We start from the raw sequence: 144179 nt of genomic DNA, 5'->3' as shown, positions 1-144179 counted from the left end.
TTTCTATTGCAGTCTGTTCAACCAGCCACTGCTGCTATTTAATATAACAACATATGTTCCCTTGTTTACTTGAAATAAATATACCCAGAGCTTGACTGAACTGGTGGCTCCTAGGAGAACACTTGACTGATTCATGAAATGCAATGGCTGACTCCAGAACGGATGTTGCTTTTCTCTGGAGTAGAGCTGTCACTTAGCAGCATTTGCCTTTCACTTGTTGCAACTTCTTGACATAAAGTACATTTCTGAAAGGCAGAGGTTGGCTTTGAAGAGAAAAATAAAGACTCAAAAATAAGAAAGAAGGTTAGGAAGGGTTTACTAATTCTTGGTATGGTGCTTCAGCTTAATACATGCTTATTAGCAAGCAGGAAAAGAATTGCTTTATCATATTTGGCTCCTGTAATTCTCCTGAGATGGAGCCAATTACAGATGAAACTGTGTTGCTGAGTTTATATGCTATAGAATTCTAATCTAATGTTTCACCTAATTAAATTCTAGCAGGATAAAAGAAAAGCGCTGCTCCCTGGAGATAAGGGAGGGTGCATATTTCTAATATTCTTGTATACTATGAACCACTGACTTCAAGACAAAGATTGAAGTAACTGGGTAGAAGTTCTGATAAAGCTGTCTCCTACCTGGATAATCAAGAAGCTTTTCCTATGCCTGTAATCAAACAATTGTCTCATCTTTCTTGCCATACCTCACCATAGTCCCTGTTAAAGGCAAAGGATCTGAACCCTGGTCCCAAGCTCAGTGAAGGGCAAGCACAAATTCTGAGAGAAGGAGTTGGACAATTCTTTGAGGTTAAGTCAACAACCTGTACAGAACAAATATTCTACAGATGACACAAATTCAAATTAGCAAGGAAGGCATTAACTGGAAACCAGGTTTGGGGCAGTCTTTCTTGAGACATCTCTTGAGAGATTTACAGCTAGGATCTCCTAAAGCACTTAATGTCTCATGTATGGCTCCCCATGCATCTGGGGGGAGGACTGGGAATGCAGAACCAGTCTTCACTGAAGAATACTGAAGTGAGTTGTGTGTCTAAGGAAAATTCCAAGTACTGGAGCTGTAGTAACAAGGTAACAAGTTTGTGGTAACAGAGGACCTGGAATTGGTCTTAGAACACTCACTTTCTAGTAGAGGCTCACATCAGCTCTGTCTTGCAAAATCCTGCTCTTCCAAGCCTTGCATGGCTTGCAGGTGACAGGTCACTCTCCCTGGGATTATGAGGAATATCCAGGTAAAGATGGCATCCTTGCAACCTGAACTTCTGCCACTCTTCAAGCATATTTGGCAGTGAAGACAAATTTCAGTTACAAATGTAGAAACCCAGAATAAGAGGTTTCCTATGCATTTGTGGTAGTTCATGGCACACTGCTTATCTGAACATTTATGTATCAATAGAGTTGTGACTCAGATTTTGTAGGTACATAAGCATAGAAAAGCAGTGTGTCACGAAATAATACAAATATGTAGGAAACAACACATAGATACTGCAAGTTTATTCCAGTATTATTTTACCACAAGTTAGCAGCACAGTCTTTACCTCTGCTCTTGATCTGATCTGACAGAGCGAAAAGAGCTGTTCACAAACCATTCAGATATTCACAGATATGTCTCACAAGTGTGCTTGAAAGAACGTGCTATACTCAACACCATGCACTTGCACCTGTCAACCATGAGATGAAAGCAAACCTGAAAGCTGCCAATACCTTTATGTACAACTATTTGCCCGGTCACTGTGATATGTTGTTCTGCTTTCTTATGTCTTCTTCATCTGAAGCAAATAGAGCTTGAAAATGTTATTTTCATAAAAACAAAGCATCCAGAAAAGGCTGCCTACTCATGCAGGCTGGCTGCAGCATGAGCTTCTTGTCCACAACTTATTGTGGAGCACAGAAAGGGACCACTTGAATCTCAATTAAAAATAGCAGTACTAAATGGTGATTTATGTCTTACCATCTTTTTCTTTGAGGTTTTGTTTTCAAAATTTCATGAGATTTAAACAGAAAGAAAAAGCTTGCTTTTTTTTTTTATATTTCACCAAGTGAAATCTCAGTTGACTGACTGAAGTGAAGTTTAAAACCAACTTGAGGCAAAACTAATGTAAGTGTTCGGATTTTTTCAGACCACCTGTTTAAGTTCAGTGTTATGGTTATCCTTTTCACTGGATCTATTCTAAGACAGGACCGCTTGTTCAAGAAAGGAACAGCCACAAAAAAAGTAACATAAGAAAGGAGATTTTTTTTCTTTTCTTTTCTTTTCCTTTTTTTTTCCTTTTAAAGAATGCTGACAGTGAAACTCTACTTTTCAGTCCTTGAAAATCTAGACACTGCCGTGTTTCTAATATTCCAATTCAATATTCTAGAAACAGAATCATTTCTGAAGCCCATAAGTAGACCTCTCTGTAATAAACTGTCCCCTCAGAAATTGCTAGCAAACTTTTACAAACTCTATCTGCCCAAATAACAGATACAAAGAGAAGAGCGTGAACATATGAAAATCAAATGCCAGTCCTGAAGTCAGTCCTGCCAACAGTTGGGTGTGACACCAGCTTAGTAAATAATGCTGCTCTTCTGTTGGACTTCACTTCCACACCTAAAGAAATAATATAAGAAGTTTTGCAGCATTTTCCATAGTATTTAATGAGTGTAATGAACTAAAATGTGAACTGTGCCTAGACAAGTAGGACTAAATTTTCTCACTGGGATTGCAGTACACACCTTAGGCATATGAGAATGTAGCAGCTTCTACATGCTCTGGAAAAGCTAGTATTGTAATTTCAACTATAAGAAAGTGTGGTGAAACCCCCAAGTGGCCCTGAAGAGCCTTATAAATGGAAATCTGCAAGCTCTTTTCTGTACCAGTGCAATATCCAACTGTATTTATCCCAGAGGAATGAAAAGATGCCTTTGAAGTTATCTTTGATCCTGTCTTCACCTCTTTGTACATTTTGACCTCTGAAAAATGTAATGCCATCATTGCCACTATGCCCTAGTTTTCAGAGTTGCAAATCCCACTGTGGGCACTAATGCATTGTAGCTGAAAATAGATAAATTCATAAAACACAAAGGTGAATACGTCAAAAATCATGTAACGTATAATTGCAGTACAGTGACTTCATCACCATTAAGTATCAAAGCATAAATAAGAATGTTGCCAAGTCATGCATATCTCTGTATTTATTTAAATCATCTGTAATATCATGGAATAATACACCTTGAGAATTAATACTGAGAAATCTGGGCTGCTTATTAGAGCTTCCTTCTGGCAACACTCATAAAAATGTAATTATTATAGAAATTGTTTCCAATAGGAACATAATAGAACAGGTAAAATGAATGAATGGAAACTGTGTTCAAATTGCTCAAAAGGGTATTGAAAATCTTTGATAGAAATCTGGCTTCTATCACGCACAATCTTTTTATAAAATGAAATGGGCTTTTTACTGTAACCAACAAACAAATTACTGATGGACCCTTTGACAATAGAGTTTGGTGATGCAGTGCAATCATTTCTTCATGTGTGATCTACAGGTAGCTTATCTGAGGGATTTCATCTTATAAAACTGCATTACAGTAAATTGCTGTAATCTATTTGTCATCTCCTAAATAACTGCATATATGGGAATGTAAATATATTTCTAGTCTGAATCAGACATAACTGATAATGGGTCACTCTGTTATTTCTAAAGTTGCTTGGGTATTTTTATCAAAATGTTTTGTTCTGCTTCGTTATTTTGGTGGCCATTGCCCATTTGTTGAAATAAAAAACCTTCAGAAACATGAATATTTCTATAGTTTTCTTACATGGAAAAGTCTATCAGGTTCAGAATGGACCATTTACCAGGAAATAGAAAAGACTTCATATCTTTGCTTAGACCAGAACGTGTGAGATTGTAAGCGTGTACTCTGAGTCAGATAGGACAAGATGTAGGAAATATATCACCTACATCTGATGCATATATGCTAAACACATAGGTTTTAGCTAATCCTCTTTGCTGAAACTCTCACTATTCATATGAACAATGAATTATTAATTGAACCAATTGAGAGAGACTGATTTTCATGAATATAGGATGTAATGTTGTGGTATTTCAGCATAGCAAAGTCCAACGGTAGACCTCAAGTGAGGGGAACGTGGTTTTATTTTAACATAAAATTATTTTTAACTCAGTCACACTCTAATACCACATATTCACAAGCAATAGTATGTGTGTGCCCAACTTGTCTGTTCAGCATGCAAACACTACATGGTAGGCAGGTGGTCTGTCCAGGCTTTCTTGCAATTGCTTGAAGGACAAGGAATGGCAGCTGTTGAATCCTCCTCACTTCACCAGGGTGCTTCTTAGTGTAGAAACCCTTTCCAGTAATAGGTCTGCCTGTTTGTACCCTTTAGGAGTGAACAGCAATTTTGACTTTTCATCACTGACTTGTCCCACCTCTGTGAATGATCCAGGTTTGTACACCAACTTTCATCACCTTATATTGGTGTCTTATGGCTCCCACTCTGTTCACTGTCATCTCCGAGTCTTTGGTTTACTCTGCATGTAGGCTGCCTTTGTGTTAGGATGTTCTTTCAGTCTGTCCTTTGTTGCCTTGGTGCTGGTTGCCCTGAGAAGACACATGTAGATGTGCTGGCATCTTGGTGACCTGTTAATATATGTGCCATCAGCACAATCCATTCCCATAGCCTTTTTTCAGTTAATTGTTCCTTCCAATGTTTCCAACCCCAGATATTCCCATTCTCCATCAACTGATCTTAACACTTCTGTGATAATTCCCATAGAATCATAGCATTGTAAAATGGTTGGGTTGGAAGGGACCTTAAGGATCACCCAGTTCCAACCCCCTGCCATGGGCAGGGACACCTCTGACCAGACCAGGTTGCTCAAAGGCCCATCCAGCCTGGTCTTGAACACCTCCAGGGATGGGGCATCCACAGCTTCTCCGGGCAGCCTGTGCCAGTGCCTCACCACCCTCATCATGAAGAATTTATTCCCTGCACCAAGCAAGGGCAGTACTTGCATAGATGTTCCTGATGTTTCTGAGAAGATGCTCTTTCACAGTTTCATCAGAGCTATGGGCTAGTGTTCATGTGATCGATGTTGAAATTTGTAGATGAGGTAGATGTAGACATTTAAAGGTAACAATTTGTATCTTCTAAAATAAACATTGAAAATAGAATGTGAATGAATCATGTTCTGCAAATATCTGTTTGTCTCAACTGATTGTGAACTGGTTGATAGATGCATATCTTAGATACAGCCATCTCCCTGTGAAGTTGTAGTGCTTTTAACATTCCCCTTAAAAAATAATAAAATAAAATAAAATAAAATAAAATAAAATAAAATAAAATAAAATAAAATAAAATAAAATAAAATAAAATAAAATAAAATAAAATAAATAATTACAAGCACCAAGTTTTAAGATTTTACAAGCGTCTTTCAGAGAAGACAATTTTATACTCCTGGGTCCATCTCTTAACTTCAGGCACCCTTTGAGACTGCCTTCAGAGAGAACAGAATAGGACATGCCAGGGAAGGGGGGTAAAATATGCTTTTATAAGTAAGATATTCCTAAAAGATCAGGCATAATAATTTGAGCATATTCACTTTTTTCTCTAAATTTTAAATTGCTCAGAAATGTTACATGCTAGAAAATAACAGCTACAGGAGAAGTAGCATTTCTTTTTTGTATGATGCTCTACTTTTCCTCATAGAGAAAGAGACATTTTCCCACCTGCAGTTTTGGTAAAGCATAAAGCAATATAGTACAGCTTTATCTATTTGTTACTACTGTTATTTGTATAACTAGTGATGTCAGTCTGGTTCTGGAAAGAAGTTTTTTTGAAGGCAATTTTGCTTCTTCTAATATCTGATTACTCTGGATAGGTCTGCAGTACCACCACAAAAGAAATGCTGGCCAGATCCCACTACCTTTGCTCATGCTGAGATGATCTTTATGCCTTGAAAGTTGACATTGAAATCGATGTGTCTGCTTGGGAAGTAAAAGGCTATTTAGCATGAGTCACTGTGTCACAGTTCAGACTGCAGATAAGTTCTATTATGTTGATTAATCATCTTCATTAAGCATTAGATTAAGCCTGCACACTTATCTCTGGATAAAGACACTGTCACAGATGTCTCACAATAGAGAGGAGAAGCTTTGGGATGCAATGGTGATTTGGATTATCTGTTCCTGTCAGCCTCTTTTTTTTTTTCTTTTTTTTTTTTTCTTTTTTTTTCTTTTTTTTTTTTTCTTGAGAAGGTATTTCTTGCAAGTTTTGTGGTTTTTTTTCCTCATCTTGGTCAGGACAGTGCTGCTGGTCCACTGAAGTGCTGAAGCCAAATCTCCAACTTCCACATTCATGTCCTTAAAGAAGGAAGGGTTTTGTTTTTATTTTTTTCTGCTTGTGTCTAAGAAGGATGTACCAGCATTACAAGCGTTACTAAAGTCAAAGATGTAGGACTTCACAGGTATCATTAAAAATGTGAGCAAAAGAAACTATATTTAAAAGAGGAAGGGATATCAAATCTTTGTAACATTAGGCCATCACATTTCTGCCAAAATCAATTACTGTCACAGAGGTTTTCCTACCATTGAGATAACGATGCCTGCTGTGATTGCCAACTTTTGACACTAATTTGCATGTCATTGGTATTATACATTTCTAGGCTATTCTGTTTGCCAAGATTTTGCTTGTTTTGAAACCAATGCACTGACTTCCTCTGCCAAGTATATCTGTCTCCTGTGTGACATAGTAATAAGCAATAACATAAAGTCACACATATGTTGCAATTAGGTGAATTCCAAGGGATTTTGAATTAAAAGGGTTTAGGATAAGATACATATTGTGGCTATGTTATAGTAACCAAGATGGTCGTCTGGCACACTTTATATTTTATTCTGGGAAAAATGCAGATATATTTAAGACATTTCATTCTCTTGGCTGGGAAAATCCTCCACTGTATAATGAATGGATTAAAACATGCTTAACATTTCAGTGGGGAAGAAATTAGGCTGTGGAACAGCAGTCCCCATGTACAGGGCCTTTCACACTTAAGCTCCAAGGAAGGTTCATCATGAGAACTGTTCGTCATGCTTTCACTAATCTGGACGCGCATATTCTTAGATATAGCTAGGGTTTAATTAAGGGATCAAACACTCCAGGTTGCGTGCTTTAGCCTAGCTGTTTTTCTCTTCAGATTAAAAATTGTATCTATACATGCAGTGGTAGTATTGTCGTGGATGGGATTAACTCCCATTTATCTGAGATAATGGATGAGTGTCTGTCCCATTACTTTCCAGATTGTTCATACCTACATGTATGTCTCCAAGGCAAAGGTTCCATGTGGGACTGCAAGACTGGTACTTTTTTTTAAAAGCTTGTAGCATTGATTCCTTTTTTATTTCTTTACAGGCTTTGGCATTGAACTGTGATCACTTCTGAACAGTGCAATGTGGTTGGACAGATATACTGGCAGGAAATTGAATAAAGTGTGTCAGCCCATTTCATAAACCCACTGAAGCAAGATTTCTGTACTGGCGGTTCACTTTAGCCTGGATATACAAGAAAAAACAGTTATCCACTTTATAACTGTATAGCTACATTTATAAACAATCTGATCCTGAGACCTCAAACAGATGAATTAGAAAGAAATGTTAATGAAAAAGAGAGTAAATTTATTTAACAATCTAATAAGAAATAAATGCCTTGAGGGACTCTTCAGCTCTCTTTGATCTGTTGCTAGAAGGAAATTCTCTCCTGCTTCGGGTCCCCTGCGAGTGGGAGGCTCTCCATCCTGCTGCAGCATGGTGGTGCTGTGCCAAATGGTGGGCAATGCAGGGTGGCCTCACTGTTGGCATTCACCTCCACGGCATGGGTTGTGCTCCTTCACTCCCCTTATGCATCTCTTTCCTGGGACTGCTTGATATGGGATAGAGGACTGATCAGCTGCCTCCATATAGGCATGAACCTATACATACATAGATATGCATTCTTTAGATGATGGTCCTAGTCTTCTCTACTATGTGGTTCAGGAAGAAACCAGAGCAGGAGGTAAATTTTCTGGATGAGGAGAAGAACTGGATCATCTTGTCACTGAGGCTCCTCATGATACACATCTTTTTCCCTCTCTATATAAAAAAATAGTTGATCTGGACTTCTATTTCTTTTGCCAGCAGTAGGACTGACTACATCTTAGAAATTAAGTCTTTCTTGTATATTCCACCTATTGGAGACAAAACAGTTTTTAGTCAAGATTCATAATTCAGAATTTGTTGCTCTAGCTCAGCTCTGTTTCCTTTAGTCTGGTGGCTTTTCTGCAACTTTTACCAGCAGTATTTTACATCCTCAGTGCCAACCCTGCAAATTGCTCTCTTCTTTCCTCAAGGCTTTGAGTAATGAAGGAGATATTCTTGTTTTTGTAAGAAAAATGAGTGAACACACCTCTCTACATAGCACAGAAAGCTGTGGCTCTGGTCTTTTTATACTGGGGGAGGGCATAGAGAGATGAATTTTAGTGTATAGGGAACTGAAGCAGGTTTTATCTTATGAAGCAAGATAAAACTTGCTTCAGTTCCCTATACACTAAAAAGGAATTTTCCATTTCCCTGAACCATTTTCCTTCATACATAAAATAAACGGGAACCAAATGTTGGACTGGTAATTCTGCTGTGGTGCTGGTCAAAGACATTTGCTGTCCTTGAAGAGGCATACAGTTATCCCATATAGTTCTTTCCTGAGTGCTGAAAACAGCAGACCCAACTAGACTTTGGCCTCTTCTGTTGCCAAAGATGGAGAAGCCAATGTCCCGCCAGCTTTCATAACTTCAAAGGACATGGTATACAAGCCCCATAGGTGTTCTGCAAGAATGCACTTTTGATAATAACTACACAATCTGTCCAAAATGTTGGCATGCATCTCAAAGCAAATGTTTATTGCTGGAAGACCATAAATAGAGTTAAAATGATTCCTATGTTCTAATACCTCAAATGATCATAGTGATCAGAATCTTGAGGCAGTCTGCTGTACATGAGCAAGACATGTTTCTGACCATCTCTGTAAGGTTGTTTTTGAAAGTGCAGTTGTTGTTAGGAATAATTCCAATAGTACAATAAACCTTTTGTTTTAGTTCCAAAGAAAGCAGGGATTTAACATGACTTTCTTAAAAAACAAGTGTCAAGGTAGGAATGACAGTCTGCACATATAAATTTAGAAAGCAGTTATATAAATTCAGAAGAATGTAACTACCGGTATTGATAGAGTGTTTAACATTACTATCTGATGTAACCATATCAGTAGAGACTTGCATTAATTTCACAGTACTACCTCATCCCCATTTTAGACTTTGTTTTCAGTCTCTGAGCTCACTGGGGAGGTTTTCCATTATTTTTTACTGACTTATCTTGAAGTCGGGTGCAACATCCTGTTCAAGTCATAGATAGTAAACTGGAAAAAATCCTTTATTTGTAGCCAGGCAAAAAGAAACAGCTTATCATCTGTGGTGGGATTAGAAATCATAACAGTTCTTTTTGATACTACACTGTAATAATCTACAAGCTTTCTCATCCTATCTCTCAGAATAAGAAAGATTATTTCCATGGCTGACATCAAACTTTGGCAAGCTGCCAATACACGTTTGGCTTCTGAAAGCCAATTTCTAGAAGAAAACTGGGATTCACACAGACTCATCTATCTGTACAAGAAACTTGTATCCCCAGAAATAGCTTATCCCATGCTATTAGCACACTGCAGGAACTAACCTCTGTTTTGGCTTTAGCTCATACAATGTATGGAAAGAATTTGGAGGGAGAAAACAAAGTTCTTGCAGACCAACTTCTTGTAGAAAGTCAGTATGGAGATCTTGTTAAAGTTTGTAAGACCTCAGTTAAACAGGATAGTTAGCTTTCTCCCAAGCCCTCATTATTAACTGTGATTCAAGCAAGGCATAGTTGTGTGGGCAGTGTTGTGTGCCCCAGCTTAGAAATGCAATTATCAGGGAAAACATTTTCAGAAAGAGTAAAAGTGTTTGTCTTTTTGTCAGCTTTGCTCACTGCAGGAGACCGGCCTTTCTTTGCAGCATTCTTCTTTTTCGCTGTCTGCTCCAAACTACTTTTCACTGAAATCAATACCAAATGTTGACTTCGTTTGAATGGCACCATTGGCCAAAAGTAAGGCTGAAGTTAAATCAGAAAAAAAAAAATACTTTTTACAAATTTAAAATTGATATAAATTAAAAAGTTGTTTCATTTCATTTACATTTTATGGGCCAAAATTTTATTACTGTTTAATTAGCGGTATGTAATATAATTAAGGACTAAGACCTGGAATTAAGTCCTGAAACAGAATTCAGAAATGAATCTGCTTCAAAATATTTTTCACTTAAAGATCAGTTCAATTAAGTGCACATATTCATTGATATGGAAATAAATAGAGCATAAGCTTATCCCAGAAAATTGGCCATATTTCAGATATTTTGCATGTCTTTCAATCATTGTTCCACCTTCACAAATTCAGAAGTTCACCAGACAGAGGTAGTGTCCAACCATTATTAATGCTGCTGTACAATGTTCATTCCCAAACTGAGATCAGCCTGAAGAATTTAATATTAAAAATGAAGTTGTCAAATAATTTCATCCAAAGATGTTACTTCTATAATTTAAATGTCATATGAGAAATTTATTATAAATGTCCGCTTGAACCACTGCTCCCTATCCAGGTGCAAAAACTCCCAGTAAGACCCCAATGTACATTATGCTGCCAATATCACTTATCTTGCAATGGTTAATAACTCCTGTTCAAACAGAAAGATGCAGACTTGTTGCCTGAAAAAAAAAACACAGTCCTGCTCTCCCAGAAATGAGTCCTACCAGTTATGCAGTTTTTCCAAAGAGCTGTCACTGCACCTATTGTAAAAGAGACTCAGTATAAAGATAAAGGAGACTCTTATAAAGATAAAACACTCAGGAGTTCTGCTAAGAAGGAGCTCTGTATTTCTGAGTATCCAGCACACAAAGCAGCTCCAAAATAGCACCATCATGTGTGAGGGACTGTTAGTCATTATCTTTCCTTTGAAAATAAAACTGGAAGTGCAATTTAATGGCAGTTAAAATCACAGCAGTAAGTATACATCACAGATTATTAAAAACCTAAACAGAAGTTTTACAGAAGAAAATCAAGACCCCTTAACATGCAAAAGGACTTATTAACTCACTTTTGTCTATCTGCCAGTAAATCCTTAACTATCCCAGAGTAAATCTGATTTACTAATTTTACTAATTTACTAATACTAATTCAGTAAGTATTTGGTTTGAGTTGATCAACATAAACACTTAAATGAGTCTGTTCCTGAAATGTCTTTCTCACATTGTTTCTACTCAAGGGTATAATGAAGGACTGCTTGATCACATGTAGCCTGATATTATATTCAATCTTATCTATGTGCTAAAATAATAATAATAATAATAATAATAATAATTAGGCCTTGGTTGTGCAGGAATGCTATTCTGTAAAGTCTGAGACTTGTGCTTACTGAAATCAAAGGGAAACATATTCCTCTAGTTTCAAAGTGAAGGAATTCAGCTATGTCTATCTGAAAAATAAAAAGGTTCAGATGTATATTACTTAAAAATTACTGAATAATGCACAAGCTTCAGTACAGGAACAAGAAAAAAAATGAAGCTAGTCTTTAATGGTCTCTAAATTCTGTTTCACAATTTTGTGTTTAGCATTTGCTTACATTTGTAAGAATTGGGTATTTTCATGATAGAAATATAACTGAAAAATTACACACAGTCATTTTTATCAAATCCTAGGGCCAAAAGCCTAGGAATTGCAATGCCTGTAAGTTCAGAGTATAAAAATCTCAGCTGAACCAAGTGTTTGTCTTGCTCTATATTTCACAGAAAATAAAAAAAATAAAATTAAAATTAAAAAAGTATCATTACTCTTTTTCAAAAGAGATTGAAACCATCCTAATCTTCCAAGATGAATCTCTGCTTTCATACAAGCTTTCCTTTATGTCTTTTGTTTTAATCAACAACACTTGATCACATAAAAAGAGAAATTTTCTACTCTTTTAGATAGGTGGTGTTATTCAAAATTTACTTGGTATATGTGGTATTTACAATTTAAGTGGTAGCTTAAATAAATAGATTAAAATAAATAAAATGGAAATATATATAAATCATTAATTATGTAATGAATCTCATTAAAGACTAACACTCCTCTGACAAATCAGGGACGGAAAATGCAATTGCATAGGGTTCATATTCAGAGCTTTGACACATACTGTTCTAATGTACTTGGGGTATCAGCAAGAGCTCTTTTGAAAAAGCAGTACCACTAATTGTACCACTTTGCTTTCTACATCAAGAGAAAACACAGATGATTTATTTAATATGCAATGGAGCACCTTAGATTAAATATCCTGCTGATTAGTACCAAAGTTCTATCATCCTGGTATACAGGCAGGTGACCACTGTCCACCCAGCTCTGATCCCTTAGTGAGGAAAGAGTTTCAGTACGGAAGTCCTCCCAATAGTAGTAGTAAACATTATGCAACTTACCCACAATCAGGCAGTATTGTTTTGACCTTGGGCAGGAGACTTCAGATGTCATCAGAAACCACAACACCTTCATGTGAAGAAACCAGGGTGTGGGTGCTTTTCAGCTGCTCTTCTGCTGTCCCTGTAAGGTCTATGGCTGCCTAAGCAGAAAGGGATAGCACTTACAATGTGGTGCTTGGTGGACTAGGGCCCAGTCACTTCACTAACGTACAATACAACAGCCAGGTGCATATGCTTACATCTCCTGAAATATGACCATAGCAAACTGGTGTGATGTACATTAACGCTTACATTCCTCTTAAATACAGGAACTTTGGCAGTATCAGGATACCAACCTATATTGCATCCTTTAGGCCATCAGCCTAAGGAGGTAGTTCAGTATCTGTTACTAGAAGCCCTGGTAGTGTCTGGGACCTATTGTGAGAGCTCCAAGCATCTGTCTTTCTATCATCATCTTCCATGACTTATGCACCTGAATTTCCCTGTGGAAGTCTGGTGTGACACTATTTGGTTTCAGCCTAATCTTCCTGATTATGCAAAAGCAACTCTTGCTATGGATTCTCATTTATGCAAGAAAAACCTCTCCTGACTTTTGTAGTTTGTCAGCCAGAGTCCACTACTTGTGAGTGTAAAATACAAAGGTGACAGATGCATGGCTCAATGTCTCCCCATCAAATGTTTGTAGAGATTAAAAAAAAAAAAAAAAAAGAAAAAAAAAAAAAGCAATTTAACTCCGTTGACTAGTGTTTCGTGGTGAACATTGCAATGAAGAGTCAGACACATTTGGCTTAATGGTGCACCTATATCTCAAGGTCAAAGTTCAGAATTTTCCATCTAGATCCTTGCAATGGCTCATTCCTTTGACATGTGAGGTAGATCATTTAGAGAAGATGTCTGGATAGGATGGCAGATCAGATGGGGATAACTGTCCGGGTAGGCAAGAGAAAGGACAGCGTCTGTACAGGCAGATTTCCCTTTCTTTCTTTATGCTCTGAAGATGAGGGCATGAGAGAACAGAAATGTGGTACAAAACAAATAGTGGAGAAGCTGGTCTGTCTGTGCTCTGTAACTGCTATGGGTATGTGTCTATTCTGTGCCAGAAATTACTATCCACAGAGTAGGATACAGGGTGCAATGCTTAGTACCAGCAGGGAGCTGGAGGCAATCATTTGCCAGAACTACATGGTTGTAGACCTATGAAGTATCTTTAACAACTGCTTTTACAGACAAACATATGGGTCAATAGCAATAAATAAATAAAAAATAATGACATCTTTTACTTTAACTTGTGTGTATTTTGATTTATTTTGAGCTTACAGAACTTGCTGTATATGAAGTGACATATGCTATTTATCTCATTCAATTAAAAGTCCAATTAGGACATGCTCTCCAGTTTTCCAGAGCACTCAAATTTCACCCGTTACTGGTACCAAAGGAATCATGAAAGAGTGTTGTTGCATTTAATAGAGCTTTTTACATTTAAATAAGCCTCCAGATTTCTGGCAGAAAAGGGAGCAGATGTGGTTCAGTGATCTCTGTAGAAATATTGCCAGAAGACAGGTTAACAGCTTGGTCCACTACAGTAGTTTTTTGTATCATATTTACTTCATATTTATAAGTGCAATTATAAATTTCAATGATAATTCTTTGATGATGCCATGCTCTGTACATACCCATTGATTTGAAAGCACGATAAAACCCTGTAGTTACTAGTGGAAAACAATGAGCATTTGTACTAATTAATGTTAGACTGTAGGCATTGCTATCTGTCTGAAGTCTTGTAGGCAGTTGCCTACAGTTTTTGACCTCTGTTGAATTACATTCTAAGCACAGAATATGTGTGTACACTCTCTCTTGTGGTATTGCAGAAACGTTCTGCAGACATTTTCAGTAGTATTTCTGCTCTGTTCTGTAATTGAAGAGAAAAAGTAGTTTGAAGAGAAAGTACCTCTGCTCAGGTGAAATCCAGTCACACAAAGGAACACTGTTTCCTGCAAACAAAACCGAGTACAGCACTAGTAAGAGCAACGTGCATTTTCTTTGCCTGTGATAAAACTATGTTGGTAAAGAGCAATCCCAAATACCTCCTGTGGAGCTTTTCTAGTACTCAGTAAGACTTCTTTTCAGTGACATGACATAAATAAAAAGGCTCTGACAAATCTTTTCACTGCATTAGCCTTCTCTCTTGCAATTGTACTATATTGTTTTCCCTGAATGGAAGCTAATAGTCTGACCTAAATATGTTGTAGGCACATGAGTTTATAATTGTCATTAGCTAGGTTTGAAAGTAGGTCACAGTGAACAATCTGCCCTATTCCTTGTATTTTTTACCAGATATCAACCCCAGAAAAAAATCTGTATTATTATAATAAACTATGTTAATATCAGAAGTATATTATCTTAATGTGTCCTATGCTTACTTTAAAGACAAAGTTGATGTCTGTGGTTCGTTTCCTGTATAGGCTTTTTCCCATGCGTTTTTGGCTTTTCCTTGCAGAATTCAGGTCATAAATTCTTTCACAAAAATAAAGTCTTGTTTGTGCTGTTCATTATCAAAAAAACAAGTTGATGAGACAGTCACAGCTATCACTACTTTTGAGCCAACATCTGTTTTCTGTTGCACAGTCTAACACTAATGAACTAAAAAGAGCAGGATTACAGATGTTTTCATGAGCTAGACTGACATTGGCAATGCCATACCAAAAGATAGTTTTATTGAACATAGACTATGTTATTCAAGAAAGGTATGGTATGAAACCATGTTATGTTACTGGCAGAAGCAAAATGAGTAGATTATTTTATTTAGGACCATTGTTTCATCTCAAATGTCGGATAAGGAATCTACCCTAGTAAAATTGCTCAATATAGACAAATGGTTGGGTACCAGTTCTACTTAAAATTTCAAGAAGCAGCCCTCATTTGTCACATCATAGGAACAGCAGGATTGTTCAGGTGCTCTGCTATTAGTATCGTTTCGTTTTGTTTTCAAAAAAAATGTGGGATTCCTCAGTGACTGCAACTCAATCTGGATTATTGACTCCATTCATTAAGGGCAGAAGTCAAATGATTTAAGCATGATGTGATTCCTGGAGTAGAAATCTATAACCAGAGCTCAATAAGCCTAGCCTAATTCTGTAGCAAAAGGCTGAGGAATTTGCAGACACACAATACAGCCATTTATATATGCTGTTAAACTTCTGAGATAAATTTCAGACAGGTGTTTTACTAAATAGATATGGAAAGCAATTAGCACAATATTCACTGACAACAAAATAAATCATTATAATGTTGCACAAGATTTTCCAGCCTCATATGTTATGGACCTCTGTGGTGTTAGTATGGGCTTGCAGTATGAATTTATTTAAAAGAGGTGTGAATCTCTCCTGGAAAGAATCCAGCTGGAAAAGAAAATAAAGGGTACAGGGAAAGTGCTAAATTTAAGGAAGGGTACTATGACTACGAGGGCTGAAAGAAGAGATTTTAGGACATAAAACAACGAAAAAACAAGTTCTGCTGCTTGCTTCTTTGCTGTGAGCTGTGTTCTTAAATATGAATAGTTGAGATGTTTTTCCACAGCTGAAATATCAGCTTCTCATGTGAAACTCATTCTACAAAGAGATTGCTTTTGTAGACCCTTTCATGCCTTGCTTCCCAAACAAGACCACCCATTCCCTGTCAGATCCAGGCAGCAGAGCTATTCAAACATAGAACCTCTTATTTGAGTGCTAACTCTACTCCTGAGTTCATTTGTCGTTTTAGTGACATCTTTGTCTTGTACCTCTGTGAAATACCTGCTCAAATAGGATCAACATATGAGGCTACAAAAGTGGTATTATTCTGCTCATGCTGAAATCAAGTGAACTAAGCAAAAAAAAAAAAAAAAAAAAAAAAAAAAAAAAAAAAAAATTAAACTGTGTGGAAAAAATTTATCTCAATAAAGGAATAAAAGAAAAAAAACATCCAGATGCTGTTTGCAATCCACATATAGTAATATGTGGATTTTACATTGCTTTTTGCTTGTGCATGTGCAATGTTTGAGCAACCATACGTAGGACTAGATCTTACTCATCTTACCCCAAGAACCCAAAGAGAGCTGAGCCTCTCACTACCTTGGTGAGGATGACTCATCAAAAATAACCTTTTAGGTGCTTTTCAAACTGGTGTTGTCTGAAAGACACACTGGAAGGTGAAGTGCCTCATCAGGATGAATGCACAGCAAGCTTTAGGCAAAAGCTACAAGCTGCTTATAAGCAAATAAAACCTGAACTCTGCATCACCAGTAGGCCAAATCAACACTGGAAGGAGGGTAAAAAGCCCCAGGACACAAACTCTGCAGACCCCATAAAAGCTAAGCTGTTTTAAATTCCCTGTATCTTGAGTTTTTATACAGCTCTGCAGAAGCGTACACACACACGTGGATTCAACGAGACAGTCGGGGTGTCAAGCAAGGTCAGCCCTAGCTGCTGTTGAATAGACTGTGCTGACTTATTTCCAAAGCCATCAGAAATCTTTTCTGGATCTTAGTGCTCATCCAAATAAGCTTCCCTTTTGTCCTCTGTCTGCTATATAAAGTACTTTCCATATGAAGACACTTTATCTGGCAATGTAATTTATGGAAGAGACCATCTATTATTTTTCCACATGAAGCTTTTGATCATGGATGGATATTTGAAGTTATTAACAGCACTGAGAGGCTAAAGTTTCACGTCTTTTTACTCGTTGCCAGTGAAATAAATGCTAACATTGGCAACCCATGGTTTAACAGGAAAAATCTTGCTGAGAATTACAGACTACTTCCAGGTTTTTATTTTGAAAAGCTTTACAAATTGGCTGCTATATTGGAGGCATTTCTTTTCCTATTTGAATCTATCATTTGTAGTCCAGATTATCCTTTATCTCAGCAGCTGGATTTGATAGGAATATTTGGGGCAACCCTAATCCTAGCTGTCCAAAAGTGTGTAAGTGCTTTATAGGCTAAACTGAAGAACAGCCCCATGGCACCTGCATGTGTCCAGGCTGTGCTCAGAAAAGCAAAATTGCCTCTGTATTTTCAGCTGACTCAAAACTTGGAAGCTAATCCTCATTAGTGACTTCAGCTGACATTTTGGATTTGCTTCTGAGTTCCTTGCCTAATGGAGCCAGAAATTCATTTTAACAGCCCCAGCAAAATAAATCCCTGCTAAACGCAGGCATTAGCCAATGTGTATCAAGATTTTACCAAAAGCAAACCTTGGCACCGGGAAGCATTCAGAGTTAGTTTTGGCAGCCTTAAAAAATACATTATGTTGGAAGTGATCATAAATGGGCTTTGTCTGATTTGCTTGAGAATTGCAATGGCCCTGCAGGCTTCCAGTCCTAACAGTGGAGCAGGTACAAGCCTGACGAGATGCTTCTTTACCCACCACCATATGTCTCATTGGCTGTGGCTCACTAGATGCTTCAGAGCAGGCCCTGCTCCCTACCCATGCCCTAAAACAAGATTAGGCTATGCATTTTCTGTCTAATTAGAATCTCATGTACATAACCACTGCATGAAATGAAAGGACAATCACAAAATGAATTTGAAATAGCCACAGTAATAGTAAGTGGGACAGTGACAGTGCCAAGAGGCCAATAAAATGATCTGCATTACATGTAACGGGTTCTGAGGCGCCACTTTTGCCAATATTGACAACAGCAAATCATTTCCAAGTTCTGCCATGCCATTTTCCTTTTAAAACCGAGTAGGTTAGCTTCCCATAGCTGTCCCAGTGCTCCATTTAACAAGTATAATGGAAGAAGGAAAACCCCGGACTCACAGAAAAGCAGTCCTGCTGGCTTGCATCTATGTTGCAGGTTTTCTTGAAGATGGTGAAAACCTTTATATTCTAGAGGATCCAGCACTGAGACAGCCCCCAACATAGTGGGCAGCAAAAGCAAAATGTCTATCTGCCGTCTGAGAAGCTGCCCAAATTCTCATTGTAACTCTGAGCTCCTGTTGTCCTCAGATTGTAGGATAGAAGTTCTTAAGAACAGTTTAATGTAAGCAAAACTTCACTCAACAACTCATTTGTGGTGGCTCATCCTAGTAGAAAGGTGCAGTCAAACATCTACAAGTCTAATGCCTGCAGTCTGCCCATCACAGGGTCCAGCATTATCCCCATCTGTCTAGTTGTGAAAGGGCTTATTTCTCTGCTGAGTTGGGTACCTCCTACTTAGTGATGTATTTATTTTTTTTTTAGGAATATTACATCCACCTGTATTTTCTGGTGTACCAGAAAATAAAGTAATTTCCAAAGACCTGAATATCTGGGGACCAGTAAAGCTTCTGTGAGAAGTGGTTGGCCACTGATAGCCCAGTGTGTGCAGATCTTTGCAAGATCTTTGCTGAGACTCTGAACCCCACAGGTGGATAGTTGATTTTCCTGCTTATAAATATTTAAGAGCAGAAGAAGTTTAAGAGTTGTTTATAAGAGGTTGCCAGAGCTGCTGTATGCATGCCTTGGGTACAGGCCTGAAAGGATGTTTGGGACAGAGAATCAAGTCTTATAAAATTTTCCAGGAATATGTAAGTGACTTACACAAATAATGGCATCTCTCACTGTTCAGGTAATTCCCATTCCCTCATCTCTTTTCCTTGCTACTTTACAGAAGAAAAGACAAGCTGTAAAGAAAACACTAATCTTCTCCCTGCAACTCTATGAAAAGACCCATTCCTCCCCTTATTCTAACCCGAGCAGGTGTGTACACTATGAAACTTGCCTGCATATTTATCATGGAAAGAAAGACTTTTTGTGTGTGTTAGTCTGGAATTCTTCACAGAATTTTAATTTAAATGGCTAATAGCTACCTCTTGGTAAAATAGCAGTTCATACTAATTTATCATATGCAAATTGCTCTGTTAAGCTTTTGTAATGAATGCATAATGCCATAGTGAAAAATATGCAGGTTTTTTCCTAATCAAAACTAGGAATTTAGACTGCTAATATTCAATCTAAAGCTTTACAGTAGCAGTGCTGCAGTTCCTGGAAGGGACAGCACAGTAGTCAAGCACCACAGCTGTGGTATTTAATGATTCCCTAGTAATTGATGGAGATTATTTTGTTTTTACTGACTTGTAAAAGTCATGACCATGTTTTCTTCTATGTGAATCATTGTGTACATTATTATATCTTCATCTGTCATTACACTGTTTATAAAAATAGTGTAAATGTAATAACAGCTTTGGGTGACATCTATTTATTGTAGTTTAGGTATGGTAACAGAAATGTCAGTGCTGCAGTAGATGCAAGAGTTTAAGAGCATAGGTAAGGTAAGATTTACCATCAGAGGTAATATCTCTCCAAGCAGGTCAATTGGTGTGTCTGTAAATGTTGTCCAAGGCCTCAAACATGCAAAGCTTTCTTCAGAGACTGTCACAAGATGACTTGCATGCCCTGAATTTCTTTGTCTCTGTTAGGTCTTCTAAAACACCTTGTTAGAAACAGCCCTTCCAGATCAATGGTAACACATTCTGACTTAGATCATATTCAGGATTTCTAATCATTATTAGCAGAGCTGCTGTAAAATTAGAACCAGACTTGAGAAAAAAGTGTTAGTGTTTCAACACAGGCTCATTTTTGTCAGGATAGAAAGGAAACCTACATCCAGCTGTTACAGGCTATGCCAAAATGGGAACAAAGTGCTCTAAATGTGTGTCATGTGCATTTGATTTATAACAATCCACTCACATGATTTTTCACACTTCATATGATTTATATAAAAACAGTGACATAATAAGAAAGTATAATATTTTTCTTGCTATTTTGCCCACCCCATAAAATATTCACTTACTTCAAATAATCTATAGGAATGTATGGTTATGAAAAAAAAGGACCAGTGGGAGTTTGCCTGGGGAAGGACTGAATGGAAAATTGAAAAAGAATTGGCCACAACTAAATATTAAATAGCTGTTTTTCTTTCAAGTATATGCTAAAGCTGAAAGAAAACTTTTAACAAATTTTCAATAGATGGAAAAAAAATGTATTGATCCAAAAAAGTATTGATCCTAGAAGGAAGAATGTCACACGTTTAATTGTATTCATCCACATAAAAGATTCTGCTAATGTGACACAGAAAGAATCTGGGAACTGGAAAAAGTTCAACCCTTATCATGCAGTTTTTCTTGCTTCTCTTAAATTCTTCACATGTACTTCCGAAGTGCATCTAGGACTGCCTTGTCATGATATTCTTATTCCACTGAACTTGTTAAGATATTTCTAAATGCATTGACTGTCATGAACTGTGCTGTACATACAGCCTAGTTCTCATGTACAGTACAGTCATGATGCAGGTCTGGGAGAATCATGGGACAACCAAGTAGATGTTTTTTTCCTTAACTCACTCACAGAGTTTTGACTTAACCTGTTGTAATATACTTCAGTTTATTTAACAATGCTTATTTAGCTCTACCCTCAAAATTATCATTGTAAATTATACTAATATTATTAATGTTTGCCCCAAATGCTATTTTACAGATGGTAAGTACTCTAAAAACTCTAAGAGAATGATAGATAGGGATTCATTCCAACGATATGATATAATTTTTCAGGATATGCAAAAGATTATAATCTGACATAAATGTATGCAACTCCACTGAAGTCACTGCTCTGCTGCAGGGTAATATTCATCCCAAGCTACCGGAGGTGTGCAAGCTGCAGTGTCACCAAGATTATATTACAGCATACCTGCTCTTTGTGCAAACACTGCTGTAGATATCTCCAAAAACTTGCAAGCACTTTCAAAAACACCTCTTCTTACTGTGCCTAAAAGACAAAGACTGTTCTATGCTACTGTGTGAGATGATAAACCATCCATGGCTTCACAGCATAGCAAAATTGCAAGGAGATATTCTGCTTTGAGGAATGTTTAGTGATTAACTTGACATTTGTGCAGTGCTGTTGCTTTCATCCATCATGTGGCAGACCACTAGCCAAAGCTACTTCATTAAATCCCAGTATTTATGCACTCACAGAATAGCAGAAAAGCTACTCTATAGACCTTACTCATATGCTTTGTTTCACATCTTTCTGCTTCTTTGCTCTATAGTTGAAAAATATTTGACTTTAACATGACAACATTTACTGGCACATAGTAGTTTTTTTTTATATATTTTTGTTTGTTTTTTTAAAAAAGTTTCTTTAAAATATTTTTATCTTATTATCCACTAGTGGAAAAAGAGCTATTAATATGATGTCATACTTGAGATATTTAAGGATTTTATTTAACATTAGCAATAGAAATCTGATTGTAAAAACAAACAGAGGCCTCGGCATCTCAGCAACTATGAACAAAGTTGCTGAGAATCTGAATTAATTCTTGCATGAACTATCATGGCTTTGTTACAGTGAGATTATTTTAGGAGTGTATCCTTTGAGTACAGACTGAAGAGGATGAGCTCATTTTCCAGAGACAGTGTGATCCACTGCCTGTACTCCATTATGGCTTGTGTATACAAGTGTAATTGCACATGTTGTTGGTCCTTACACTACAAAAGTACCAGAGCTGTTTTTCTTCTAATTTCTATTTCACAAAAGCTTAAACTGACCTGTAGCAGGGCATCCGTGCTCCTGTTCCTCTCCCTGTCCTGCCAACAATGTCTTTCTGCATCCTTCCTTTTACCAGTGCTTGGATCACTGGAGCCTGTGGGAAGTCCAGAGTGCTGCAGAGGCAGAAAACATCACTCACTCCAGCGCACTCCAGAGTTCTACTGGAGTATCTGTGTGGGACGTGTGTTCACAACACCAGTACAAGGAAGAGCTAGGGACATGTGGCTGAGGCACAGTAACCCCCAAAGCAATAGGTTCTGATATTTATTGCAGCTGTAAATGTCTATCATTTATATTTAAAGATCAATTCTACAGTATCCCATCCTATCCTATCCTGTCCTGTATTGTCCTGTCCTGTTCTATTCTATTCCATTCTTTTTTTTTTTTTTTTCTTTTTGTTTCTGTCTTAAAAAACAAGGATGGCTTTTCCCTGGGATAGCTATAGCTTCATGTCCAGACAAAACCAGAGATCCATTACTATGATTACAAAATAGGATTTTTTACATTGTTCCTACACCCATTCATATGTAAAACAGAATGATTTTACCAACTTCAGAGAACTGAAAGTACAACAAGGGACAGGGAGTCCTGTGGAGGCTAATCTCAAGAAGTGCTTCAAATACTCCTGTTAATGGAGGGCTAAAATATGTCCTAGGATAAAATACGTCATGTTTTACACATTCCCAGAGTACACTTGAAAGAAACATCAGAATTCAGTCTTTGTAAGTACTGCAAACCTTGTGTACCAAGAAATCCACCAAAGTACTTTACTAGTCCCTTTGTGAAATTTTCATTCCTTCCACTTTCTTTTAAGCCGCATAAAATCTCTTGACCAACAGCCAGGAGGGGGATGAGGGATAGCTTCCTAAGTACTAAAAAACTAGTAGTTTTCTTGGCTACTATTATGTGATATGAATCCTGTCCCTTTGCATCAGCCATTAGAGGATACAAAAGCGCAGTATATAATTCTCATTCAAAGCACATTTCTTGTATTTTTTGTTCTTTCAAAATACAGTTGTCTGTCATCTAGTCTAATAAGAGCCATCTTCCTCATTTTCTGTAGTGTGTATGATCACCTTGACCGCCCAGATGTGTAGTGTGTGGGCTTTTCAAAACTTGTGATTACCCCAAAAGTAAGTACAGCCAAGTTTGCAGCTACTTTCTCTTTCTTCCTCTGTTTGTTCAATTTATTGTCAAGGATTTGGTTAAAGAGAAGCCTAAGGTAAAACAGACCCTTCCTGTTCACTATGTTTCAGTAGGAAAATGAAGCCTCAAACATTGCAACTCCCATGTAATCCAAATGAATCAATAAAGTAGATTTATTTGGTCACTTGATCTGTGCAGCTCTGAAATAGCCTATTTGCCATAGCTAATAGTTTCCACTTGTTAACATAGCACCTGCTCAGCTCTACAGATGCAGTTCACCTTCCCCAACAAGCAAGATAATGGAAATTAATGGCCTGAGTAACAACTGGATAATCATCAAACCAATCATCATTTGGCTCCCTGATAATGAAATTATCTTCAAGCCTACCAAAGAAATGAGATAAGATTCAGCAAGTGACCTAGATGTCTTCAGTTTTCATGTAGCAATACCTTTAGGTGTCCAACACCAAAAATTGGGAATATGGAACCTATATTTCTAAGGCTTTCATATGAAAACTTCAGGAGAATTAGATAAAAATACTGATCAAAGAGCTGTGTAAAGATAGCCAATACACCTTCAGCCTTTCCTCGGTTTCATAGACGCTTGACTAAACATTGTAAGGAGCCTCATTTCTCAACCTGGGACCAATGGTCACCAGCTTTCTGGCATGTTAGGAAGAACCGAGCGAAGCTTACCATTTTCAGAAATATGGCCTGTCAGAAGATCATGGTGCCAGTTAAACTACTGGTAGATCATTGCAGGCTAATGGTTGGAGAATGTGCTTGGAAAAATAGGAGGCAATTTTCTCTCTCACAGCTGGGATCTCACTCATGGTATTTCCTCTTCCTGAAGGGGCTGTAACTACTGTGCTGCAGTGCTGGTCTGCATACAACCTGGGGTTATAGAAGTGTGATTGCACAGCTGACTCTTGGCCCAAAGCTTAGTTATAGGGAAGAAATTCATCACGATGAGGGTGGCGAGGCACTGGCACAGGTTGCCCAGAGAAGCTGTGGATGCCTCATCCATGGAGGTGTTCGAGGCCAGGCTGGATGGGGCTCTGAGCAACTTGGTCCAGTGGAAGGTGTCCCTACCCATGAAACTAAAATTTGTAACTAGATGAATTTAAAGATCCCTTCCAAGCCAATTCTATAATTCTATGAAATGGACCAGCAACCTCCTCCTAGGATCCAAATTCCCTAAATGTTCATCAACAGGGGCTACTATCTTGCCTATGTCTTCTTGAGTAGCTTTTCCCTTTTTTTTCCTACTCCAGCACTGATGCAGGCAGAGCAGGCTGGTGTCCTCCTGCACTGGGTGGCAAGATTCTCCCCAAGAGGATCTACAAGCCTCTGTGCTAGTTATGAAATCCTAGAGACCTTGGAGTGGGAGGTGGCTACACAGCTATTCAGCATGAGAAAACTTCTCAGCAGTGGTACGGAAGCCATCAAAAAACATGCAGGCCAAGTAAGGAGGTAGAAAGTGAATTTACAGAATCTTCAAGGGTAACACAATCACAGAAAAAGTGATATTTTCATGTCACTCTTCTGTACTTTGTCACAAATCCTCCAAGTCCTGTTTTGCGCTATTAAAATCTTTTCTTCTTCCAAAGGTGTTGTGAAATATGGCTTTGCAGAATTATCAGAGCAGAATAATTAAATGAGTTTTTTTCCAGTTCATCCTTCAAAAAGCTTTTCTTTCTTACTTTCTCTTCAGACCTCAGCAAATAAATGTTGATCTGCTGCCCCCTCTTGAATCTTCCCCCTTACACCACTTTCTGACTGAATTTGACCCTCCTTGTTGGCCATCTCAGGCCACTTGTGCAAATGACTGAGGTGGTAGTGTTGTTACCCTTCTAGGTAAACATATTATAATTGTAATTAAAGCCCTTTTCAGTTTAATATTACAACTGAGAAAATCAGGACAAGGCCAAAAGAAGTGCCATTACCAAATGGAATATTGTGCTGGTCCTTAGATGAGCTTCAGGTCTAATCCCAAGATGTCCATGGTATTACTATAATAGCTGAAGCAGGAGGAATATTTTAGCACATGATGAGCTATGCTACATTAACAAAGAAATAGAGAACAATATTCTAGTTTAAAAAATAGACTGGGATTTCATACATAACTATTATAAGCAACAAAGGATGAAGAATTAATATAATCATGGAAATGTACTGGGCTTTAACAGTGTCCCTATGATTAATCACTAAATATGGAGGTTCTGAACCTTAAATGTATGAAGCACATTTTATTATCTTAACTTCAAGCAAGGATATTGCTTGACATGAGGAAAAAAGATAAACTGTAGAGAAACATGAATTGGGACAGCACTAAAACCTGCTTGAAAACTTCAGCAAATGAAACAGAATTTGGGGTGTTTGATCCACGTAATAACCATTCTCATGTTAGCTCCAGTAATCCCAATAGCTATCACTATGTTTTCTAAAAATCAAGATGTTTGTTGCAGTAAGAATCATCTCAGGAAATCCTCAGGAATACCTTGAAATATCTACAGTGAAGAATCATCTAAAATACCTATGCATAAAACAGCTTAAAATTTTAGAATTTATTTTTCCTCCCTCTCTATTGGTAAATAACAAAGAAACAAACAAACGCATTTAAAACTTACACTTTTTAAAGTGTACTTTAAACATAATTTCCTGACCTACTTCACTGCATGGTCCTATCAAGTGGCTGTGGGGGTAGCACAAGTTAGGTGGCAATAAGCAGCCAGAAGAAGACAAAGGAAAGACAGATACCAAAGCCAGAATGTGATAGAGTCGTGACATGAGTATGTGCTAAGAACCAGGCTGGTTTCTTATTTCTTCTTCTGTGTTCATGGTAGCACAGATCCAGTGCAGCTATGCCCTGCTTAAGGCTGCTCTGGGCTTCCCAGCCTCCTTCAGCTGCAAGGAGGCTGCCCGTGGCAGCAGCAGGAATAGATGTAAGTGTGCCATACTTTTTGCACAGGAGTCTCAAACTCAAGGCACTTGAGTGTGCTGTTTTGCACACCTGAGTTTACCTGTCATGTCACCCCTGAGCCTGGATCTCTGGTGATGGGGCAGAGCTGTGGTGAAGGTGGTCCACCCTTCTGTCCAGAGTCTGACAGGGTCCATCTCTTGGGGCTCCCATTTCTGTGAATCTTTCTGCCACCACACTGTTTTTGCCCTGCCTGTATATCAGCACTTTTTCCCTGTACCTGCATTTTCATTTCAATGTGCTCATTATCCTTCATCCAATATTGATGCTAACCCAAGCGTGAGTAGTGCTATGGCCCATTCGTATCGTTAGAGTAAAGAAAAGCTACTTCTGAGTCAGGAGCTTTATACTAACATTGTTAAAATCTAGCCTGTTGAAATTGTTGTCACTGGAAAAGACTCCTCTGAAAAAGGAAGAAAAAAGAGGTACTGGATTTTAAGTAGCATGTCGGCCATTCCTGTGGTTAGAGCTGGCTCAAAGAAGACTAGAAATACCAAGACTATATAAGATTTTGTGTAGGAAATAATTCTTACTCATTTACTTGCATGTAGTATCATATGGCATAGTCATCACAGTTGACAGAGGGGAAAAATAATGCGTTAAATATTTTACAGATTTTTTATTTTTTTATTTTTAATTAGATGGTATGGGAGCAAGAAGTATTTTAAATAGCTTCTTAAAATATATTGTTACAAATGTTCACAAAATCTCACCAGGCTAAAATTTACCTGCAGCTACAGCTGTAATCCAACATAGTGCTGCAAGCACTTCCAGCATTAAGAGCAGGAAAAGTAGATGTATCGCAGGTTAATTTCAGCTGATATTGATTTGGCTTATGCTTTCTAAATCACAATATTGTGTTCATCTCTGTGCCATTTATAGCAAGTGGTCTGTGTTTTAAAAATGTCAACTGCTTGTAGGGCAAAGTCCTCCCTTTACCTTTGTACTCTTTAGTACATCCCTGTAGGTGCAGCAGAAGTATCAAGGCTAGCAAGAAGAATAGAGGCACTTGCAAGACTGGCTTTACACCACATTACAGAATGCTTCACACTATAGTGTGTAATTGTATGGATACACATATTTATGCATATGTGTCTGCTCATTGGGCAGCTGACCAAGGCCCACTGTTTATACGCCCATGAATTTTTTGGCAGTTTTTAACCAATATACACTGCAGGAAATAGTATACAGAAGATGGAGACAATTCCAGGTGTTTTCCACAGATCTAGCTGTCCAATTTTTGTTTCAGTTGAGTTGTCTGTCATTGCAGATCAAATACGAATATATGTCTGACAGCATAATTATGTATTATTTCTGTGTTATTTGCCTGTCCCATTACCTCTGGCACACCAGAATGGTTCTGGCAAGGCTCAGACAGTAACAAGACTACTTCTGTTCAGAGGCAAATCCTCTGAACCCTCTTTTCCATAATTTTGTGTTTATGTAATCTCAGTGACACATGACTGCAGCACTCCCATTGGTAGGAGATTACATCCAGCCGTATTGGATTGCAGTGGAAGTGACACACCTTTATTACATTTTGAGATTGTGTATTTCTTTAAATGAGGATGGTTGTCTCATATTTTAATTCTCTCTGGAAATGGGTGATATTCCAGACCATTTCAAGATGAAAAAAGCTGTTACAGTTCTGTGGCAGAAACAAATGTTATACAAGTGATTGTGTTGCTCACTACGTATAAAGTAGACTAAGCATCCAAGCTGGTGTGCCTTTTTCCCTTTAAATTTCTGGGGTTTGGACATATAGGTTACTCTCTACATTGTTTGCTCGGGTAGAAAACACCTCACTCTTAATTTCTGAGATGCCTCAACGGTAAGGGTATGGTAGACACAGCCCTTTCTTTCTGTGACAGAAAGTGACCTATAGACATGTTTCTCACCTGTGGTCCACACACTCCGAGCAGTCCCTACAACATTAGTAGGCACAGTGTCTTCACAAAAGCCATGTTTCTCTAATGCGGAAGTTCTGTTTTTTATAAAAGTGCAAAGGAAGTGTTAATGCAAAGAGTTCTACTCATCTGAATTCACACAACTTCTATGCAGTATGATAAGGTGACCCATGGATAGTTTTCCTAGAAAGGAGAGATCGATGCTGATATATTAAAGAAAAAGAATAGCAGAAAGTTGCTGAACATGTTCCCTCCAAGCCTGTGGAGTCCTGGCCATGCTCTATTTCTCCAGTACTTTGTGTGGCTGAAGCAGTCATTTTTGATGTTGGAGGGTTACTCTGCCATGTATCTGCCCACAGTCCAGCTGAGCTAGCTGCACTGGGTAGTGTGAAAACCCACTATTTGCCTACAGGTATTTATTATAACAAATAAAGACTAATGCTGGTTTTGTTTTTGCTCTTTAATTCCCAGAAGGGTCAGCTACAACGTGTCCCTCCAGGAAGACTCCACAATGAAAAAAACAACCCACGGTTGCTTCTTACTGATTATCCTTCTTATTGTAAGTATGAGAAAAATGAACTGCTTTTGACACCTGCCAAATTTAAACCTGTGGCGATGTTCAGAAAAATAAGGAGTACTGGATTATATTTGTTAGAGTACAGGAGAAGGAATGTGTTCCTTTGCTGATAAATTTTGAAGTAAGGTTTATAAAGTTTCTAACCAAGACACCTCATAAAAGCTTGAAATTGAAACTACTGTTCCTTGGTGAAACAGAACTGCAAGTCTGAAGAAGGTAATGCATGTGATTTTTCATTTTCTTATTTTACAGACTACAACATATCACTGACTCGGAAACTTAAGTGTTTGAAAACTTCCTTAACATTGTTGTGTGAGACTTTTACTGACTTAATTGTGAATTTTTACTGTTTATGGTTACTCTGCTCTTAGGAAAGCAATAGAAATGGCAAATTACAGTGTAAAGTTTAGTTATTTGGTTCAAACACTACTTTCAACGGTTTAATCTCAATATTTCTGTTACTCCAATATATACAATGTGGTTGGGTAATTATTGTTCTAAATATGTAGCAAATTTGATTTTACTTGACTAAATACCTCTCGTGTAAGTGGAATGGTTTCTCCAACTTCTGCTTGTGAAAACTCAAATGGTTCACAATTATCATAAAATCAAAGACATTGCAGGTAGTCAGAAATGAGGACACTACTCAGATCCTGAGCTAGAGAGCAGTTGATACATGTCTGAATGCTGTTACTGGGAATAAACATCTCTCTGCCTGAGTGTTGTTTGAGTTACTTGGATGCCTGATGCCACTTTTTATCCCATTTGTTTGTTTCTGTGTTCCTGAAGAAAGCTTTGAGTCTTATTCTTCTTGATTGTGTTTTGTTGGCAAGCTCCTCATGCCCCTCTGCTTCTCAACTTCTCTTCCAGCAGCTGAATGTGAAACATTTTTGTGTGTCTCCCCATCAGCTCACACCCTTTCTGGGCATAAATTGTAAAAATGGGGCTATAAGACACACTGGGGAGCAGTAGGGACTGTTCTCCCTAATTTATTTGTTGGATTGTGTCCCTCCTTCTCTTTATAACTTCCCCACAGCGCTGTTCACGACTTGTATTTACGTGAACAAAATGTAGTTTAGGGAAACAGAGAACAGTAAGAGAACAATGGAAGAAAACAGATAAATGAGATCATGGAGAAACCAGGACAACAGCAAAAAACACCTCGCATTAGTAAAATACTAAATTCATAGTTCAGGATTAGGATCTTCAACCAAAGAAGAACTGGAGAGCAGGAGGAAGAACAGAGGAGAGTTAATGTATTTCTGTTAACTTGGTCTCAAAAGTAACTAACACAAAATTAGTTATGATCTGAAGAATCATCCTTGTGATTGGCAAAAATCTTCTCCCTTGATGTGTATCAGAGTAGTCTGTTTTTTGTGGCATTTTGTGGCTGTTACACATAGCCCTGCAAGGGATGCACGTAGCAATGCTCTGGCTGGGACATCATGCATGTTCAGAGATCTCTCTAAGCCAGAGAGCCCAACAGACATCAGCTTCCTTCTGTATGTGAATAATCCTGGCTGGTCTGCATAGCATAACAGGAGCCTTGGCAAAGAACTGCAATTCTTCCTATAACAAAGTGAAGCCAACTGAAGGAACAATTCCAGGTTATTTTTCTTCCTCAGACAAGTGACAGGACTGTAAATATTCTGATAAAAAGAATTGTCAACAGATCTTACTGAGCGAGGTGTTCTGACCTACAGCATGGATTTATAGGTCAGCCCTGAAGGATTGGGCTGATCCTTCCCCTGTTATCCACAAACTTTTAAATCTCTTACCCATGGTATCACACATGTAGTATTGGTTCTGTGCTCCTTAATGCAGTGTTCCGAGGCTAGGGCTTGTTTAAGAAACTCTGCGGTGAGATCTGCATCCCCTTCCTTTTAGACATTTTTGCTCCAGAGGGCCAGTCTGGATAACTTAAGTACAAATTTATTTACATTTTCACTGTTCCCATCTCAATATTCCATCCTTTCCCACTGCAGTGGCCATACTGTGATCTAGTTAGACACTTCTTAGATCAATTTATCTTCTGGTAAGGGATAAACTACAGTCGTAGAAGGAGACCATGAGCAAACTGTTTTCTTGATAGCACTTGTCAGAACAGTGCTGTTAAATCAAATATGAAAAATATTTGGCAGCAGCCATCTTTCCAAAAAATTTCTTCATCTGTAGCTTGTAGAAGGCATTCAATTTTTACTTTTTTTTTTTACTTTTTTTTTTTTTTACTTTTTTTTTTTTACTTTTTTTTTTTTACTTTTTTTTTTGTGTGTGTGTGTGTGTGTTCTGTAATAAGAAAAAGGTGTCTCTTTTTCTCTTCCAAAAAGACTGCTCCTGCTCTTTTGGATCTTCTAATCACATTTTGGTTCCCAGAACCATGAGCCACGGGAGTTCCATGTTAGCCACTACCTGAGGTTGAGGAAGATGTAGTAATCAAAGTGATTTGTGACATCGGTGATCACCCCTTCCTCTACCCACCCCACAAACCATTCTCCAGATCTTTCTATTTTGTTGGCACTGATGGTTTACTGTTGTCCTATTGTTTGTGTCCTGCACTCCCAGCGCACTGATGAATGCAAATTCTTCCAAAGTGCAAATTCTTCCAGCCTAATGTGGTCCTAGCTTTCCCTCTGGGCTGCAAACTCTCTGATTATGCTGTTTGTTCTGGTGTAAGTTCCAGTCCTGTATCTCTCCTTGCATGTTTTGTCCTAGACCCTAGTTACAAGGTGTCCATAGGTTCCCCTTCCCATAGTCTCCAGCATTTAGACCAGTCCTCAGGTGGTTTTGGTACCTTTTGATAGAAACCATCTCTCTTACATATGTAATTTTTACACAGAATGGGTAGAACTTTATTCTTCTATGAAGAGGTCAATAATAATTGTCCTTTGCCAAACAAACAAACAAACAAAAAAAATTAAAGCATTGGTTGCTCCAAAACTCACTTGTTAAAAATGAAGATTTTTTAATTTTCTCTCTGATGGCTTCTCTTGCTTTTGGATGTACAGTAATGACAATGCTTCCACCATCACCAGATATTGTTCTGTAATTCAAAGTGAATTCTATTGGAAATTTTAACTGTTCTTCTCAGGGAATATTACTTAGCTCACTTTATCCCTGATACTATTTTTTCAGTAATTATTGAGAGCCACAAAATGTGACTGAGATATGTTTCATCAAAACCCTGTATGCTGGAGGAATTAGTTCATCTCCTAGGTGCACATTCCTTTCCACGAGAAAGACAGAACATCGGAACGGTGGATCCAGGGGCATCAAACTGCAGAGAATGAGAAAGAGGAGAAAACAAGCCTGGGTCTTTTTCATGTGTGACTGATCAATTTTGCAGGACATTGAGAAAAGGGAATTGTATTTTCTACCTCATTTTGTCAAGTAAGAATTCTCATCTAGCGAGAATTCCATCTCTACAGATGGTAGTTTGGTCTTGCCCTGTAAATGAGGATGGATGCAGTAGTTTTTCTCACATATTGCAATTTTGTTGTCCTGAGCCAACCACAAAGTGGTCAGTAAGGACCAAATGAATGCTGTAGCTTAAGACCACACCATTATTCAATTAAATCAATTTGACCAAGATTGTATTTTAAAATAAAATCATTTTGAGTAAAAAACAAATTGTACAGCTTCATGAAGTCCAAACCTGTTAAATTGTTACAAAGCCTCGGTCATTAAACTATACACAGTCTAGTGCATCGTGTCAGATCCTAAAAGGCTTGTGAATAATTTCAATTCATAAAACACAGAACATTAATTACATGAAAGCCTAAATGTAATTTTAGGTAACTGCAAAAACTGGCTTATTTCAGAGCACGGCTTTAGTAGGTTGGAGTCTCCAGAAGCCAATTAGTAAAACATTTGCCACAGTGAGTTAGCTCATGGTGAGTGTGTCTGACCCCTCACAGCTACCAGTGCGATATATTCACCAGAGAGGTGGCATGTCCATGTCTTTCCCTGAGCTCCTGCTTCTGTCCAGGTTTCACCACAGGTCTCTAAAAGCCGTGTCTGTGCAGATAATGTACGCATAAGACTCTTCCTGCTTAAACACTCTTCCAGCATCTGGTCCAGAACAGGTGCTACCCTTCAGAGGGCAGGAGAGGTGCTGGAGAAGTGCATATTTTCCTATGTTGCTATGGCTTGCTTTCAAGCTGTAAGAAAGTGGAGTTGCAAATTCCAGAGCTCTTCTCATGCAAGGATGATTTGGGAAAGTACTTTGCTGATGATATAAAGTTGATGAGAATTATTTTGAGAATTTCAGACACAGGCTGCACACAGTTTTCCAGGAGGGAGAGGACTGCCTTGCTCTGTTCTGTTCACCTGAGGTTCTGGGGTGAGCTGGACCTTTTTGTCTCTCTCTTTGTTTTTTAAAAAAATAAGAATGCAGCTGGTTGCCCTAAAGAGGTCTCTTGAAAGAAAATTAGAGCTGAAGACAAAATCTGTGAAGCATTCTGCAGCCTGCCTTTAAGCCCACAGTTTGCATCAGGCTGTCTTGAGAGTAAAGCTTCCTTGTGTGAGCAGTACTGACTGCAGCAATGGAAAAAAAACTGTCAGAGAGTCAGGGAGCTGCTTTTCATTAAAAGTGCCTTGTCTTCATCTACTGTGGATGATAATCTCTTGCTTGTTTACATGGCTGCCAAAATCGGCAATATAAATTGTATGGGATCTAACTATATGTTTCCATCTTGCTTCAACAGCAACTGAGGAGGAAAAAAATGTAAAATTCAGAGGTTAAGCAAAACACGTCATGTTGAGGTATTTCCTCACAGAAGTTGTCTGCTGTTTCTAGGCACATTTATAATGAATAAGAAATCATTGCTATGTTTACTCAGTACCTTCTGCTAATGACCTTCCTAAGGTATCACAGTGGTTTTCTTCTCTGTCCTGACACTCGTAGCTGTGAAAAGTGTTTCAAACACAATCAAGGTACAACGGGGGCTCTGCAACTAGGCTGAGTCACACTGAGCTCTCACTTAGAGATGTGATATATTGAAGGACAGGGGTTTAGTGACCCACAAAGTGGTGACTAAACATAGCAGTTTTAAGAAAAATGTGCCAAGTATATTTTTGAGCTATCAAAATCAATAACAAACAGTTGTAGCACCCAGAATCCGAAATATATTTTGACTGAGCTCAACAGTAAATGTTGCAAAATTGCTGCATTTAATGGAAGTGGGGGGGGGGGGAAGAGAAAGGAAATCTGCAAATACCTTCTTTTCTGTCATGTCATGTATAGTCAACAGTTCAAGCTCCTTGATGGTGGAAGAAAAATATTTGTGGATTGTATCCAATATTTTATGGGGGGGGGGGGGGGGGGAGGGGGAAGTTAATTTTATGCTTGCTTTATCTGGATTCTCTTTTGCAGAAATGGACACAATCTAGCATATGTTAATAGCAGGTGTCTGTCTTATAGAAATGGGGCACTATTTGGTATTTTCTGCGTAGTTTAAAATGATTCCAAATTGCTTTTTTCTACCAATTCTATGCATAAAGAGACCTTCAGCATTGCTAGCAGCCTGTTATTTCTTTTTGTCGTGATAATTCACTTTCTTATAACAGTCATTTGTCAGGTGGTGGCTTGGTGGTCGTATGTATGACGTCATTTACTTGGACTTCTAGGAGTGACATCATATGTACGGCTGCTAAACTGCTGCATGGGACATCACTTAAACAGTTTTCATCTGAAGAAATCACACCAATCATTTTCAGGCTCTGAACACCACATCCTGATTATTAAGTTGTGAGTTACTTATTTCTCTTTAATAAAGAATATTTATAAATGAGTGAGGCATTCTTTTATTGTATCAACACCATTTACACTTCCATCTGAAGTAACCAGTGGATGGATGGGAAAGGTTTTTAACTTGCAGTAATGAAGGCTGAATATTCAAAATTTGTCTATGCTATAGGTACTAAACAGGTGGAAATGATTTGATCTTGGATTTTAATGGTAAAAATACATGTTTTAAAACTTAATTCCCAATGTAACTATATATAATCAAAAAAAGTAATGTCAGATATGATATATATACACCGAGTCTCATGGGATATTTCCAGTCTCTCCCATTAGCATGCTACACATGAAGTTTTCCCCATATGTAGCCATGCCCAGGCTTCTTCTATCTCTGATAAGAGAATATTGACCCAGATATTCTTTTCTGTCCCATTTGCCCTTTCCTCACCCTTAAGGTAAGGAGTGCCAGAAGAATAAAACAAATCAGGACTGTACTAACATCTTTGTCTGACTGAGCCCCAGGAAGGAGTACCTGGCTGGATCATCAGCCCACTGAGCCAAGTGAGAAGACTGCCCCTGGCTTCAGGGAGGTCAGGCATTAGGCCCCAAGCACTAGAGTGGCGGTGGACACACAATTCTCTTGTGCATAGTAGAATACTATTGCAAACACTAATATTGCAAACAGAAGTGTGATTGCTCACCCTCCAGCAAGCCAGCAGATTTATTTTGTGTTAGTCAACTGAAATGGTCATATTGTTTTAAGGTAGAATTAAATATTGTTCAAACTTCCACAGCCAGCTTTTCAAGTCCAGGCAAACAAAAATCAGTAATAACAATCAAGTGGAAGAGTACATTTGGAGGGCATATCACAGGTGAACAATATGAGTAAAACACATATAACCCTGTCATTTGATTTCACACACCACACACAAGCTATACAATTACATCAAAGTTGTCTGAAAATATGTGCACAACTAACTTTGAAAATCTGATTCTTTGTGTATGATAATAAGGAAAAAAATGAGATAATTTAAAAGACAGCTGTAATCTAACAGTAATATTTCATTCTTTACCTAAGTTGCTTTAGATTTACTGTAGGCCATTAAATGATTCCCCCGATGAAGTAATTTCCATTGAGTTTTAGTGGCATATTCTCATCTATCTTTTTAATCTGTCTGAGTGAATTCCTGACCCAAATGTAAGCAATAGGAGTTTTGCTGGCAATTTAACATGGGCCATGATTGCTTTGCTCAGAGGTAGAAGGATGGTTACATGGTTGAGCATTTTAAATAATTTTGGCATTCTCCAAAAGGTTCATCCTATCTACCACCACAGGAACTCTCTGCCTCCAAATATTAAAATATTCTCATTAATCTATACCCATTTAGAGCAGACTTCTTCAGGAATTGAATTAGTCCCTTACATACAGCAAGTTATGAAACTGACTTTGAAGAGTAAGGTGTCTTCATTCTGTATTGTGTTTCACCCCACCAAATTATCACCCCTCATTACAAACTATGTCGCCTTCACCAGTTAAAAGATACAAATATAACATTCCTTTTCTGATGACATTTTACTTTTGATTTAAATTTATATGTTTCTGTACTGCGCAATCTTCTGGGAAAAGTCTGTCCTTCTGAAAATGGTGGGTAAAAAAAGATCCAAAACAAGTTAAAAGGAGGGAAAGGTCTTCCAAGGCACTTTGAAAGTACTTATAATTTCTATCTGTGGCTGAAGTTTGCCAGTTATTTCATAGTTACGTTGTTCTTTATTCTGTACAGATAAAACAAGAGAAACTGCAACAGTATTTATGATCAGCAACCCCAGTCTTTCTGGTCACTTTGTCAGTGTGAATTGATCTTGTTTAGTCCAGCAGACCTGAAGAACAGATCATCTCCTTCCTAGAACGAAACAAAAATCAAATGAAAATATTGCTTCAGGGGAAAGAAAATTGGCAGTGTTTTCCAAGCATAATCGTATGGTTATGCTTTCAAAACAGGGGTGCCTTCCCAGACTAAACCCCAATAGCAGAGGAATCATCAAGAACAGAGACAGTGACATGAGAGTCCCTCTAGCTTTCTTTGACTATAGCATTATTCATTATAGCGTTATATGTACTTTCTCAAGTACAAACTGTTTGGAACTGAGGCATTATTCAAAATAAGAATGAAAAAAATAATAAATAAATAAGCATGGAGTATCTATGAATCACTTCAGGGAAGCACTGAAGCCTGTGGCAATACATGGTCACAAAGGCAGACCTGAGGAAGAGTGTCATCTGTTCTTTCCTGCACTGCTTGCTGGATTTGGGACATTGCTTGGTTGTTTTTTCAAACGATCCTCATGGACACCTGCTAGCCTCTTTAATCTTTCCATAAACGAGGGTTACCAGATATGCTTGGCTTTGCTTCTGTATTTTCTGTTCTGGCTTTCTAGATTCTTCATATTTTCACTTGAATGGCCGGATGAAATGTTTCAAGTGGCTTCACTGTTTAAATTTATCTGTACATGCATATATACACACACATAAGTACACATTAAATTGCTATAAAATTGTATCTACCGGGAAATATCTTCCTTCCTTTTCCCCCACTTTTATTTCAAGTTCCTATTTGAGAACAATGAGATAAGCTACCATCAGTGTCTTCCAGTTTTCACATAGTAGCTGTATACAGGTCAAAATTAAAATAGCGTTATCAAAAGAGATTGGATTAAACTAAGAAAAAAGCAATTGGTTAGATAAAAGAGCCTAAAAATATTAAATTGAGATGGTTTGGCACAGAAATATCTGTATAAAGTAATGACCTTCTTTTTTTTTTTCACCTAAATCAAACATACTGTGTTTTGCTACGTATTTTACAAAGGTGTTTTAGCTGTGCTAATGGAAAATAAATTAATGTATTAATGAGATACATTTGCTTTGTAAGTGCAATAAAAGAAGGGAAGCAACAATTTAAGAAGTAGGGTGATAATTGAACTTTAAATACCTGTAATTTTTTTTTGTTTGAACTGTAAATGCCTACTTAAAGATCTCTGTAACAGCATTTGGCATTAATATGAATCTCATAGACTCAAATGTATATGGAGGGTGATCGATATAGTCTGAAACATGCTCCTAAAGTCCTCAACACACCTATTCATATGGAGAAAATATCATTAAAAACATTTAGTTACATTATTTGCATGACTTGTGTAGGGAATTGCAGGCTTTGAATAAGAAATATTCCCAAGAACTCCAAGCCTGCACGCTTACAGGAGTTCTAAGCTTTGAGGCAGGCTGTAAATGACTCTGTATCTGTTTGCAATGACTTAAGTATAGCTTTGCAGTAAAAAAGTAAAGGGTCATACAAGGAAAGTGCCACAGAAGCATTGATTTTGCTTGGGAAAGCAGAGGAACTAATCCTTTCCTATCACCTTCATGCAGAGAAGTGTCCTTATACAGGATTAAGGCAGAAGAGCATTAACGAGAGCTCCACGCTCTCATTTCCAACCTGGCTCACAGACCTGGTCTGTGCAACAGAGGGACAGATGGAGAAAAGATAACTGACCTCTCTACCTGAGATCTTTGCCTTAGAGGTCCTTCTCTATGTGCTCCAGGCAGCTCAGAGTGGAAACATCCAGAAGAGGCCACTTGATCAAAGAGGACTGTCATTCAGGCTCTCAAATTTAGGAACACTTTGATTAGGTGCTTAATTAAGAACTGAGCTCAGGCTGTGAGGGTTAAACTCTGCCCTGACCTTAACAGCTGAAGGAGCTCAAAGCAAATGACAGAAAATATGAAAAGAAAAATAAAATTAAAAAAAAAAATCAGCTAGTTTCTAGACTGTGGCACTGAGGTATTTTTGTCTGAGTAGTCTAGAGAGAAATCAGCACCAGTGAGAGGAAATACATGGGTGTAACTTTGGGCAGATTCATGCAAAGATTTTTTGCAGATCACTAAGCTAAATGAAAAGATTTTAAAGACTTTATCAAGAATTTAATGGTCCTCCCTTTTGCCAGGAAAAAGGGCTTGGTTAAAATCCTGAGTTTACAATGAGGTGAACTTAGTTAAAATTCAACATTTACTTTGCAAGCACTAGAAGGTCTAACATAATACTAAACACATGTGTAAATAGGTCTTTGAAGAATGCATAATAGAGACTTCTTATCCTATTTTTTTATTGTATTCTACTGGTTTATTCACTGTACTAACTGTTTTTCCTTTCTGTGCAGAGAATGGTTCCAAGTCTTACTGCTACTGTAAATTATACTGATCCTACATTAGAGCCTGTAGTAACTGAAAATTCAGTCATACGACAGAAGATAATAGATTCACAGTTCAAATGCTATGAGAGGATGAATAGAGCACCTCCATATAGGAAAAAAGGTAAAAAAGATTTTAAATTTCTGTTTGTATATTGCCATGTTTGCTTTTATCAATATAAAGGAGCCTTTTGTTCTGTATATTAACCCATAGTTTTCCTCAGGGTTCAGTTGCCTTCCAGTACTCAGCTGTCAACTCCACACTAACTTTCCATCCTCTTAGATGCTAAGAAAGAAAAAAGGTTAGAATGAGCCCAGGGAATGAACACCTTTTCCTTCCTCCCCATGCAGACGATACCTCCATTGTGTAGGTGAAGCGCATCTCTGTCTCAGTGTTTTGCTGTTTGAATTTCTGTGTTCCTGCTCAGGGAGTACCACTCTCCAGAATGGTCGGTGCAGTACCTTCTAGCACACTTAACGTGAAGGCCTGGCTGTGAACAACGATCTCCTAAATAATAATGATATAAATTTCAGTTTGTTTGCTTCGTTCACTGTTTCACTTTTCCGTCAGTTGTGTACTGACTGATAGCTGTCATGCTTTGTACTAGCACAGATGTTCCAAGTCTTCCATATTCAACAGTAACACGATGCACATATTAAGGTTAAGAAAAAGGAAAGTGACAAATAATAGTGGTGATATGATGGCATGCCATGAATAAAGAAGCATTTCAGGCTAGGACTGAGGGTTCTCTTCTAATCACCTATTATCATAGAAATAAAGATATGTGGAGGACAGAGAAAAAATACTGGAGGCATTGTGGCAATGGAAGCAAGTAAAGAACAGAGAAGCTGAGGGCACTGTTTAAAAAGAAGATATACTAAGAAAAAAAATAATCACATAATAAATAGGATAATGTATTTTTTTTAATGCAAGACCAAAGACACTTCTACAACTCTTTACCGCAAAGATTTTATTGATCTCTGTAAGACTCAAAGAATGGTTAGATGTTAAGATACTCAGCTCTTGATGCAGAAATGCTTTGGAATGAAAATAGAAATTTCTATTTCTTCAAATGGGTTTTTATTTGGGCTGATAAAAGAAACAACAAGCAAACATGAAAAAAGAAAACAACACTGCAAGTATTTAAACAGGGTTATGAGATAGAAACTGTCATGTTTCAGATGTAAGCAAGCCTTTGCCTGCTGGGCTTGAGGTGAGGGTACCTGCTGTCTGCACAGATTACTCTTTTACTCTCCAGGTCTATAAATACATAATTATAATATATAATTTATATATTATATAAAAATATATAAATATATAATTTATATAATAGTTTATATATTTCTATATAATGTCATAAATGTATATGTTTATATGTAATTTATATATTTATATATTATATAAGTATATTGTTTTTGTATGCAAAATATAAAATTTTGTATCAGTAATTCCACTCTACTCCTGTTTTGTTTGTTTGTTTTTTGCTTTGTTTTGTTTTTGTTGTTTTTGATTTTTTTTAATTTTATTTTGCCCCTCACTCACACGATCAGTTGCAAAGGACTGGAGCATCTGTCCAACATGAAGTAAATCTTGCTATATATATATAACTTCTACGTGTTTTTCTCTGGGGCAGAGTAGGAGGTCAGCAATAGCAGACCAGCACCTATCTGAGACAGCCCAGCAGCTCCTGCACTCCTTTGACTGGCAGCTGGATTTAAGTGATGCCATATCGGAACATGCACTTGATTCATATATAACTCAGAGTGAAGATAATAGGTGAATAGGAAATGATGTCAACACTACTGAAGTTGTGCTTTCACTGTGGACTTGCCTCTATGAGTCATGACTGAGTTACAGGGCCCTCAGCCCTCCAACATCTATATCTCATAAAGGGTTGGAGGTGAATAAGGCTGTAAATTTGAAAGGGAACACAGTATGAGATGGGTAATTCCCTTAATGCAAAGGGCAGCTGTAGGGGTGTCTCCTGAGAAGAAGAGCCCAATATATGAGTTGAAAGCATACACTGGGTATGCGTTTTCATCACAAGCAGTTGTGGAGTCTCATACTGAAATGTCCAGGAAAGCCCAGGATCTGGCACAACTTTAGAAAGCCAGCCCAGACATGGCTCACTTTTCTGTCACGTCTGCAGTCCCCAATGTAGCCAATCTGTAGACCTACACAAATGTAGTTTAAATGCTTCATAATCCTGGGGTTCAAAGTTGATGGCAATGAACTGTCAGGAGCTGCATAGTATCCCATCCCCAGAAGCCCGGGAGATGGTGTAATACAGGTGAGCTGTGGCAGCATTGCTGTGGCCTTGTGTCAGCAAAGCCAACGTCACGAATCATGTGCACACATTTATCTTGCTCAATTCAAGGTAGAATTGATTACCTTAAACAACAATGAAGTAATGAAATGTGCAGCTCAGGCACACAGAATTGCCTAACCATCCCTCTGGGACAGCACAGCATTCCCATGCTCACTGTTCATGCAAAAACACAATAGTTTCAGCCAGTGATTCAACAACATGATGTTCAACTCTACCTTTCCTGGTTTATGACTTAGACCATTTAATTTCCTGCACAAGTTCAAAAGCACATATATGTTATGTATTTTTAATCCATATATTTGTGTGTGCCTACTTATGGATGGATGCATGCATATATATATATATCATATACATGTATATCCTGTTTCTGACCTTGAAAGAGAGATTCCACACTGTATAGATAAATGTCAGTGATTTTTTGTCTTTATAAGGCAAGCCAAAGGATTGAAAAGTAAAGCTTGAAATCCCTACCAACCCCCTCCTGCACTGTCTTTCAGAAACAAGCTCAAGTTTCAAACATTTTCTACCCTTCTTTTTCTTTGATGTTATAAAATGAGTCCTAAAAGTCTTTCAAGTTTATCTCAAAGACAGAGAAGAACATAGGAATGCCTGAAAGATAACAAATTGTTGATACAACAGTTTATTAATGAGGTGAACAAGTAGTGTTTAGCACATCTAACTTGACAATGGCAAAATATCTGTGCATAAAATCTTAGCTAATGTAGAAGTTCTCATAAAGATATGCTTTTTGCCATGCATCTAATCTGGAAAGAATTAATTTGGAATGATTTATGTTTTCCGTTTTTAATCCACAGCTATTTTGACTTAAAACAGTAGTTACCTCACTGTCAGTGTCTTCTCACTGTATTTCCATACCTTTTCTGCAACACAAACTGATTCTAAATATAAAATAACCACTTTTTGTTGTTGTTGGTGGTTTTGTTTGTTTGTTTGTTTTAACACATTACTTGAATAAATGCACAACAAGTGAGGAAACCATATTACTGCAAGCAGTCTCGTAGGGCAATTTCTGTGGACCACGTAACATTTACATAATGGGAATCAAGAGTGAGCAGTGTTCTGCCTCCCTAGTTTGGCAGGAAAGACTTTTTGCCATTCAAAGCATAGCAATAGCAAGGGTTTTTTCTGCAAAAACTCTTTATTGTCTGCAGATGGCAATATTCCTTGGGAGGCTAGAACAGATAAGGAACAAATCTGTTGAATTGACTACTGAATTCCTTTAAATGTCCAGGTCTGTTCTGCAACCGAACCTGGGATGGTTGGCTGTGCTGGGACGACACACCTGCTGGCAGAATCACTGCTCAGAACTGCCCAGATTACTTTCCAGACTTTGACCCAACTGGTACAGTATTTCTTTTTATTATCTTATCTTTCAGAGGAACATCCATGCCATTGAGTGGAGCATGTTTCCAGTAGCATTTTTGCATCATTGTGAAATTTCAGGGAGTTTGACTGAAATGAAAATACATTAGATCTTTGGGTTGCCTAATTTATATAGTTTTATTTTACAATATTTTATATGCATTTCTATGTATGTAATTTTGACTGCTGTACACATGGAACCCATTTTGTTAAAATATGAAAGTATTAACTACTTATTTATGATCTCAAAACATTTTTAACACCTCTATCTGATTTTTTCTAATAAATAGAAGATGCTGAAAGTACGTATTCATAGGCATGAAACATCTATCAGAATCTTCTTTTTTTATTGTAAAATATCATTTTATAAAAGAAGATAAGCAGAAGTGATGTTCTTTCACTCTCAAAGTTTCAGTTGTTCATTGAATTCTTCATACAAATACTAGCAGCCGTGTAGACTAAAAAAAAAAGAAGTAAATCAAGAATCTTTAAAAAGGCAAATGAAAGGAAAAAAACAAGACAAATATTGCTGAACAGATATGAGGAAATTTAAGATAGAAGTAAAACTCCAGGGAGGGTATTGCTTGAAGAAAAACACAGTTGTGTGTTCCATTCTCAGGATATATTGCTTATAGGCAGTGGTTGATGCCACAATGTCCTCAATCATCTGTAAACACAGCACACCAACTGCAGTTAAAAATATGAAACTAAACATTTTCAACAAGGTTGAAACAAAATTTATGTGCTGAATTGGAAAGTAAAGAACATACTATTGCATAGCTGTAAATTACCAAGTACCATTTGCTAAAACTATTTTTGTTGAGATTACCTATTTAGAAACAGAGGAGTTTCCAGGTAGGATCAGTATGTACATGTATCTCACTAAATCCTATTTGCAATAACAAACAGACTTATTGATATTCCTGGTCTATCTAAATTAAGCTATCCACAGTTAGAAAATTCACCCTGCAAGTGGGAAACTTCCAATATCAGCCCCAGATTGAGAGGATTCAAACCTGCATCCTAATTTGGATGAAGGAACCTCCCTCTTTCCAGTGGACAACTGCTTCAACAATTAGGCAATTTGTATGAAAGATACCAGAAGAGCATTGTAAAAGAACTGACCAAACTTGGTTCAGTTCTCAAAAAGAAGTGCCAACATTCAGAGAGCTCAAGGCTCTGGATTCTGAAGTTACACATGGTTTTTCCTACATTCAGGGCAGGGGTGCCTCTCAGATGGGGTCAGTACTTTCTGTTTCAGCCCCCTTTTTGTTTATGATACCCTCCACAAGTGGTTATTAGCTTTGATAAACAACAATTTACTACAAGTTTTCTGCTTTCCCTCCTTCCATGTTTTCCTTAGGAAAAAAAAAAATACCAACAGCACTGGTTTATGTACACTCCATATGTTCCTGCAAAAGCAGGTGGTGGACAGCTCTGTAAGAAGTCTCCTCACCACTCCCAGGTCCTCATCCCACATTGAGAGGGAGTGATTATGGAGCCACTCACCAGCTGGTGCCCAAGCCACTTATTCCTGGCTTTTCCGGTTGCCCACTTGTCTCCAGCGACTTGTTCCAAACTAATCACTCCATTCCCACAGCACTCTTCAAAGTAACACTTAAGCCATCCATGGAAAAGCACCTCTCTCAATCATTAATGTTTATTTATGTTGAAATCTGTGACTTGTTGGCCTGACTGCAAATGGCTCCTTAGTATATAAATGTGTGATGCAGTCTTGCCCATGACAACAGGTACATACTCTGTTTTTTCCTTCTGCTGTGCTTTAAAGTTTGCAGATTTTTTCTTTATTTTATTTTCTAAGTGTTCCTGTTATCTGTATGAAGCCACAGGGGATAAAAAGCCTCGTCCAGCAATTTCCTCCTTTTCTCACTGCTGTCCTGCGTAGGAGCAATACCTGTGGTCTCCCACTCAGTGTTTCCCACACACACACACTTTCCTCTGCTCCTCTGTGGCACATCTGTCTGTCTCTTGGTTGGTGTTTCTGTGTCTCAGACACAGCTCCTGGTTCAGCCAGAGCTGCTTTCCTGGAATATCTTTTGAGTACCCCAGGAAACAGCTGCAGCATAAACCAGCACAGAGCCTGCCTTTGCTATACAGGTGGCTGATTGTCACACCAGGGCTTAATAAAGCAAGAGGGAGACGAGAAACCATGGGGGTGATGAGAAATCTTTCAGCTGCTAATGGAAGTGGCTGCCACTTGTCCAAAAGTGCAAGTTCAACTGTCCTGAGAAAAGTATACCAAGTTTGTGTCACAAGTCATTATTTCGTTCAGTAACCTCTGTGTGTTAAACATAATACAGCTAGATTTTCTGCTGAGAAACAGAAAATTCACCCTAAGAAACAATGATTTTACAAGTCAAAAACCTCAGTGCCTATCAGGTTTCCTTCTCATTAAGGCCCTATAATATCAAACCACCTCAGCATGTATTTTAGGTATGCAAGTAAAGCCATGGACTTTCAAAACAAGTACTTTACACCACACTGCTTTGGGCTGCACTGAGACCTGCAGAACCACTCCACTGCCTATCAGCTCCCTGATGTCTACTTCTGTTTGGGTCCAGGTACAGCTTCGAGTCCTGGAACAAAATATCACTCAGCTTTCTTTTTGCGCTTTGAATCTTGGATCATTCATACTGGGAAAAAAAAAAAAAAAAAAACATCTGGCAACATAGGATCACATCTTCCTCCCATCTGCACCTGTGGGTGCTGTATAACAACTCGTTGCATGTGAACCCTCAACATTCAGTATCCAGGCCAAGACTGTGTATTAAAGTCTGTTAGAAAATAAATCAGGGAAAATCATATTCTGGAGAAAATGACTCAGAAGCACGATGACAGGGACAGAGAGAACCAACATGCTCAGTGCTCAACTAAGTCAATCAGATGTAATTCTACTTATTTCATTGAATGAAATTCACATCCATTCATACTAGGTAGAAATCAGTGTGTTGAGGTGAGAAAGACCACCATGATAACCTAGTCTGTTCCATTAGCTGGGGCTTCCTACATTTATTTTCCCACCCAATGAAGCTCTATCTTGTTAGAGTATATTAAATCTAACAAACGGAAATCTCTCTCTACAAGCTGTGACAACTGTGTCCTTTTCAATAAACAACTTGCATCTTGCAGCAATCTCTTTCTCACAACGAGCATTGTGTGCAATGTGGAAATGCATAAAAACAAATCAATTTGGGGGGGGGGAGCATACTGAGATCTACTGGTTTAACTCCCGTGACAGCAGGAAATTCATTGTCTCATCTGTTCCTGCTGAGGCTCTGAGTAAGGCTGAGTTCTGTACTCCCATATTCAGGCAACGTGCACAGTTTCCCTTGAAATGTATTTATATTCATGTTTTATTCAAGTGAATCTCTTGTATAATGCTTTTGAAATGGTTCCAGGTCATGCTGAAATTGATAGGAATTGAATTTGATAGAAATATACAGTATGTAATTCATGCTGGTAATACTCTTGCTAGTAAAATAGAAGGGAAATGGCCTTCCGTCATGGCAGGTGGACTGGGCCGCTGAGAGGGGCAGACCATTGCCCTGTGCTGAGTACAGCCTGTGGGGCTTGCCACCATCCTGCACTTGGTCAGGGTGAATTTGGCACAGCCACGCACAGCAATGCAACCAAACGTACAAGTTGTATTGTGACAGCCTTACCCTATGACCACAGGGGACTGGACTTATGGGCACAGGCACATTGTGCTCACAGCAGACAAAATGCACAAAGGATTCAGCTGAGTAGGCCGCCAAGCTGACGGGAGCAGTCGGCTCCTGATGAGACTGCAGATTCTCATTACAGATGAGAAACCATGGCCTTCCATAAAGCAGAGAGAGAAAGAGACATTCTGGATCTCAACAGCTGCTGCATCTCCAAGCAGGCAGGGAGGCCACTTCTTCGGGCAGCCCATAATTTAAGCAGCTTCCCAACCCCAGTCTCCCCTTCTTAGTGCCCAACTCATCATGTGCCCATCACCACCAGGTGGCATGCCTCAGTGTGGTGATGTCCCTGGGAGCAAGGAGCAGCAGCAGGAGTCCCCAGGAGCTGTCCAAGCACCCTGAGAGGCATAGGGAGAGGAGAGACCTTCTCCTGCTGCCACTAAATCTAATTTTGTTGACTCCGCCTAAAAAGGCAGCTCTGGATTTCTGCTGGCCCTGTTTTTTGTCTTGAAGTGATATAGACAGGGATAGATAAAACAAATCTGAATTCTGTGGATGCTTCTTTTGCTCCCTACTCTTCTGTGTATTTCTGTCATGCTCCATAGAAATCTCAACAGCTACATTTTAAACATCATTTCTTATCCCCTCAGTGCACAACTTGACTTTATTCTCCGGTTCTGCAGAATAAGGCATTTTGATTCTTTACTTACTAGGACGCTGGAACTGAACGTTTCTAGGGTCTCTGTTGTATTATATCAGATGTTTTTTTATTTCTGAAAAAAAAAAAAAATCTTCTAAAATATTTCACTGAGGAAGTAAATCAGCTGTGTTACAGAAGTATCAGCTATTCTCTCATCTGCAAAACTAAGTACTGTACAGGTCAATCCAAACAATGGCAAAGAATCCAATGTCTGGTATGTGCTGAGCATGCACTACAACAGAGGAAAACTTTTTACTTCCAGCGTATAACTCAGCAATAAATAAATAAATAAATGGTACTGACTCTTTTAACATCTACTAGCCATAGACTTTGGCTAATTGTAAACAAACAAACAAAAGAATGATAGCGAGTACTTATGTTTGTTCCAAAGTTACAGTGTTAAGATATATGTTACATATAAAAACTGATTTGTTTTTATGAGAAAAAATTAAGATTCATAAAAGCACCGTTGGTAACACAAGCAATAGCATATACAAAACCATTACTAGGGGTTAACATTTTTAGACACCTCACTACTCCAGCGAAACTTCTATTGTGGGTAAGGTTTCTCTCATCCAGTTTTCCCAGATGACTCCTGAAGTGTCTGTCTTTCTCAGCTAACTACAGCGAGCCTGTAAAACTACCTTTGAGTATAACTTTAAGGTAGCTAAAGTTAGGTGAAATTAATCCCACACAATGCCACCATTCTTCCACTCTGAACAATTGATATCCTGGTAGTACGCTGGATACAGACAGAGCCCAAAAAAATTTATTTAAAGAGTATTTCAGTAATTTTAAAGCACATACTTCATTTTTGCCTTACTAGTATTATCTTACCTATCCTTACACTCTTGGGTATTTCTTCAGAGCTTCTTACAGATGGTTCTTGTTAGCATAAAAAACATGTGCCAAGGTTCCTAATCGCAAACCTGCCACCGTAGAAGAACTTGCAGTAGAACAGTGGTTGAGTTACATACTGCTTCATTTCTCTATAAAGCCCTAGATTTAGAAGAAATGTTCTACCAATGTGAGTCACTGGATTGGACAGTACAGAGGCTTACAGTGCACAAGGCCAAGTGTCTATTTTATCACAAGAGAAACACAAGAAACTTCTTCAAAAGCCAGTCTGTTGACAACCCATTGCACTTCAGGGGCACCACAGGTGATGGACACCCAGGTACCTAAACAGATCTCTTTATTTATGATCTACCAAGAACAGAGAACAGTAAAATAAAAAATTGTCCCTTGTATCATAAACTTTAGCCCACACCATTTTTCCAATCTAACTAGCATCTTATAATTAAATATTTTAAAAAGACATGCCATATTTATGTGTATCACAGTTGCATATCCTGACAACAGAACCCCATATTCTAGTATCAGAAATTCTGATCCCCCAGTCCCATTTTCTGACATCACAGCAAGAAATCAGTGGGCCATAGCAACTTCCAGACTAAGATCAGTTGTGTTTGTCTGGCTTCGAGGAAAAGCATGAGGCAACAGATTTGCCTCTGGCTTACAAAGGTCACATTATACTTAGGCAGAGTGCCTACCTAGGCATTAAAGTACAGAGATGATAGATGGTATTACCATTATGCTCTATAGCATATTAACAAAAGCCACGTATTCTGCACAGTGTATAGGACAGTAGGCATGATGTTTGTACACCGTGTTCCATGGCAGAGTAACGATTAATCTTTTATCTATGACTGAAAACTTTTTCCAGCTTTAGATAATATCTGGCAAAGAGTACAACGGGAACATTGCTACGCAGGCAGTCTGAGATTATCTCCAAGCTGCAGTGATGGAAGGCTGAGATAGCATGTACTGTTCTTCTTTGTATTGTTGATGCACGTATTGATTTTCAGCAGGTCCCCCAAAACAATGATTTGAAACTCACAGTAATTTCAAAAGTATGCTGTGTTCTGGAGGATTGTCGTCTTTTTGCAATGGTACTATGCAAAGTGTATTTCTAGTCAGAGGAAGATAGCTTGTTCTGTGCGATCCTTGCCTTGCTAGTGTGATCAAATGCTTTTCTTAGCATGTAAAGAGGGAATATGAATCTTCCAAACTACTAGGACCATTAATTATCAGAACTGATTAAGAAAAATAAATGCAGATGTTCGACACAAACAGTGAAGATGTGTAAGTTCAGATGGTAGTAGGCTCTTTAAAAGTAAATCGACTGGAAATGCTGAGAACCTATATATAGGGCCAATATCTATAAAACTACAGTAGACAAATGGTTGTCAAGATAGAATTTTTAGAATGTCAAAAAGTCAGACTTGAAACACTGCTTTTCATAAATAAACAGTTGTGTCACTATCTACAAGAACATCAAATAATTTAAGTTTATGATCTTATCCATTTCCCACTTTTGATACTCAGACAAGTTTTCCACTGACTCCCCCATGGCCAGTGCTTGAGGGAAGGCCAGAGGAATTAGTCCAAGACTTGACAGGTGATTAGAAGTGACTGTTTGTGGCTCTGCGTCCAGGATTTCCCAGACAGAAATGCAAATGTGGACAGGAGGATGCCTGCACGGCACACATCTGTGGTTCCAGACATCCCTCTGAGCAATCCTGATGGTTCTGCGATCGCAAAAAAAAGGATGCGTGCAAAGAAGCATGAAGCTGTTGAACGTTGGCGAGGATGTCAGAGACACCTATGGGGCAGAGACACATGTAGAGGAGCCAAATGCACATCAGATTATTTAAACAGAGAGCCTGCTTCTCTCTCTGCAGCCTCAAAGGGAAATAAGCAGGGTTCCTGCTCACCACTGGCATGAAGCTTCGGTAGCACACTTCCACCCGTCTGTGCAAATGCACTGCTGGTGTCAGGGCTATCACCATCTGCACTACACATTTTCTTTAACTAATTATTCAATTATTCCCCTTAATACATGAAACCCTGCTGCAGGACTCAGTCTGTTAGTGTCTGTGTAAGGATACCAGCATCTCATTGAGAGTGTCAGGTTTGAACAGTTTTCAACAGCCTCTTTAAATGAATTATTAACACAGAAATAATTGCATCTGAATGAAGGTTGGATATATATACTCTAGCGCATTCATTCAAGACAACAGGAGACAGATAAATGACAAATTTTGTGTCAGATAAATCTCTGAGAAACAAAAATTAAACAAAAAAAAAGTATATTAATTCCATAACTTGAAAACCCTTTGGATTTCATTACACAGGCACTTTATTTCTAAACATTAATTCTTTTTAATGTTTTTTAAAATGTGTAACATGCTAAAATAACTATAATTGTGCTTTATTATCAGAAAGAGCTTCAAAATATTGTGATGAAACTGGAAACTGGTTCCGCCATCCTGAGAGCAACCGCACTTGGTCCAACTACACCCTGTGCAACTCTTTCACCTCTGAAAAATTGAAGGTATGCTACAGTTAAAAACACAGTGATTGTCTGGGAATGGATTTAGGCTGGGCTAGCAGCAAGGCACATATGAATAGGTCAGGATTGTCTTAATTGTTTAGCTTTATTTGTTGCACAAGAATTGAATAGCAATGTCCTCCTGATTTTAACCTATTAAAATTATCTGATGAATTCTCAATATAGGTTTGCTACAGGCTGGATAATTTAGTAGCAATTCACGTGATCAGTTTTGCTGTATTTTTCCAATGCATTTTTTAATTCCTGTGATTTTTTTCCTGATTGCCCAATCAACTGTAAAATGATCCTTTAAAATTTCAGTTTTGCTTTCTGTAAAAAGTATCTTCCAAACTGTAGATATCATCTTTGCAGGGCTGGAAATCCTGATATGTTAAAATTATTTTTCATAACCAAAGAGCATCACTCTGTATTCGCTCCCTTTGAAAAGAAATATTTATGAAGGTACCATCATGCCAGAAAATCCTACAAGTCTGAACACATTTTACACATTTATAGTTTGACTGAAGTCAATGTGACTATTTACACTAATAAACTAAGCATTTGCATCAATACTTCCAAAATTGAGTTGCTAAGCTGAAAAGGGAGAACAAAGTCTAAAAGCACCAAAAGAAACAGAGAGAGAGAAATCTGAGAAAAGCTTTAAAAAAAAAGAAGTTAGAGAAACTCATGAAAATAAACATATTTCTCAAATGTGAGTGGAGCTCCAGGAAAATCTGATCACAGATTTGTGACAGAATAATTTGTGACTATTTGGAATTGTGGAAGGAAAAGAGTCAGAAAGTGATTTGATTTGGGGTTTGTCTTGGAGAATCTTTTTTTGTGCAGCCAAAAATCAGTATGTGGTTATATTTAGTAATGATCCAGCATAAAGGGCCTTGGAAAAGTCTACTGGACTAGGCAGGAGGCGAATTCTAAAAGATTTTACAGCATGAGGAATCATCTTGGTAAAATGGGGCTCACCTATGTGTCAGACAGAGTATTAGTAAAAATCTCAGCTCACAGAAGCATTAAATGGAAGCACCATAAAAATATCATTTTTCCAGATGTTGGCCCATGTAAGGAGGCAAAAAAATGTAGTTCTGTTGCCTATTATCCATGCCTTCCAGAAGAAGAATTTTGAATATCATTCAAGCGAAGTGCAGATAGAGCACAAAGGAAAATTATATGTACCTTGAGATTCTTCTGAAACAAACAAAAAAAAAAAAGTAAAATAAAATAATGGAAAATGCAGAAAGAATCTATCTTTACAGAAATGCCAAGTTGAATTATGACCTTTAGTCCAAGTCTTCAAAAACCAGGAGTATGCTTCATTTCTAGAGTATTTTCATGAACTTATAGATAGTTTAATTAACTGAGTATGAGGTATTTCTATCAGAGAATTCTCTTTCCTCAATACAAGAATTCTAGAGAGACAAGGGGAAAATCAATTACGTGTTTCAATTTCAAGTATTCTAAGCCCAGGATGAAGGTGCATAAACTAAAAATTTGGTGAATCAGTGTAAGTTCTTGTCGTGGTTTAACCCGACCGGCAGCTAAACACCACGCAGCCGTTCGCTCACCCTCCCCCCTCCCTCTCTGGGACGGGGGAGAGAAATGGAAAGTGAAGCCCGTGAGTTGAGATAAAGACAGTTTAATAAGACAGGAAAGAAAAAAAAAAATAACAAAAATAATAATAACAATAATAATAATGATGATACAATGGGGATAATACGAAAGTAATAATAGTATGTACAAACAAGTGATGCACAATGCAATTGCTCACCACCCTGCTGACCGATGCCCAGCCTAACCCCGAGCAGTCCGGCCCCCTCCCCCCGGCTAGCCACCCCTATATATTGTTTAGCATGACGTCAGATGGTATGGAATACCCCTTTGGCTAGTTTGGGTCACCTGTCCTGGGTCTGTCCCCTCCCAGCTCTTACTGCACCCCCCAGCCTGCCCGTTGGCAGGACAGAGCAAAGGCTGAGATGTCCTTGGCTTAGTATAAGCACTGCTCTGCAACAATTAAAGCATCGGGGTGTTATCAGCACTCTTCTCATTCTAAGCCAAAACACAGCATTCCACCAGCTACTAGGAAGAAAATTAATTCTGTGCTAACTGAAACCAGGACATCTATCCACCCCTTATTCCATACCATTTATGTCATGCTCAGGTTACCCTCTTTTCCATACATTCTAATTAGTCACCTATAGTAATCATGGTAGTGATAACATACAGTATAATATACTATTTAACATGGTGCAATTCAGTTCATGGGCTATTCTCACCCAGTATTAAATCTCCTTGAGGTACACACCGGACCTCTCCGTTCTTTTGCATCACCCACCAAGTATATCCAGGTCCCTGAGCGAAAACAATTCCACGAATAGGTTTGCCTTTTCCTGAGGCAGGAGTAGCCCAGACTGTTTTACCCAGCATATTTTTTACATGCACTACAGGAACTTTATCCCCATCTACAGTACGTAACAGGTTTGATTGGGCAGGTCCAGCTCGGTTGGTAGATCCCCTAGTATTGACTAACCAGGTGGCCTTTGCCAAATGCGTATCCCAGTTTTTGAACGTCCCAGCGCCCATTGCTTTCAAGGTAGTCTTTAACAGGCCATTGTATCGTTCAACTTTCCCGGAGGCTGGTGCATGATAGGGGATGTGATACACCCATTCAATACCATGTTCTTTGGCCCAAGTGTCTATAAGGTTGTTTCGGAAGTGAGTCCCATTATCTGATTCTATTCTTTCTGGGGTGCCATGTCGCCATAGGACTTGCTTTTCAAGGCCCAGGATGGTGTTCCGGGCGGTAGCATGAGGCACAGGATATGTTTCCAGCCATCCGGTGGTTGCTTCCACCATTGTAAGTACGTGGCGCTTGCCATTGCGAGTTTGAGGGAGTGTGATGTAATCAATCTGCCAGGCCTCTCCATATTTATATTTCAGCCATCGTCCTCCATACCAAAGAGGCTTTGACCGTTTGGCTTGCTTGATTGCAGCACATGTTTCACAGTCATGAATAACCTGTGCTATAGCGTCCATGGTCAAGTCCACCCCTCGATCACGAGCCCATCTGTATGTTGCATCTCTACCTTGATGGCCTGAGGTGTCATGGGCCCATCGGGCTATAAATAATTCACCTTTATGCTGCCAATCCAGGTCCACCTGAGCTACTTCAATCTTAGCAGCCTGATCCACCTGCTGGTTGTTTTGATGTTCTTCAGTAGCCCGATTCTTGGGCACATGAGCGTCTACGTGGCGTACTTTCACAGCCAGGTTCTCTACCCGAGCAGCAATATCTTGCCACAATGCAGCAGCCCAGATAGGTTTGCCCCTACGCTGCCAGTTGTTTTGCTTCCATTGCTGTAACCATCCCCACAGGGCATTTGCTACCATCCATGAATCGGTGTAGAGATAGAGAACTGGCCATTTTTCTCGTTCAGCAATGTCTAAAGCCAGCTGAATGGCTTTCACTTCTGCAAACTGACTCGATTCACCTTCTCCCTCAGCAGCTTCTGCAACTCGTCGCGTAGGACTCCATACAGCAGCCTTCCATCTCCGATGCTTCCCCACAATACGACAGGACCCATCAGTGAACAGGGCATATTTCTTTTCATTCTCTGGCAACTGGTTGTATAGTGGGGCTTCTTCAGCACGACCCACCTCCTCCTCTGATGATATCCCAAAGTATTTGCCTTCTGGCCAGTCCATGATCACTTCCAATATTCCTGGGCGACTGGGGTTTCCTATTCGAGCCCGCTGAGTAATCAGTGCAACCCACTTGCTCCATGTAGCATCAGTTGCATGATGCGTAGAGGGGACCCTTCCCTTGAACATCCAGCCTAGTACCGGTAATCGGGGTGCTAGGAGGAGCTGCGCTTCAGTACCGACCACCTCCGAAGCAGATCGAACTCCTTCATATGCTGCCAATATCTCCTTTTCAGTTGGAGTATAGCGGGCCTCAGATCCTCTGTATCCCCGACTCCAAAACCCCAGAGGCCGACCTCGAGTTTCCCCAGGTTCTTTCTGCCAGAGGCTCCAGGTGGGGCCGTTCTCCCCGGCTGCAGTGTAGAGCACATTCTTTACATCTGGTCCTGTTCGAACTGGCCCAAGGGCTACTGCATGGACTATTTCCTGCTTGATTTGTTCAAAGGCTTGTCGTTGTTCAGGGCCCCATTCAAACTCATTCTTCTTGCGAGTTACTTGGTAGAGTGGGTTTACAATCAGACTGTAATTTGGGATGTGCATTCTCCAAAACCCCACAACACCTAGGAAAGTCTGTGTTTCTTTTTTGTTAGTTGGTGGAGACATAGCTGTTATTTTGTTGATCACATCCATTGGGATTTGACGACGTCCATCTTGCCATTTTATTCCTAAAAACTGGATCTCCCGTGCAGGTCCTTTGACTTTATTTTGTTTTATGGCAAAACCGGCTTTCAGAAGGATTTGGACTATTTTCTTCCCTTTCTCGAAAACTTCCTCTGCTGTGTCACCCCACACAATAATGTCATCGATGTACTGCAGGTGTTCAGGAGCTTCCCCCTGCTCTAGTGCAGACTGGATCAGCCCATGGCAAATGGTAGGGCTGTGTTTCCACCCCTGGGGCAGCCTATTCCAAGTATATTGGACTCCCCTCCAAGTGAAGGCAAATTGTGGCCTGCACTCTGCTGCTAGAGGGATGGAGAAAAATGCATTAGCGATATCAATTGTGGCGTACCACTTGGCTGCCTTCGATTCAAGTTCATACTGAAGTTCCAGCATGTCCGGCACTGCAGCACTCAGTGGTGGCGTGACTTCGTTCAAGCCGCGATAGTCCACTGTTAGTCTCCACTCGCCATTAGACTTTCGCACTGGCCATATGGGACTATTGAAAGGTGAATGAGTCTTGCTGATCACTCCTTGGCTCTCCAATTGACGAATTAGCTTATGGATGGGAATCAGGGAGTCTCGGTTGGTGCGATATTGCCGCCGGTGCACAGTTGTGGTAGCAATTGGCACTTGCTGTTCTTCGACCCTCAGCAACCCCACAACAGAGGGGTCCTCTGAGAGACCAGGCAAGGTAGATAATTGTTTAATGCCCTCTGTCTCTAAGGCAGCAATACCAAAAGCCCACCGGAACCCTTTTGGGTCCTTGCAGTATCCTCTTCTAAGATAGTCTATGCCAAGGATACATGGAGCATCCGGACCAGTCACAATGCGGTGCTTTTCCCACTCATTCCCAGTCAGACTCACTTCAGCCTCCAATACAGTCAACTGCTGAGATCCCCCTGTCACTCCACAAATATAGATGGGCTCTGGTCCTTTATAGCTCGATGGCATTATAGTACATTGTGCACCGGTGTCTACTAAAGCCTTATACTTCTGTGCGCGTGATGTGCCAGGCCATCGAATCCACACAGTCCAATAAACTCGATTGTCCCTTTCCTCCCCCTGGCTGGAGGCAGGGCCCCCCTAATCCTGGTCAGAATCTTCCTCGTTTCTGTGTTTGAAGGACTGTCTGCTGGAAGTTGGAGCAGCAAACTTTTCGGAGAATCCCTTTTTCCTGATTGTTTTCTTTTGCAACTCACGTACCCGTGCCTCTAGGGTCGCGGTAGATTTTCCATCCCACTTTCTCATGTCCTCTCCATGGTCTCGTAAGTAAAACCACAGGGTGGCACGGGGTGAGTACCCACCATATCGTCTTCCTTGTGTGGGTGAACGCCTACCCCTGACAGCTGAGACACTGCTTTGTACAGGTGCGAAGGAGAATAATCTCTCTTCAAGTTGGTGAACCTTTTCAGAAAGTTTCTCCCAAGTGTTCTCCTTTGGTCGGTGGGCACTGGTTGGTTCAGGTGGGGAGGACAATAGATTCTCTTCAAGTTGGTGAACCTTTTCAGAAAGTTTCTCCACAGCTGAGACGCAGGCTTGTAAGGAAGAGGAGAGACTTTCTTCGTACTGCCGGAGTTGTTTAGCCGCTTCACCCACTGTGGGTTCCTCATCCTCTTTCCAGGCCATTATTGCCAATGAGCTGGCATATGATGATGGTGCACTCCGTACAAACTTCCGCCACATGGGTCGTGTACACTTGACTTCATCTGGATCTGTGGATGTTTGATTGAGGTCTGGATCCTCATAAATCACTTCCCGTACGGCTAATTCCCTCAGGTACTGGATTCCCTTCTCCATAGTGGTCCACTTGCCTGGTAGACATAAAATATCTTCCTTGAAGGGATACCTTTCCCTCACAGCTGAGAGGAGACGCCTCCAGAGGCTGGTGGGTCGTGCTCCATCTGCAATTGCTTTGTCAATGCCGGCGTCTCGAGCAAGGGATCCCAGCCGCTTGGCTTCCCTGCCGTCTAATTCCACACAATTGGCTCCAGAGTCCCAGCACCGGAGCAGCCAGGTGACAAGCTGCTCACCTATACAGCGACCAAAATCTTTTCGCACATCTCGTAGCTCGCGCTCGTTTAGGCTTCGGGTAGTTACTGTTGCTCTTTCGGCATCCTCATCTTCCTCCTCCTGAATCCTTGACGGCCCAGCGTCGTCATCATCTTCGTCATCTCTATACTTAGTTTTGGCAGAAGCCTTACCTGGATTGGCAGAAGACTCTCTGCGTTCTAAACGACTTGAATTTCTGTACCATATTTTCACCTTCTCTACAGGGGCAGCTTGCACTGCTACTGCTCGTTTCTCTGACTTTGTTACAGGGTCTGCCACAGGGGTTGGAATGCCCTCTGCAGGGTCAACTTGCACTGCTACAGCTCGTTTCTCTGACACGGCCACAGGAGCTGGAGCGGCTACAGGAGCTGGAGCAGTTGCAGGAACCGGAGCTGTAGCGGCTACAGGAGCTGGAGCTGGAGCTGGAGCAGTTGCAGGAGCTGGGACTGGAGCAGCAGTAGGAGCTGGAGCTGGAGCGGCTTCAGGAGCTGGAGCTGGAGCGGCTTCAGGAGCTGGGACTGGAGCAGTTGCAGGAACTGGGACTGGAGTAGCGGCCGGAGCTGGAACTGGAGCGACTGCAGGAACTGGGACTGGAGCAGCTGCAGGAGCTGGAGCTGGAGCGGCTTCAGGAGCTGGAGCTGGAGCAGTTGCAGGAACTGGGACTGGAGTAGCGGCCGGAGCTGGAACTGGAGCGACTGCAGGAGCTGGGACTGGAGCAGCTGCAGGAGCTGGGACTGGAGCGGCTGCAGGAGCTGGGACTGGAGCGGCTGCAGGAGCTGGAGCTGGAGCGGCTGCAGGAGCTGGGACTGGAGCGGCTGCAGGAGCTGGGACTGGAGCGGCTGCAGGAGCTGGGACTGGAGCGGCTGCAGGAGCTGGGACTGGAGCGGCTGCAGGAGCTGGGACTGGAGCAGCTGCAGGAGCTGGGACTGGAGCAGCTGCAGGAGCTGGGACTGGAGCGGCTGCAGGAGCTGGGACTGGAGCGGCTGCAGGAGCTGGGACTGGAGCGGCTGCAGGAGCTGGAGCTGGAGCGGCTGCAGGAGCTGGAGCTGGAGCAGTTGCAGGAACTGGGACTGGAGCGGCTGCAGGAGCTGGGACTGGAGCGGCTGCAGAATCCACCGTAGGGGTCACAGTGGCCGTTGGATCTGTCACAGGGTTTGGAGTGGCCGCAGGGTCTGTCACTAAGTTGACAGCAGTATCAATGGCAGCTCGATAGGCATGAGCCAGGCCCCAGCACGTTACAATGATTTGTGTTACTTTGGAACTGCCAGAATCATTACACCTTTTTTTCAAGCATTCTGCCAGTTTTTGAGGATTTTGCCATTGTTCAGGGGTGAATTTCCAACACACTGGGGGTGCCAACTGCTCTAGATGCCTGCCCATATCCACCCATACTCCCTGCCACCCACAACTATACTGCCTCCGGGCAGATCTCCGGATGAGCTTCATAAGTAGTTGTTTAACTTTAAGCAGAATCTGAAGTGCATTCATGAGGCAGAACAACAAGACTATGGTATTCTGAGTATTCCAGAAATATTCAATATCTTGGAGAGCTATTGTGACAAGCTCAGGGGATAAGAGGGTGGTGAAGGAGGAAGGCAGAGTGACCCAGGAGGATACAGGGGTGGTGAAGGAGAAAGGGAGAGTAAGCAAGTAAGGAAAAATATCCTCCCCTTTCCCCTCCACAGATTGACTCTCTAATGGAGAAAAACAATAGGTATAATTGCTAATAGTTCCCAAGATGCTGTTTCCAAAGTACAGAGTCCACGATGTTACTGAGTATAAATACCAAGTTAGAGTCATGACCAGATATCTTATCGTCTCATAAGCCATTGCTATAACACTTAGTACCATAATGGTCTGAAACCAGGGCCCGGAGAGGAGAAACAACACTACAGAGAGCAAATACGGAAAATAATGTACTATAATACTCAATTTGGAAAACAGGCGCAGCAGAGTTGTGATTAAAGCAATCAGCATCATGACAAGTGACTATTAAGCAGGTCTAATCCTTACACCAATTTTAGTTTAACACACTCTGATCAGATCTGCCGTTATCTCAACCTTTCGGGCCCCACGTTGGGCGCCAAAAAGACTGTCGTGGTTTAACCCGACCGGCAGCTAAACACCACGCAGCCGCTCGCTCACCCTCCCCCCTCCCTCTCTGGGACGGGGGAGAAAAATGGAAAGTGAAGCCCGTGAGTTGAGATAAAGACAGTTTAATAAGACAGGAAAGAAAAAAAAAAATAACAAAAATAATAATAACAATAATAATAATGATGATACAATGGGGATAATACGAAAGTAATAATAGTATGTACAAACAAGTGATGCACAATGCAATTGCTCACCACCCTGCTGACCGATGCCCAGCCTAACCCCGAGCAGTCCGGCCCCCTCCCCCCGGCTAGCCACCCCTATATATTGTTTAGCATGACGTCAGATGGTATGGAATACCCCTTTGGCTAGTTTGGGTCACCTGTCCTGGGTCTGTCCCCTCCCAGCTCTTACTGCACCCCCCAGCCTGCCCGTTGGCAGGACAGAGCAAAGGCTGAGATGTCCTTGGCTTAGTATAAGCACTGCTCTGCAACAATTAAAGCATCGGGGTGTTATCAGCACTCTTCTCATTCTAAGCCAAAACACAGCATTCCACCAGCTACTAGGAAGAAAATTAATTCTGTGCTAACTGAAACCAGGACAGTTCTATATATCAGAAAGAACATCAAAGGTTGCCATTTTGAGGAGTGTAGAGGTTAATCAAATAGTTGCTTGTTTGAAGTTAACTGAAAATACCTACATGCTATGCTTTTGAGATGGATTACAGAGGCAGAAATAAAACAAAACATTTATGAACAGTTCTGTAAATTGAATTCAGGCTTTAAAATTGTATCAATCTAATATCATATAGTGACCACTTAGTATGCAGTGGAAGAAACATCACATGCACACAGGTAAAAACCTCTCCCACTACTCTATTCAGAAATCTGTCTCATCTCTGCTCTCCGATCTGCCTTCTCTGGGGTTTTGTGGTCACTAGCAATGTTGTGGTTAGTCATTGTGGAGGGAAAGTAGGAGACCTAGAGTTTTTTCAGTTAATATGCATGGATTCCCATAAATCTTGGTGAGTGATACGTTGTTGTAAATAAGAACTAGGCCACCATATCGCTTAGGTTAATGAAAGCAGGAGCTTATTCCAGTTGTGCAATGGCTGAAGAATAAGCTAGATAAGATGTGCACTTGTGCTAAGTAGAATAGCTTTGTTTTCTGAATTTTATTCATATCTGTTTTCAACTGCAACTTTAAGCTGACTTGGGAAAAAAAAAAAAAAGCCATCATCAAAACTTAGGACTACAGAAATCAATTAGAAGCTTGCCAGATATTAACTGAGTATGCCTGAAATAAAAGAGTTGTATGAAACATTCCTTATCCCTTTGTTCTTCTCCCTTTGCCAAAAACACACAAAAGATGCAGAGAGGGAGTAATAAAGAAACAATGTGCAAAATGCTGCACTAGTACTTGCAAACTTTTCATGGAGGAGGGTGATCTTAAAAAATTCATCTAATCATTGAAAAAGGAAAATCACTCTTGCATAACAAAAGAAAAATTAATGAAATAGAAGATAAATCCAAGAGAGGAATCTTCTATCTAGTCTCTTTTTTTCAGGACAGGCTGATAGTATACTAGTGCTTTCAGAAAAAAAAAAAATAAAAAAAGGACTGGTGGATCTTGGCATGCCATTAGCCTCCTGCAGTATTCTGACAGCTGGATGATGCTTAAGAGCTTGGCTGAGACCAAAGTATGACATTTAAATACCACAGCATTCTGCAGCCAAGGCGCTGTCCTGTGATTTTGCTTCACTGTTGGCATACAAAAAATGCATAGGCCTATCTTAGATTTCAGTGATATTAGTCAAAGTGAAAGCTTGATTACCTGTTGTTTGTTTTTTTGTTTTTGTTTTTGTTTTTTCCAGCAATACAAGACTAGTGAGTTGCCCAATGGCAAGGTTCACATTAGTGTCAAAACCAGAATTGTCACTGGATGTCGTGTTCTAATGTCATGTTGGAGCTGCTAAACTGTTTTCAGTTCATCTACTGCTTTCATGGCTTCACAGACCTTATTCATAAGCTCCAGGAATCACTGGAATTGTACTCTCCATTAGGGAGAATCTGGCATTTGCACCCACTTGTCATAACACAACTACTCTACCTCCTCAGTTATTTTAGTAGAGTTTTTTGCATGTTTTCCAGCTGTGACGTGTCCTTCTTAGAGTGAGGAGGCCAGAGTCACAGGTTTGAGATGTGGTATATAAGTTTTAAATAGAGACAAAATGATGTTCTATCCTCAGTGCCTTTCCTGATCATAGCTGACATTTTGTTTACTCTTTGGCTGTCACTACAGATTGAGACAATGATTCAGAGAACTGGCTGGATGACTTCAAGATCTTGTTCCTGACTTTAGTTGCCAGTTCTGAGTTTAGCATTGCTTAAGCAGGGTTTAGATTGTTTATCCCTACTTTTATCTATGTTGAAGTTCACATGGTATCTTCTTGTCTCCTTGCTTAGTTATCTGAGGCCCTTCTGGAGTCCGTTACTGTTATCTAGAAGAGCTAAGTATCATTTGGGAACTTAGAGATTTTTCTACATCCTCCCATCCCCAGGTCATCAACGAATCCATTGAACAAAAAGCCAGCCCTGATACCAGTGCTTAAGTCACCTAACTGACTCATCTCCATCCAAAAGTGACCATTAAACTTTTACTCCCTGCTGTTTAAGCAGCTTTCAGATGATAAAACCTTTCTTCCAATACTGTGGCAACCTGTATTTTCCTTAATATTTTTTTGGTGTGGAAACTTGTCTTGTGCGTTTGAAAACCCAAGTGTATTATGTCTGCTATGCTCCCCTAGAGCTCAGGAAAGTTAGTGACGCATAATGCGAGCAAGGATCTTGCCAGTGATTTCAGTGCAGCAGAAACACATCAAATTATGTAAGAAACACTTATCTCTTCTTTAGACCTTGAGTCATACCATTTAGTGTATTGCTGCTATTAAAAGAATATTGCAAAAGAACTTTTTAAAGAAAAGAAATACAAAATAGGATGTTGATTTTGTAGATTCCTCCTTAACAAGAAAAAATTGAGTACCTGCAAGTTGCTCATGTTTTACATTTCTTTTTTTAAATTGCAGATGGCGTTCATACTTTATTATATGGCGATCGTTGGCCATGCTTTGTCTATAACATCCCTGTTGATTTCCCTGGCAATTTTCTTCTATTTCAAGTAAGTGTTTCTTACAAACACTCTCTTCTTTTCTTGAGGAATCTCGTGTGGTAACCAAAGAAAAGCTTGGAAGGGGCCAGCTCTTTTGAGTGCCTTTTTATATAATCCTGACTATAATTAAATAAATAAATAAACAAACTCAGCACAGTGTTCTCTCACCACTGTGACATCTCCCAGTGATATGTAGCCAAAATCATGATGTTAGATTTATCAAGAATTGTGTAGAATTGCAACCCATAGGGGAATGGCATAACTGTGGATGTGGGAAGGCCCCTCATTTAACATTTCCCTATTGTTCCTTGGAGGGCATGTCCAGCCCAGCCCCTGGAAGTTACAGTGACTTCACAGAGCGGTAGCTTGAGGCCCCCAGCTCCCAAAGGACAGGAATACCCTCATCTGTTGCTCAGGAACTGATCTGTTGACTTGGGAAAGCAATTACAAGGACGCATCACTAAGAATTAATCTGGTACTAATGTGTAGCCTCTCATTGTCATTCAAAGGACAAACAGTAATTTGCTAAATCAGAACTTTAAAGGAGACTAAACTGATATTTGCTGAAAGTATTGCAACTACTGTATGGGAACTCAAGCATTTCAGTCATGTCATTTAGTGAATCTGTCTGCACACTATTTATTATAGCAGCGAAGGAGCGGAGGGAGCTCAGATTTGCCCTCAGACATGTACTCACAGCTTCAGTCACTATCAGTAATGAGGGGCTATCTGTTTTCAGCTCAGGGAGATGGTAAGCACAGTGGAAGACACCAAAGGCACCACATTTGTAGCAGATTAAAGTCTCCAATTCTTTCTTTGTTTTCAAATCACATGAAATGTTGAAGTATCTACACATAGCTAAACCACACTCTAGCTAAAGAGGATTTCTCACTGCCAGTCACTGCAAACGTGTATGTTAGATGGCACTGGGGGATTACTGTGGGGAAAATACTAGAGAATAAACACTGGACAAGCCATGAACTGCTGTGCATTCAGGGCTACAATGACGTGCATAAGGTATATTCTTCCCTAGCTTTTAAGCAAACTATTTAAGATATGTCATTACCTTACTGTAACATTACTGTAAACTCCAGACTTCCAGAAAATGGGATTGTGATGTTCATTCATAAATACTTTGGTGTAATAGAATGACATATTCAATAAAATGGCCCAGGTGGAATTGTATTATTTTACTGATTTCAGCCAAGGTGCATCTATTACTTGCAGTAAGAGAGAGACATCATTACTTCATGACCAGAGGTAGGTAAGCACCCACCAGGTGCACAATATATCTGGAGATAACTGCAATGTAGTCTAAATGGCCAGGTAAAGTTTTCCAAGTTGATAGGATATTGCACGTTGGGAAACAAGGAAACAAGGCAAGAGTAATGTAAGAAACAAATGCAACTGCTTCTGAAAAAATAAACAGGCTTGCAAACTGATGGAACTTTATTGCCAACAAGATTATATCATTCAAGAATATAGAAAAATCCCAAATTCTGAAGAATGTAGTATTCCGTGAGCAGTTAGGAATGCAAGGCAAAAGGAACACTTTTTTTTTTTAATCCACAGTCTTCTTTATAGGGATTAAAAACAAATAGTTGCACAATAATGGCAGCCTATGGTAATTAAAGTCCATCACTGTTGTCATTATAAGAATGTATTGTTTAGAGATTGCAATTTAGGCTGTAAGAAATTATTTAAACCTAAGCTTGTTGATTATGCTGGCCTGTGTGAGAGTAGCATTAAGCTTTTTTTACACAAGTGTCAACAGAGCTGAGTCCTTGATGAGCATTCAAAATCCAGTTTTTTATTTGTCATCATTCTCACAGAAAGATAAATGATATTGGTTTTGTACCCATCAATCTATTTCAAAAACTCAGAGACATATTTGCAATCTAAAAGTGTAGAATACTTCTAAAGATACTTTATTTCCCAGCAGATATATAAAGAGCATGAGTTTTATATATAGGCCATAATTTATTATTTGTTTTTATTTGGTTGATGTTTCTAGAAAAATTAAAAAACAACAACAAAAAAAGTCTCCAATCTGTCAACTTGGAACTCAAATACAATAAATACACCAAATACATTTTTTTCAGATCTTAGTGATGAAAATAGTAACTGTGAATTATGAGCAGGTTCTAAATTACCACCTCATGCCAAATCATGGATCTATATATGCCTTGTTTTCAAAAAGAGGATACATTCTCCATAAGATCTTTATTTTCCAAAGCAGTTTTTCACATATTGAAATTTCCAAGTCTGTAAAGGGAAGAATTGGCTTTTTTTTTTTTTTTTTTTTTTTTTTAATAACTTTATCATGTAGCCTTAACTGAAAACAAAGGGTATTTCAGTAATCATTCAACTTCTTGACACCAGTAAAGCCAAGTAATCATTATGAAGTACATGTAGTATATATTCTTTTGTGACCATTTAGTTAAAAACATTTCCTATCACTCTTGTAGTGCAGAGTTTTTATATGTCTAGATACGTTAAATGTCTTAGAATTGGTAGATTTAATGTGTTGCTGCATAAGTAAAGTACAATATGACAAACTTTACATGCTAGATTGTGAGATACCATCAATTTCATTAGCTGAACTTCTGAGATGTTTTTTAGGCCAGAAATACATATATGAAGATTTGTAGAATCTTTATCACAGAGCAAACACAAAATTCCAGCTTACATGTGCATAGTAAGAGCAGAAATTTGTGGATAAAAAGTCCCCTTGCAGAACCCCTATATCTAGAGCACAAGGGATGGTTGTCTGGCTTTAAAAATCTACAATGAAAGGTGCTCCACAAGATACCTGTTACAGTGCTTAAACTGTAATTTAATTGTAATTGTTTTCAATTGTAGCAATATAGTTCCTTTATTATAACCTAAATCTTACATGAGGGACCTTATCCTATTTCTGGTACCTACTTTGATCTATATTTACCATGGCTGTCTTTTGAAATTTCCATTGCATTTCTATTATGATAGATCCAAGTGCAAATCTGGGAAATGTATCTCTAAACAGGCCAATTGTTAAAGCTTAATGGTGCCAAATATATCTGGATCTTTTGCATCTTTTTGCAGAGGATTTATTTCCTCTTTGAGATAGTAAAGAAATGGTACATACACATGAAAATGCAAAGAGCAAAGAGGGAATGAGTGAAACAGAAAACAATGGCTTGAGACAGAAGAGAAAAAAAATTAATGAGAAAAGGTACAAAACCCACTAATACTGAAGGAGGATATTTTCAGAAGAGAGGTTGAGATGCCCTATTACTCAGCGAAAAGCCACAAATCGGGGGTCAAGGGGACGTGGATATTCTGAACAAATTCAATCAAACTCCAAATAATTTTACTGACTGGGTCACTGCAGAAGTGTGGTAGGATTTTTTTTTATGTCTTGGTTGGATATATGGATACGTTCAGGTTATGTGCTTTCTAATAGTCATTGTCTTAGTAGTATAATGCAAAGCCTCGACCTGGTTAGTTCACCTGCTTCTTGTCCCTGAAAAGGTACACCATAGATGAGGGTGTCCCTACCTGCTGGAAAAGAGTATGCTTAGTAAATTGAGAGGCCTGTGAAAAATAGGAAAATGCAATAGCTTGACTCTGCATAGGCTATAAGAAGAGTCTATAAGACTACAAGCTCAAAGAGGTGAATCAAAAACACAGGTCATGAATTCTGCTAATTTCTAGAGGAGTACTTTGATGAGTGTCTGTGATAATGTGTGTTAATGGGATATAAAGATAGCTAGACACTGCCTAATGAATGGATGAATTCCCTTCCCAATGGAGCACAAAACCACAGACTCAGTAATACTTTAAGAAAACTGAGATTAAATAAATAAATAAATAATGAAATTTAATCTGATTGGAAGTCTTTTACCCAGGTTCCAGAGTTGTTTGGGGCAGTAAGGACAGGATCTGGTTTAAATGGTCCAGAATGGTCCAGAAAGGTGATTCCATTCTTCAGAGACCTTGTAGTGAGCAAAGCAAGGTCAGGCTGACTCAGTCTGAGCTCTGAGTCATGGACTCAATCCTGACCATTCCCAAGCCATGCTCAAAGACTCATCTTGCAACCGCCCTCCTGACAGCAGCACACCTCCTCTCTCCTCCTCCTCCTACTTATCCTTTGCTTTTAATGACTAATCTATGACACAAAGATTACAGGAAGAAGTAGAAAAGGGAATTAAAACAAAGCACTGCAAAATGGGAGGACAAAGAGGAAACCAAACTAAGATCATAAGAAAGTGAGAGTAAAGCTGCACGGGAGCAGGCTTCTCATTACCTTCACCTATTTTTTCTCATCTGGATATGGCAGTGATAGATTATTTGACCTTCAGTAGAAGGCAAGCTGCCAATCAGATGGTTGATCAAATAGCAAGGGATGGTTTCAGAACTGTACAGTACCCTTTGACTGCAGAGGCAGCAATGAATAGCGTGCAGAGGTTGCTGTTTCAAAATGGAAGAGAAAATTCTTCCCACATATAAGTCTTTCCTGGCAGAAATTTATTTTCATTTCAGTTTGGGGTATCTAGAATCAAAATGATCTGGCATCATACACATTGCAGTACTTTTGGAAGGGAATACTGAATCAGTAGTGATAAGCATTGCTAAGCAGTACTCACTTATAACAGGGGACAGAGTATTCATGAAGTGGATTGCCTAACAGTCACATGCATCATAACAGTGTTGCAATATTTTTATAGTTGCAGACTGACACCCCATTGTCTTACACAATAAAATGCAAAAGCAAAAAGGGACTCCTGGCTCCAAATCACTTCCAATAGAGTTATTAAAACAAATGCATTTTTTGTAGAGATAGCTTGGGAGTACAGTAAGTTTAGATTTGCCAGAACAATAGATGATGTGTTTTGAATGCACTTACAGTTTTAATTATTGCTGTGGCTTTTAAAGGAAGTTGAAGAAAAATAATGTATGTAAGAATAATTTGTAGTAGTTTGCTGGGAGTTTTCCCCCAGGGACAACATAGTAGAAAGCATGAAAATAATTGTTTGAAAACTAAACATGTGTCTAGAAGATGGAAATAACTGGCTGGGGGTGAAAATTAGTGTTCTCAATATTAATGAATGATAACTGATGACAGATTCACAGAGCAGATCTATAAAGAAAATAATGTCAAAAACCCTTGGAGGTCAATATCATAAATGCAATAGAGAAGTGGAGACAGAAACTCAAAATAAGGAAATACAGGAGAACCATGTAAAACTGAAGGAGACACTGAAAGTCTGAGCTAAGAGAGGTCAGAGAAGTAGAATATTACAGATGATTGTCAAAACCAGCAGAGAGGATGAGCTTGGTTTTGCTAGGAAGATAGTATTACGAACATTACAAACTTTGCTGAGAACAGTTTCATGGGTAAGGCAAGACGGGAAGTATAGAAAATGAGAGTGGATATAGGGTATCCCATACTTGCAACCAGTTTCCAGTTTCGGGGGGGGGGGAGGGGGGAGAGGAGTGAAATCCTGTGCAGAGATAGAAAGGGGGACCGAGAAATAAAACTAGATGAACAGATCATTTGGGCAGAAGATAAAGAGATTAAAGAAGCATTTACTTCAGGGATGGTGAAAATGAGGGCAAAGAGAATGGTTTTGTAAGCAGAATTCAGGCTCACAGCAGACATCCCACGAGAAAATTGCACAGGCAGAGCAGAAGCAAAAGTATTGGGGCATGGTGGCATGGGAGCTGGCAGGATGGACATTGAAGTAAGGAAAAAGACAAGATCAAAATAAAGCAGGCAGAAAATCAGCAATGAAATATCTCAGGAAGATGAGACTGAGAGCAACTGATGAACCGGGAAGGGCAAATGAGTGACAAGCATGATTCAGGAGGAAACTAGCCAGCTGGAGGGAGAAAACCCTGCAGCAAGCAGGACAGAACAAAGGGAGTTCTCCTCTCAGTGTAGACCATGTCAGGATGGTTCTGTTGCCATTTTGATGGAGAACCTAAGAGTCAATAAGAGTGAGCTTAGGGAAATACAAGCTTAATGATCCAGATGTATCATTAACATGCAAGCTGGAATCAAGGAAGAAAAGTGGGGTAGACTGTGAGGAAAGGATAAGGACACTGCAGGAGTAAAACTAGGAGAGGAAAGCAGGCAGTGAAAGGAGCTTGGACAACAGATGAAGGCAACGTACATGGAAGGACAGTCCAATTTTCATAGAGGGTAAGACTGGGAAAAGCCAAGAGGAGCAGTGAGAAATGACCGGAATGGGAGTGAAGGCCTACATACATGGCAGAAATTACCACAAAAGACTGTCCCTCTGTATCAGTGGCCACACAGAGAGGCAGCTGGACAGACAAGGGTCTGCATCTTTGTGGCCAGTAGCTGAAGAGGCTGCTCTAAATAATAGGGAAATTTTATTTTACTGGGGACAGGTTGGGGGTTACCAGGACTGCAAGAGAAAGAGAGAGGGTAAAGTGTACATGGTAGTGTCTCAAGACCAGTGGCACCAGTGATGGAGAATGGTGATAAAACATGGTGATGGAGAATGGGAAGAAAGGAAGAACTAGGACTAGACAAATGCTAGCAGAGCCAAGAAGCAGAAAAGGAAAATTAGGCTAGATTTGCAATGGGGGCAAATACAGGTGGAACAAGCACAATAACACACTGTAGGAAAGGTCAGTCCAAAGAACTGTCTGTTTTGCCCAACATCCTGTTCTACAGTTGGTCAAACTAAAGGTGCACTTAGCCCCATAACTTGTGCTCAAAAGCTCACAGTAGATGATGCTGAAGGAATATAAAATCAAGGCAAACATAAAGAGTTACTCTTCTTCTCAGCCCCAGAAGCCTCCATCTCCTGGACATCCTGAACCCAAGAGGTTCTTGGTGAATAAGGAAAACAATAAAATTGATGAGCACTGCAGGATGATGATGACCATAGCCAGCAAGACAATCTCAGGCTAATGGAAGAATTCCATCCCGTGATTCCAAAGACAAAGAAAAGTGAGGATAAATGGCAGCTGACTGAGGAGAAGAAGAAAAAGGAAATTAAAAAAAAAAAAAAAAAAAAGATAAAAAATAAAAAAGACAAATAAGTGAAAAAGGAATTCAGTTTGTTAGACGAGCTCTCTGATTTTAGAAAAAGTGCATTCTGCATTAGCCTCCACACACAGAGCAGCTGAAAGTCACAACCAGTGTACAGATCCAGATCGTAAAAGGCTGACTGCTGCTAGCACCAAGGGTGAGGCTTGCCTCACTGAGAAGCGGTATTTGCTTTTCTTAGCTGTTCTTTTACCTATGGGCTTTTCCTGCTTAGTCTCAGTGATCACTGAAGGCAGACATCACAGCATTATCTAACAACTCCATGACTGTCTTTCTGCAATCACCTCCTGCCAGACCTGGGCTGAGCTCCCGGGCGTGGAGTGCTGCAGAGGCGTTGTTCTCTGCTCAGGGGTAGCCAAGGAGCTGGTGTGAGGATTTGGGTAGGAATTAGAAAGGCAAGAGGGTTCAAGTCTGAAACTGCAGTCATGATTTGGTTGCACAACAATTTTGTGAACTTGTGAAATTCTTCTACCCACAATAGCAGGAATCCCTCCACCCCCGATTGCTGCTCTCTCTGAGCTGGAAAACAACCTCTTCTGGCTTTGAATCTCAGCTGGCATCTGAAACATGTAGTATACTATCCCAAATCCCCCTGAAATTTAAGGGGATTCAAGCAAAAGTTTCCCCATCCTGCCTCGCCACTAATTCCTAAAGTAGCAAATAATTTTCATCTGAATATTTGGGAAATCTGCCAGGCAGAGAAGGACCTGGGAGTGATGGTGGATAGTCAGCTGAATATGAGCCAGCAGTGTGCTCAGGTGGCCAAGAAGGCCAACGGCATCCTGGCTTGTATCAGGAACAGCGTGACCAGCAGGGCGAGGGAGGTGATCGTCCCCCTGTACTCAGCTCTGGTGAGGCCGCACCTCGAGTACTGTGTTCAGTTTTGGGCCCCTCGCTACAAGAAGGACATGGAGGTGCTTGAGCGGGTGCAGAGAAGGGCGACGAAGCTGGTGAGGGGCCTGGAGAACAAGTCCTACGAGGAGCGGCTGAGGGAGCTGGGCTTGTTCAGCCTGGAGAAGAGGAGGCTCAGGGGTGACCTTATCGCTCTTTATAGGTACCTCAAGGGAGGCTGTAGCGAGGTGGGGGTTGGCCTGTTCTCCCACGTGCCTGGTGACAGGACGAGGGGGAATGGGCTTAAGTTGAGCCAGGGGAGTTTTAGGTTAGATGTTAGGAAGAATTTCTTCACTGAAAGGGTTGTTAGACATTGGAACAGGCTGCCCAGGGAAGTGGTGGAGTCACCATCCCTGGAAGTCTTCAAAAGACGTTTAGATGTAGAGCTTAGGGATATGGTTTAGTGGAGGGCTGTTAGCGTTAGGTTGGAGGTTGGACTCGATGACCTTGAGGTCTCTTCCAACCTAGAAATTCTGTGTGATTCTGTGATTCTGTGATTCTGTGAAATCAAGTCTCCAGGGAACGGTTACATATCAAGCAGTATTCCTGATGATCATTGCTTGCATCACGTGCATCTAATAATTCTCAGGGTTCTGCTTCACCACTTAATATCTTGATTACCATGAAATAAAGAAGGGCATCAAGGGCTGAGAAAGTAGCCGGATGACTCTTTACACCATCGTCTAAAAAGCATGTGGTACTAAACAGGTGTAAAAACAAAAACAAAAGAAATTTGTCAGAGGTTATGGCTGCAATGCAAGGCATGTATTTTCCAATTACGACTTGCCAAAAGGCATTCTTGAGAAACTGGTGCCAGAAAGAGCTTGTTAAAGTGACTTCAGAGGAAAAATACTAATTTACAATGTGTGCTACATATTTTTTCAGGAGCCTCAGCTGTCAAAGGATAACGCTGCATAAGAATTTGTTTTTTTCTTATGTGCTGAACTCCGTGTTTACAATTGCCCACCTCATCGCTGTTGTTCCTAACCCAGGCCTTGTAAAGAGGGATCCAGTAAGTACTGCATGACTCCTTCTTTCCCTCTTAACCCCCAAATAAAATTACTATGGCCACATAACCAAGCATACCCATTCACCAGTTAATGATAGCCATCTGTTAAAACAGGCACAGAAGGCCCAGATTCTGAGAATCTCACTCAACCTTCCTCAGGTCTTTCACCCAGTAATAAAAATCTTTGAATTTGGTACAACAGGAAAAAGCCTCAGACTTGCTCCAGCCTGCTTGTTCATATAATTTTGTGTCAGATCCCCACTGCTCTCATCAGTAGCCACCTGACATTTCCCAGCAAAGCCCCCCCAAGGATAGATGCTTGGGCTGGCCGACTGACCTTTCTCACAGGCACACATGGCAGGGTTGGAGATGGGTATGGCTTTCTTCAACCCCCCCTCAAAAGCTGTTCACTGCATTTTTTTCTTAAATCAGAGCAGTAGCTCAGTTCCTTCCTCTTAGATAGCAGTACAAACAGAGCCAACCCTCAGCTGATAAATATTCATGGACGATCTCAGTCACCCAGCTCTGATCTCTAACAGAGCCACTGCTTTGTGCTCACAGCCCTGGCTGATGAGAAATTAATGCGAGCCTGGGAATCTCTCAAGTTATGTCACAACACTGATCAGCTCGTCTTCTAATAAGATCATTCAATTATGGCTCAACCATTTATCTGCTTCTAATTTTATGAAAGCAATTAAAGATTGGCACCTGATATTATCTGATCATGTGTATGTCTCTCAGACGTGTGCTACCAGTTAAGTAAGCTAATTAAAGCAGGAAATATATAGACTGAAGAAAAGATCACCAGTTCCAGGGACCATATGGAGATTAAAAAATAAAACAGCAAAAGAATAATTAAAATATCACACATTTTGTTTCCCCTTAATGCATAGCATCATCTGTGCATGTCCTCTGCAAGTGATGAAGTGAAAACACAGTTGATATTTGAAGATACAAGGCTGGCACATAGTATCGGGTACCTAAATTGAAGATCTTTACCTCAGGGTTAAGAATGATACTTCCTGACAGTAGAAGTAAATAATCTGAAGTGGTTCAATTAAAAGCTGAGGTCGCAGCAAGGACTCCTGTCCTGTAAGATTTCATTAAAAATCTGTATCCAGTACCTTGGGGCTACAGCCTTCTTTAGAGTGAATTCTTGTGCCCAGTGAAGTCAGTGACAAAAAGCTCTCAGAGGCTTTGTTAAAGCCACGTAGGCACAGGACAGATGATGGGGCACTGAACATCACCCGATGAAAAATCCCCACTTCCATTGCTATGGCAGTGGGCACTACAGGATTACAGAAGTGATTGCCTTTGGAGCCAGAGCAACCCCAGAGCAGTGCAGAGGTTGATGCGTGCAGTCAGCTTTCAGGTCATGGCCCAGACTACAGAGAGGGCCCAGGCTGCTCAGATCCCAAAGAAATCAACAGATGGAAATCAGCCAAGTGAGTGCCTTTCACTGATGTTGGGTTAGCAAACCTGGACTCGGCTGTTCAGTTAGGCACATGCTTAATTGCTTTGATGAACAAAAACGCTTTATTTTGCACTTTCTTCTTCCAAACACAATTTGCATGTGTTTGGCTCAGCAGAGAATTGCTGTCTAGAGGTGAGATACAAAACTGGGGGAAAGAGGGCTTGGTGTCTACTCTTTTGGTTCTGGAGTCAGGTATGGGATGAGAGTACACTCACTGCTTGGTCTTACCTCACTTGCTAATGTGTTCAAACCAACATGTGCTCAAACCAGCCCAACGTGTCCACCAGCAGGACTAGCAGTATTCTGCTATTTTAGTGGACTTGTAAATACATGACTGGGAAAAGAAAATGAACTGTCAGGGGTGACTTTTTAATACGTGGTAAAAACACATATAGTCTCAATATGAGTATTTGAAGACTTAAATTTATGTTGAAAAAAAAAAAATGATTCCATCAGATAGATTCTCATAGCATTTTTATTTTAAAGCTGATTAACAGAGCAAATGAAGGCTTTATAGTTTGTATTTTTCCGTGCCTGCTACATCCTCTGCTTTATTAAGTCCATTTTAAGACAATTACCTGTGATTTTCTGTAGTTTGCTGAATTTATCCACTTTCCTCCTGTGTGTCTTCTGAGCTTGACAGACCTCTGTGTGTGTGGCTCCTACCTCAAATATATACAGAAATACTGAAGTCTGTAGAAGGAATTTCAAAGAGTCACAGATACCACTTATTTATGGCCATCTACAAAGATAAAGTTGATGGTATTTAGTCAGCAAAATAATAAATGTGTTTCCACCCCAATATTTCCTGCTTCTTTTTCCTGCCTAAAGTTTCACAATGGATTTTAAATATGCAATGTCATGGGGAAAAAATTACAGTGAATATGTACTTACAAGGATATCAACGTATCCATATCCTTTGCAAAGAAGAAAGAAGGTTCTGTTAAATAACCAAGAGAAAAGACAGGAAAAGAGGAAAATCATCTGCATCACCAAGACACTCACATTCTCCCTGGATCTAGATACAAAAGATGTGATGCAATCCAAAGAATCATTTACGTGAGGAGAGGTCATATTGCATCCTTACATACCTTTTGCTGCAAAGATTGTTACGATTATTCTTCTCATATAAATTGGTAAGTCAAACCACTTTCTCAATACATCCTAATTTTATTTTTTCCTCATTTTTCCTGCTTTCTGGTTAAGTAATTCTCTCTCCCTCAGATTTTTCTGGATCTGAAATTATGGCAGAGAATGAAGATGTGAGCCCAAATGGCTATACAAGAAGCAAAGAAAAAGGTTCAGGGGCACTTGAACAAAAAGAAACAGGAACACATACATGAACACTTGTATCAATATATTGAAAACCATTGTGTGAGCTGATTTTGTGCATCTTGTATCTGAATTAGCAACGGCATTAATTGTACTGTTACTGGAACAGATTTTATAGGAAGGTGTGTCTTCTTTTTTGGGAATGACATACTGAAGAAGGGTGATCTGTGAACAACACATTATGTTCTCTATTAAAAAGTCTGGAAATATAAATAAAAATCTTGCTGCCTAATCTTTTAATACAGCCTTGTATATCAGATCTGTATTTGTCATTTTTCTTATTCCACAGACTAGTAATTTTAATACTGAATACTGATGGAGATAAAGGAAGATGCAGCTAATGACTGGAGAGATAGCTCAGCTAATGAGAATCTGAATAATTGATCAGTTGCACAGGCACCGCTATGTTTGTAGATGGGACTATGTTTGGCCACACGTCAGTATTTAGAAATGCTTAAGAAAGAGCTTTAAGAGATCTTATTGTATTTTTATCCCTCTGTTGTTCTAATGGAAAGAATACCTGTTCTCTTCTTTCTCAAGGCAGTTCTGTAGCTGCTTCATCTTTTGTGTAGTAGTTTTCCCCTTGTGTCTGGCATTGTGTGGTGTGAAAGTTTCAAATTCAATTGCAGTTTTACAGAGTCAATATCAAGGAGCAGTGCTCCCCTGGGAGCTCCTGGGAGCCCTGTGTGGGCTCAGCTCTTGCTGAGGTGGAAAACGCCCTGGACATGGAGTATGAAATGCTGATGCCTGTTCTTGCCTCCGTGTATATAGACACTGTAAATATCCTGAGCAAGTTTACCACTCTACCTGATGAAGCAGTGTGTTCTTCCTCCCTCTAATAGGACAAGCAGCATGCAGTCCCTTCCCCTTTCCAAGCATTTCCCATTAGCATTTCCATCTATAAAGCAAAGCCACAGTAGTATTAATTTTTAAAAAATTAGTATTCTCATGGACACTAAAGCACTGTAAATAATCTCACCAGTTACTCCTCAAGAAACTGGCTGCTCTTGGCTTGGACTGGCGCACGCTTCGTTGGGTTAGAAACTGGCTGGATAGCCGGGCCCAAAGAGTCGTGGTGAATGGAGCCAAGTCCAGTTGGAGGCCAGTCACTAGTGGCGTCCCCCAGGGCTCGGTGCTGGGGCCGGTCCTCTTTAATATCTTCATTGATGATCTGGACGAGGGCATTGAGTGTAAGTTTGCAGATGACACCAAGTTAGGTGCATGTGTCGATCTGCTTGAGGGTAGGAAAGCTCTGCAGGAGGATCTGGATAGGCTGCACCTATGGGCTGAGGTCAACTGCATGAAGTTCAACAAGGCCAAGTGCCGGGTCCTGCACTTGGGGTGCAATAACCCCAAACAGAGCTATAGGCTGGGAGAGGAATGGTTCGAGAGCTGCCAGGCAGAGAAGGACCTGGGAGTGATGGTGGATAGTCGGCTGAATATGAGCCAGCAGTGTGCTCAGGTGGCCAAGAAGGCCAACGGCATCCTGGCTTGTATCAGGAACAGTGTGACCAGCAGGGCTAGGGAGGTGATCGTCCCCCTGTACTCAGCTCTGGTGAGGCTGCACCTCGAGTACTGTGTTCAGTTTTGGGCCCCTTGCTACAAGAAGGACATCGAGGTGCTTGAGCGGGTGCAGAGAAGGGCGACGAAGCTGGTGAGGGGCCTGGAGAACAAGTCCTACGAGGAGCGGCTGAGGGAGCTGGGCTTGTTCAGCCTGGAGAAGAGGAGGCTCAGGGGCGACCTTATCGCTCTCTATAGGTACCTCAAGGGAGGCTGTAGCGAGGTGGGGGTTGGTCTGTTCTCCCACGTGCCTGGTGACAGGACGAGGGGGAATGGGCTTAAGTTGCGCCAGGGGAGTTTTAGGTTAGATGTTAGGAAGAACTTCTTTACTGAAAGGGTTGTGAGGCACTGGAACAGGCTGCCCAGGGAAGTGGTGGAGTCACCATCCCTGGAAGTCTTCAAAAGACGTTTAGATGTAGAGCTTAGGGATATGGTTTAGTGGGGACTGCTAGCGTTAGGTCAGAGGTTGGACTCGATGATCTTGAGGTCTCTTCCAACCTAGAAATTCTGTGATTCTGTGATTCTGTGATTAATTATACTGAAAATTATGACTGCCCAATCATATTAGGCTTTCCTCCCTATCAGGGTAAAACAGTGGAAATAAAAAGCTGAGTTGTGTGGAAAGATGGAGTGTATAAAATGTAGTTACTGTGATTTGTGGGGTTTCAACACTGTTGACTTTGCTGTTCTCAAAGGAATAAGCAGGGAGTGAGAGCCAAGAAGACAAAGGAGATTCACAGCATTTCAGGAACAGTGTTAATTTTAGGTCTTTGTACCATATAAGTGTTATCTTCCTCAGTATTACAGGCACATTTTGTATCTTGTTTTCAATTTTTCTGATGTAGACTGGCAGAGCCTTGGGGCTTTTAAAATGTGTGTTTCTTAAATGGGAAGTCCATGGCTGATACCAAGCAAGACAAATGGAAAAATGCTGGTCTGTGTGACTGTGTTTGCCTCAGTAGTCCCAGCAGTTCCCAAGGGAAACATTAGGGTAGAGCTCCACAAAGGAGAAGGGCACTTTGATCCTCTGAGCTGTTTCACGTGCTATGCTTGGGGTAGAGCTTCGTGAGGCTCCATTCTCATTAAATTAAATTGATTCTTCATTACAGTAACTATTTCCAGAGCTTTCCAGTCACTCTCAAAGCATCTCCAGAGGCTTTCATCTTAGTACATCTTTTTTCTCCATCCTTTTTCTAGGTAGATTGCTTACAGGGGCCTCTGCAGCCAGTGTAGCCCCAAAGAGATGACAGAAATCTATTCTAGAGTATTGTATACATGCAAAAGAGAACAAAGACCAAACTGGAAGCAGAGAATTACTGGCTAGTGCCTAGTGGTCATGTCTCCTGAGTCTTCCAGTATATCTTCTGCAATAAGAGAGGGTCAGTGTTCTTGTGAAAGCTGTAGTTATCTTCCCTAGGAGCCTTTCACCTAATGAAGGCTATATGTAAATATACATGTGAATTTGTACAAATTTGTATAGATTTTGTGCATTTGAACATTATATTTGTGTATTAACTTCACTAGTACAAACTGGCTCAGCAAGGTTGGCCTGGGGAGAATAAAATGTATTACTTGCTTTTGTGTAAGTCAAAGAGGGACACAGTTGGCCTCCAGTTATGCCTGTTGCAAGCTCTGTTGAACTCAAAGGGTTTCCACCAGTTGTGTGTCTCACCAAGCTGTGTTCAATGATGAAATTCTGGTACCTTTTGTTCTGCTCCCAAGTGAGCACAAGTGCCTGTGTGGGCAAGTGAACCAAATGCTTTAATCCATCAATTACAAGCAAAGGACTGAGGCTGTGCTTAGGACTCTGCAGGTGCCCCAAAATAATATTTTTTGACATTTCAAATAAGTACCCAAATCCCATCCATTTTCCTTTCCCTGGGCTGGTACATGAACACCAGCATTCAAGCTGGGGCTGGTGCATTCAGAATTCAGGTATCCCATCCCTCCCATTTCCCCAGTGACAGCTGCCTGTCTTGTAATTATCTTTTGCCAGGAAAGTAGAGAAATGCAGGTATTTGACTGGTACAAGGTCTTTTCTGACACAGTAAATGCTATACCATAGATAGAAGAGTCACAAATTATCTTTTGAAACAGGAACCAGTGTAGTCCCTAGCATCTTTATATACATATATATATATATACGTGTGTATATATATACACACATATATATTTATTTTTAAGAAAAAAAAAAAAAAAGTGTCACAGGTAATTACATGGGAAATCATTAGAAAGAGAGGGTGATCAGGAGCTAAGGACCATTTCCAAATTGTACCACAAAGCACTGTCACATTTCTGAGGTTCATCAGTGCAGTGGCTGAGCTCGTGAGAGGTGCAGACAGGCACAGTCCCTGATGTGCATATGTCTAGATAAGAGGAACATCATTCACTATCACTGTCCCTCAGGAGGCAACCATCCTGCTACCATTGCATTTCTCTAGCATCAGCAGAATTGCATTTCTCAGGGTATAATTCACAGCATTCACTGTCTCTCCCTCACCAATCCTGCCCAGCCCTGTTAAGACACAGAGGTGAGGAAAATGGAACAGTACCATGCAGGATATGCAGGGACAGGATCTCCTGCTCTCCAGCTCCTGCTGGAGATCTTCTGCTGCTGTCCTGTGCCTGTGAGCAATAGCAGGTTTCCTCCAAGGGACAGTAACCCTCCTCAGAGGCAGAGAATGGCTGTGGCTTTGGTTCAGGAATGTATATTCACCTTCAAGAGGATGAGTAATACTAGCATAACGCTGCGGTAATTCAAATGTAAATCCGAATTTCTTCTTCCATCCTCAGGAAGATGAAGTCTTCTCCCCTCCATGAAGTTCAATTAGATTAATGCAGAATAAGGGGTGTTGTGAATTCAGAAGCAGCCAATATTCAAAAGAACTCTGACAAATTTTCAGGCTGGAATAATATCTGCATTCATTTTAAGACAGAGCTGTCAGAGTGTAAATGGCATGAAACAGAGCAGTAATTCCCATCATTTTTTCCCAGGGTCTTTATATTCTTGTTTATTTGCTCAAAACTCCCAGAGTAATGGAGGAAACAAAGTACCATGTAATCCTGGTGGTGTCAGATTCACTGATGGGATGTGCCATGTCATGCCCAGAATATGAAGTATGGATGATTAAAGGACATTCACAGCACTCAGAAATTACAATTCTGTGAAGAACACTTGTGGTTTGTATGGAACAACTATATCTGGGCTGAAAAGAAGTCAGCCAGCCACAATCTCTGAGAAGGATCTGAGCTTTCTCAACAAAGTTATTATGGTTGCTTTCTCAATGGGAAAGCACCATCAGATTAACAGCTGGCATCAGGAAGAGAAAAAAAAAAGTTTAAGATACTAAGAATAAGTATTTATTTTGGGACAGATTTCCTCATCTTGCTTTCCTCAATAATTATTCTGTCTACACTGCAGTTGTTTTCCCTTCTTTTAAAGCAGTATCTTTTAGTAGGCTCAGGTATCAAAACTGTTATAGCATCATGGAAGAAGGGATGGTAGCTTTCATGTAGCCCAGACCCAAGGTATTTCATGTCAAAATAACCCAGATTCCATCAGGCCCTTTGGATGATATTTCTGCAGTGTTTTCTCTACATGTGACCACTCATTTAGAAGGCTGACTGATATTTCCTCCAGAAATGTGATTCCAGAAGGGCTCTTGTACTGCAAAAATCCATCACGGTCCTGAAGCTGAAGGCATCAGATGCTGGGGCTTGTTCCCAGGTCTTTGGGTTGCATCTTTTCTGCTTAGATAAGGAAGACCCTCATGCTCAGCATGGATGGAGACCACACTGCAGATTTAAATGTCCCTGTGTAAAGTCTGATTTAACCTGTCGGTCTGCCAAGTCTTTACACACCTGCACTGTCTGTGGACCCTGAAGGTGCTGCCACTGTGGCAGTGAGAAGTGGGCACCCCCCAAAAAAAATGTCGCCAACATCAGCAAAGTCTCTGCATGCCCAGCCTTGCTGTGTAACACCTTTTGTTAGATTTCCTTCCTAACATGCTGCATGTTTAGCAGCTCCGTCTAGTATGCAGAAGAGAAAGCCACCTCTCCAGTAACTCGCCTTGCTGTCCCCAGCTGACCCAGCAGTTCTCCTGTCTGGCCACAGTGGCCATGAGCAGCCACCAGGGTTTTCATGTGAGCTTGTCATAGCAAAATACTTTCTGGCTGTATGTGCAGGATGAGTGGATCTTCTATAGATCTGTGCTCAAATTTATTACGTTCACTCAGAACATCTGAAAGATGTGTGTATTTTACCCTGAGAAGTGAACAGTAGTAGTCCCTGGAAGACTGTTGGTACTTCATGGTGTGGTTTGACTGATTTCCAACATCAACCCCTGGCAGCAGGTCACCCCAGAAAAGACACTGGAGCAGAGTCTGAATGTATCCAGAGAGTTAAACATCTGTAAGTGTTTAAGTTCAGGTATGGCTTACTCACAGTTGGACACCTGTAGTTTAGTTGTGTACAGCTGAGCTACTCACCCTGTGCTCCTTTTAGCCAAAGGTAGACATAAGCACACTCAAGGCACAATCTACCTCACTTATTTTAGATATCTCATTTAGGATGAACTAAATTTTGTTCTAATTTTCATCAGCTGTACTAAGCCGGTATCTTTTGACTACAGGAGAGATCACTTAGGTATCTGTACTTCATCTCACAGATCCTAGCTGTAGCATTAGAAAATCCCTGGAGCATTTAATGGGATCATGGAGTGGTTATAGCCATGTCGTCTAGGCTATATGCCTAGATGCGATGATCCTTGTGGGTCCCTTCCAACTCGGGATATTCTATGATTCTATGATTCTATGATCTAGTCCCCAGGAAATGCAGACCTACATCTTACACCTCAAACCTAAGCGTAAGTATAAATATATAGGTTGCTAGAGGTACTCCATGCACCATTAAACTGGACTGGCTCAGGCTGTGACACCAGCATGTCCAGAGCAGGCAGAACTTTGATATGGCTGCAAAACCAACCCAAGGTACTGCATCAGCACTTTTGGATAGTAGCTTCTTCCATGTCCCAGCCTCCTTTGTCCAGTGACTTGTGCTCAGGTGTGACAGTGGAGGAGAGGTGCCTGGAATAATGCAAGCTCTTACACCTTATTAAGGATGACCTCCCATCGTTGTGAGAAGATGGCAGCGGATCTTGTGAGTGCTTTGACTCCTTTCCAGTCCAAATGAAGAGTGGGTCAAGTGTTTCCTCTACTATTTGTTAGGCTACCCTGACTGCCTCGGTCAGTCCACTTCCTATTCAAGATTCCTTCCTGAAAAGCTGCCTGCCTCTGACAACCCTAGTGCCTGCTCAGAGACCAAGCTAATAAAACCAATTGAGCATGAGGAGGCTGCCCTTTGTCCTGCCCCACACCCTGCTTCCTGCGGTGCCAGTGGCCCTTGCACACGAGCACTGCCTGGAGCACCACATGGACCCCACAGGAGCCCAGCCCTGTCCTGCAGGATTCAAAGCTACAGTCCCAGGAGAGCAATCACTGTGGCAGGATGCATGGATGAGGCTGGATTCATCACTGTGCAGGATGCCTAATTCTGGGCTGGCTGCCTTTCTGGAGTGTAGGCATGGACAGGGATGCTGTTAAAAATATCCCTCGTTGCTTAATTCCATATTTTGTTTTCTTGTAACACAATCTAGGATCCCTCTGAGCAATTGTGTACATTTTGTTCTGTAAATGGTTTAAAAGTATATTAAAACATTAATCTTAGCCTGAGCCCCTGTGTGCCAGGTTTCTGACTGGAACACAATTTAACAGATGACTCATAGTAGATATATTGTATAATGGTATGACGTTCTGATAGTTGGTGATTTACAGCTACAATAGTTAGCACTGTCTTGCTTTGGAAAGTCCTTTTATTGCTTATTTGTGTAACATATGGATACTGGGAATTAAAGAACATTTTCATAGAATAGTGCTCTAATAACCACAAAAATAATGTGTAAGGCAGGTCAATAACCAAACTTCGTATTACTCCTTCAATATGCTAAGTTAAGAATGTCTGCGAATGCATTTTATTGCCTTCAGACTGAATTGGAATAAATCATGTCTGGCCTCTGTGGCGAGCAGCATGAACTCTCCTTGAGAAGAGCTGCTGTGCGCTGGGGTGTTCTGCAAAAGTGAAGAGGAACCTCGCTAACTGATTTTCAGAAAGAGTGAATATGCTTATTTCCCTTTAAACAAAGAAATGCACAGCTCTAGTGATGGCCCATGTAGCTGGCTTGGTTGAAAATTAATAACCTTATTTGGCCTATTCTTACCAATTTATTTCTTTCAAATGTCAGCCTGGGGCATTTCAATAGATGGATACCAACTGAGAAGAGAGGCTTCATTATGCACACTATCAGGCTATCTTGCCCTCATTTTTCATAGGCCAGGCTCTGCAGAGTTGGCAAGGACTGGTGTGAAACACAGACCTCCCAGCTTGCCAGCCTCAGTCCCCTCACCCATTGCAGGAACATGGACGCACAGGACTCTGTACGAGTTTCCTTTCTTATGCTAAATCTTAGCATTTTTATTCAGACTGAATTACTAGGCAGACCTACTCAAAAACAATTAGCAGTTAATTTTATGTTACATTTTGTTATTATTGTTGAAAGCAGTATTCTGTCCTTTATGTGGTCCGAGTGTTTTGGTTTGATTTGCCCTAATGGGTAACGATGGTGATTAATGCTGATGCTTTCTGTCCATAAACTGTCAACCAATAACCAGGGAGAGTCCTAACAGAGAAATGACATGTACGTACATGTGCATTGTGATAAGGGGCTGTTAACTTAGCCAAGGAGCATGTCATGCCAATTACACTGCAGTGCCATTGCAGGGTCCTGCATAGGCAGATGGAACTTTGGGATTCCCCTGACAGGTTTGCAATATTAACAGAATTTATAATACACTAATAAAACCTGAAAAAAATCACAGGCATCAGTTCTATCTCCTTCTTGTAAAAGAAGAATATTTTTGTTTTTGTTTTTTTCTTTCTTCCCCATTAAATTGTTTCAGTATCTTTTTGAAGTTCTTTCATTAGCTCATTCTGCAGCTGAGGTGTTCATAAGAGTTACAGAAATCTTAGCAATATTTGCAAGACAGGAAAATATGCCTGACCATATTCTTATTGGCCCCCTTTCCCACTGAGCAGTTAGCCAGAATTCATCATAGAACCACAGAATCCAACCCCCTGCCATGTGCAGGGACACCTCCCACCAGACCAGGTTGCCCAAAGCCTCATCCAGCCTAGTCTTGAGCACTGCCAGTGATGAGGCATCCACAGCTTCCCTGGGCAACCTGTGCCAGTGTCTCACCACCCTCTGAGTAAAGAATTTCTTCCTAACATCTAATCTAAAACCTACCCTCTTTTAGTTTAAAGCTGTTATTCCTTGTCCTGTCAGCACACTCCCTGACAAAGTCCCTCCCCAGCTTTCCTGTAGGCCCCCTTTAGGTACTGGCAGGCCGCTGTAAGGTCTCCCTGGAGCCTTCTCTTCTCCAGGCTGAACAACCCCCCTCAACCATAGGAGAGGTGCTCCAGCCCTCTTAACAGTTTTGTGGCTCTCCTCTTGACTAATAACTTCCATGTTAACTTCTAAGACTTCCATGCCCTTCATGTGCTGGGAGCCCCAGAGCTGAACTCAGTGCTCCAGGTGGGGTCTCACAAGAGTAGAGGGGGAGAATCCCCTCCCTTGCTCTGCTGGCCATGCTGCTTTTGATGCAGCCCAGGATATGGTTGGCTTTCTGGGCTGCAAGAGCATGTTGCCAGCTCATGTCGAGCTTCTCTTCAACCAACACCCCCAGCCTCTATTTGTGCTTGGGACTGCCAGCCCAGATGGCCAATTCAGGCCTATTTAGGGCCACTGTAGATTGTTTTCATGGGGACAGAAAATAAACAATAAAGGACATCTTGGGTGCTGTCCTGCAGATCTATAAAGAACTTTCTTGAACATTTGTGTTCATCAGTGCCCTGAGAACAAATAGCAGTAGGCCGCCTCCCTGTTCACAGAACCTGTCTCTTGCCAGGCAGCATTCTGCCAAAAATAGTGTCTTATTTTGCCTGTCCTCCCAGAAACATAGGAGCTGCTTTCTGAGCTGGTTACCTGGTTTGGGGGATTTCCTGATAATTGTATCCCACTTTCCTTTGCTGCACAACCACCATCCTGTGCAGCATAATGCTATCTGTCTCCACTTTCTTTACGGGAGAAGCATTTCTCTGTTCCTTTGCTGAGGGTACAGCACACCAGTGTGCTGTACCCCAGTGAGGGTACAACACACCAGCCAAAGCAGCAAATTTACAGAGCTGCATGAGAAAGGACCAGCTATTTCATTTCAGCCTGCCCTGCTTGTGAATTAAACACCAGTAGCTTAAGTCATTTGCACACCCACACACCAAGAGATGATGACATCTTACTCTCTCCATCATGAGTGCTTGTAGTAGCAGTAGCAGTAGAACTAGTAGTATTGGTGTTGTGATAATTCTTTGAGTCCTGGATCTGAACGTGCTGCACATTGTATGAGACATAAGTGCAGAGCCTCTGCCTCAAAGAACTTACCAACAAAACATGTTTGATTTCAACAGAAGAAAAAACACCTAGATCTTTAAAAAAATAAAAAATAAATCAAAGTTATCGAGCATGGAGGTGATGGAAGATTTGCTCCTGTATCATCTTGCAGTTTCATTTTACTCGTTTCTGTAAGAATAAACACTTCATAAAACCTACTAGTTCTGTAATTTTCCTGGCTAAGGCTGATGTACGCTGAGATGTGCAATTACATTTGTCATGTTTTGTTCACACCATGTATGAATCCAGTTCTCATCAGTAACAGGTTCTTTTCATTTACATGCTCTGATCTAAGAAAAACACTCTCTTTTCATTGTAGGAAAATATTTCTACTGCTGAACTTAGCCACAGCTGAGGCCTGCTGCGTTTCTTAGCTCATCCAAAGGGAAGATTAATTTTCACTGTAGTTTGATTAATAGAAATTTAACATAATTCATCTCAGTGCATTGCTGTGCTTAAACTATTTGTGTTAACTTTTTCAGATTCATTCTAAAATTAATGTGATGTGGATCCAAGTACTAATCATGCACATCCTTCATGTCTTGCCAACGGTAGTCTGTAACTTACTGCATAGCAAGTGATTACATTACTAAAAGAGTCATGAGCTGTCTGCATAGCCATTACTCTGAAAAATAGGTACTTCATTTTATTTTTAAAGCCACAAGTGATAGTTCATGTGGAGGGCACAGGAAAGAAAGAAGTGCTCAGAGCAGCTCCTCCAAGGAGAAGCCCACAGGCAACCACGGGGAACCACGTGGACATCCATCCCGAGACATAGCCAATCTTATCGGAACTGTCTGGGGAACAGCTGTCATTGCTTATAAAGTTCACTGATTTTTTGCAGACAGATAGAACTGACTTTTGTCAGGGAGAGGGCCACCTGAGCATGGCCAGGCTTTGGGAAGCTCCTGCCAGGCAGGGCAGTCCTTGCAAGAACTGGTGATTGATGTGGGAAATGGAGGGAGGCCAGAGGCCAGCTGAGGGGTTGCATCATGCCCATGCAAGGGAGCCAGGTAAGAAACATTGACCCAGCTGTGTGAAAAACAGTCCAAACATGATTAAAGAACCTTAGTGAACACATCTGCCATCAGAAAAGAGCAAATCCTTCCTCATCCTTTTTTTTTTTTTTTTTTTTTTAACCTTCTTAGACCACTGTACAACCTTTTTCAGCATATTCTGTAGAAACTGTTCTGACACAGCGTGGACAAAAAAAATATGGCTGCTTTGCCCTGTGTGATGAGCAGAAAAAAATGAAATGGCAAAAACAAAACAAAACAAACTGTCCTTCAAGTTATTCCTGTCAGAATCCTTTAACCTATCCTATTAATATTTCTGTATTTTCATGAGCACCAAACTGAACTGTAAAATTGAAACAGTACTACAGAACTAAAGGCCCATGTTCTGGCAATTGGCTCGGGAATGTTTTTCAGCAATAGAAGGTGGTGCATCGTATGGCTCTCAAACACACTTTTCTGCTCCAGAGGAGCACCCTGAGTTCCTCAGACAGACACAGAGTGCACAGTCCTCTCCTTGCTGAATGGATGAAATGTCAACTTCAGAGAGGCAAGTCAGTCCTAAAAACTTTTCTTACAGTCCAGGTAATTAGCTTGGGAAAATCTGCTGAAGCGAAGGGGAAGGAATATTTTCCTGTGGCCACAGATAACAACTGACACTTTGCCATCACTGCAATGACCTCGGATTTCTGCGTAGCTGCTGCTGGTCCCTGAGGAGCTCTCTGTGGGCACAGCATCACCCTCCTGCTCCTCCTGGGCCACCTGGTTGCTGGGGACACAGTGGAAGTAGATGGACATCAGATCCTTTCAGAACAGGAATGGTGTTGTCCCACACCAGCTGGCAAATGGACACAGGACGTTTCTCTCCACCAGCAACTCAAAGCCACAATCTCTCACTGTATGTCTGCAAGCTTATCTGAACTGCAAGCAGGAACCACTTGCCAGCTTCACTGGCTCCATTTAGCTCTACATGTATGCATATTTTAATTATTTGGACAAAATAAAGTAAACCTATATTACCACAAAGAGGCCAGGCCAGTAACCTGTGTACCCTACCAAAAATACCTCTTTTGCTCACGGCACTTATCCTTCCCAAAAGAGTGAGTTCAGAGCTGGGTGTCACTTAAAGAGTGAGCAATTGGGAGAGCTGAGCAAGCCTTAGAAAAGTTTGATTAAAAACGAAAGAAGTAATCCAAACTGGAGCTCCTGTTTTTTCTTACTGTTTTTTCTTGTCCTTCTAGATCGAGTTGCCTGTTTCACTTCTTGAAATTGTCAGACAGCTTTTGAAAGTGTTTTTTGTTGTTGTTGTTGTTGTTGTTGTTGTTGTTTTTGTTGTTGTTTGTTTGTTTTTTCATAGTAGTTTTTGGAGTGCTGATACATTTTTTACAATTCTGTGAAGGTTGTTTGTTCCATTCATCTCATTTTCAAAAGTTTAAAATCCCTGTCACTGAGATGCTGAAGAAACCCAGGAACTGGGCATTTTTGTTTCACTTTGTTTTCTTATGTTAGCATTCTTAAGTTTCAAATGTTAGAATTAACATTGCCTGCTTAGATGCAAAATGCTGGTCAAGTGTTCACATTTTCTCATTCGTCTCACAGGTAAGCTGCAAAGTGCTGCAATTCTTCCACCAGTACATGCTAGGCTGCAACTACTTCTGGATGCTCTGCGAAGGGATTTACCTTCACACGTTAATTGTGGTGGCAGTGTTTGCTGAGGAGCAGCGTTTGCACTGGTATTACCTCTTGGGCTGGGGTATGTATGGCATGATGCATAAATTCTCTCAGATGTTTGAATTCTTCCAGCACTTACACACCTGAATTGTTTTATTTACACTAGTAGATCATAGCCTAGGATTGAATTTTTCAGTCCTAAATTTGAGTGTATTTATTTAGATAGGGCCAGACACTCACGAAAATCATCAGGAGTTAGTATCTGTTATTTTCTGCCTCTTGGAATTTGCTGAAAGAAATGCTTAACTTTTGTTAAGCAAAACTTTGGGAGATAAATAGATTTTTATTGAAGCACATCTTTTCTCTGAACAAAACTTTTCTAGTTTTGTTGCTTTACATGCAAGAATATTAAACTGCAACTTTACCTATAAAAGTATACTGGAATGAAAAAAGGAAAATCAGTATCTGTGTCTCACAAAGTAATACACAAGGTATGTAAAGGAGGAACCAGAACTTCTCTGGAACTGAATCCAATATCGGATATGCTTTGACAGATGAAATTTACCACACAGGAGTAGATAATGTCTCTACTTTTATTTCGTCTAAAAACAGTGATGTCTAAAGCATTTCAGAGAACCATACAGTCATCATTTAAGCAAATGTCAATGATATTCTATGAGAGAGGTTACAAACCCACACACTATTCAAACTATATGTAGTTGCATGCATTCTGCCCAAGAAATCATGTTTTGTTTTTCAACAAAAGCAAACCATGTTTTGCCTTGCTACCTGTTAGTAGCAACAACAGGTATCTACCCTTTGGTCTGCCTGGCCCAGTAAAAGGCCACATGAATACAACCAGTATATTAGAGTGCAGTGCAATCTCTTTTGCATTTAAATCACTATTGTAAATCCAGACATATCAGTGTTGACAGAAAATCATTACTAATAGGTTTTTCCCAGTTTTGGAACTGAATTTCTGGCCTCGTTCCAATTTCTGGTGAGCCAGGCCCCATATCTCAAAACCCACTGATACAGCCAAGCAGCAGTGATGGATCTTTGTTCATTGTCCCACAGCATTTAGGGACGTTCACTGGCATTTATCTCTTGCAATTCCAGACTGAAGCATGTAGAATTTACTCTATATTTTCCATCCTCTTTGTAAATGTTTTGCCTGTTCAACATTATTTCATTTCCAGCAGAAAAATAAAAAACAGTCCTTCTGCTTAGACAGAGGAAAATTAGGAATTAATTAAATGGGAGAAAAATGACCTGGTGCTGAATGTTCTGAAGAACTTTAAAACCCTGACATCACCTGCTAGTTGGGCATCCAATACCAGGTCTTATATAGGTGGTAACAGCAAAATAGAAAGTTGTTCCCCACTTATTTGTATTTTTCATTTAAAAGCCTGGTAACTTATTTTCCTCTTCTAGCACAAGACTTAGTACTCCCTGGATACCTGCATTAAATACCTAGAAAATTAAGCACAATTTTCTAGTTTATATGGAGTATAGTGCCAGAGAACAGTATCCAAGCATGTAAGAATTTATTGTATTTTTTTGAGAATGGCATCTTTTCTGAGAAGAGAGGGAGCTGTCATGCTCTTGGAATGAAAAATTCTATGGAACATCACCAGCTGTTAAAAACCTTCCTCAAGAACCATAAATTGAGTTAAAGTTTCTAGACTTTTTCTGTCAATCCAAATAACTGAGCCCTTGTGGAGCAAGCAACTGTGCTATTGGAAAGTTTTTATAGTTCAGAAAATCTGAATATACGAAGTCTGGTAGTGCTCTACTTCTGAAATGGAAACCCTACCTGAAGAGTAATTTTAAACACTTCCTTCCAGATTAAACTTTTTCTATTTTCATGTCTTGCAGCGTAAGCCTTCTAGAATCATTCTATATCAAATTATGCAGGAGAAAATGGACATTAACGTATTTTTTTAAGTGATATTCACTTTAGACAGTGCAATTTAATGCAACTGGGCCAGATGGCCTGCCGTTAAAGTTTATGAGCTAGCTGAAATATTGTTGAGAGCATCATGGTGGGTAACTCAGATAACTGATAACTGATAAGATGCTTGTCAGTATCTGCAGCACTGCCCTAAAAGTAAACAGGGTGGTGGCTGTGGGAATAGCATGATATCTTGAGAGAGAAAAGGTTAATAAAAAAGGACGCAACTCTGACTATGAAGCCTGTAGCCTTATTAATGAAACTAAATGGATACTGCCACACAAAAGTAATCATTAGCACCTTGTAACTAAAGTAGAAGTCATTATTAGCAATATGATCTAACTAGAGCTATCTGGCCACCCCTTAAATTTGCATAAATCAGTGTAATTCCACTCTTTCCAGAAACAGTACTCACATTAGGTCTAACTTTAAGCATCTAGCTAGTTAATCAATGGAGAGAGATACATTTCTCCAAAGGGCAATGCAGAGTAACCAGAGCAGGTTGTGCTCTGAATTATAATTCAAAAGATCAAGGTAAATGTACAACATGAGATGAATATACTCATTATTCATTTTTATAACTAATCCCTATGCAAGAAGATCTGTATTATTTTATTTGGAAAAATCACTAATGACATTTGTAAAATGGCTCTATGAAAAAAAAAAAAAAAAAAAGAGAGAGAAAATATAAAACACTTCCATAAAAGGTTGCAGATGATTGAATGGAATCTGACATGGACAGATGTATTTCAAGAATTAGGTGATGTCCTCTCTGGCAACTGCTGCTGCTGGGAATGTCCTTTTCGTTTGTTATTGTTTCAGCAGGTCAGGAAGTCACCCTTATGCAGAGCAAGATGGGTGCATCCAGCTACAGTCTACTCTGGGTGCTTCAGGCAGCTTCATCCACTTAAAAGTGAAAAGAATAATTTATTCGGACAGAGCTGACACAGATTGTCAGTTCAACCATAACTACAATTAAGCATAATTGCCGGATTTTATTTATTTATTGATTGATTGATTGATTGATTTATTCTATATAGAGAACTTGGCATGACCTCAAGGGGTATATCATACCTTTTCTTGCGGTGGCTGGGGTGGAACCTTTTCTACATTGCTCACTGTTCATGTTATAGCTGGGACCCCTGGAGTGATCTGGTACACGTTGGGCCACCAAGACCCAACAGGCCTTCTTGGCACTCCCCTTCTTACTGCTCATTGCTTACTGCTCATTTGAGCCATAGATGGTCAAGAGTTTCTTACCCTGCAACTGATAAATGAAAACTTTCCATCGCGTTCCTCAGATTTGCATGTGAATTTGTTGAGCCAAATATTCTAGGCTAATGCATTTAACAGAAGAAGAAGGTCCCGTGGCGTCATGTCATGCACTCTACTCACAATACTCTAGGCCAGAGCTTTCAGATGAAGACTATTTGCTATTACATTACAGATTGGTCCCTTAAAAATGCATTTCAGTCTACGTTGTCCATCAACAAAACCAGCTCAGACTTGATTCATTTCCAAAGCAAAAGGATTTTCTTAAGCTGTCAATCCCATAAGGTCACCCTGAGGTTGGAAAATCCTTTCTTTTTGTTCTGAGCTTTTTGTTTTTCTGCGATGCATCATCACTCTAAAAAGTCATTCTGCAGCCAGCAGCTCAGTAATCATTTTCTAACAATATATAAAAGAGAGGGCAATCCGCTTTGTTCTCCCACAGCTGCATTGTCCTCTCAAGTACAACTGCAGTAAGAACTTATTTTGGCAGTAGAGCAACAAGTTGTTGCTTAGAGATACCTGGATACCACAGAATGTCCCATTTATATACTTTTTTGACCTCAGTCTCTCTCCAGCATTGTCTGGCCTGTGCTCTGCAGTAAGAATACTGGAGAATTTGGCTAAGGATTCTCTGTCTCATCTAAAAGTGTTTATGAAATTACTAACACCTGAAGAAACAAGGAGCCATGTTCCTCCCTCTGTGACTAATCACTGTATCAGCAGGACATTTTCACATGTGTTTCTTATAACTACAGAATATCCACTCGTCAGAACAAACATGCATGATTTATAGGGAGCAGGCAGCAGTAATACCTAAGATGTCCACAAAGCCCTTTGCAAAGGACAGACAATGCAGTAGATGATGACTCCAGCTGTCTGCATATGTAGGATTATACAAGGTGGGGTCAGCATTTTAGCATGGGTTCCCCTATTACGGGTTTCTAGCCTATTGAAAAGTGAGACTGCATACAAGCAAGCTGAAGGAAGATCGAGAGGAATGGACCACATTGCCACTCTTACAATGTCGGGGTGGAAACAAGCATTTTATGACACGAAGCTGTGACAGGGGAGGGTCAGGCTGGGTGTTAGGAAAAGGTTCTTCACTGAGAGGGTGGTTGGGCACTGGGACAGGCTGCCCAGGGCAGTGGTAAAGGCACTGAGCCTGTCGGAGTTCAAGAAGCATTGGGACAACGCTCTCAGCTGTATGGTTTGTTTTTTGGGTGGTCCTGTGTGGAGCCAGGAGTTGGACTCTATGACCCTTGTGGGTCCCTTCTGTGATTCTATGGTTCTATAATTCTGTGACTCTATTACTTGAGGTGTTCAGTACAGCACGGCATGTTCCCAAGCCTTTGGCCTCATGCAAATTTGCCCTCTTCAGGTCCCTGTCAACACAGTGACTTCCCCTGAGGCATCAGCTGGGCTTCACAGATAAAGCAGGAGCTGTGGAGTTATCCCCAGCTCCCATCCTTGCTGAGATAAACCTGCATGGGATGTGTGTGATGGCACAGGGGATGGGAATCTGCAGAAGCTATCCCAAATCCCCACTCCTATGAATGTCCTGGCTCCACACATTTTCTCTGGCCATGGGCCTCCAAAAAGCAGCTCCTTGTGTGTTGTTTATTGCTCCATAATCTGGCATGTGAGTTAATGCGCCTCTCTCTTTCTCAATCCCGATTTACATGGTTATAACAAGTATCCCTGATTTCCCGAGGGAATGCCACACTGAGAACCAAATTGTCTCTGCCTCCATCTCACACTGCTTGCTCACACTCCCTCTTGCACAAGCCACCATAGCACAGTGGAGCCTGGCAGGAGCTTTGTGAAGCCCCAGGAGAGCATGGCCTATGGACTTGGCTTCTTCTGTTGGCCTGCCTGAAGCATCACGCCGTGCTAGGGTTCTGAGTGTAATAGGATTACAGTTGTGAAAACTGGGATTTCACATATATGTTTTATGGACAAGAGATGCTGTTAGTGGAAGTGACACATGAAATTGAAACCAAAAACACCAAGTCTGACCTATACCTTTAATTGTTTCAGGGTTCCCTTTAGTGCCAGCATCTATTCATGCAGTTGCAAGAGCCAAATACTTCAATGACAAGTGAGTCGCATGTCTGATTTTGAAGGAATTTACCATTATTTCATTCTGTAACCCACTTTATTTGGGTAAATAATAAACTCTAATGGTGTATTTCCCTTCCAGCTGCTGGATGAGTGTTGACACTTACTTGCTTTATATTGTTCATGGACCTGTAATGGCAGCTTTACTGGTAAGAATATTATTTGCTATCAACAGTTTAATAATTATTTTAGAAATGATGCTAATGCTGCAGAGAATATATGCTAATTCTGCTAATTCTACAGAGAGTATAAATTTCTGAGCTTTAAGTATTCTGGTCAAAATGTCAAAGTAGTTAGTGATTTTCTCTATTCAGGACAGGTTCTTAATAGCTCTCATAAATCAGACCTGTAAAAAGACCTCCCCAAAATAATCAGATTTTAAAGCAAACTGAACCATTGCTTGCTTTTGAAATTCCGGGTGGTCACTTGAATCCATTGTAATTCTTTTGTGACAAATGTACTGCATTTAGGTGACATCAATGAGACATCAATGCCTTTGCTGGGCTGAGTAGATCGCAAGCTGGTCATTCAGTGCTAGTTTTACTGGTTTCTGCACAGGTATGGTCCAGTGGTAGGGCCAGGAAAGGGACTGAAGTGGGCTGTCTGAGCAGAAGCAACACAGGATGAGATTCAAGGTGCAACTCAGCAACATGTACACATATAGCATGTTCTGTGCCAGTGGTGATGGTTGGCATTGTAACACTGACATTTCTGAAAGGTGCAGAAAGGGTTTTATTCAACCCAAGTCCCAAACTCATCTCAATGTGTCACCCAGATGATCTTGGAGGTCTTTTCCAACCCTAATGATTCAATGATTCCGTGGTCACCAAGCTGCAAATATGTACATCTTAGCTACAAAGAAGAGAGGAGGGGCTGCTTTTATGAAAAAAGAATAATCTTTAACTGTGTTAATAATAAGGCATTATAATTGCTGGCTTGTTATTCTTCCATTTCCAGTTTTATTTTTCTTTAAAAGATGTCAGTGTTCACAGAATGTCCTGCTTGATTGGGCACAAGGATCTCATAGTGACAGCCTGACTCAGAAGAGCTGAGGAATTTCACCTTTGCAGAGTCTTTTTTCCACCTTTCACAGTTACTTCAAGAAATTGTAAAACTGAGGGTTAAGCAGAGTGAGTGAAGTCAGAGAAAGATGGAGAATAAGGTTTAGATTTAATGCTGAATGGGACCTCAGAAGTCATTCATTATTCCCTTTTTCCAGTAGAGCACAAATTTAAAATAGTTGAAAGGTCTCTCAGTAGCTAAGAAGTTATGAAATGCTTTACTGAGACTTACTGATTCATGGTTTATTGTTCTGAAAGATCCAAGTGAGATTTCTCATTTATTTATGGATTTGGGGCTATTAAAATAACTATGTTAGTTATGCAGTAAAAAGATACTTATTAAAAAAAAAAAAAAAATCATTTGGAGAAAACTCTATTAATGTTCAGAAGGACAGGTGCCTGATAATATTGTAACAGAGTGGGACAAAGTGAACTGGTTACACAGAAGAAAAAGTCTGTGATACCTGTGGTATTTACTGTGGTTCATTACTGGCCCATGTCTCCATCTCTCTTACTTCACAGGCTCCCAGCACATCCCACAAGGAGCTGTGAAGTTAGGGCCAAGAGCATATGTACATGTGCTAAGCACCCACAGCTGGAATAACTCAGGAAATCAAATATTGAGCTACTCAGAACAGCTGGCCAAAATGGTCACAGGCAAAACTCTCTCAGTTATTTGGTATTTCTTCTGTGATCCAGCTCATTTTAAGTTTTACCTGTCGGCATTGTACTGTGGGATCCCTACAGTCCCGTGGTTAAGCCAGAGCATGTTCCTCAGAGAATATACATGAGCTTGCAGGCTCCATATCTCTAGGGATGCCCTGGAGATTTTTGTCTCACCTGCCTGTAGACATCTTCAGAGCAGGCCAAAGCAAGATACCTTGGGGACCTCCCCAGTAAGAAGAGAGAGTTTGTTACTCTGGGGGCAATTCATCCACCCTACTAAACCTTGAGACGTATATACGAGATGTTTTGTTTCTTAGAAATCCTGAATTTGACCACATCAACATTAAAACAACCTGCCTGTCCTAAGCATCCATTCAGGCAGGTCCCCAGGAAAGCACATAGAGCAGCTTAACATCTATTTTCTGAAGATATTCAGGTACTTTGCAAGGCCTGACTCCTAAGAGGGTGCCTATTATGAGCAATGATGAAGCTAGAAAGTTGAATTTTAAAGCCATTTATGTGTCCTGTATTTTCAGGTTGAATGCCTGTTTAATTGAATGCTTTCACCTATAATGGCTTTGCTTTACAGGTCAATTTTTTCTTTTTGCTTAACATTGTCCGAGTTTTGGTGACAAAGCTAAGAGATACCCACCGTGCTGAGTCCAACATGTATATGAAAGCTGTCAGAGCCACACTAATCCTGGTGCCCTTACTAGGAATTCAATTTGTCATTATTCCCTGGAGACCAGAAAACCGGCTTGCTGGAGAAATATATGATTACATCATGCATATATTAATGCATTACCAGGTACGTTATATAATAGCAACTTCAGCTGTTGGTGAGGTGCTTGCTGTTAAGCTAATTTAGCCAAAGCTGCTGATGCCAGTTGTTTTGCAGTGAAACTGAGAGTGACTGTGGTTTTGCATTTCTTTTCCAACCACTTTCACATTGCTGGATTATCTGCCTCAGCACAAGTATAGGGAAGAATCAGGAGAAAGAGGAAACAATGAACAATGAAACAAAAAGGATCAAATGGCACTATTTCTGAACAAAGTAGAGAGAACTGAGATCACAGAGGGTTTTTATGTTCAAAGAACTGTTTCTGCTGAAGTGCTGAAATTGATTGAAACTGGTGTTGTGAGGTTAATATTAAAATAAGCTGTGTATGCAAATCATTGTGCAGAAGAAATGCCAATACACGGATTGGCATTAAAAGATGGAGACAATGAAGCTTCATTCAGGACTTAAAATTACATTATTAAATAGTTTAAATTAAAATGTAACACTGACATTTTGAATTCATAAATGCTTTGAAAATACATCATCACTCAATAGGGCTGGCTTGTTTTTGTTTTTATTAAACAAAATACAACAACAAAACCACAAAAAAAGACTAAAGGACTTCAAAAGCTTGGTCATCTGGTTTACCCTCTGTAACATGCAGTCCTATATTGACCAGGAGAGACAGATTTGTAATGCATTTGTGAGTAGTGGACAACATGGGTGATCACACCCATTTCTTGTTTCCTTTCATGCAGAAGCTTAATGCAGAAGTTATTTTACTGTTGTAGTAAGTAAACAACTCTAAAAATTCAGTGGTGTTTTTTCCTTAAAAGAGGTGATAAAAGATGCTACCGAAATCTATGCATCCTGTCATCTGAGTCTATTTTCTGCATATCACCTTTATCCCTTCAAAACTGTGGGTGTGCGTGATGCTGCATGCATAGAATAGTTGAAGTGATAGGTCTGTCTGTTTTTGCACCATATGCCATCTTATTTTACAGTTCTGATTAACAGCAATGAAAATCTCTTTCTTGTTTTGTTACCTGTACTATGCATTGTCACTTCAGGGATCTCAACAGCTACAACAGAATATCTCCAAAAAGGTTTTCTGGTGACAAGTTGCTTACACTTTTAGCACATTAAGTTAAGAGAGAGTGTAACAATAATAAACTCTCTCTTAAAATATCTTCCAACTCCTGCAAGATTGTCAGAGAACTACAAAATAAATGTTAATTGTCCTAATGATGATCATTTTGCAATACAAAGTCACCAAACTTTGGTTAAAAGGCACCCAGCAACAAAAGCAAAATATCATGAAAAGCCAAGGCAATGATGCAGAGCCTTGGCTGGGGCATGCTGGTGTAGATTTACTGCCTGACCCTACAGAAGAGTTCTTGAAACTCCATAGGGTAATACCAGTGTGCATCCAGAAGCAGGTAAAATTTGGCATTTCAGGAGAGGTGTGAGGTTGGGCTGCCAACTGCAGCTAACAGTGGTGCTCCCTTTTCTACCTAGAGTAGATTTTTAATTGTGTTCTGAAATAAACCTCCTTAATCCTTTCCCAGGCATTTCTTGCATGCATATTTAAGACAGCCAGCTATATAATCTCTCCTCCGGTGCTCATTTTCTTATACGACTGATTATGTAATCAGCAGGTGTTGTATTAGCTTGTGTAGTGGCTATATTTCCCTGCTAGCTATTGCATTCTCATAAACTACTGATTGTCTCTCCATAAACTAGCGGCAGCCATTATTGTCTGCATCCAGTGGTATGTCAGTCATACACAAGCAGGCATCATGTGTGCTTTTTTTTTTTTTTTTTTTTTTTTTTGAAAATATAATGCACTCTCCATCTTTACACTGGCTAAAGGATGACATTTTATCTTTTTCTAGAACAGAGAGACAGATTTTCAACAGTGCATCACTGCCGTAAGTGACCACAGTAGTTTGGCCTCTAAAATACATCTTCATGAACACAGAAATGGTGCAAGCTAGCACTGCAGTCTGTTTTACAGTTCAGATGATTGAAGATGATGAATGAGAGAGAATTTATTCACACAACAAACTATGTATTAGTGTTTCTTTCAGCAAATGTGTTTCCCAGCTGAAAAACAATACAATAACAATAGGTGTTACATGCTAGGTTTCCTCTGCTAAAGTAATTTTTGAATAACTGGAGCCTGTCTGGTTTTGAATTGTCCTTCACTTTTTGCAGGATTATCATTAATGCCATTTTCAGCCAAAGTATTTTTTTCAAATATGGCTCTATGAGCAATTCACAGATACTATATATCTACCCTACCTTGCTCAGTGTGTATCTTTCACTACACAGACCAGAATCCCCTTAGCAGATCTGTAGAGTAGATGCATAACAAGTGATAAAAATCAAAACCTGGCTGTTGTGCTGAAAATATAAATGTGTGTACTTTTGCAGCACATTCAGCCAGCCCCTTGTGGATGCTATAAAAGTAGCAATTATTAACTCCCCTCACCATCACCAGTATAGGCTCTTCAGCCTCCAGGCTGTGCTGAAATGAAGATCATACGAGGCAAAAGAAAGATATTTCAGCCATTAAGTGGAATAAATTATGCACTGACAGGCAAGCTGTAGGTGCACACAGCAGCTAATTAAACAGGGCTCCTAAAGTAGGCACCACAAAGCAAACATTTGCACTCCTGAACAGTGAGTTGCAGACTTTCCCTAGAGGACCTGGTTTTCAAAAGCCTGTTAGATGATGCAGAAGGCATATGAAAGATGCAATCTTCCTTGGGGTATAAAACATTACGGTATGGGGTGCGCTGGCTTCTTGCACACCTCTGATGTGAAAACACATTCATTGCTCAAAAGCCAGAAAAGTCCCATCATGCTGCCCAGCAAAGATGTAATGGTGCACCTGGGCAAGCAAGGTGCCTGCTGTGGAGGGATGAAGCAGCAGCCCTGTTCCCTATGTGTAACTGCACACAGGTTTCTCCCCCAGCCCCAGGAACCACCAGGCAGGCCCACCAGGTTTGAGAGTCCCAGGTACATAGAGGCAGGGGTGCTCAGCTCCTGCAAGTAGGCCTGCTATCAGTGAGTACATCCTATTATCTCTCTTTCCCAATGTTGGTCCATAACAGAGGCCTCACAAGAAAGAAGGAGCAGTAGGAAGATGATATATCAGTTAGTCCCATGCATGGCCCCCTCTTGCCAAATGCTCTCCAACAAGCCCATGATTTGACACACTCATGGCTGCGGGCTCATTCCACCAACCCACCAACCGTCTCCTCTTACTGAACCCTCTCTCCAGAGCCTTGTAGTTGGGTTTGTATAGACTAACATGGCACTGTCACTAGGCCAAAGAAGACCTAGAAATGGAGTTCTGCTTGATGTGATAGAGAAACAGCCCACAAATAGCAGCAACGTGCAAGTGCTTAATCATAGAATCACAAAATGTTTTGGGAGGGACATTAAAGACCACCCAGTTCCAACCCACTGCCATGGGCAGGGATATCTTCCACCAGAAAAGGCCATCCAGCCTGGCCTTGAACCCTTCCAGGGATGAGATCAGGTTACTTATGTTCTCAACACCTTGCTGACTGTGGCCATAAACATGCAATTCTGTCTCTAATGAGAAATGACAATGCTATTCAGTATAATAGCCTTGTTATTGGCAAATAAAAGATTTTTTTCTATTACATGAAGCATAATCAAAGCTTGCTTTCTCCTCAGGTGTTGCTTAGCAGCTTCCAAGCATTACTCTCAGGACAGCAGCTCCTGTCCTGCTAGACCGGGAGGTCCAGTTCACGAGGGCCTCATTTGTATGACAGTTATTTTGCATTTTTCAGGCGTGGGTTTGAGACACATATATACCCACCGTATATAAATTTAATTCCATCTGATAATCTTGATTACACCTTTATAAAGGACAAAAGTAGCCCATTTAAAAGTAACCTCTTAAAAATCATAAAAATTGAGAAGAAATTCATTTAATCTGTTTCTCCGTATAAAGGGAAATAAATGTCCTCTGTAATGCCAAAGCAGACAGAAACATTCTCTCCTGCACAAAGTTAAGGTCATGCTTTTGAGAACATGTTTCTTTTATTTTTTTTCTTTGTATTATTAGTAATTTCAAAATTTTCGAAGATTTCTAAGATTTTGAGCCAATAAAACTTCAAGACTTTTTTTTTTTTTTTGAAAGCTGGATGTTATAAAGTACCATTTTTATATGAAAAAATCTTGTACAAAATGACAGTAATGAAACCTGCAGTAAAGATCAGGAGAAGAAGCAAAGTGTCGGGTTTTGCTGATGGGATGTCTCCATCATTTTGCAACAGGTGAGCTTCCATCAGCCCTCATCTCCAACTTCAGTAGCAGCAGAAACTGCAAACTTTTTTTTTGTTGTTAGCCTAACGTAAATGAACAATTCCTAAGGTAGTCATTTACCTCAGAGGTGCTCTATGGATATGCTATGCATGAAAATTATGAAGAACACAACATTGTTTTTCTCAAAGCTCTTTTCTGAAATGGGAGAGAGAGAGAATGAGAAACACTTCACTGAAGCACCTTGGCCATGTTTTGTTTTGTTTTGTTTTGTTGACTGTTTTTTTTTTTTTTTCTTTTTTTTTTTTCTGTCCATTCAGATACAGGGGTGGATGGACATGGACCAAAGCCCACACAGAGAAACAGAAAGTGATTTTTTTCTATGATAACCATCTGTACATTTACCTCTGCCCTTATCTTCTACTATTGATAATGAATGTATTATCCCACAAAAGCCTACAGGGTGTGTAATTAGGGCAGAGACTAAAGTCATGGAAGCTCAGGAATAACAAAATAAGCATACTTCTATATGCTTTATTGTTTTTTTGGAGACATAGCCTAGAAGAAACACAAATGAGGTATCAGTAACCCACAGAAATTTGCAGTATCCACATAAGGATTTTTTGTTTGTTTTTAACCTCAGCAAGAGGAGAGTGAAATACAAGTCAAATACCTGTCAAGCAGAGAATGTCCTTGGACCAATACTGGGACTTAAACACGGGGAAAAACTCACTATGGGGTCAATGAAGTTCATGAAGATCTGAGAGCTGCTGCTTCTGAGCAGTCCCTTGGGCATGATTCACTAGAAAGACATGTTCATTTGATCTTCACACATGGTTCCAGAAATGAAATAAAGAATTTCAGAAGCAGTCTATAAAGGCCTCAATCTCAAAATAAATGTAGTCCTTGTCCCTGCTTTCAGTCCTACAACCATTGGTACCCTCCTGTCAGCAGTCAGTATGTCACAGGTCAGTTTATCAACCCTACACAGTGTCAGAGAGATGTAATTGACCTAGAGATCTTGTTCTTAGCAAGGACTGCACCCTGAGCAAACAACAGCAGTAAACAGAGAGAATACAGAAGACCTATGTCAAAGAAATATAAGAATTAACCTGTGGTTCCTACATGCCATGATCAACTTTCATCCAGTCTCTTACAAGTTATAATATATGCCCTGTAAAATTATCAGCATCCCAAGCCTTCCTAGCTTTGAAGAGACAAAGCTGATATCTGCTACTGATATCTCTGTAGTTCTGCAAGTTTTGCACAGTACTCTGAACTATGAGAAAAATATATGTAGAAATCAGAAGAAATAGAAATAGAAGTAGAAATAGAAATACAAATACAAATACAAATAAATAGAAATAATTGTTCATGTAACAGCATTTTTGGACTCTAGTGTTGTTGGATGTTAGAATAAAGGCACGGTAGAAATGAGTAGGTTTGAAGAATCTATTAGTGCCAGAGCTTCACGTAGTAGCTGTGATATATGTATTTCATAAAACACAGCGAGGTGGCAACTCTTAGTGAGGCTAAGCATCCTACTGTCTTGAGATTTTGCTTAAAATTCTGGAAAGGCACAGGACCATTTTAGTATTTACTCTAATTAAAAGCAACAAGCAGTTTACTTGCACTTTTAATCTTCCAGATCTTTGCTTCATGTTTTCTTTTGGTCTCATGTTAACAATTTTCACCAGTTGTGTGAACATTGCTTCTGTGTTTGCACAAAAGGCAGACAGATCCCATAGTTTTCTATCTGTAAATGGGCAGATGCCATATAGGTTATCCATTATTCTCCTTCAGAATCATTAGACTCCCATCTGCCATGAAACCTTATCCAACTTCAAGAAAGGTTATCTTACCAGCCCTACATAGTGATCAGTCCATTTCTGTTCCTCACAATATTTATTTGGGTTTTGGGTTTTGACAGAGAATTCTTTGAATAAAAGGGCAACAATTTGGTTGAAGAACAAAAGTAGAAAAGTTACTTTGCTTCTTTCTCTCATTCTGATGTCATTCATATCTGCTGTGCCCTGTGTGGATATGGGACACCCATCAAGCTTCTCTAATCCCAGAGGACATCAAAATCCGTCTCATTTCCCATTGTGGCTGGCTGCTGTTCATATAGACACATTCTAGCAGAATGGTGAAACCCCTGATGTGACCATATACCATGCAGTTGAACAGCAGATATTTTGCAATACAGTGCAAATTAATGTAGCACACACAGTGCAGGAGCATAATCACTACAGGAAAGTCCAAGTTTTGCTCCCCTTGCATAAATTTCAGATTTTGGTATCTGTGGTCTGCCAAAGTTCTGCTGTAGAGGCATAAGGTTTGGCTGACTTTGTGGTGTTTCTCAAACCAGAGGTTAGGGAAAAACTATTAGGCTTTACACACTGTGTTCTGGGATTTGATTTTCCGAGTATACAATTTTTCCAAAACATGAAGAGACTCTTTCTTTTCATCACTCCAACTATCCTCCCTCTTCCTCTGTCTTTACATTTGAAGTCATGCCAAATTAGACATTACATACTGAAGAAAATTTATTAGAGTAAGTGCAGAAATTTTTGCAGAAATTCAGGTGATCAGCACCTCTTTGAACCAGCCTTTGTGTGTCCCAGATATATAAGCATTTTGTTACAACATTTATTTTGCCCTAAGTTCACGATCCATAATATTCACTTGAGAGTCCAAGACATTTTACAAAATGTTAGCTACAATTTAACTGATAATCAGTTAAAAGAGGATTTATAAAAAAGGTACAGCTGTAAAGCTCTTAAAAGCAACCTCTGGGAAAACAAGCTATTGTACTGGATAGTTTTTTCCCTCAATTTCACAAACTGCTGTAAGTTTAGTTTATAATAACTGCTTTAAGTAATCTAGTATGAAGACATTTGGCTCCCAGTGTTGCTATATATTGCTATTTTAATAAAAGCTAGTGCTGCTTAGAAAACTAAGTGTATTTGTGTGATTTTGAATGACAGGCCCTATGCACAATAATTTTCTCTCTTACCTATTTTATACTTCTTCATCTCATGTTTTTGGCTTAGCCTCGTTTAATCTTATAGAGGTAATGAAATACCTGAATGACCATGGCAATAATTAAATTAATTTAAAGCAGTTTAGGTCCAAGCTAGGATCTGCAATCTCCCTTTTCCTTTTTTTCCCCTCCCCCTTACCTTCTAATTCACCTGGTTTTGTGTTGTTTATTTGTTTGTTTTTTATTATTATTATTATTTTTTTGTTTTTGGTTGTTTTTGGTTTTGTTTGTTTGTGTTTTGTTTTGTTTTGTTTTGTTTTGTTTCACTTTTCTGACCACTAATACCTCTTTTCACATCCTCACCATCCATACTGATGCAGCAAGTATAAAAGTCCACTTATCCTAACATACACTTCAATTTAAAGCCTTCCTAGCACACTGGGGTTTCCCTTGTCTTTTAACTGTGTAATTGCACTCTCACAAATGAGTGTCAGCATGTAGGACAACTCCTCTGCCTTCTCTTCAGAAAAGCCAGAATCAGGGGATTACTCCATTGTAAGCAAGACGTCTATCTTACATATTACTTAGTCTTCCTTCTCCAGACCTCTCATACAAAAATAACTTTATAGCTGGAATAGATCATCTAGAAATGTCAGTAATATGGAAGAAAATGGTGAAATGTGTTGATAAGAAAAGACAAAAATCAATGTAGTAACATAACTAAGAGCTAGGAGCAGGTTAGGTGAAATGTCCACAATGCAGAGGAAGTAGACTAAAGGTTTATTCTTTCATCCCTCAAGTCCAAACTTCCCAACAAAGCAGAAGTATATATATGTATGTTCTGATCTCTAAATTCTTTTCTTTTAGGGCTTACTTGTGGCGACTATATTCTGCTTCTTCAATGGTGAGGTAAGTGAAGTATGGAGAGTGTATTTCCCACAGAAATTTCACACATATTTCGCAGAGAAATATGTGAAATTGAACAGAGTGAAAAAAACTTGAAAAATAGTCACTTTGATGTTTATTGGTACCAAAATGAAGTGTGTAGAGGTACAAACTTTGAAAGCACAGAAAGTCATTTTTCAGTCTGTATATACAAGAAGCACTGCATTTTTTAAAGCTCTGTGTGGAGTGTGACCTGAATGTCTCTGAGTCAGGAGAGTTACCATTACAAAGCCAATGGCAACAAATGCAGCACAGATATGGGACTCTCCCCCTACTATCTGCAATATCACACAAGGTAGAGGTCAATGAGAAAGATTAAAACACTGCACTTCCTCTCCTATTCTATATTTAATATTACAAAGGTACTGTCTCCGATAGCACTGCAGAGCAGAGGAGCCTGCAGGGCTGCCAACTCCCTTCCCTCCTCTGAGGATTAGCACTGACCTTTTTAAGGTCAGTGTTTCTCAAGTTGTGATTAAGAAATAAAAAGGCATTGAGTCAAAAATGTCTCCCCTTCTCCTCCAGCTGAATCAATGTTTTATATACTTACAAGTGGTTTTAGGTTCACTTCACTATGTTATGGAGTTGTTGATTTTGTTGTTGTTGTTTTATGTAAAAATATTTGTTTAAAACATGTCAATAGCCAGCTGCCCACTGTAAGAGAAGATCAGGTTTGAGATTAGCTAAGAAACCTAAAGGTGCTCGAGTCCATGGGACGTGACAAGATATATCCACAGGTCCTGAGGGAGCTGGCTGATGTAGTTGCCAAGCCATTGTCCATCATAATTGCAAAGTCATAGCAGTCTGGTGAAGTTCCCACTGACTGGAAGAAGGGAAACATAACCCCCATTTTTGTAAAGGGAAAAAGGAAGACCCAGGGAACTACAGGCCAGTCAGTGCTACCTCTATGCCCAGCAAGACCATGGAGCAGATTCTCCTGGAAACTCTGCTAAGGCATGTGGAAGATAAGGAGGTGATTGGTGACAGCCAACATGGCTTCACTCAGGGTAGATCGTGCCTGACAAACCTGGGTTACTGGACTAGTGGGTAGAGGAAGAGCAACTGACATCATCTGCCTGGACTTGCACAAAGCATTTTGCACTGCCCCACATGACATTCTTGTCTCTAAATTGGAGAGATATGGATTTGAACCACTCGGTGGGTAAGGAATTGGCTGGATGGTCGCACTCAAAGAGTTGTGATCAATGGCTCGGTGCCCAGGTGGAGATCAGTGATGAGTGGTGTTCTTCAGGGGTCAGTATTGGGGCTGGCGCTGTTTAACATCTTTGTTGGTGACATGGACAGTGGGATCAAATGCACCCTCAGCAAGTTTGCTGATGACACTGGACTGTGTGGTGCGGTCAACATGCTGGAGGGAAGGCATGCCATCCAGAGGGACCTGGAGAGGCCTGACAGGTGGGCCTGTGAGAACCTCATGAAGTTGAAGAAGGCCAAGTGCAAGGTCCTGCACCTGGGCTGGGACAATCCCAAGCACAAATACAGGCTGGGTGGAGAATGGATTGAGAGCAGCCCTAAGGAGAAGTACCTGGGGGTCTTGTTTGTTGAGAAGCTCAACATGAGCCAGCAATATACGCTTGCAGCCCAGAAAGCCAACCATATCCTGGGCTGCATTAAAAGAAATGTGGCCAGCAGGACAAAGGAAGTGATTCTCCCCATCTGTTCTTGTGAGACCGCACCTGGACCACTGTGTTAATCTCTGGGGCCCCCAGCACAAAAAGACATGGAAGTATCAGAATGAGTCCAGAAGAGGGACACAAAGCTGACCAGAGGGCTGGAGCACCTCTAGTGTGAAGACAGGCTGAGGGAGTTGGGGTTGTTCAGCCTGGGGAAGACTCCTAGGAGACCTTACAGCAGCCTTCCAGTGCCTAAAGGGAGCTTACAGGAAAGCTGGGGAGGTACTCTGTGTCAGGGGGTGTAGGGATAGCACAAGGGAGAAGGACTTTGAACTAAAAGAGGGTAGATCTCGATTAGATATAGGGAAGAAATTATTCAGTCTGAAGGTGGTGAGGCAGTGGCACAGGTTGCCCAGAGAAGCTGTGGATGCCCCATCCCTAGAGGTGTTCAAGGCCAGGTTGGATGAGACTTTGAGCAACCTGGTGTAGTGGGACTACACCCTGCCCATGACAATTAGATGGCCTTTAAAGTCCCTTCCAGCTGAAAGCACTCTATGATTCTATGATTTAAATTCCTGCAGTAAGCCATTTCCAAAACATATTGAAAATAAAAATGCTCTTTCACTACACCAGGAGAATTTAGCTATATTGAAATAAGCTCCCACATTAGCTTAGAAAAGCTTTAAAGTCCTTTAAAAAGTTAATTTTGAATCCAGAGCAGATGAATTAGACACAGAGCAAGATCTGTGATGCTGACACTCAGTATGTCACCCTAAAGAGATACTTATGCTTCTGTTTATCCCTGTGTGTTATTTGCAAGTAATTAATTTCCAGAAATGATGTGACCACGGTGATGTTTTGATGGTGACTTGAAGCAAGTTATCTTATTGATAAGGTGCTACCAGCTGGTTTGCTAACTTTTGAGATGGCAGTGAATATTAAATTCTGCCATCTCATTTTGACATCACTATGCATTGCTTCTGGCTGGCTTGCTGCATAAATGTACAGAAAAATGAAACAGTAGAAACGATGAGCAGCATCCTGCTGAAATTCTGTAGCATGGCTTCTCAGGCAACATAATAAGGAATTAGTAAAACATGAGTAGTTAACGACACCAAAACCTAAAATGAATTGATAGCTTTAAAGATCGTGTTACAGAAAGGTGCACTTTCATTTCAGAGATGGGTCCAATTAAGCAAAGTTGGAGATGTTCAACTCTTTTTCCATACCAAATATCTGTCCCCAGAATCTGCAGGCTGCCACCACCTTTCTCCTCCTCCCTCACTGTCATCACTTTCCGTCAAAGTCCAGTCTCTGTGCCCTGCAAATACAGAAAGACTTTTGGTTCCCTCTAGTAGGGAGGAACTGGCATGAAGAAGCAAAGGAACAGCCAGGCAATTTCTGAAACATTGTCTCCCTGTAGGAATGGCTGCAGAGCTATGTACAGGCGGTGTTCCAGTATGTCCTCACTTGCCTCCAAACAATGTGTTACCCCAACATCCTGGTTCAGCGTTGCTTTCTTTCTCCTTCATTCCCCCCAGGGTCACCTTCAACTTTTTCAGATCAGATTTTGCAAAAAATACTTGCTTTATATTTTATAGTTTTAGGGTGAAAGATCAATTACTCTGTAATTCTCCAACTCTAATGAAAACATATGGATTTGTGCCTAGATTAAAAGCTGTAGCAGTGCTAAAATGAAGAAAAGCAACAAGAAAATGAACAGAAAACATATCTTAAAGACTGTTTGTTTCTTCAATATTTTTAATCACATATCTAATTGCAAAGTACTGTTGGCAAAGCCACAATGATAGAAAAACATATCCACCTTTACAACTTCAGTAATACAATCTTCAAGTTACCCAATAATAAATATAACTTGAGCATCTGCTTGCCAACATCATGGTAGACATGCATATCAATTAATTCAAAATATGATTTCAGGGTACCAAGGAGTTTGCCTATCATGTGATCTAACCTATAGAGTATTAGGCAGAAAACTAAATGCCACATTCCAGGAATGAAGCAGTGTAAAATACATGCATGGGTCTCCTTCGTTTATTAAGTAGTGTATTACATTTAATTTAGAATTCATAATACATATATTTGGGTTAAGTAAATACACCGTATTCATACATGATATTCAGTTATCCAACCTCAGAGACACTGCACTTTACGGACTTCTGCTTTGATTGAGCTCCTGTTAGTAAGCTGCAATAACAGCCTGTGGTCCTTATACAGACTGATGATGCACAGTCTGAATGTAAATCCTGAATAACAGCAATATTCACCAAAACCCTAGTCACCTCCAAAAGCCATTTTGACATATATAGTGGTCCATACACTCACACACAAACAACAAAACTCTTCCCTGTGAAAGGCCATGATCTGAACATCCACTTCTGATTGTCAGTGAGGTGTCACTGAGGGGACACATCTGGAAAGGTCAGAGCCCAAAATGGGAAGAAAAAAGAAATGGCTTCAGACTGCGTGGAGGATTAATGACTCCTCGATGGAGTGGCTGATCAGAAATGTTCATCAGGGTCAGGCAGTAAGAACAAACAGCCCAGGCGGTTTAGGTTTCCCAGACATACTGACTGTTTTTTGGTGGTGTCTGAGTTTTTTTCACCACTACTCCAATTTTCAAAGTTGTTGCATCTGCTGCAGACATGCAGGCTGTCTAACATGGCCATCGACAGAGATGTTGGGAAAGCCTCACATTACTTTCTTATAGGAAATGTTATTCACCATTCAGGGGAAGCTTTTTTAGAATTTCCCATTAAGGTGGGCAGAGAGCCAATGCTGACACCTCTCTCATATAACTTCAGACAGTTTGGTGCTACTTGCATCACCACATTATCAATAAATATCAAGCAATCATGTTCTAGAGTAGCTGTGTTGGGCTGTGCCAGAAAAGGGAATGAAAAGATTATGACCCCTTTCTTCCAAGTCCATTTATTCCTGCAGACAGATGAGGTGCAGATATAGAGAACACTGGAACAGGCTGTGGAATCTCCTTCCCTTGAGATATTCAAAAGCCATCTGGACACAATCCTGGGTAATACTGTAGGGGAGCCTGCTTGACCAGGGGGCTGGACCAGATGATCTCTGAAGATCTGTTACAACCTCAGTTATTCTGTGATACTGTGATTAATTTTAATACCACAGGAGACTGAATACTCAGTGATTTGCCTTTTTTTTAGTGGAATATTTAACTTCAAGGCTGAAATACACAAAATTTGCCAGGACAAACAGTGCTAAACTCAGTACCACCTGACAGTGTTTTATATTGCATTTGTTGCTTGCTACATCACCAGTCTCACTTTATTACCATAAGCGTATCTATAGAAAGAAATGTAAAAATACTAATGAGAAATTGAACCAATGCCTGCATGCATGTGGAAGAACACATAAACAGTGGACTTCCCCAGGACTTAAATGATAGATCTTCTCATGCATTTTCATATAAAATCTCAGTGTCCAGCAGCAAGGTAGTTTCTCAGTCCAATAACAACAGTTTTGTGCAGATGATACAAGGTCTCTTCAATAGTCTGCTCACCAGACCATATTTCCAGGCCTGAGACTACTTCTAGACTGCATGGCTGGCCAACAAAATGGAAAGTCTGTTTGGAAAAAAAACAGCCATGTGCCAAAGAGGCATGAATGGGTAATAGAGAACAGGAAAACGTTTAAAGTATTGAAGAGCAGAGAAAAAGAAAATCAGACTTCTCATTTCTCTAGGCTTCTCTTCCCTTCATCTGCAATCACAGAGGAAAGCATGGCAGGAGACTCTGTGGTCATTAACACATTATGGCTGTGCATGTGATTTTCAGTAATACTGCTTACATATTTTAAATCCATGCATGAACAGTTTTAGTTGGCGCTGAGCTCTGATCATCTGAGATCTTTGGAACTGGGGCTGAAATCTAGATTAACACATTGTTTTACTCAAGTGCAGCAGCTCATACAGCCTGCTAGCCATTTTCAGCCAGGCTCTGGTATGGGCCAGAACTGCAGTGGAGAATAAAAACATAGCTGCTTTGACCTGGTGCTCTCACTGCTCCATGGAGCCTTTTTAATGCAAGCAGTTTGAGAGCTCAGCTGGAGCTCATCACCCCCACAGTGTCTCTTCTCCCCATGCAAAAGCAATGAAAGCCTTTCCATTGATCCTGGGGTCTGTGCAGGGTGCAGGGGAAAGGGAACTGGGGGAAGAACAGGAGGGCTGTAAGTGCACAGGGTTGCCACCTGCAACCAGCTCCTTTATGATACCAGGAAAATCCATTGACTTAATCCTTCTTATTTCTTCTGCCAGTCCCTCCCCATAGCTTCTAGAATGACCAGTCCACAATATTCATGTGGAGCACTGCAATGTTAAGAAGACAATTTTGAAGAGTACTAAATCTGTACAGATTTAACCTCCTTATCATGTACTACAACTGCATTACTCTTTCATGCAGTTAATTCTTTCTCACTGATACACTTTAGCAAGGGTGTGATATAAAACATCCATGCGTGCATCCAATTTCTTAAATCTTGATATTAGATATAATAATCATAGAATCATAAAGGTTGGAAAAGACTTCCAGGATCATCTGGTCCAACCGTCCCACTACCACCATCACCCACTAAACCATGTCCCTAAGCACCACATCCAACCTTTCCTTGAACACCCCCAGGGACGGGGACTCCACCACCTCCCTGGGCAACCTATTTCAAGGCCTGAATAAGCTCTGTTCACAGCCCTGGTATCTAAGGTTCTTTGTAACTATATGCCTTTTCTATGCTTGATATCTAATTAATCTGCATTGACCATTTGTTTTCTTTATGTGTTAGAGGAAGGTAAACAGGAATATATTTCTTTAGATGATAAAAACTCTAAACTACTTTGCCATGAGTTAAGTGATAGCAAAAAAAGATCTAGTATTGGAAAATTGTCTTTGATATAATTTTCTGTTATTTTTAAAGAACTGGTCCAGCAATGTTTGTTTACTCATGGAAGTAGTATTCCAAAGTCAGTGCAACTATTTACATGTGTAAAGATTTATAACATCAATTCTCGTGCCTTGGTTTGTGCCTTGGCTTAAAAATAAAAAGCCGAAGCAATTGAAATATCCATTCTTGGCATGCTGCATAGTCCCGCTGTACACTCAGTAAGCATCTCGGATTCACAGCAATTCCTTATGAAGCCTTGTCCTTATGTGACATGAAGCAGCTTTCTGGCAGGCGGCTGTGGGCGGGGAGTAGATAGCATTTTACTATATACATATTAATGGAATGATTAGGATTGTGAAGACATAGGAAATATTAAAGTTGTTCAGACTCATTTACATGAATCAAAGGTGCTGTTCTGCACAGAGCCTAGGGAGGGACCTCAGACAACTCCCTGAGCAGGAATGACACACAGTGCCCACCACAACAGGTGCACGGGAGCTCCTGGACTCTTCCAAGTCTCAGCACATCACCTGCATCCTCCTGCCTCCAGAGGGGTGGTAACTGACAGCACATCGTTCTGGCAAACTGCTCCTGTTCTCACGTTTGGCTGGCTGGAATAGCTGAACTGAATGAACAGAGCCAGGGTTTGCCCACCCTCTGCTCATGTCTCAGCACTTCCTTTGGGAAGGAACTAGCCAGTGCCAGCACACCCGAACGTGCAACCGGAGAAGGGCTTCTTATTCCCTGGCAGAACTCAACAGTTTAAGTCATATCCTAATGCAGTGTATAACATCACTCTGAACGTAAATGTTGAATCAAATGTTTTTCTCCTAGAAGATGAATGTCTAAAAGATGAAATTCTCTGCTATGCAGAGGGCTATGGCCAGTGCTATTTTTTTTGCCAGTGCAGAAAGTGTTCTTTAATTACCAAAACAAGATCTCAGTTAACCTGTACTAATCTTCCAGCTCTTTCTGTAAAAAATTAGCCCTGGTAAGCTCTTGAAGTGTTCTTATAGTTTGCCGTTCATGGCCAGTTTTACTCCAGGTTAAATTCCTTCAAGCAAGATGATCATTTGGCATTTGCCATTCCAAGGGCATGGATCCAGGTGCAACATCAGATGGGCTGTAATATTCATCCCTTCCTCTTCTTCCCTCTTCTGCCACAGCATCCTGCTGTGTTCCCATGCAGCAGTCTGCGTATTGACCTCTTATGGGAAGAGCTAGCACCTACCTTCTCATCACAAGCAGTGACCATTGCAGAAACTGTAATTGTTGCCAAGGGTATGCAGGAAGGGACCTAAGGCCAGGACTCGAGCAACTGCTTCTGCTCCTGGAGCTGTGAGGAGAGGGAAGGAGAGAGGCAGACAACCTGATAGAATTAGACCTGGTGCTGTTTCCTTTTTTTTTTTTTTTTTCCTATTTCCTGCAGCAAATTTTAAAATTGATACAATTTTAGGAGTCTAGGTCATGCCTCACCCTAACTACACATGTCTTTAACAGGTGCAAGGAGCTTTGAAAAGGCAATGGACGCAGTACAAAACCCAGTGGGGCCAAAGGCGCCGAGAACACTGTTCCACCCGATCTACCTCGTACACTGCAACGTCAATCACAGAGGTCCCCGTGTACCTGTACCATCATGAGTCCAACAATGAGCAGCTAAATGGAAGATACATAGATGACTCTGAACTTGTTGCATTGAAATCTGGAGAGACGTCTGCCTAGCTCAGCAGCAGCCACTGCAAACACACCATTTCACGTCCTGCATGTGAACAAAGAGAGGGAAAGGGTGGGAGCACAGAAGCCCAAGCCACTGGGGGAGAATGCAAGACCAGGTGAATGGACACATCATATCCAAACCACATTGGCCTCTGACAGCGATGGCCTAGAGAGAGTCTGACGCAGAGGTGGGAATGGCATTTATTCCTATTGAGCATGGACTTGCCCACCAGGCTACATAATTCCCACACCTCCTGACACTGGCCATATGAAGTGACAATTTGGCAGAAGCAATGGTGCCAGGGAGCCCACTGCAAATAGGAAAGAAAGAACCAGCATGTAGCAATGGGAAACTTTCAGCACTTTTTGCTTTCAATACTTTTCTTTAACACGAGATCTTAAATATCAACTTTCACATGATGTGACTGGCTTGGAGTCCTTTACTTTTCCCCTTTTAAGGAACTTGTTGACTTCTTAAAAGATTTTGCACATTGCGAGACAAATCAAAAAGATGAACAGAAAAAGAGTAATTACAAAGTATTCAAACATTGATGATCTTCAATGGATACCCCAAAATATATCCGTCCCATTAGCAGGTGCATAAAACAAGGGAAGGTAAAACAGTAGTTGTATAACAAGATCTCAGACAACCTCAGAGGAACCAACCAGGTCTTTAGGCTGTCTCACACTCCTCCTGAAGGCATCTGAAAATAATTGCTGTTTAACAATACTGGTAATTCAAGAGTATTTATTTATAGGAAAAAATTGTCACCCTATTACTCTATCCAGAAACTCATCATTAAGGCACAATTCTTTCATTTTGAATAAACTGTGAAATTTGTTTGGAAATAATGATTTTCTTTAATAGCCACTCTGAGATGAATGCTAAATGAATGCTTGCTTCTCTGATAAAATTATGATCATGGCAGTAAGGGGCACCAGGTAAGAAATGAGAAACTAATGTCATAGCACAGGAAACATCTATTTTTAGAATGTTTGCTGTTCTGAGTCCTTCAATGTTGAAGGTGACAATTTCATGTGTGAGTCTGTCACCAGGAAAACAAGATGAACATACAGTTTTGTGAGTAATAAGCACCTTCTATCACACATTCAAAGCATCATTAGAGTCCCTATGTGATTACTGAGACAGAAATCAGGTCAGGGAGAAGCTGATTTGCAATTGGAAGTTACAGTACTGTCACTGCAAAAGTTCTGTAACCCACAAAAGAAATAAAATAGGTGAATTTCCCACATAAAGTGAAACAAAAATAATCTGCAAGTAGCAAAAACAGTGCCAAGGAAGTTTTGCAAGTATATGAATGCTCTGACATTTTGTGCATAAAATGTTTAATGAATATAATGCCATTCCTTCCTGCATCTTTGAAATACTGTCCTGCAGATATCTCTCTCCCCACACCTTTGCCTTTTGTTTAGATGTGCATGGGATATTTCAAATGCTAACAACTTCAAGGTACTAATCAGAGTCTTTAGCTTCAATGAAGTTGTGAAGTTATCAGTCCTCCTTTTCTTTCCCTGCTAATACACTTGCATATGATGCTTCAAACCCAGCCTACTCAGGAAGACATGGTCAGAGGAGGAGGCAGCTAAAAGTGCCAGAGGTGGTACTTGCTCAAATGTCTAAATTCCATCCCTGACATGGGAGCTGTAAAAATGCTGCCTTAAGTGGCAGATGAATAGGAAAAGCTGGGATACCATCTTTTAAACTGCAGCTGTATTCATGTGGGACTTCTTTCACTGGTGTAAAATTTCTTTCTTTCCTTCACTTGCTTTCTGTAATTCCATCCATAATGATTTTTTCTCCTTAGTACTGCATAAGGTACTTAAAATATTATGGGTTAGAATAGTTTTTAATCCAGATCTTCTCAGATAGTAAAGGAGAAAAGAAAAAACTGCAATAAAGTGCTTGAACTAAATGTCAATTCATTTGTAATTTTAGAGGTCACAAAGTCTCTAAACCTGCAGGTCATGCTGTGCCAAAGAAGGGCTGCAGGACAGTCTGCATGCCACAGAGTAAAGTGCATTCTAGAGAGTCCCATGGGAAGAGGTCAGAGGTAAATCCTGACATGAACCTTCACAATCTAATTCAGATTCTATTGAGATTAACAGGAAAATCCCTGCTGATTTAGATGAGTGGTGAACAACTCTATTTATCATTTAGATATGACTTACATAATACAGTTTGGCATAGACATCAACAAACAGAGAAATTCATTTCTAGTGATTTGGAACCATTTTTAAATAGTATTCAGCTGGGCTGTTTTCCCATCACTGACACAGCTAGACTATGACAATAAACTTTACTATTCATTGAAAATTTCAAGTGGAGATATGCTGAACATGTCTACCTACATGAGACACCATCTCGCTGGAACAGTCCCTACCAGGAATGAGTAAATGAGGGATATGTGCAATCTCAGTGCTATGAGACAGGACCAAATCCTCATCACACATGCATGAGGCAATGCCTTGCAGGAGCGGGGTGTGCTCCATTTGTGCCACAGGCACACACGCAGCCATTGCATACCACCAAGGCTTCCTCCCCAGTGAGCAGTGAGGAGCTGCTGATGTTGCCACCACAGAACAAGAGAGGAACAGGGGAACAAGAAGTAACTGCCCACCAACACTGCAATTCATTGCATTGTTTATCTCATGGAATATCTACAGGAAAATGCAAACCCGTGTATTCATTTTTTCTTTAGAGTTCAAGGAATGCAAAGGCAGTTATGTTTTATAACAGTATTCTGCGTATTGATATTTCTGCATTTACCAATGAACAATGGAAAGTGGGGGATTAAAAAGGCAAGGTGTCTCTACTATGAATGCTGTATTTCTAAATAATTTTGAGGCACATTGTGCTTCCCAGGAGAGCTCCAGAAAGTACTCTTTGTTTCTAAAGACACAGATGAGCTGATTGTAAAAGAAGTGTGCATAACAGAGAGTTTAATGATGATCATGCACACATAAGTACAAGTTGTTTTACAGCCTGTTATGTTCATGTGGATGTACAAGATTGAAATGCTTTACAATTATACTGATTGTTTTCTTCATTCACTAGTCTTTTTTTTTTTTTTTTTTTTTTTTTTTTTCTCATTCTGTTCAGTACAATGCTCTGAAATGCCAAATTTGGAATCTTGGTTTTGGGATATTGGTTTGGGGATCTTGTTTTTAGCTTCAGGTGTTGGAAATGCGACATAGTTGTGTCAGTCTTTTTGGCAGCTTTGGTTTCAGTGGTGTGGCAATGACTCGCAGCCACTGAAAATTTGGTGTAAAATGCATACTGAGTTTAGTGTTGCCATCGCCCCAGAGTCTGCAGGAAAGGCTTTGTTTTAAAGATACTTACTCAATCATTTCTAATTCAACATCTTTTTCCAATGGGAAATGCTACCTTTCTTCATCTAAGAATGGCTTGAAATGCTGTCATTGTGCATACAAGGTGAATTTCACTTCTGTGCTTTATAAATAGCACCATACACTAGTGACAATAATATTGGGAATGCTGGTTTCACCTTAATAATTACAATGTCAGGGCAGTAAGGAGTTCTGTCTTTAATACATTTCACAGGAATGGCATAAATGCATAGTTAATGTATCAGTGTATCAAAAAGAAGGAAAAGGATCCAATGCTTGGATCAGTGGATTCAAGGTATATTTTCAGAGGAAACCAGCCTTATGTTAAGTAACACTGCAGTATCTATTTCCTCTCAAACACCAGATCCAGTGCATGAAAACTCAGTTTAGTGAACAGTTGCTCTGGCAGAAAGCTTCATGCAGTTGCTGTGTTTGAACAACAGAATCTATGAGGGATGCTGGATGGTATCCTTTATTAGGTACAGAAACAGCACAAAGGAAAGACTTAATTTGGCATGGGATGCTGAAAGAAAGCCTTTTTTTATTATTTGATTTACTTAATAAATAAGTTTTAGCTGAAATAATAGAGCAACAAAGGTAGAAAAGACAACTTTATCTATATTAAAATTCTTAGTAATAATGCTACCTTAATTAAAAGTCTGCCAGTATTTCCATTACAAAGTGCTCATGTGTTTATAACACAGCAACATAGCATTGTTTTGGGATGAAACCAACCACACAAATGGGGTGAATTTCTATCCTGCTTTTATGAATCCAGCTCCATCCTTTGCCAACCTTAAACAAAATCTGAGATATTTTTCAAGATGCAAATTCTAAACACTAACTATGTGGAGGGATCTGCATTTCCAGGGCTTTGAATTTTAAAAGTCAGATGCATCTTTTTGAAGCTATATATGCATAGCTATTTGATTACTGCTCAAAAATATAAGCATTTGTAACCTAAAACTCATTTGCATTGAAACAGCAGTGGATCCCATGCCAACGACTCTACGCAGGGTGTGAGAATACCCACTCTGCCCTCTGGCAGCAAGGAGGCGTGCATGGAAGCCACATGCTCTTTGGACCCAGTCTAAGCCAAATGAAAAAAAAAAAAAAAGGGGGGGGGGGGGGAGAGATTTTGCAACTCACAGTAATGGCAAACTGGGAATTTTATGTTCCTGGGGCAGCTGGGTTTCTGCCATTCTGTGTGTTCCAGGAGCACCCGTTTCAGAGGGACTGAGGAATGGCCTTCAGAAGGACTTGGCAAAAGGCAGGCACGAATCCTCCACTGCAAATGTCGTTGGGCAGCAGTGAGGGAATGTCAGACCTCCAGCTCACAGCACAGCCTTGGGAGGAAGCGCATGATTAATTCCTTAGTCAACGAGTGAAATCTAAGTGCCTGGCCCACTCTGTGACTTAGGAAGGTGCCAGAGTTATGCTGCTTTGACAACTCCCATTCTTTGGCATCTGTGGCAATTACGGCACTTATAAGGTTTAAATTATTGTTTTTGTGAGCTGTGTATCGTTCTGTGCAGTATTTTGCAGATACTTCCAGATGATTCACAAATCTATATTTAAGCACCCCTTTATTGAGCACTCAGAGAATCACTGAGGGAAAAAAAAAAAAAGTATTTCTCAGAGTCTCCAACATAGACCACTATGTTCCTCTTAGCTCCATTCCTCTCTGGACAGCTCTTTTATCCAGTAAAATTAAGTGGTGAGGAGGTTGTCATTACTGAGCATGTCACACCACTGCAGAAAAAGAAAGCATCACAGCAAGATGACTAACTGGTGTATTGGATATGACTGTCATGAAGCATAGATAGGCACAGATAGTGTTAGGGATGATTTAGGCCTCGATCATCCTGCCTTGGCAGAGGGATGACCTGCCAATATCCTGTCAAGATGTATTTTCCATGATTTCATTACAGCAGAGGTGGGCACTGTGCTCTTGTTGGGGCAGGAAGGTGCTTAACTCTCCTTATATGCTGAGATTTTCTTCCCAATCCAGTTTTAAGATCTCACAAACCTATCTTTAAAAGGAAAAAAAACATATTGAGTCTAAAGGGTATCAGATCTCTACACTGACTTGAAGAATCCTATTTCTTTCCTGTCATTGCAAGTAAAAGCAACTTTGAGAAGTGACTGCTGGAGGTTATTTTGTGTGATGGGCAGCAGTGTGACTAGATGCAACCCCTCCTTTTCCAAGTGCTGATATTAGTTTGCATAAATGTGTTCCCTCATCTGCATTTCTCTCCATCAGTACAAGAAGTGTTAACTCTCCAATCTGTGCATTCTACAAATTTTCAGGAGGAACATTTTGCCTGTAATGTTTGCACTTTATGTTGACTTGCTGTTGATCCAGACTGACAGACTGGAAAGTGTGCATTGTAATCCAAACCAAGTCATAGCTTTCAGGTGCTTGTCCAATATCGTTTGCTTGTTTGTTTAATTAAAAAAAAAAAAAAAAAAAAAAAAAAAGTGAAATTATAGAAATGGAAAGTGCAGATTTAAAACTAAATTAGGGCTAAAATTCTGAACACATAGATCAAGTATCTTTAGAACTACAATAAAATCAACTTTCTCTTTTTAACAGAATGTAATCACGTAACCTGAAAAAGCAACATATAAAAGCTCTTGAGATGCTGAACATTAGAAAAAAAGGCACAATAAAGGGGCAAACATCTGGAAATTATAGGCAGCATACATACATATATATTATATATATGGGTATATGTGATATGTGAATATATGGGTGTATATAAGAACCTCTGTTCACGTAGAATATGACCCCCTAGTGGCCCCAGAATGCAAGAACCATACGTGATGAATGGGAGACACTGTGGGGCCCAGAAGGTACATTGCCACCTTTAAGTACCTTCATGCTTTCCAGGGACCATGTATTGAGCACAGGCAACTGGGGTCAGCCATCTGTCCGCTCCAGCACCAGGCTGGTTGATGATGGGGATGACTGGGCCAAGAGATGCTGGCCATGCTTGTTAAAACAACACTGAGCTCATGACAGGGGCTAGTCAGGAGACAAGCAGAAATGATTTCTTTCCCAGCCGTATGTCTGCTGTCCAACAGGCAACCTCATTAATGTCACCAGCATATGACCCTTCTGTTGTGGAGAAGACTAACCTAAGATCAGACACTTACCAGACACAGAAAACCTCTTATTTCACTGTACCCTGCGTAACACAGAAGAAATTCTCACTGACTTCAGCAGTGTATCTCAGGACAGGCTTTCATTGTTTTTGATTTTAGAGGTTAAATATCTAGCAGACATTGAAAACACAGAGAAATACACTATCACCTTCATATTTAACATGAAAGATCTTAATCATCACTATTGTGCTACATACAGACTTCTTAATGTAACAAGACACTAATTTTACATTTCTGTGGTTTTCGGTAGTGAAATACCTGATCTCTATGCCATGTTTATATCCTACACAAGAATTCACAAGTTACAAGACTATTAATATATATTTTTCAGTGTTGTATTTATAAAGAAACAACCAGTTGTTTTACATTAAAGGTTTAGCAAACAACGGCTTCTGGACAATCAAAATAAAAAGAACAAAAAAGGCCTTCCAGCGTCCATGCTGACCCCATGGAAAACCCTGTGAGAGGCATTGGGATGATCACCAGGATGTAGCACTGATAGGAGCTCCTGACATGTGGCTGGTGTGGAGGGAGATGTACAGCTCTTCCCACAATCCCAGTGCAAGGGGATGAACTTCTCCCAGCATGTGTGTGATTTTAATATGTAAGCCCTTTATGAATACCACCATGATTAACGTCCCTTCTGAGAAGGACCCAAGCAAGTTCTGTGCAGTTTGCCCAATCTGTGAAATATGACCTGTGAAGAAAGTGGCCATATCTCTGGATTTAGAAGTTGCATTGCCAGCGTAGGCTTCCACAGGGAAGAATGTTATTTACAATAGCTATAGGCTATCTTCCTGTAATGAATTTTGCTTTATGGTCAGAACCCACATTCTGCTTCTTTTGGATTGTGTGGGCAGATCTATCGAGTTCACAATAAACAAAGAGAAAATAGCTGAAGAAAATATTTTGCTTTTTAAATTATATTGTACTACAAGATTTTTTATTATTATTTTATTTTACAAGCTCTTTCATTGTCTTTGGATGTATAGCAAGTATTTAACTCCCAAGGACTTTGCCACCATGCTCACAATTGGCTCTTCAGCAAGGAGGGAGGTGCCCCTCTGGCAGACTAGCTTTGAACGGGCAGCAATTCAGAGCATTCACAAGAATTATAGTACGAGTATGTCCAGTACACGCACACACACACACACACAAGTAGGAATGATCCAAAGTGCGGCCTTCACTTTCAAAGGGAAGGAGTGCAAGGATTTTTCATTTTATTCCTCTGCTGTACATTTTTTCCCTGTTGAAAGATCCCTGGGTAATCAGAGTTAGTAAAGATGTGGAAGGATAGCAGGTCCCTCCAGATGTGCCATCACGTACACAGCCACTACCACACACACGATGAACTGTTTGTCATGACTTGTCAGGTTTGGGGAAATGCCAGAAAAGAATCAGAGCATTTTCCCTTCCTAGCTACAGGAGTTACGTGGTAACAATTGCTCTTTCTATAAGGATATTGTAAACCAAGGTCTCTGTTTCTCATCCATAAAGTCCATTGGTATTATAATACACAAGTACTAAAATTCTTCAGTGCAGGAAGGTGCATCAGTTACTAACAAAGCACTTCAGCAGAAGAAATTAAGGCACTCAGGACAAAGGAACATTATACATATATTTTATTCTTGGCACACACAATCTTTGTATATCAGTAATAGACCTTCAGGAGTCAAAACATATAAAATAAAATCTGGATATATTTTAAATGATTCCCTGTGTATATGAAAAGCTTTCCGGATTATACATTTTTAGTTTTTTTTACCTAGATAAAATATCACTGTGTGACAGGAAAGTTTTCTGCAATCAAGATTTATTGGATTATGCTTGAAATGCATGGTTCATGAAACTGAAGAGGCTTGAAAATGTAGCAAGACTTTCTGTGTTGGCAAATCTGAGGAATGGTCTACTTATGTCTGATATGAATGAAAACTCAGCTCTAATTGAATTATCCTTTTGTTTTTATACGCACCAAGAATTTTATGTCTACTTTAACATTTACTGCATAATGTGTTTTATGTCGTACAAATACACTGATGATTTTCTACACCACAACATGTGTATTTCTGATTATAAACCAAATGTTCTGCTGCGTCATGCGCTGTACATAAGCTGAACCTGGCTGTAAATATTTCTCCATATGTCGAAAACCTTCTTACAAAGAAATACTGACTGAAGATGTGAATGAAATCTCGAACTTCTTACTGAAATCAACAGCAACAGCTTATTTTGTTCTGTGGAAACCAGAATTTCACTCTCTCCAGCTCACGTTTGATAAAAATGATAAATGATTGATAAATGATAATGGCTACAGACAGATCAGAGAGGAGTTTGATGCTGCCTCCCACTTCACATGCATGGGGGCTGCTGGCATTTTTTTCCTGCTCAGAGAGCAGCATTGCAGGAAACATCACAGAAGTTCAGCCTTGCTGTAACAACATCTCCCATCACAGCAGATACATGAGAACAGAGCCCTGGAGGGGTTTTGGGTGCCCTGCAATGCCTGTTCTTCTCTAGTCCCAGGATCAGTGGGTTCTGTCCTGAGCACCAGTCCACTGCCATCTATCTCTTCATTTATTTCAAGTGTTGCATGAGAGTGTTTTACTTGCAATTTCTTTGATGTAGAACTGAGCATTCGCAATATTTTGGCTTTGTGAGAGGCTTATATTTTTTCAATAAAAGAAAAGTCAGACTCATTTTAAAACCCATGGAATCTCTTCTCTTAAGGCTCCAGCAAGGGCAAGGTAATCAGATATAAATAAACAAATAAATAAGCTAGTAGCACAATAGCACTAACAGTCACAGAAATATCTATTAAAAATCAAACAAAAATCTGTGGTTAAGACACCGGACTCCATGGGCTCAGCAGACCTACAGTTGGCCCATGTCCCTGCCACAGTCTTACTGTGTGGCCCTGAGAAAATTATTGTAAACAAATGCTAGACTCACTGATACCACTGAAACTACCACTGAAAGATTTAGGTTCCTACACTCAAAATTTAGACTTTTCCCCTAAGCATGTTTTCATTGGTAAAAACTCTAACCTGTCAAATCATTTTATTGTAGACACATCTAAAGCTGCATCTAAGTTACACTGGAAAAAATATATTGTTCAAATCTTCCTGGGTAAACAAATGTGCCAAGTATGTAATGGGTGGCTTAGGCCAAAGTTCCCACAAAAGCCAGCAGGTAAAACTGTCCCTTTGACCCAGTACCTCATATGTTTGCAGTACCTCATATGATACCTACTCATTATCCAGAGTGTCTGACTGGACCTTCTGCTATCCAATGGGAATTTTATACCAAGATCTACTTCCTTGCAATTGTCCTTATCAGCCATGAACTAATGCAATTCAAGGCTAACTGCCTCTTTTGGGGCACCAAGGAAACACTGAAAATCACTGTGGGTACTATCAGTGACAGAGTCACCAAGAATGTTAAAATCTCCTTAGTGTCCCAATAACTCAATGAACACACCTCTATTGGCAGAACAAAATAGACATAGGCAACATATCCCTACATAATGTGTGAATGTCAGCAGTCCTCAGAAAGGCAAAACTCAAAAGCCCTTTCCCAGATTGGTTTTCCAACATTTAAAGATACCAATTCTGCAGAATTAATTTTGGCAAAGTTGTTTGTCAGTCCTCCAAAAGAGATCTGTTTCTGAAGCAATCCAGCTGAGCTGCAGAAGTCAGCTAGCGTAGGAAGACATTGGAAGAGAAAAATATGTCCTGGCCCAGAACAATTTCTGTTATTAAGAAATGTTTCAGATTAGATGAACTATCACCAGTGAGTAATATACACAAATAACATTAGGCAACTACACACACATGTGACATAGTGGTGGTCAAATGTATCCTAAGATTATTTTCAGCTAGTCAGGTGGCACCTCCTGAATACAGCTGCATTTGATATTCTGCTCAGGGAATTATGAAGCTGCTTGGGGGAGGCTGGAGCATTGCTACCCATCAGGTTCCCTGGGCTGGCAAATGTGCCTCAAAGATAAATGCTTTTTTTGGCATCAAATACATATTTCACTTATTTAATGAAGTCTTCTGCATCTAAAGAATATATGCAAAGAAAGAAGAGAAAATCCTTTTTTTCATATCCTCTGGAACAATGAAAAGATTAACAGGCTTCAATTAAGAGTTACACATTATCAGTCTTGGAACTGGAAAGTCTTTTGTCATCTGGGGAACAGAGGGGCCCTAGAGGTTGCTGCATATCTTGGAGAGTTATGTTACGGGCAGGTTAGGCAAGCAAAATCTGAACTGATAGAGATGGACCTAACTGTTGTCTTTAGTAGTACTGTGATAATAAATAATTACTAGCTACTAATATCCCATTTTCAATGAGGGAACTCCCTTCCAAGCCTCAAACATCTATGCAACGTTTGGAGTGTTCTTTTGTGTTTCTCCCAGTAGCAAAGCGTTCATATTTTTCATAATACTACTGGTACCTCTGATTATAAATACAGAATAATTGCTTGTGTGGACACAATTTGGAAACAACAGGCAAAGATGATTGCTCCATTTTCAAACTTAAATGCACTCTGCTCCACACAGAATTATGATTTTTTTTATTGTTTTCAGGTATCTTTCTGAGATTCTTCTATCCCGTGAGACATTAGCGACTTTCAAAAATGGCACTTGAGCATAAACCACCAAAAATTACTACACATTTGGATTTGAAGGTAATATGTGAGGAATGGTTTGTGTTCAGTCTGTTTGGTAGAGACATGTAAAATTTGCATGAAATCTTTTGCATCATGCAACAACAGAGAAAGCCTAGCTCTTCCAAGGTGTTTTGGTACTATGAATTTCCAAATTTCAATTGAGGACTGAGTGTAGCTCAGAAAATAGTCCCACTGACCTTATTAGGTCAAATGTCAGTACTCTTATCGCTCCTGAACACTATCTTATTTTCCTAATGACATGTGACACACCAAGAAAGAGGCTGTCAACATTACTGTAAAGCAATTATCTCCAAAGCAAGACCATGATCCTCAATGATGCAGAAACAAAACACTAAATATTTTTTCAGGATGATTTTAAAGTAACCCACCAAATAATCCACTATAGCAAGACGGATTCATAACAAATCCACAGACTCTTTTGTGACTATATCTTTTTCCTCCTGTCCCCAAATATCTGCTTCAATTCTTTTCAAAGCCCAAACTCTTTCCTGTCATGAAAGTCTTCAAAAATTCCCACTGCTTCAAACTGGAGAGCCTCCATCCTTTTGCCTTTCTCAGGCTGATTTAACCTGGGACATTCTACTTGACATTAAAAGTGCTGTTTTTCCTTCACTGGCAAGATATATGGCAGTAAAAGTCCTTGCTAATCTCCATCATCTTTCTTTGGGTTTGGATGCCATCTACAGCATTGGTGCGTTAGCTGGTAGTTATCCAGAATAGGCAAGGACCTGCACATTTTTCCTGTACATTTCTATTTTCTCAAAACCAAGCTGTGTTGGATGTAGCACCTTGGAAAACATAACTGAAATCAACGGAGGTTTGCTATTTTTATTGTACTTCAAAAAGCACAATTCACTTGATTCCTTGGAAATGTATTTGTCTTAGTAAATAGTAAAGCCAAGTTTCAGTGTGGTCAAATTAAAAGCAGCTGAAATATTAAACCCTGATTTCCAGGATGGAAACTACAATAAGAGAAATACTTTGTTATGATTGGTACTAAGAAACAAGTGGGATTACAAAGAAGCCTAACCAAAAGTCAAAGCGTGTTATTGAGGGCATTGTCCAAATGTCTCTTGCACACTGACAGGCCTGGTGCATCAACCACCTTGCTAGGAAACCTCTGACTGAGGCATTCATAGTCTCTATTATGATTATTTTTTATTTAGATATTTCCATTGTCAAGAGATCCTACACAATAACTAGGAGTACTGTTACCCAGGTACAAAAAGGCAAAAACAACAGGAGATCCTGCTCCCTGGAGACCTCACATCCTGCACACAGAGATTCAATTTTCAGGCAAAGTGAACTGGAGACAACTTAGGTCTCTATGCCGCCAAGTCCACTCTGAATGAACAGAAGGTTTGAGTCGACTAAAATTATAGTTTGACGTAATGAAGCTTTTTTCCATTAAAAATAACGGTCTAGCCACTGCTAGTTGGGGTGGTTTTTCCTTTTGTTTGTTAGTTTAGTTTCATTTGGTCTGTTCTTAATTGGCTCCCACCTTAGCTTCAAGAGGCTCTCAGCCTCTGCAGCTTTGCTTGCAGCTGCTCTCCACCCCACCCTGCAGCTTGGTGTTTTTCTGCCTGATGTGCCTTGTTTTATGAAAGTGCCAGCAGAGGTTAACACTTCATTAACAAATTTCACTTCTTCTTTAAAGAAACATTTTTTATTTTCTAAGATCTGTCACTTCCTAATTAATTCCTCTGACTTTTTTTTTCAGTGCCTCAGCCAGGGAGGTATAATGTTTAATAAATTAAAACACATCATATTTTCATCTTAGAGCTACAGGTATATAGACTATTTCTTTCTGATGTATGTTAATCTATGCCACCCCCCTCTTAGGCCAGACTGCTTATCTAGGAAGGACAGCAATTGTCACCAACCTGACTAATGATAATTTATACACATACCTTAAGTGTTTCCTCACCTTGTTCTCACAGTTCAATAGCCATTTCCATGTGATCTGGCTGAATTGTAGCATCTTGATTCTTCTCTATAAATAAAAAATAGCTACAAATAGGCTCAAAAGTGTGTTTGTTTTTTGTTTTTTCTTTCCTTCCTCTGTCTCAGCTACCTGACAGACTATGTTGGGCACAACCCTGTGAACAATTATATCAGTGCAGTCAGGAAATGGTGAACTGCAGAGTGTGAAGGGAGAGAAAAGGGAAAGGAACTGGCTTTTGCTTTTCTTACCGAAAAAAAATGAAATATGGATCCACTTCTTCAGTTGACTTTTCTTCATCCTGAAGGACAAACTCATGAATATCCCTCCTCAGTTAATGTGTTGGAAGAGAAATATGCACTTCATACTTCTTTTGCTTGGCAGCAAGAGAAGGACTAATTATCACCCATGGAAGTGAGATGGACTGGCAGAAGTTGAGAGTCAGGAAAAGTGCAGGGTGAACTGACACCTCTCCTTCTGTTGAGGTCCTCTCTTGGTGCTTAGTAGTCTAATCCTCAACCTCAGCTTTTGATGATATTTTACAATCTAAGCATATGTGTTGCTCTGTAAAGGGAGGGTTTCACAGGCTCTCAGCGTTAAAATGCCATATAGCAAAAAGAATATGTGATATATGACCACCTGGAAGCTATGGATAGAAATGTAGCATCAGGGACTTGGAAACATGTTTTTTCTCCACAAAAATAAAATGTGAATTTCCTTTCTTTTCTCAAAGCCTCTTTTCTATTTATTGATTTATTTATTTTTATTTTTTTTCCCCCAGTTGAAGACCCCAACAAACCACTCATTCTTCATTTTCCATTAACATGAATTCTGGGAACTGTCTAGGTTCATTCATAACTTGTCTTCCACCATTCACTGCAAAAGGTGATCTCCAGAATTTCATTATGATATGGAAACTTCATCAGTTGTACTAATGGCAGATGTTTTGTTTAGGTCTTTAGACCTATGTTTCAAAGCAATTACAGCTGCCAATCTGAAAAATAGGACTCATAAATGAATAAACATAACTATATAGCTTCTATAACACTGAGGCACAGGAGGGACTTCCACATCACTTGCAGCTGGTGATTGAAATAATCAGGATTTATCAGGACTGAGAGGTTGAGGCTCTATCCGATAGATTGACCCTCTTAGTTATCTATTCCATTAATTGGTTATGTAACGTTTGCTACTGTTTCCATTTTCAGGCACTTCAATATTAAATTCTAGGTGGGTTTCAAACCCTCTCTGACGTTAAGTGAAACATGTTGCGCTGTAACAGGTGTCTTATAAATTCACTGAAGAGTCAAACAGACAGGTAAGGCCAAAATTAGGTCAGCCCCCAAGCACTGAAATCAAGGATATTGCTGGAAGACCTCTAATTATTATTATTAGTTCCATGCTACATACCCCTCCTTCTGCCAGATGTTACTGCCCCCACAGCCAGTACAGCGATATATGTATATATATATTTTGATTGATTGATTGATCAATTGATTTTGTCAGAATTAAATCAAACCAATATCAATTTCACGTCACAGGCTAAGCTGCAAGCAATTCTACTGTTTCTGGTGGGTGACAACATCCTTCAGCCCCCCAAACAATTATCAGTGTTTTAAATGATACTGAGAATAAACGAGTATTTGATGAATATTCTGTCAAATGAGGTAAAAAGAAACTGAAGCTATGTATACTAGTATGTTTCATTGAGTCATTTCGCCATATGTACAAATGACATAGAATAAAATAAGTAAATTTAGAAGCAAAAATCACCCTACTTTGCTATATGATTACATTTTAAAATGGTAACAGAAAATGATGTTATGTTGACATATTGTCAATCAATTTACCAAACTCAAAAACTCTTAATTCAACACAAAAAAAAGCTAATAAAAATATTCTGGGTATATGTTCCAAAGCTCTCCAAAGTTATCGCAATGGGAAAAACTCTAATAATTCCATATATATATATATATGGAATATTCCATATATATATATATATATTCCATATATATATATATATATGGATTTAGTAGAATTTTATATATATATTTATTTATATATAGTATTTATATATAGTATATGTATATATATATATACATATACTATCGCCTACTTTTATTCAGAAATATTGCAATGGAAGCCAATAAATATTGTTTTATGTCTGGTTCTAAGTCATACCATATCCACCATGAAAATGTGCTTAATATGAAAATAAACAACAAATTAAAATGCTTGTTTGATTGCCTTGAGGGAATGCAGAAGAATTATTTGTGTAGGTTGTATAAAGAACAGGATTTTATTTTTTTTTTTTCCCAGAAGTTATTAGTGACTTTGGATAACTTCAATTAGGATGGCCAGATCTGGATTTACCTTAAAAGAGTTATGATTTTCCTTGGTCAAATCCTGCAGAAAGTCTGGGTGGAGTATGTCTGCTCTGATGGCTGTCTCAAGGAAGCCACCAGGACTGCCCGTCTCTTTTTAATAATTTTGGCCGAGTATCTTGCAAATGGAGTGGAAACAGTCCTCACCAGATTCCAGGAAGAATTTGGAGAAGGATATACAAAGAGGGAGCTAGGGTAAGTTAAATAAGAGAATGGCAGTGCTCACCGGTTGCACTACCCTGGGAGAGAAACCATGTCTGGGACTGTTCAACCACCAAAATCTGCATTAGAAACCCAGGAACTCCTAAACCAGGCAAAACAGGGCTGAGCCTCATTCCTACAAGCCTTGCTTCCCATGCAGCCCACAAAAAAACAGATGACAATAGTGGCAGCAGCTTGAAACCTTGCTTTGATACATCTGGAGCATGTGTTCCTGCCTTGTTCCTGAGCAGGCTGGAAGAGGCAAGAGTGTTGTGGTCTGGTTGCTGAACCCTGGAGGGCTTTGCCACCTTATGCAACACTTTTGGCTGCCCTCAGGGAAAAGCACCAGTAATACAACTGAGCTCGTGGGAGAAAAATCCATATTGCAGCTTTTGCAAGGAAATAAAAACACACATAAAAATTAACGTCTTTTATTTCATGGGCACAGCCTCAAAGCGGCAAGTCAGCAGAGCAGGAAGCAGACGTGTTCTAAAACAATCTGGGATAAGTTGCTCATAGCTAAGAAATCCACTTCAAACACATGAACAGGAGCTTGCTTCCAAGCCTTCTTCCCTTTGCTCATACCTACCTGGGCCTTTGGAGATGAATTTCCTAATGAACCAAGCAAGGACGTGGTAAGGGAATATTCTGCATGCTGGAGATGGTTAGATTAGGGTCCAAGCTCTACATCTGCACTGCAGTCTGCTGAGTACAGTTAGGAAAAAAAAATAATAAGAGAGAGAAAGGAAAAAAAACGGCTCGGACAGCAGCACTGCTCTTGAGGTGAAAGTCATGTCTCACAGGAGCTCAAAGCTTCAGTAAAACAGGGCAAGCAGATTCCCTGCTTCAAAGGGAAGATTTCCTTCTTTAGGGGGAATCTCAGACTTCATTCGAACGTGTTAGAGCAGGGAGAAGCACTAGCTGGATGATGGCCAGACTGGTTTGCACAGCCTCACACAGTGTAAGGCAGACAGCTAGCAGGAAGTCGTCCTGAGGGGGTAAAAGTGGGAATCTCTAAAACTCAGTGGGACAGATGAGAAGGGAAGGGAAAAGCAAGGCAGGAGGTCTTTGCTCAGATCCAGAGCTGTGCCTCCTGCAGCTGAGCCACACCACAATACACAGGCCCATGAAGTTACCTGCAGTAGCCTTCAGCTCACTGCAGCCCTTGGCCATTTGGCAGCTGCTGGTGGGTCAGCTGAGCCCTGTGGGGACAACAGCGAGCCTGGCAGCATCTGCCTGGCCCTGATACACCCTGCATGGGCGACCAGGCCTCCTGCTCCAGGGCTGTACTGGGAGAAACAGAGGAAAGAGCTTATCCCCCTTCCCCGTGGGGTGTGAAGCCATCCAAATCTTCCTGCTGGGAAGCTGGGGGAGGTTAGAAGGTGGGAAAGCATGCTTAAAGCTAAAGCTTGAAGAATTAGGTCATAAAGGCAATGAGTTTTCTGGATTAACTAAGCAGTGCTTAATACATAAAATCTCATTCTGCTCTTGAAGCTTTTTTATTAAAATAAATATGTAACATCTGTCATCTGACAGCAGATACGAGAAATCTGTGAGGTACAAGATCCCACAGAATCCTAGAGGTGTTTGCTGAAATCTCCAGGGATCTCTTGGGTCCACCTGGGACAAATACCTCCTCAGAAGCTTTGCAGCATTCTTGGAGCCAGTGACACAGAGTACATTTGATATAAAAGTGTGAGTAGAAAGCCAGATGAATAAGGTGATCAAACTGTCAGCGCAGCTTTTTCTGTTTCAGTCATGACAAGAACACCCACATTTGGATGCTGCTGTAGAGGATAAACTACCCTGTCTTCAGCAGAACAGGTTTACATCTGCTTTAATAACCACCTGATTTTCTTTTTGTCAAAGAGAGGCAGCACCACTGCACCAGTATGTTTGTTTGTTGTTGTTGTTGTTGTTTTTCCTGAGGTTATTTTAACATTACTTCAAGAGATCAATTATTTTTAAGAAACCCTTGCCTATTTTATCCCTGTCTCTAAGAAAGATGAACAAGGCATCCTTTGTGATGGATGTGATGAAAATAGATGACTAGGCAAAGAGAAACATACACTGTTGAAGGTTTCATTTGGCCAGGCACTGAGAGGGCTTAAGAATGATGCTTTGCCATTCCTGCCCCTCTTTCATGATACCAGTGACTGTAACTGCAACATCCATCACCACAGGGCTCACCACCAGTGAGACCCCATTTCAACTGCTGTGTCTCCTGCTCATGCCAGTACTTTCACACCCTTGTTTTTTTTCCAAGGAATCTTTATGCAGCTTTGCAGGTTCATGAAGAGCATGGGGCAATTCTGCAGAGATCATAACATTAGTAGGAGAATTAGAACATAAAGCAGATGGCATTGCAACAGAGTTGACTGCAGGCAGTTTCTCACAGTCTCACTCAGTCTGGGTTTGGGGACACAGAATTTTTGTTTTGCTAATTAATTTACATTTGTATTTATTCAGAGGACTCCCATAAAGTTCCTTTTTTTTCTTCAGCTTCCTATTCAATGGCCCATTTCTTTCCTATTCTTTTATAGCTTACAGGATAGGATAACGTATCTTGCAGTGCTTATGCAAGGAGCATATCACACCAGGATAAAAACCTTAATAACCATTCTGTAACCAACAGGATAAACAAAAACTGAAGGGCGTTTTAAGGACGGTTAAAGTTTTCTTAAGGCATTTCAAATTTGATACACTTCAGAAAAGTTACTGAGGCTAGGGAAAGTTTACTGTCTTTGGATCATTTATAGATAAACTCGATGACAAGGTGGTGGAAAACAGTTTCAGCTTTCTGACTCTGCAATCAGCCACGTGGACAGAACCTTAGGACTGAAATAACTCTGCAGATGCTTTTGGATCTAATATGTCCTGAGGCAATCAGCTCTCCATTTTTCCACTGCCTTCAAAGAATGTATTGACAGGCAATTTTAATTAATGGGGTGAGGGAAAAAGCTGTCGATTTTGCCTCTGAGAAATTCTCCCAAATGGCTATGATGTTACTCGGTCAGTGAAGTATATTATTGCAAACAAAGTACAAAGACCTGGCATATTTGCCAGCTGTGACCAGGATGAATGGCTTTAGAAACCAACAGCACCCCTGGGCACTTTCCAGCTTCCCCTGTAATGGCAGATCCCTTGGTGCAGTGAGACTCACTGTAAGGCAAAAGGTCACAAATATGATATTTAAATAACATGTAAGGAATTATAGCAGAAGACAGTGAACAACTGATATAAATTGGGTACATTGTGTAACACTCAGATTGCACCCTACAGGTCCTACAGGTTGTTACCTGCAATCAACACCTAGTTGCATACAAGCCCACAAATAATGTTAATGGACATTCTCATTATACTTTGCAATGGGGAGGTGTAGGATTTCACCTTCACAGACACTCCAGGAACTTGTGTTTCTGTCCTCCAAATCAGCTTAAGTCCCTCTGCTTTGGGGCTTTGTAAATCAGTGGAGGGTTGGCATCTCTGGAGGGCTGCTCAGAAACCATGCAAGGCTCTAAAGAGGAAGCCAATATACAATCCAATGTTCAGAGACATAGAGGTAATCTAGGATGCCCCAGTGCAGTGATATCCCTCTGTGTACCATATGCAGTGAATTCAGAAACGGGACCTTGCTGCTAAAGGAGATCTGAGTCTGAAATGTGAAACAGCATAAGGGAAGGAACAAATCTGTTTGCTAGCTGTTTTTATTTTATATGCCTAAAGAAAAAGTAACTAATGAAAAAGACTCCAACAACATGAATTTTTCCTTTCAATACCCACCCCACTCAGTTCTTCATTCCGTATGCCTGAAGTTTCAGGTTTGAAATCTGATCTGGTTATAAAAAAGAAGGTATTCATTTAAAAGGTATTAAAATAAAATTGATTTGTTCAGATAAACATTCACTAGATTTGAAATGGGCAGACAAAGAACCTCTGGGATTGTCCAAAGATTCCTCTGGGAAATCTTGAGAGATTCGTCTAAAAATACATCTTATTTAGAGCTTTTGATAGTGATCATAATGTTGTGAAGTACATTTTTTCATCATCCTGTTGTCACAATCTACTCCGTGAAATGAGAGACAACTTTACTTTACCTACCTGACGTTTGCAGAGCAGAAATTCTGTATAGCAATAAGGAAAAATAACACATGCAATAATCTTCCAGAACTGCTTACTCTAGCATTTATTTTTTTTCTTATAAAAATAGGTTGAAAGGTTGAAAATTGATGTAGAAGGCAATATTTACTAATTTCATTTTCTCACCATATTTTCAAATGCTTAGAAGGAATAAATCATTTAAAAATATAGGGGAAAAGAAATTTCATGTGGCTCTACTTTGTTGGAAGAAATTTTTCACCCTCCCCTCCATCTCTGAGCCAATTAATGCATTTTCTATTTTTCATTAGTTCTGCCTTCCTCTCTTCAGTTCTATCAGTTAAACTGGGAACATCACAAAGATGATAATTATTTGCTTATAACTTCTTCCTCCTGAATGCAGCATTTTGACAGGACACCCTCTAGGCTGGACTTCTCTAACACAGCAAGCTCATTCATGTGTTTGCACATAAGAAGCTGTCTACATTATTCCCTACCTGTCAATGCTGATACAAGATGCCCTACCCACACAACAGCCTTGGCTATAAAATTAAATTTTGTGCCCTTTTTCACAATGAGACCCATGCTCCTCTCAGCAGCAGCAACACAATTGGCTATTTTATCAGTATTTTAATGCACAGTCAAATAAAAATGTTGGCTTGTAAATCCCCCAAAGCCAGACCCTGCTTTCACTAATATGCAATTCAGGCAAGTCTTTAATGGCAGCAAAAGTGCCAGTCATGGCTCATAAATCATCATCATCCAACTCACTCTGTACCCCACAACTCCTAGGCAAGCACAACACTCACTTTTTTTGTAGCTCTTACCACAGCTGTCAAAACAGTGCAAACAGCAAATAGACAGCAACAAGTCATTGCCTAATTTTATCCTTGTCATTTTACAGTATATACAGTCTGATGGCCACCAACTCTTTAAAATTCATTTTCCTAAGCATGTTTTCACAAATGGTGAAGACAGCCTGCTGATTTACTGTCATTGCTCATTTTTCACTCATTCTTTCCTCTCAGAAACCAGACAAAGTGTGGCAATGCAGAGCAGTCAGTGTCTAGTCTGATGGATTTCTTTATATATATTTACATCTCAAATGCAGCAGTGAAAGTTGGAAAAAAAAAAATAAAAGCCATTCAAAGAGATCATCCTTTATGCAGAACAAGAATCCATCAGCCCTTGCTGCAGTGAATAAAACCTCTCCACTCGGAGGATCTTATCGATTTACATCATCCTTCAAGATATGTGAAAGACAGAGGTGAGGTTTATCTTCACCTCACTTCAACTCCCTGTTCACTTTGTTTTGTATCTAGTCTAAGATAATCACCTAAATTTCATTCACAGTTAGTGATGAGAGAAAGTGAAAAGATGTTTCTAGAGGTTTCTTATGACCTTTGACTTCACATGGCTAAAGCTAGAGGATATCAACTTTGCTTTTAAAACATACTCTTATGTTAACAACTGGAGAAAAGGGGTGGGAAGGAGAAGAAAGGCAGAACTCATTAAGGTGGCTTAAACCACTTAATGATGGCTATCCCTGAGTTACACCATGTTGATCACTGTTGCTGAAGTATAAACTCTGTTTCCTTGGTTCACCACAGTGAATTGGAAAAGGAAGCCTATTCGTTGGCCTTACCAGTCGCAGGTTTTGAATCTGAAATACACATGGACATACTGTCAGCACTGCAAATCATTCCTATCAACCCACAATTGAGACTTGTTGACTTAGTTCACTCTTTGTGCACGGTCCCTTTGCTACAGACTTAATTTCTGTCTGTAGATCTCACACTTGAGCACGTCATGCAAGCATTTTTGTAAGTAGACACTCCTAAAATTTGAATCCCACAGTTCATTATGTTTTGCATTCAGAGGCAAGTCTTCTTATCAGCTGAATCTTAAGCTGTTGGCTCAGTATATTAAATTAAATGCAGTTTGCTACCTTCCATAACGGTGAGGTTAGGTAAAGGGGTGATCTGGCAAGGCTGTTTTTTTATCATCATGCATGCAATATATAACATATATGTTATATATGTCCCCTCTGCCATTGGGGCTGGCGGAGAGGACACAGGATCTACAGAAAATCCATGCCTTTCTGGAGGGGCAACAGGTGTCAAGGGTGTACCAGGGCATCAAACTTAGCATTAGATATGTCTTCTGCAATGAGCAATAGATCTGCTCTCTTTTTCTAGACATCAGTTTGGGGCTTTAGGCAAACAGGAAGTTTTACAGGAAATACAGTGCTTTCTGTGAAATTGCTTTGGCAATGAGGTTTCTTAATCCATCAGTATCTGTAAATTAGTGTCATCTTTGACAATTGCAGTTTTCATATGCCAACATTAAAATGCAGTTTTAGGGTGTTGTGATTTTAACTGAATTAAATGCATATGATACCAAACATAGCAGCCTATAGATGTACCATATGCTCAGTTAAAATGCAACATATGCTCACTATCACTTTTCAAATTCCTCTCTTTCTTCCATTTTGTTTAGATTTTTTATATATATTTTATTTTTTAGTTTTAAACAATATATTACTATATTGTTGTAGCATAATCTTTTAAATCACTTAACTAAAGTTGCTGGATGGGGCAAATTATTTCCAGGGCATACAATGGAACCATTACATGCTTCTTGTCTAGCAACAGCTGTAAAAAGGGAAGCCAACACCTGAAACTTCGCTTCATTAAGGTTTAAATAGGGGCTCAGGAAGATGATTGAACAGATTGCTTTAGGGACCTGTGTATTGGGTTTATACAGCAAGGTTTTGGTAGTGGGAGGCTGAAGGGGTGTCTTCTGTGAGAACAGTCCAGAAGCTGTCCCATGTTAGATAAAAGCTGGTTTCAGCTGGCTCCAAAGGGACCGACTGCTGGACAGAGCTGAGCCAGGGAGCGATGTTTTTTGTGCCTCTGGGGGAGCAGATTTAAGAAAGGGGAAAAAAAAAAAAAAAGTAGAAGAGGGTAGATGGAGGGGAATATGTTACAAATTCTACTAAATAAATAAATAAATTCTAACAAGAAATATGTTAAAAGGAAATGAGAATAGCTAGAAATTATTTTGCTGAGCAAACAATAGCAAGTATGAATGCTGAAGGAGTGATGCATCTCTGCTGGATACATAATGATGGAGGAATCTGTGGGGACATTTCATGGAATATTGCTGAGAAGATAAATTATTTTCTAACATAGAGATATTCCTACTTGGTCTACTCCTCTTCTGTACATTCCTCAGAGAGATCAGTACAGCACCAAGAATTCTTAAGGAGCCAAAGTATTAAAGAGATGGAATTAAAATGCCCACATTAGCCACTAAAGTTAGGAATCGCCAGAGTTAAAAGGAGGCACAAAGTGCTTGCAGTCATTCAGAGTGCCAATAACACCAGCAGAGAGAGGGAGGAGTCTCTAAAAGAGCATACAGGAAAATAAATTTGGGCATCAGGCAGCAGTGGGCACAGTCCTGACTGAGAAATCACAGGCACTTTAGCCCTTCATAGGACTAGAGGGAATGGCCTCAAGGTGAACCAGGGGAGGTTTAGGTTGGAAATGAGGAGACATTTCTGCTCAGAAAGAGCAGTCAGGCACTGGGATGGGTTGCCCAGGGAGGTGGTGGAGTCACCGTCCCTGGGGGTGTCCAAGGAGAGGTTGGACGTGGTGCTTAGGGACATGGTTTAGTGGGTGACATTGGTGCTAGGGGGATGGCTGGACCAGATGATCTGGGAAATCTTTTCCAACCTCAATGATTCTGTGATTCTATGTGGTGCTCCCCATTTGGGATCTAGTCTGAACGTAGACCTGACATAAACAGGCTGGCTGTCCTGAAGCTGGGCCTAGCTTTGCCTTTCGCAAGAAGAACCCTAAAGACCTGAGCTTTCTCACTGGAACTGAGAGAACTAGAATTAAGTCCCCCTTCTCAGAAAGACAGTCTGGAAATGCTTGTGTTGGAAAGGGGATCACTAGGAAGATACCTGATAAAAATATTTAAAATGTTGAGCAGCAGAAAAAGTTAATCAGGCCTTCCATTCTTGTCTGAAGATTAAGAGCCAAGAAATCAAAAGGCAGCATGTTTAAACTTGTATAAGAGCATACTTCTCACACTTATTTAATGAAAATGTTGGGACTTCTTGCTATAATGAGAAAAAAAAAAATAAAAAGCAAAGAAAGAGTTGTGGATTTATACAGATAATAGTTTATCAGGGTTTTGGTAGCTGTTGTTAAGTCACTTTCAAATAAATATTAAATCCGTTAACATTATCTCACATTCTCACATTCACATAGGGAAACCTGTCTTCCTGCAGAGCTAGTGGTACTCATTCTTCTCAGAAATAGAGTCTGTGTCAATTGTACTGTAGAAGTATGTATGAATACCTTCATTCTGCATCAAGAAAACAATGCCTATATTTGATTTTTACTTCAGGAGGTGTGCCTTTTTCTTTTTCTTTTCTTTTTTTTTTTTTTTGATTTTTTTCTTTTAACAGCTCCTGGGCATGGAAAACAACTACAGAGTTACTGTGGAAGTGTTCCAGAAAAAAAAAACAGACACATCTTAGGCCAGCTCACCAAGAAATTTCATGTGTTTTCTCGGTTCTTCTCAGCTCCACATTGAGAAAGATCAATGCCCACCAGTGCTCTCAAGGAGCTTTTGACACTGGTGTGACTCAAAATTTGACTGCATTGTCAAGATGCTTCATCTTCCATTCCTCACTGGTTAATATTGCATAATCATGGCACTAGACAGGCTTCAAAGATACAGAAATTTTTATGCAGTGTTCACCCCAAGGAAAGCCTCAGCCCCAGTAGAAAAAGCTCTGTTTCTAATTTTGTTAACATCTTCAGGACAGGGCCAAAATCATTTATGCCAACAAAGAATGGTCCCACAATGGCTATCTTAGTGCTTGGAGCAGGATTTTTTTTCTGTGCTTCAGTATTGCTAACATTTGCAAAAAAAAACATGTTGAAACAGAGCAGACAAAATCTGTGGATTTGTAAAAGTTCGAGTTTATAATGAATACACAAATTAAGTTAGATGTTAGTTGTGACTATTATCACTCATGCAGTTTCTTCACTCCAGTTTTTCATTAACATTTATAGAAACTATGAATGTTATGACTCATAAAAATTGTCTATTATTTTTATTACAGTATTTAAAATGTAATAGTTGATGCACTGACAGAAGCATTTCTACTTACAACAGTATCTGCTAAACTGTGAGCGATGAAGTGTTGTAGTTAAATACATCTTGTTTTTTCTTTAAATGACAATACATTAGAATTTCTTCAGGCATAATAAAATATGAAATAAGTAAGTAATATAACAACATTATTAGTATGAGTAGTAAAAACAAACATTGATTATAAAACATGCAAATATTCTTTGATCTCCACTTAAAGTATCTAAGTTCAAAGTACAGAACATGTAAACCTGAAGATACATCATGACTAGGTGCTGTATTTTTGGCAGTAAATGACTTTAAGAGCTTAAATTTCCTCCAGTATTTATGTGCACAGTAACCCAGTAGCTAGAACACCAAACTTTCTGCATGCCTTGGAGCTATGAATCATACAGGGCAAAAAGACCTCTAAAAGTTAAAGGCTGTGGTCATGATCTTACATCCCTGTTGTCCATCTAGCTCTGGATATGTTATTCCAATTGAAATGACACAATTTTTGTGTCTAGCTTTGAAATAGGACCTCTGCCACTAGCTGTTGTGTCACTGACATCAACCATTTCAGATGCTGATTTTAGCAGGTACAGAAGAAAACCAAGAACACCAGATTTGAAGCCCATCAAAGCCAAAGGAAAAACTCCTGTTGATTTATTCATGCTTTGGACCTCGTCCTTATTCATGCACCTTCAGCTATTCCAGAACATGGATTATGGGCTAACTCTGTCTGACTGTTTTAAGCAAGTTGGCTTTACTTTTGTGCTGAGTCTGTAATTCATACTGCAGAAGTAGATGGATTTTGCTATATTTAGATAGTTCAGAATGATGTCATTTAGCTTTGGCTTTATGTTAAATGTATTTAATGTCTCTTTGTTTGGTCTGTAATCTGACTGCTGTTATTTGAGCAAAACTGAGTGAAAAACATTCAACCTGATACTAGAGACACCTATAAATCAGCATTCCAAAATCTCTTTGGAAATAAGGACTTGCAATGCACCACAAAACAAAGCAAACTCCAGTTAGATAGACAACAGTAGGTCCACTATCGAAATTACATCTCCTGATTATCCTTCTCTTTTATGCATTTTTTCCACCCAGCTGCAGACCTATCTTTAAAAAGGCCATCAGATACCTTTTTGCTTTCCTGTCCTCCTCTGTCAGCAGTGGGACACATCTCCATTACACACAAGTTGCATTTGCATTCACATTCCCCATTGTGATGGTGTTGCCTTGCACTTCTCAAATCAACAACAGCCACAGCTCTACAAAACCAAGTTTATTCCTGTGTAACCTCCTGAAAAAACAACGAAGGAGGATAAGGTAAAGAGCAAAGAAAGAACCACAGTAAAATGACTGCTAGTGCAAAGAAAGTGAGGAAACTTCTAGCAAATACAGGGTTTCAGAGTAAAGCAATAAATTGACTGCTAATATAATAACTGATGCAAAATAATAATTAAAAAAAATCACAGAAATTCTGATCCAAGTTGCCATACACCAGAAGTGCTTGTTTACAGACTGGGACAGGCAGGTGTTTCATTTGCTGGGCTAATCTCACACATAATTGCACCCTGAGACACCAGGGTCTCATTTTACTTGTTGCCTGAAAAAAAAAAAAAAAAATTAAAAAAAAAAAAAAAAGAGGAAAGTTTTAAGACTACATCAGCTTCAGATGTGAAATGAAAAGCTTTTAACTGTGTCTGTGACTGGCAAGCTGTAAATGACAATGACCAGCATAAAGCAAAGGGGAAACATGCATTTGTTATGCAGTATGAGATGAGAAATTGCCCTGTTTTGCAGAAATTAGCTCTCTGACTTCTAGCTAAATCGAAGAAGGTTACATTTCTACATCTGGGAAGTGACCTTAGAAAAATTGTTATCAAAATGCAGTGTGTGGGTCCATTTCCCATCATAAGCAATTTAATGAAAGCTACTATTAGAGGACAGTGGAAAGACTGTCAGAGTCAGAGGGCCTGACTCTGATGCTACTTGCTTTCATTTTGGCTTTATAAGGATCTCCACCTGATTTTTATTTGCAATGACTTCGATCAGGTCTTGCTACCTGTCTACATCTTCCTACTGTATTAGGAACTCTCTTGCCATTTTTATCCACATCATAAAACAGTAACAGCCTACCTCCTTTAGTATCAGACTTGCACATTTGTCTGTAAAATTGCTCTTCCCTAGCACAGCCCATTTTCATTGAAACATAGATCTTTGCACAGGTCCAGAGTCCCAGAAGGATGCATAAAATAAGGCTGCCATTTGTCACCACCAAAGTTCTTCAGACCACCTCTTATGTGTTTCCTAACCCCATAGGCCCTTGTCAGTGTCTTACATAGATCATGGGCATTATCTCGCAGTTGATAAGCTTCAGCTTGTGGGGTTGTGTGTGTGTGTCTCACAGTACCTAACCCTTATTTCCACATCACTTGGCCTTTCTTCTCTAGTTTTTTTAGGATGTCTAATGGCCTGAGAGCAAGGCGTCAGTAGCAGAACATGCACATTTGAATCCTTGGTTTGAAGAAGGTTGAATGGGGACATGTTCTCACCTGCCCAAGGAGCTTCTGTCTGTTCTGCAGGGGTGGTCTCTGATAAATAACTGTATGCTTCTCTATACAATGCATATTTATTTCCAAATACTCTAATACATGCAACATTGCACTTGTTCATCATGAATGGGAAAACTGGGATTCAGTATGTCACTCCAGGAGAGGTCCACAACAATAAGAAGCAGAAGGCAGAACAAGTGGCCCCAGGGTTTAACATCTTTGATGGGACATTTCACTCCTGACTGTTCTAGACCTGTGGGGCTTTGAGTGTTCCTGTAAGCACTATGGGACATTGCATGGATAAAACCTATAATACGCAACCACAGAAGCTGCTCTGCCCAGCAGTGCCTGAGATCTGGACCACTGTCTCTGTTTTTGCTCAGTTTTACCTCCTGGCTCATGCTACTTCGCTGATTTACCTGTGCTAAATGCAGTAGTGTCTTATACTGCCAACACATTTTGCAGTGAAGGGTTTTGAAGATCAATCATTAGATAGCATTTTCTCACTTCAGCTACACCCTGATTCAGCAAAGTACCTAAATAAACATCTGAAGTTAATTGCTTGAACAGTTCAATTTCTTTCTGCACAGTCAAAAGATTTGAAGCATACACTTCAGCTCTTTGTGGTTAAGTGCAAATGAGTTTCACAAGTGCTCCTTCTCTGCTGGTGGACATTGGAGCTACTTCTTTTCACACTGAAGATTTTTTTTATAAGTTAAATGGAAATGGAGGGAAAATATAAACCTGTAGTGATATCTTATAATGAGAGGATTAGCATAATATTAAATATTCTTTTTTTTTTTTTTTTCAAATGTATATCTTGGGAGCACTTTCACACACAGTGTCAAAAAAGTTTGAAATACTTTATACTTTTGGATGTTTGTCTCACAAGGGACTATATTTTTAATTGAGAAATAAGCAGATATATGAAGCTATATTAGACCTTAGTATAAGGAAGGTTTCTGGGGGATTTATATTCCTGCAAATCTGCTGCTTTGTTTTTTTCTGTTAGATGTCTTTGAAACGCTTGGGCTCCCAGAGTTGGTTTCTCTCTAGGACTCCATGGAAGATTCCAATCTGAACCCCAGCAAGAGCTGCATCGCTAGCAGAAACATAAAACTTATTATGGACCATCTGCTCCCAACTTCTTTACTCTTGGTGAACATACATGAAACACCCAAACAACATGTCAGGGTAAGGGAAAGATAAGCATCCCTTTCTGTGTAGAAAATGAATGAAACTGCTTTATAGCACCAATTTGGATGGTAGAGAGGGAAATAAGAACCACTTGCAAGACTGCAGTATTCACAAGAGCTTGATCTGGGGCTGTTGCTGTTTTACTAATCCATATTACTCCCATTAGTGAAGCAGTGGGTAGAACCTGACTCCTAGAGTCAAAGATAAAGACTGTGAGATTTAAGGATTTAAGATTTGTTGTGGATCTCTCTGTTGACTCAGCCCATTTTGGACCAAGCATTCAACAAATTATTGTTTACAACTCAAGAGACAGAAATTGCATTTATATTGCATACTTAAGTGATTAAACCTGTTGTTCCAACCTAGGGCTGGAACTAGATAATCTTTTAGGTCCCTTCCAACCCAAACCATTCCATTATTCTGTGAAATAGTTAATATTCATCTTACACATATAAAAGCTCATTTGTGAAAGATTTGTCCGTAAAAAAGATGGCCCATACCACCCCCTTGCTGTGAAATCAGCAAAAGATGCAAAAACTGAGATACTTGATAGTCCTTCACCCAGTCCTAATCAGTTCTACATTCAAGGCCAGTTCTTTGTTAAAACTTGATGTTGATGTGAAAAGAATAGCCTAAATACTAAAGAATTGCTATTTCACTCAGAAGACAGTACGGATAGTGAACATGAGTAGAGGATATCATTCATCTATCTACTTGCTGATAAAGGTTAGCAAAAACACAACACCATTTTTATGATAATTTAGAAGGTAAAAGGAAAATCACAGGTTTCTTCAATTCATTTGCCTGGAACTGATTGCATTTCTTCGCTACAAGGGACTGCTTACCATGGCAGACAAATGAGTGCAGAGATGTTTGCACAGAGACTCCAGTGCATGCAGTGCTCATCTAGCTGGCTGCTAATCATACTTCATTGTGACATGTACGATTAAAAAAGCTGTAAAAACTAGTCAGCCTATTTACTGTGGCCTGCCTCAAGGCCAGTGAACCTGAGGTCACAGTGAACACTTCAGGGAGCCGCATAAACCCTTCCATGGAATTATGACTACATAGTATTGTAACAAGACTAATAATTTATATTAATAATCCCCTCTAAAAACTTTTCGCTAATCCAAAACTGATGCTTGTTTTCACATATAAGTTGTGTTCTCCTTTTCACCCACAAAAAGATTTTGGGTGCAAAAGTAATGTCCTCCTGAGTGCTCCCCTCCTGGCCACCCAGCTGCCTGCCCGGCTGATCTTCCTTCCAGATCAGTTCTATCATATCCTTTATGAATAGTTGCTCTGTCATTAGCTTGAATCAGTTTTGTCTTGTCTCAGGCTCTCAAATGCCAATGCATTGCAGAGAATGATTCATTGCCTTGCGTAGCAAATGCCTCATGAAAAGCCAAAGGTGTTTGTTGCCAGTCACAGGGCAAGTGGAGCTTTTGACACACTGGAATAAAAGGCAGAGTTAAGAATTAGTCATTACATACATAGGACTGGAGTGCAATAGAACTGCTTGGAAATTTCAGGGTTTTTTTTCCTGAAGAAAGCTATGGAGAGCAAGGAAGAAAGGGGAGAGGAGCAGGAGCATGCAAGCAGATTCCAGAAAAGGGCATAAAATAAAGCAAAATAGAAAAGTAAGCTCTAGAACAGCTTGAAGAATAGCTTTGGATAACACATTTTGAGTAGACAGCAGTAAAACTGACTCATGCTTGTGTTATATATTCTCCTACAGTCTTTACGGATATGACAAGTATAAGCCTGTCAATAGTTACCAAGCAACTGAAAACTAAATAATATGAATTAATATTAATAAAAATGCAAAAGGTCTACCATAAAAGTTAGGTTTTTGAATTATAAACAGGAAGTACAGAAAAATGCATAGAAGTTTGGCTTTTTTTGTTGTTGTTTTTTTCAAAATTACAGAAGTTATTAAAAAAAAAAAATCAAAAGTTGACAGACTAATTTTACTCAGAACTGTTTGAACAGATTTTTAACAGAGATAACATGCTATGGCTCCTGCTGTAAGTATGGAATTACACATGCTGCAATTCCATGAAATATCACAAGTAGAAATCCTTCTACTCCCGGACAGTAAGACATTACAGGATCTAAGAAAGATGTGTTTCTGAGAAACAGCATTTCAAGCTCCTAAATCAAATGTCAGATCCATTTTGGACTTTGTTTAGCATTAATATAAATCCATTTGGGAACAACTCTGCACTCTTGGCTATCCGGAAGTTTCACTGGTTGTTTCAGAAAATGCATGTGCATAGATGACAGGTCTGAGCCAGACATCTTCCATGTTCATGGAAGAGTAACTGAAGCTTAATTTGTCACTTTGATTTATGCAGGATTGCGGGTGATCCTGTGCAGACACATGTATGGTTTAGAAAGCTTGTGCATGCTAAGTCCAACACCTTCAAGAAGCCCCTCTGACTCACGCTTGCAATAGTCCCTTTATAAGCAGAAACAAGACTGGCAGCTTGCTAGCACAGTAACTAACCTCTGCTTACACCCTACCTCGCACTGTGCGTTGGCACTATAGGAAACCTCAGCGCATTGCAGAGGCACGCTCCAGCCAGGTGCCTGCTTGCATCTTGTGGTCTGCACTGGGATCCCAAAGCAGGGGGCTTAGAAGCCAGGAACCATGGTGAGACAGGTATTGCAATTCACTGAGTGGCAATATTCCTGGCAGTAAAACAGAAAACACCAGGACCTGGATAGATTGGGGTGTCACAGAGACTAAACCTGTGTGTGATGGGGTGTGCCTAAGGGTACCTAAGGGTACAGAGGTACGTCTGGGGCAAGGACCTGCTGCAGCACAGTCAGCCCAGTCCTGCTCTAATCTGATGGTGTACAGGGGTCTTTGCTATCTCAAATACAACTTCTCTAAAGCAGAACTAGTCCCCCCTCCAGGGCAGATCACTGTGGTATGTAGGTATGTGCTATGATCATCACCATCATCATCACTACAGAGCGTAAAGCGCATATTATCACTTCAGCTGTTGGAAAGGCCTGAATCACCGAGCAGAAATATTTTCTTTGGCTATGATCAACCATTTACATTGCATTTAGACTACATTTACATTAATTATTTTATTAAATAAATGATTTCAGGTGTTGACATGGAGCATATCAGATTCACGAGTCTCTTTTGTCATGTACAAAGAGCTGGAGGAGACTCCAGCCACAGGAGACCTATTTTCTTTTCAAACATTTGTGTTTCATTTTTGTTCCTCCACATGGTAACAATGAATTTTCCCCTTTCAAAAGACACCAAGATTTGGCCTCAGCAATGCAGAAAGCTTTTCTTCACCTTCAGGCAGATGTGTGAGTATTGTTGTAGACACTTTTACCACTGTGTAAATCCACCTCACTGCTTCTTTCAGCTCTTCACCCCCTCCTCAAGTTCTTCCCCACAATGCCCTAGCTTCATTTCAACTTAAACTGAGGGAGTGTAACTACACACCTCAATGGCTTTGCAGCATGATGCTCCAAGCCTGAATTCCTGCCATCTGCAGTAATTTCTCTCTAGGGATGAGTAACTTTCCCTCTACAGAAAAAAGCTTTCCAAGTCTTTCCAACAAGCTTTCCTGGCTCATTGAAACTGATGACAGAAGTGACCTCCTGTTGCCATCAAAAGCTTGTGGTATTGCCGGTGGCATCACCTACAACTCAGCCCTGCAGGAGACCTGTGTCTGCCCTCAGCGCCTGTCCCTGCTCCCTACTGCATCACTCCAGGGCAGCTCTCATGTCAGTGGAGTCTATGCTTGACCTTCCTCAGGGACTGCACAGTGTGAAGTTCTTCGTAGTGCAACTCATGTACACTACTGAACATCTCAGCTGGGTAAGTGTAGATGGGGACTAAAAGTAAAGGCGCAGAAATGTCTTCAGCAGCTCAAAGCACAGTGGTAGTCTGAGCCCTGATATTGGTGCATTAAGGAAAGATTTTTTGAAGGCCAAGGATCCAAGCACCTTTTTAATCATCCCCACAGTCCATCACACAAACTGAAGGAAAGAAAAAATCAAAGAAAAAGTAAAGAGACTTGAGAGTGTATTCAAAATTAATGACCTGAGGTTAATTGTCCAGTACTTTACTGACTCAATTTTTGGAATGGATTAGGAACTGAGAAACAATATCTTTCAGACAGAGTTCACATACAGCACTGACCCTGAGCACGGGCAGGTCTCTGTGGAGTGAATACTACATTTGACTTTCTATGGAGGAAAACTCTTTCCTTCCTTCTTTCTTTCCTTCTTTCTTTCTTTCTTTCTTTCTTTCTTTCTTTCTTTCTTTCTTTCTTTCTTTCTTTCTTTCTTTCTTTCTTTCTTTCTTTCTTTCTTTCCTTCTTTCCTTCTTTCCTTCTTTCCTTCTTTCCTTCTTTCCTTCTTTCCTTCTTTCCTTCTTTCCTTCTTTCCTTCTTTCCTTCCTTCCTTCTTTCTTTCTTTCTTTCTTTCTTGTAGTTTTCATCTTAAGGACTTGTTTCAGAGTCTCTTGTGTGTAATTGGAATTTATTTGCTAGATCTATTATTTCAAGGCTTATTTTGAGGGAAGGC

General features: G+C 40.0%; 1 protein-coding gene across 1 annotated transcript; it reads left to right on the top strand.

The window, feature by feature from the left end:
• Positions 1 to 28670: 28670 nt before the first annotated feature.
• CALCR (calcitonin receptor) lies at positions 28671 to 110852 on the top strand (the record flags this gene model as incomplete). Its single annotated transcript, XM_084281529.1, has 12 exons — positions 28671 to 28733; positions 38704 to 38857; positions 42316 to 42426; positions 50114 to 50226; positions 61826 to 61917; positions 70751 to 70877; positions 86414 to 86567; positions 91749 to 91809; positions 91912 to 91978; positions 94146 to 94364; positions 102490 to 102531; positions 110631 to 110852. Exons 1-12 carry the CDS (start codon positions 28686 to 28688, stop codon positions 110850 to 110852), a joined length of 1410 nt encoding a protein of 469 aa, XP_084137655.1. The 5' UTR covers positions 28671 to 28685.
• Between the last annotated feature and the right edge of the window lie 33327 nt (positions 110853 to 144179).

Source organism: Netta rufina, assembly GCF_964035555.1.
Source record: "Netta rufina genome assembly, chromosome: 2".
Classification (NCBI taxonomy): domain Eukaryota; kingdom Metazoa; phylum Chordata; class Aves; order Anseriformes; family Anatidae; genus Netta; species Netta rufina.
The sequence above is the reverse complement of the archived record's forward strand: the minus strand, read 5'-3'. Positions and strand labels throughout refer to the sequence as shown.